Source organism: Aquarana catesbeiana, linkage group LG06 (assembly GCF_042186555.1).
Source record: "Aquarana catesbeiana isolate 2022-GZ linkage group LG06, ASM4218655v1, whole genome shotgun sequence".
Classification (NCBI taxonomy): domain Eukaryota; kingdom Metazoa; phylum Chordata; class Amphibia; order Anura; family Ranidae; genus Aquarana; species Aquarana catesbeiana.
Window position 1 is genome coordinate 251,521,057 of NC_133329.1, and position 144,179 is coordinate 251,665,235.

Sequence of the window (144,179 nt, forward strand, 5' to 3'; positions counted from 1 at the left end):
AAAGGTGCCAAATGTGACAATGGGGGGGGGCAGGAATCCAAAAACCGGAAGATCCATTTTTGGGTGGAACACCGCTTTATTGTAACACAGCACTTGTCCCAGCTCTACATTGTCCTGTGGGTGCATTTTACACCTGCTCGGCTGTGTAGAATGGGGGTGAGGGACGACTCTATGTGCACAAGATGTTCTAGAGACCATGGTGATTTAATCCATCTACTGTGAAGATGCCCAAAACTCCATCTGTTCTGGTCAGGGGTATTGACCACCATTAATACGGTGTTCCAGGTCAAAGTTCCCACTGACCCAAAACATTGCAAATTAGATATTCTAGATGAGCTTTTAATTGAGGAACATTCTAAACAGGCTATAGCCAGTGCCCTCTTTCAGGCCCGTAAACTTATACTCAGGCACTGGAAAGCAGCTGAACCCCCCACACTTCAACAATAGATCTCACAGATGGGAGATACCTTGAGGTTGGAAAAGTACATTTATCAACACAGAGGGCGCCCATTCAAATTAAAAAAATTATGGGACCCATGACTAGGTACCCCAGGGCTCTCCCCGGTGAAATTGGTTTTGGATAGACTTTTGTGGTAAAACTGTTGTGATATGGAATAAATACATTGTTAAACTACACAATCAATACCTTGAATTTATGGAGAAACATCTGTGTAGGTCCCCCTGGAGGGCAACTTACTATTTGTTATAATGTGGGCTTGGGAATATGTTTTTCGTGTTGCATGTCGCAGACTGTCTGGATTCTGTAATGTTGTTTCTTGATCTTGACTTCTTAATAAAATGTATTCTTGATTAAAAAAAAAAGAAACAGGTAAAGCTACATGAGCAGGACTGTTCACTGAAGCACACCCATCCACCAGAGTGCTGCCTCACGGGACAGGTACGTATTTAGTGACCTGTTTCTTCACAGTAGAAGCAAAGATTAGACTGCGTCATTTCTTCTCAGTGGGCAATGGGGAGCACAGGAGCCCAATCTGCATGGGTTAAATTTTAGATTTGAAAACAAAAAGTTCCATGAAGCGCTTAGGTTCTGGTGTATTGTTCAGTATGGATTTAGGAGAAAGCATCAGTCTCTCAAATTTGCATGTAGATAACAGCATCTAAAAGTTCCATGGTTAAAAGTAGTTTATTGAAACATAAATATTAAAAACTTACATGAAGTCTGTCAACTCAGAAAGCCAATTGCTGTCCACAAGTCTCATTGGATGTGAAATCATGCCTGTCCTCAGATGGAAGGGTCCTGGGTGTGTCTCTGCGCTTGCCAATAATGCTGTCTGTGTTAGTGGCTTGTTGGATCCAGAGGCAGAGTAGATGGATAGGTAGGGAGCCTCTATGCCATCTCAGGGATGTTGTGTGATCAACTGGGGGCTGTGCCGATCTCCCTACAGTAACACCGTACGGGGGGCGGCGACTCGCGATTACATCACTCGCTGCGCTGGAGGACAAGGCAATACACGAGCTCTTCATGGAACTTTTTTTTGCAGATCTTTCACAAAACTCCTCTCCAGGAGTCACTCCCAGCAGCTAAGACTTACAGAATTGTCACCCAATTCCCTTATATAGGTCTTCAGCAGGCGCCTGATCTCTTCTGTTGTTTTTTCAATTTTAGATGTGGCAGGTGAAAGATTAGGCAGTATCCAAATAGGATGTAAATTGGCAGATTGCTCAGATCAATAGTCACATAACCTTCAATCTAGTTGAATGACTAATTGCATCAAATTTTCAAGTGAACAGGTAACTCTCCTCTGGCTCGTTGATCCTTGAGAGATTTTGAATATCCTAGGCACCATTGATATCTTAAGACAGCATCAATCCAGCCAATATCAACACTCACAGACATAATCCTCTACTGGTCTTCAACCTTGTTGTTGTGCATAAAGAGTAATTTCAGATGTGCTAGCTTGCTCATATAACTAGGCCATAGAGTCAAAAAATGTGCTCAGAGAGTTCAACACTGGGCTATTTTGTTCCAATAACTGGTGAGCCCAAATTGTAGTTCCTCAGGTACCAGGGAGATCCCAAACCCCACCTTTGTTGCTTCAAGTGAGACTGTCCTTGGTTTTAATGTAATGTAGAGGCAGCAAGCATTCCAGAAGGCTGGAATTTACTCAAATCTCCTGAAATGCTCTGTTCTGGGAACTCAAGGTTCTGATGTGAATTAAGGTTTTTAACAGCTTGGGTAAGTGCAAAGATCTATTGGCATAACACACCCAAAGGAACAGCACCTCTTTCAGCCTCAGACATGGTTGAGTGGTACTGTCACGGACCTTGTCTAAGCTGAGTTGGCGAGAGGGTTCCTCTTACACCTGTTGTCCTGTTTTCCCTGGGGTTGATGACGGGGTATAACAGGACACACAGTGTCATGGGTTCCTGTAGGAGATCTGGGCCCGGGAGACACTGTAGTAGGTACAGAACTGAAGAATGTGCAGTAGGCAAGCTGGCAGATGCAGGATCAGGGATGCGTGGTCAGGCAGGAAAATGTAGGAAACAACTGGATGGCAGAGTTCAGGTCAGGGACCAGAAGCAGCATGAGAGGCAGCAGAGGGGCGGTGTAAGGCAAGCAGAGAATGTACTGAAACAGCAGGCAGGACACAAGGTTGCATTAAAAGTCAGATTTAGCAACCGGGTTTCAGGAGCAAGCAGAATCCAGCAAGTCAAAATGAATGATGCTGCTCCAAAAACGTGACCAAAAAAAGGCGCATCTAAAAGCACACTATAAACCGTGATGCTCTGCCATTGCTAGATGTGAACGGGGCCTTAAATTGGTTCTAAAACCTAAAGGTCTTTTTTTTTACCTTAAGGCATGGTTGACAGGTTGGCTGGGGAGCGAGCCCACACAAGTTCAGCTTTAAAATCAATTGAGTTTTGAGTTTGAGTCGAACGTAAGTTCAACTCGAACATCGGGTGTTCGTCCATTAGCCAAACAACAAATTTTATTGGACGTTCACAGCAAATTCATGCGCCCCATAATGCACTGCATTGCTGTATGATTATCGGCCAAAGCATACACCTGACCTGCATGCTTTGGCCAATCACAACACGCTCCTCAATGAGAGCCATAATTGGCCAAAGGCAGGGTACCTTTGGCCAATCATGGCTCAGGGGGACTATGTCCATGCCCCACACTATAAAAAGCTGCTTACACAGCGCCCGTATAGTGTGTTAGAGTGGCTGGAGATAGAGAGATTGAGCTAGATTAGGCAAGCGGGTTAGTTAATTAGTGGCAGTGTATTTGATAACAGTATATACAGTCAACGGGGGAACGCAGTTCCGGCACCTCCATAACTGAATGTATATAATGGCAAGGGGTGCTGGGGGTGTGCTGGAGGGTCTATTGATGCTGAGAAGATCTGTTTTTGCAGAGGAAGGGGTGGATCTTATGTTGTTGGGGGTATGTCGTTACTGGGAGGGATCTACTGTTGAGGGAAGGTCTGTTGATGCTGGCTGATGGGGAATCTCTAGTTTCTGGAGGGAATCTATTTTTGCAGGGGTGTCTATTGTTGCTGGGGAGGTCTATTGTTGCTGGTGGAGGATCTATTATTGCTAAGGGTGTGTATTATGTTGCAGGGAGTCAATCATTGCTAGGAGGGATCTACTGTTGAGGTAGGGGTCTAATGTTGCTGGCTGTTGGAGGGTCTATTGATGCTGGCTGTTGGGAGTCCATTGCTGCTGGGGTGGATCTATTGTCGCTAGGATATCCATTGTTACTAGATTACTTTTTTACTGACATTCTTGTTATCATTAACACATTCCATACAAAATACTTAGAACCACAAAACGATACTTGGTTCTCTATTCTCTAAAAGGGGTGGTACTAGAGGTGGGTAAAGTCCTGGCTTGCCCCCCCAAGTGCCCGTGATGTCCGGCTAAGATACCTTGAATTCTATGCGGGCAGGAGGGCCATCAATATGCCAGACAATGTCTGAAACCTTTTTCAAATAAAAAAAACAAATAACTACTCAAATCTTTGGTGACATTTACTGCTTGCGTTTCTTTTAGCTGACCCTGACAGAAATGTGATGAGCCCTGAAAATGGCGTGATTGTGTAACCTTACAAAGCACTGTTGGGTGTTATTTACTAAAGGCAAAGACACTTTGCACTACAAGTGCACTTGAAACTGCATTTGTAGTGCAAAGTGGATTTGCCCTTAGGAAATAACACCCATTGTCACAGAAAACACCAATTAGAGCACCACAAAAGTGTTGGAGCGTTGAAACAATAATCCACACATTCTTGATTAACAATCTTTTTAATACCAGCACAATCACATGTGCATTTAGAAAAGGTTTTTAAAACAAACCAACATGTTTGTTGTATAACAATTTTTGGGGTCACATTAGAAAAAGTTTAAAATTTAATATTTAAGACAAAACAGGCACGTTTAAAACCAACAAGAAAGACACAAATCTTGAACTTACAAAGTTCACATTTGGTAGAACTTGAAGGCAACATCAGACATGAGTATTTACAAACTGTGTTTGATATTGCGTTCAGATGGGGTGAAGTCACCCCAGGAAAAGCCAAATTTTGAAGATACACACCATTTGCCGAATGTCAACATGTGCTACCTGCCATCATGGGAGATCAAGGGACGTGTTTTTGGGGTGCAACCCCTTCCTCACAGCTACTTTATTATTAAGGAAGGGGTTGCACCCCCAAAACGCATCCATTGATCTCCCGTGATGGCAGATAGCACATGTTGACTTTTGGCTTTTCGCAAATATGTCAAAAAATGTTAAAATTTTTTAGCTCACAAAATGCGCAAAAAAAAGGGATTTTGAGGGGTTTTAAACTCTCCCTAAAACATCAATGATGTTCTTCATTTTTTGTTGAACATCATTGATGTTTTTAAGGATGTTTTCCAAGGCCCTATTACACCCCATGATCTCCCCGATCAGGATCTGTGCACTTTCCGAGGTGAAAGGATCTGGATCCACAACATCACGATCACCTAAAAAGATAGAAACAAAAACACACCATGTATTATAAATATGCCGGTATCCATCTCTTACCTGAGCCTGTGGTTGCAGACACTCACCTGTTGTGGTGCCAATTTCCACCACGTCTTCCTCCTCCTGCTCTGCTTGGCTTGGGTGGATTTCCCCTTCTTCCAGAGGTGGGGGGTCTGTGGTCTCCTCGGATGAGGGGTGTCCTCCGAGTCTTTTATCCCCTATGTAAAAAAAAAATAGGTATACTTAGCACACAGATATTTCATGGCAGAAATAGGAATATGAAACATTGCTTGGAAGTGGGGTACAATTGTCTGTTTTGGCAGAGTTCCAAGATGTTGCATTTTTCTTGTCCTTTGTCAAGCTTCAATACTTACCTGTTTTGTACAAGCTTCACAGATGGAGACACCCCTATAGTATACACTGGAGCACCTGTGTGGGACCCCCTAATAAAAAGAGTGTTCATGTGTCCCACACTAGTGCTCCAGCGCCCAGATATGTAAACAGCTGCTGAGTGTCTTCTCCTTACACAGAATCTAGTTTGCATTTCATTCTAGTAACAAACCCATCTACACAACCAAATTAGTTTCAGACAAGTAGGCCCTAAAAAATGTGGGCAAATGCATATGGCCAAAACAATGGTGTTTTATAGGCCGAACGAACAATGTTTTATACGAACGAATAATGTGCCCATGAACATGAAAGTTGCCTTTTGAAACTGGATAACAGTTAGGAAAAGCACATGGAGCAGCACGAACGTAATAAACATAAAGAATAGGAACACAGGAAAACTACTTACTTTTTTGCAGCACTCTCCGGATCTTTCGGTACTGCTCGTGCTCTCTTAATTTCAGGTCTGACCACCACTTCCTGAGCTGAACTTTCGATCGTCGTACGTGTCATCTGCTGCTTTCATGACTCTTGGACTTCTGGACCAGACTGCACTCCCTTAGACATGGACTCCTCAGGCCACCAATTTTGCAGTAAAATAATTGATGTGTGCCCTGGGGGCCAAAGGCTTCGCCAATTTCTGCTGTTTCTCCAGCGTTGCCACCCTCTTTGTTTGGTTGTGAGCCCTTAATAAAGGAATTTTTGGTTCAATTATACTCGCCTATGTGTGTTTTCCTTCAAAAAGGACAGTTTGTTTGTGAGGAGGCAGGTACATTTCAAAAATACAATGTGAAATTAACAAGGGACACCAACACCAAGCAATCTCCTTGAGATTAAATAATACAAGATAATAATGGTGTTGTGGTAACTTGACACACAAAACACACACAAAAATATTATGGAGTAAAACCCAAAAAAAAAAAAAAATCAGCCTTGAAAAAAATACAAAACAAAAATAAAACAACAAAAAAGAAATTTGGTCAGATGTGACAAATCAAAATATATTGAGGGAATCACGATAAATAATAAAGAAAGAAGTTTGTGAGAAGTCTGTGTGAATATGAGCAGGAAAACTACTTCATTCTTCTCAATTTTACCAGACCGAGCTGTTCCGTCTCTGGATTTCTTCTGAGCATGCGTGGTACTTTGTGCGTCGGAATTGGCCACACACGGTCGGAATTGACGCAAAAATCCAACCGTGTGTACGGGGCATAACAGTACCTCTGATTACTAAAGCGGCGCTACTGTCATTACATATTATGATCAGTTTTCATATGATAATGGCACATGAGAAAATTGAAGAGTGATAGATGGTGATAAAAGTCCAAGAAAACACAGATGGTGGTCCTAATATGGTTTGAAGATGTGTACCTCACACCAGGTTCTGCAAGCCATGCGTCACACTCCCCTTAGGGGTTCTCACTCACCAGAAAGATGAACACATTAAGCTTTGATATAGTAACCACGTCTTCCACGTCATGGAGGCTGTCAGACCTTGTAATGGATCTCCAACAGGTACTCGGACTGAAAAAAAAAGGGGCTCAAATAGCGTAATTCTATTTTTCTCTCTTGTTTATTTTAATTAAAAAATGTACATCAGGAGGCGGAGCCTAGCGGAGCAGACATGCATTGTTAGAGCTCCACACCGCTGAGGAGAGAAGAGAAGGACAAAGCGGAGCCTGCAGACTCAAAAGGTATCCATTTGAAACTTTTTGCCCCAGGGAACAAACTGTGAAAGTTTGGGCAGGAAATATGGTACTGGGAGGAAACCGTGGCAGAAATAAAAATCACCTCACAAAGAGCTCACAGGCACTCACTGCAGCTGAAGCAGCTCCAGTCACCTCACAAGATACAGCATCAGGGCGCTCTCACAGACAGAAAATGTCACAGCAAGACTCTCCATTTGAGTCAGATACAGAACAAATCCTCTCACAAACTTCTCCACAAGCCTCCTCAGTATCCCCAGTAATATTATTACAATTTGAAAAGATGCTTCATAAGGCTTTAAAACAAACCTCAGACCAAATAACAAAAAGCCTAACCAAAGAAATAAGAGAGCTGGGAAACCGCACCGCAGCCTTAGAAATAAAAATGGATGAAATTGAAATTACAACCCAAGAAAATATAACAGAATTGGAACAATTAAAAAAAGAGAATTTAATACTTCAAACTAAGCTTGAAGATTACGAAAATAGAGCCAGACGTTCAAACTTGCGCATAAGGGGAATACCTGAAACTGTGACAGACCTGCAATCTACTATTACTGCTCTATTACAAGAACTAAAGCCAGATATCCCTATTGAACGTTTAGAACTGGACAGAGTACACAGAGCCCTCACAGCCAAAAAGAAAGATGGACCCCCACGTGATATAATCACAAAATTTCATTATTACAGAACGAAAGAACAAATACTAATTGCTGCAAGAGAAAAAAAGGAACTTAATTTTCATGGACACAATTATCAAATTTTTGCTGACCTATCCCAACTTACTATTACTAAAAGACGATCCATGAAACTTCAACTAATGGAACTGCAACGCCACAACATTATGTATCAATGGGGCTTCCCCTTTTCAGTCAGATTTAACTACCAAGGTACAATTTACAGAAGCAGATCAGCAGATGAACTACAACAAACCCTTTTAAAATTAAATCTGACAGAACCCACAAGCAGCAACACTTTCACACGCAGAAGAATGGCATCATCTTCACCTTCAGGCAGCACCCAGAAAATTTCAGAACAAAATGGGAATCATCATTCTCACAAAAGAGGCCGTTATGCCACATCATCCATGGACCAAGAAGATTCAATGGACTGACATCCTAATTCCTGATATCTCTTCATTTATTATACTAAGAGATGGTTCTCTATAAAAAACCTGTATTTATAACTGAATGTAACTGCATTCTGATAGTCACACACCGTGTGGGATCATGTTACATTCCAGTTATATTTCTTATTACTTCTGATTCATATAGCCTTAGAATATATAAGTGAAATAAGGAAATTCTTGTTCAGTTATATATTATCAGGTAATAATAATAGATTTATTACTTTTTAGGACAAATATGTTCAATAATCCAGAAGTAATGGAAGCTTTTTCTTTCTTTTCTTAAAACAAATATATTATTACCTAACTAGTTCCTAGAACTATGTTTTTGTTTATTCTAATCTGAAGCAATACAACCTCAATTTTATGAGTTAACATATCTAAACAGTTACATATGAATAAAATATGTAATTGTTTACTCTAAAAGGGTTAAAATCCCAAAATAATTCAAACTATCTTCATCAATACCAAAGTTATTAACAGTACCTTTCTAACTGAATTATTTAGCCTAGGGCAAGACTAACCATATACAACCACCCTGGAATAAATAATTTCAACAAAAACTATATTCTGCACTCCAATTAATAAAACATCATTTTGATGTCTTTTGACATAGCACTTCTCTCCTGTAAGCGGAAGATCCGTGTACCCCCATTAGCCCTCCTCATTCTCCCAACCATATTATGTGGGAGTGTGACGAAGGCACTTATTCCCCTGAGAGAGATATTTATTCTCTTTCACGGGTAAATTGTGATTACTTGCAAAAAATAATTTATACAATGTATCATCTAATCTCATATGTTTTTTGTTTACTCTTTACTCCAGAATTCACTGGTTTCTTTTCTATCTATTCATCTCTTCAGTCCACACAGGTTGATCTGCGCAGTCAGCTCTGCATAACAAAAAGTAAGTCAAAACTATTTGATCTATTGCCATGGCACCACTGAATATACTTTCCCTGAATGTTCAGGGAATAAATGTCCCTCATAAAAGGACCAAAGCCTTCCGTACTTTCCATAACAAGAAGGCTCACATAGTATGCCTCCAAGAAACACACTTCACCAAAGATTCTACTCCAAAATATATTTCTCCTTTTTATCAACAAATTTACACGGCTTCTGCCTGTACCAAGCAAAGGGGAACTCTAATTGCATTTCACCGATCCACACCATTCACCTTATCATCAGAAATTAAAGACCCACAAGGTAGATACCTGATACTCATGGGTTATATAATGGATACAGCAATCACATGATTTCCTACTACGCTCCTAACAAACAACCTACACCATTCCTCTCACATATATTACAAGTGATTAATACACACAAAATAGGAACAGTGATAATGTGTGGGGATTCGAACCAGGTCCTCCTCCCATTTCTAGATAAATCACCTTTTACACCATCCAAAATAACCTCTAGATTACCTTTTTCTCAACTTCTTTCCAAATACAATCTGGTAGATTCATGGAGAGAAAGTAACCCAATGAAAAAGAAATTCACTTATTTCTCGCACCCTCATCAAACCTTCACCAGAATAGATCATATTTTTCTAACAATATGATACCAGAAATTATTGCATCAGATATAATTCCGATTCCGTGGTCTGACCATAATGCAGTATACACTACTATAGCTTCAGCCATACCAAAAGCGCATGACCCAACGTGGTACTTACCGGACATAATGCTCAAACACCCACTACATCAGATGGCCATTGAACAAGCTTTAAAGGAATACATATCAATTAATAATACAACAGACATCTCCCCAATAACACTGTGGGAAGCTCATAAGCCTGTCTTGCGTGGTACAATACAAAGACAAATGGCACTATTTAAACGGGAACGCAAAAATCTAGCAAAAAAACTAGAACTCAATTTTAATGCAGCCTACATATCATTTCAAGATAATCCATCTCAGAGTACAAAATCTCATCTGGAAAAATCTAGATTGGAATACGATCTATTTCTCACTGAGTCAGTTGATAAATCCCTCAAACGCTCCAAACACAATTTCTACATGAATACAAACAAACCAGGTACATATTTGGCTCGGGCATTAAATTCAACTAACAAATCTTTCAAACCAATACGTTTGAAATTATCAAAAAATGTTTACACTTGTAATCCAGTTAAAATAGTCCATAAATTTCACTCACATCTCGCAACTTTATACAAGACAAACAATGAATTTAATCCTACAGAGGCTGAATCCTTCTTCTCAAAAATAACCTTACCTGAGTTATCTCAGAATCAAAAAAGCAGTTTGGATGAGCCTATAACTTTAGATGAAGTTGCTAACGCCATAAAAGACCTAAAACTTAACAAAAGACCAGGCCCAGATGGCTACTCGGCTTTATACTATAAAACATTCTCAGAAATACTCTCTCCCGTTCTCACTAAAACTTTTAACAAACTTCTAGATGGACATTCTTTTCGGCAAGAAACACTAATGGCAATTGTTTGTATGATCCCAAAACCCCTTTCTGATGATACTTCCTGTGTGAATTATCAGCCTATCTCTCTGTTAAACCTCGATATTAAATTATTAGCAAAAATAATAGCAAAACGCCTCAACAGCATTATAGGAAAATTAATACATAGAGATCAAGTAGGCTTCATGCCAAATAGACAGGCAGGCGATAATATACGCAGGGCAGTGTTATTGGCACATATTGCTAAAAAACGGAAAATCCCTTTATGTTTTCTATCTCTCGATATTAAGAGGGCATTTGACACAGTATCCTGGCAATATATGCAATATTCATTACAAAAATGGGGTTTTGGACCCCACTTTTTAACATGGATCAAAGCATTATATAATAAACCCAAAGCCTATATAAAATATGCTGGATACAAATCTGAAGCCTTTAAAATCGAAAGAGGTACCCGACAGGGTTGCCCATTATCTCCCTTATTATTTTCCCTTATACTCGAACCCATGGCCCAATACATCAGAACAAACCAAACTATAACTGGCATTGAAGTAGGAGGTATTACACACAAATTATGTATATTTGCAGACGATATATTACTTTTTCTATCATCACCACAGGTCTCTGGTCCTAACAATACCAGCTCTTAATGGATTTGCAGCCCTATCCGGCCTTATGATTAATCCTAAGAAATGCCTAGTGCTTAATATTTCACTCACAAACATGGAATTGATCCCGGCTAGGGCTGCACTCCCATTCACATGGGCAGAAAAATCAATCCCATATCTTGGAATTCATTTAACAGCATCTCATTCTGACTTATTCTCAACCAATTATCCTCCTGTATTAAGACAGATCACAAATCTAATAAAACAATGGTCGCAACTTCCTTTATCCTGGATGGGGAAGATTAATGCAATCAAAATGACTATTCTACCCAAATTGCTTTATCTATTCAGAGTCCTCCCTATTCCAATTCCTTCCTATTTTTTGAGAATAGTACAAAAAAGAGCAACTTCGTTTATATGGGGCTCTTCTAAACCACGTATACCTATACACACACTACATCTTCCCAAAAATAAAGGAGGCCTGGGATACCCTAATTTTACTAACTACTACAGAGCAGCACATTTGGCCAGTCTGTCCAAATACCATGCAAAACAGGAAATCCCATTATGGGTATTTATAGAGGCTTCAGATAATGACCCTCTATTAATATCAAATTTATTATGGCTTGATCCTAAAGACCGCTTTAAAATTCATAATCCCATAACTAAACACTTCTTATCTCTCTGGGATAAACTAAAAACCAAATATCAGTTACAATCTCCACACAATCCTCTCCTTTCTTTTATCAGAAAACCGGCCTTTTATCCGGCATGGATCTACCCAAATTCTTTTAAAGCTTGGACAACATCAGGCATTCAGACACTAAATGACTTCATAGCATCTAAATCATTCCTTTCATTCCCATCGCTTAGAGAAAAATATGATCTACCAAACTCTGAGATATTTAGATATCTCCAAATCAAAAATTTCTATACACCATTCCTAAAGGGGGATACACCATTATCCCAATTATCCATTTTTGAATCAATCTGTACAAAAGATCCATTTGCTAAAGGTACAATTTCATCACTTTATAATCAATTATATGGAGTAGCAAATCTTAATAGACCCTCTTACGTTCAGAGGTGGGAGGAGGACCTGGGACGAACTTTAGAAGACACGGACTGGTCTAACATATGGCTCACATCTAAGTCATCTTCACCCAACATCTTAGCACTGGAGACAAATTATAAAGTCCTAACTCGCTGGTACCTTGTACCCGCTAGAGTGGCAAAATATTCACCTAATACCTCAGCTCTTTGTTTTCGAGGATGCCCAGAAATAGGCACATATTTACACATATGGTGGACGTGCCCAGTAATCCAAACCTTCTGGAAGGAAGTCTTCGTGATTGCATCTAAAATATTTTAAAAAATAATACAACCAGATCCATATTTAACTTTACTTAATCTAAAACCGGAATGGTTAACACTCTCTCAATTCAAACTAAGGATCCAACTAATAACGGCTGCAAAACAAACAGTGGCCAAGGCATGGAAATCTCCTACATTGGTACTAGCAGAAACAATTCACAGAATGAATAATACAATGTCCCATGCTAAGATGGTAGCCATCGATCAAAATCAAATTCCAAAATTTGAAAAACTTTGGCATCCTTGGATAAAACAACAGTTCCTGTCAAACTTCAATGACTCTGTCCTGTTGCCATGGTAACAGATTAAATGACTTACAGAGACACCCATTCTAAGGCTTCAAAGAGAACTAAAAAGAATAATAAACTGAGGAGCGGGACAACCTTGTGGACCATACCTCTACCTTTCAACCCTTTTTCTTCTTTCTCTTTCCTTTTCTCCACCTTACGATTAAAGCTCATTATCAGAATTTATTTGACCTATATACACTCTACTTGTAAAAAATATGTATAGTAGGTATAAATCATTTAAATACCTACAAAAGTAACTAAGGAAATTATATATATCTTTAATTTAGGTTTACGTGAACCCAATGTTTAATATTTGAAATTTCATGATATTTACCTATATAAACCCTACTGTAAAACAATGAGCTTACTTTATAGATCCTTGTAAACTTACTTTATGTATCTTTATAACATTGTATACTCAATAAACTTCTTTTGACAAGGAAAAAATGTACATATTCCATAAAAACCATCTATCAATCCAATCAGTATTTAAAGTTAAAACTGTCAGCATTCAAAAAGCGCTCTACACAGCGCAGGACCCACGAGACACACAAAACTAGGGAAGACGTGTCCACCACTTACTTCCAGTTTGTCTCTTCCTAGCCATGGAACGCAAACGTCACTTCCGGTCGCCATAACGTCACGTTTTGTCATCACGACTTCCTCTGAGGGCATGGCCTTATGGTACGGCATCCAGGTTTTTCTATCAACACACTGCAGTGTAAATATTAACCCTTCAAGTGCAAAAACCACCCATATCAACAGGTGCACATTGGCGGCCATCATTGCTTAACTTGGGAACCATTATACACTCGGCATAAAGAGTATACCTGACTCATATATTTAAATATAACATACACAGTGCATCCTTTTATAACAAATTACCAGAATAAACATCTGATTGAATTTCTAGTACATTATAGTGCATTATGGGACCAATATCTCATTATTGTCATCCCTATATTTAAAAGCATATAATTCATATACACTGAAATACGAGCAACACTAGAGTACACAATAATTAAAAACTAATCTGTATATCTCAAATCTCATATTTTTCATATTTTCACAAAATATAATACTATATATAATATATAATACTAACATTATAGAAAAACGTATAAAAGTATAGCATTATATACATGTAATGTCATATAAAAATATATCTATAAAACACCACAAATACATTTTATAAAATACTCCTAAAATCCTATACACAGGAAAAAGAGTACCAGACTAGGTCTGGAACAGAGACCCAAGACTATACATGCTTACATATTAAAATTCTGACAGAGACAAAACTAAATGTAAACTAAAAAGTGCAAAGTTTAGTGCAGATTACCTTCAATAGTCACTAATGAAGCAGTTTATATCCAACTCCACATTTAACCCTTTACTATACTTTATGAAATATCGTTTTGCATTTTGCACTTTAAGTGGCAGCTGGTACTTTGAATCGCTGTGAAAGATTGAGTCGTTGTGATTACTAAATTGTCTATATTTATAGGCTCTAATATTTCCATAGCTCCGAGATAGTGGAAGAAGGCCTAGGTTTTCACTGTATTATGACATTAATGGCTGTGTGTTGAGTTATTTTGAGGGGACAGCAAATTTACACTGTTATACAAGCTGTACACTCACTACTTTACGTTGCAGCAAAGTGTAATTTCTTCAGTGTTGTCACATCAAAAGATATAATAAAATGTTTACAAATATGTGAAGGGTGTACTCACTTTTGTGGGATACTGTATATATATATATATATATATATATAGATATATATATCTATATATATATAGATATATATATCTATATATATATAGATATATATATATTCTGCTTTTAACGTAGCCTATATATAGTGCATTCGGCAGTGTACAGTTTCTAATACAATGCAGGCGCTGTACACAGTATATAATACAGTGTGTACAGTTTCAAATACACTTCAAGCAGTGTACACAGTATATAATACAGTGCAGTGCATTGTTAAAAAAATAAAATACCCATCATGTCCGGAAGGCCTCCAAGGAGAGGCAGACGCTCACAGGCCACTAAAAGAGGGCAAGCAGTCTCTGAAATAATATTTAACAGCAGGGACCGTTCCTGCACCCAACAAGAGTAACTGTGAGGGGTTACCGTGTTCTGCCACCACCAACACCTAAAGCCCAATTTTTCAGCAGAGTATATAGTGCACTCAGTGTAGTACATATAATACAGTGCAGGGTATATAGCGTGGTGTACAATATATAATATAGTGTATTGAAGTGGTTAAGGGGAGCCCTATGACAGAATTAAGAAAAAAACAGCATGGGTTCCTCCCATTTATACCAGGCCCTTTGGGTCTGGTATGGATTTTTTTGGGGGGGCCCACGCCATTAAAAAAAGAAAAAGCATTGGGGTTCACCTTAAAATCCATACCAGACCCGAAGGGCCTGGTATGGACTGGGGGAGGGGGGGAACCCACACTGTTTTTTTAAATGATTTTTTGTGTATATTGCTTGGATCTGGCAATACATTACAGCCGTGAGCAATTTTAATTGACATTTTTTTCATTAGAAACGTCATTTTGCTGCGGTACTTTTCTAAACATTGGAAAAATGCACTACTTTACAGGCAGCCTAAGGGGACCACCCAGGCTCGATATTTAAAGGAATATTTAATTTTTATTGTTTCACTTTAAGCATTCCTTAAAATCACTGCTCCTGAAAAAAATGCCGTTTTAAAAACTGTTTTTTGCATTGATACATGTCCCCTGGGGCAGTATCCGGGTCCCCAAACACTTTTTATGGCAATAACTTGCATATAAGCCTTTAAAATGAGCACTTTGGATTTTTCACATTCATGTCCCATAGACTTTACCGGTGTTCGCATGTTCGCACAAATTTTTTGTTTGTTCGCAAGTTCTTGTGCGAACCGAACCGGGGGTGTTCGGCTTTCGGCTCATCCCTACTATATATATATATATATAAGCACATATACATATACTGTATGTGTTCAAAATCGCACACAATTTATTGTTATAGTGTTAACTTTCTGACTATGATGAAATAAATGGTTTACCCCGAAGGGGTGTGAAGTGTGTCCATTGATTTTAAGAAACATATCCTTGCAACATTTAGGACTTTGAAAGTTTGCTTTCATTGGAAGTGTGACTGAGGCTTAAAGCTATTTAAAATATTGGACCCCTATAGTTAGGGTTACTTAAGGATAAGTAGGAACCCAGGATTACCGTTTGAAGATTTACTGTTTGATTATGTGAACTGTTCCTTAATCTGGAGTTCTTCTTTAAATTAATCTGGGTCTTTCCTTTATATTATTGCTTTTTAGACCCAGATTCAGCATTGGTTGCTATGACTGAGAATGTGTGTTTAATTAGAACATTGTTTCTTCTGGGAATTTAAAGCTGTTTCCATAGCATTTCTAAAACATGTCCTGTATTTTGACAAATGTTTTGGCCACTTCTTTGGTAGGAAACAGAAGTTGCATTGGAGCCAACTGGAATACATCATCCCGAGTGCTTAGTTTTGTAATTGCAGTATATATGACATTTACTATAAGTTAACATGATTATTAAGTTGTTTCTTTTAATATATGAGAATACTTAACCTTGAAATAGTTTAATTTACTTCCAGGTTTCTTTTTATATTATAAGACACATTATATGATATAAGGCAGAAAAACAGTGCTTACAATACACTTAGTGATAAAATGGCAGCAGTCTGAAAAGTTAATTAGGGAATTCCAAGATAATTTAGATAGCACAATATTATTATCCTTTTTTTTATAAGGCACTATTATATTAATCAGCATAGTATGTTAAATAATAAAGGGGAAACTCATACACTTTAAGACAAACAGGAAGAGAGGGGACCTTAATCAAACATGCGTACATTCTGAAAGAAGGGGAACACTAAATATAACAATAGGTAGGAGATGTGACAAAGCATGGAGGTGGTAGAAGGTGGTCACTTGGTAATGAATGGCTAAGAAATGGAGGGTCAAATCTAGCAGAATGAGGAAGACCATTTAAGAGGATGAGGGCTGCTCTAGAGAAATGTTTGGGCTGTGCACAAGATGAGGCTATAGGTGAAGGAATTATAAGTGGGTCAGTGGAAAAGCAAAGAGGGCGGTTTAGAGAATATTTGTCAGAAATATATATGGTTATAAATTGTGTAGTATTTTGAAGGCAAAGCATACTAACCTTATACTCAGGTCAACGGGAAGCAGTGATTTGCAGAGTTTTTTTAGAGGTGAGAATTTCTTGAGTTAGGAATATTTTCAAGAATGATTTGCGCAAGAAAAATTGTCATGGCTTAAAGATGTTGTGGGAGATAAAGAAGAGGGCTAAGTCAAGGATGACCTCAAGGCTGTGGACATATGGGTAGGGTAATGACTTTACCATTTTTGCTTAGCAGTATATCAGGGAATAGTTTTAAAGTCATAATGGGTAGGTTGCTCATTTGATCTAAGTTGAGTTTTAGGTACCTTTCCATCAATGGGGAAATGAGATAGCTTCCACTCATTCATATCTTCTCAAGTTTCTCTGCCTATTTAGACTATCTTTTCAATTTAACCACCATACCTTTAAAGTAAAAAAGTAATACAATCCTAGAATACAAGATTTCAAATGACCAAAATTATCATTATCACAGTCTTTTCCACCATTGAAACTCTGTTCTCAGCTCTTTCGGCCCTGTCACTAAAAAGAAAGTAGCTTATCTTCTCTCATTATCTTCCTTCATTGCCTGTTTACTCAACTCAGTCCCTTTAAGCCTAGTGCGAACGAGTCGAACGTCAGGCAACATCGGCCTGTTCAATAGAAACTGCTGAAATTCGGTCCATGTGTATGGCAGCTGGTCCGACAGAAGCCAGTCGTTCTGCGGGCTTCTCTCGGACGAGTATGCTGGAAAACCAGCAGCTGACCAACTCCTGATCAGCTGATGACCGGAGGTTCTGGAGGGCGCATCTTAAAAAATACAGGTGCATCTCAAAAAATTAGAATATCATCAAAAAGTTAATTTATTTCAGTAATTCAATTTAAAAAGTTAAACATATATTTTATATAGATGCGTTACACACAGAGAGATATATTTCAAGCATTTCTTTTTTTTTATTTTGATGACTATGGCTTACAGCTAGTGAAACCCCAAAATTTTGTATCTCAGAAAATGTGAATATTACATATGTAGAAAGGTCCTGTGGCCCCAGAGGCCTAATGGTGACCTCAAGGTTTAGGGAGAGCTGACATCCTTCCTTGTAGAGTGGGTTACCAGGCATGGTGGGTGTGATGCAAGAAGACTGATGGGCACCAGTCACTTTTTGAATGCAAACAAGAGATTTATTGTTTCCTAACAGAACTGGGGGAGAGAGGATTGGGGCCAGGACACCCTTGAGTAAATGCAATGGTAATTGGCAGACTCCGAGACTTCTATAGGTAGACAGCTATACAGTGGAAGGCCTCCTGCCAGATAACTCTTCTGTATAGTTAGCACCGCTGTCTCCTATGGCAACTAATCTTGCAACAGTCGCTAACAGTAGTTGTACTTAACTCTTGGTAACACAGGACAGTCCTTTACTTAACTCACAGTATCCCACTGTAGATCTTCACTCACTGAGCTCCCAGTCTCTCACTAGACTTCCAGATCCCATTCATCACTTGATCCCCTGAGCTCCTCCACAGCTATCCCACTGTATACTCCTCAAGCATCACCCCTGCTATCCTGCTTGGTCCCTGGCTTGGCACTTGCTGATGCTTTCCCACTTCTTCACCATCCCTGGCTGGTGAGAAGACTGCTCTGGTACGTGCTTCAGCTTACTCACAGTAGTCTCCGGTAACAGGGAGGATGGTCCCTTATTAGCGACAGCTTCCCATCTACTTCAGACCACAACTGGTTCCCCATTCGGCTGAACCTTCACAACTCGGTTGGACTCCAATCCTGCAGTCCCAACCCTACACTGCTTCTCCTGCTCCTGGATAGGCCTCAGGCAGCCTAGCAGCCAGGTGTCCCGGCATAGGCCTCAGGCTTCCAGCCCAGCAGCCCGGGGCTACATAACACACGTCCACCCAGACAGCCATCCAGGTGGCACAGAACCCCAATCACCTGACACTACCCAAATAAATAGGCTCTCCCAGCAGGCCAGTGGGCTTAAAGAAACCCTTACTCATTGGCTGAGACACCCTATCCATTCATAATCTGCCCTTGCTATGCCCTTGTCTATCTAATGTCACCAGCTACAATGTCACCCAGTGTCAGAAGAGAAAAGTTAGCAACCCTGCCTAAACACTAGGGTGTTACACATAAGACTAATAGAAAAAAGGATTTTTAATACAGAAATATTGGTTTACTTAAAAGTAAGTTTAGGAACTGTATAGTATGTACTATACCAATACTTGGGCTCCTTTTGCATGAATTACTGCATCAATGTGGCGTGGCATGGAGGCGATAAGCCTGTGGCACTGCTGAGATGTTATGAAAGCCTAGGTTGCTTTGATAGTGGCCTGTAACTTGTCTGCATTGTTGGGTCTGGTATCTTTTATCCTCCTCTTGACAATAACCAAGGCGAGTTTGCTGGCCAATCAAGCACAGTGATCATTAAAGCAGCTATTGGTACTTTTGGCAGTGTGGGCAAGTACTGCTGGAAAATTAAATCAGCATCAGCATCATAAAGCTGGTCAGTAGAGGGAAGCATGAAGTGCTCTAGAATTTCCTGGTAGAAGGCTGCGCTGACTTTGGACTTGATAAAAACACAGTGGACCAACACCAGCAGATGACATGGCTCCCCAAATCATAATGGACTTTTTTTTTGGATAGCATAGGACCCACTGAAAATGGGGTACTTTGACGCAATGGTGGGCTTAAGCATGGTATGGCCATATGATGTGGCTAAATCCCCATATTTACTAAATAAGATTAGGTGCTTTTAAGCCTTGTAGGATTTAAAAGTTACTCCTTTTGTATTTTTTTGTATGTGTGCGCTATTATCTGTGGTTCTATATATATATATATATATATATATATATATATATAGTATCTCACAAAAGTGAGTACACCCCTCACATTTTTGTCAATATTTTATTATATCTTTTTATGTGACAACACTGAAGAAATTACACTTTGCTACAATGCAAAGTAGTGAGTGTACAGCTTGTATAACGGTGTAAATTTGCTGTCCCCTCAAAAAAACTCAACACGCAGCCATTAATGTCTAAATCGATGGCAACAAAAGTGAATACACCCCTAGGTGAAAATGTCCAAATTGGGCCCAAAGTGTCAATATTTTGTGTGGCCACCATTATTTTCCAGCACTTCCTTAACCCTCTTGGGCATGGAGTTCCCCAGAGCTTCATAGGTTGCCACTGGAGTCCTCTTCCACTAATCCATGACGACATCACGGAGCTGGTGGATGTTAGAGACCTTGCGCTCCTCCACCTTCCGTTTGAGGATGCCCCACAGATGCTCAATAGGGTTTAGGTCAGGAGACATGCTTGGCCAGTCCATCACCTTTACCCTCAGCTTTTTTAGCAAGGCAGTGTTATGCCCCGTACACACGGTCGGACTTTGTTCAGACATTCCGACAACAAAATCCTAGGATTTTTTCCGACGGATGTTGGCTCAAACTTGTCTTGCATACACACGGTCACACAAAGTTGTCGGAAAATCCGATCGTTCTAAACGCGGTGACGTAAAACACGTACGTCGAGACTATAAACGGGGCAGTGGCCAATAGCTTTCATCTCTTTATTTATTCTGAGCATGCGTGGCACTTTGTCCGTCGGATTTGTGTACACACGATCGGAATTTCCGACAACGGATTTTGTTGTCGGAAAATTTTATCTCCTGCTCTCCAACTTTGTGTGTCGGAAAATCCGAAGGAAAATGTCCAATGGAGCCCACACACGGTCGGAATTTCCAACAACACGCTCCGATCGGACATTTTCCATCGGAAAATCCGACCGTGTGTACGGGGCATTAGTCTTGGAGGTGTGCCCCTCTATTATAGGCAGGCATAGCACTCTGTACCTGTGTTTTAAAAAAAACAAGAAAACAGTGTGCTATGCCTGCCTATAATAATACAGGCAGTGACCATTTTTATAATTTTTTATTTATACTAATAGCGGCGCGGGGGGGGGGACAGAGAGATAGACACGGACAAGTAGGAGGGTGAGAGGGGGAAAGAGGAGAGCTGAGAGCAGGGCTGCGGATGACAAAGGGACATACTCTGACCACGGTGGTCAGGGCTCGGCAGCCCTGATTTTCGTGGTCAGCGCAGAGGGGGGATACAGGAAGTGGCAGGTTCAGGGAGGTTTTTTACAGTTTAGAGAGGGGCAGATTACACAGCACAAGTACTGTGCTGTGTAATCTGCTTCAAGGGACCAGGATCTTTTTTTTTTTTTGGGTTAACAAACACTTTAAATATGTGAACCTTCTTCCTATCTTGAATAAAGGTCTTGTTGACCAGTTTGTACTCTTCAACTATCCACCATTTCTCCCTTATATTTCAAAGTTACTTATATTAGTACATAACATGCTAATGCCCTTTTTGATCCTCTTCAGTCTGGTTTTCACCCTGCACACTCAAAAAGTTGCCAGTTACCTCTTCAGGACCAAAGCAATATTTCCCTGCTTTTTCTCTTTTATCTGACCATTTCATTTGACAACACTGACCACGCTGTGGAACTTTCAACCCTGTGTATTGTGAGTACCTGAGTGTTGTCTGAGTAGTGTGTGTGGATCGTTAGTACTTGTGAATTGTGTGTGTGTGTACGTGGGTCGGCGAGTGCACTTGGGTTAGTGAGTGCACGTTTGTCAGCAAATGCACAATGGTCTGCGAGTGCATGTTGGTCAGCGAGTGCACCTTGGTCTTCGAGTGCACGTTGGTCAGCAAGTTCACGTTGGTCTGCGAGTACACATTGGTTAGCGAGTGCACGTTTGGTCAGCGAGTGCACATTGGTCAGAGGGTGCACGTTGGTCAGCGAGTGCACGTTGGTCAGTGAATGCACGTTGGTCAGCAAGTACCTGTGTATTGTCTTGTTGAGTACCTGTGCATTGTCTTGTTGAGTGCCGTGTATTGTCTTGTTGAGTACCTGTGTATTGTCTTGTTGAGTATTAGTGTCAGGAAGCTAGTTGTTAGGTATTTTAAAACAGGGTATAATCCCCAATCCTCATTAAATTAGTAGGTACGATGCCTGGTGGGTGTGGAGATGTGACTCGGTGTACATCTTGCGGCATGTATGTGTTCCTTGATCATCCGATCAAGGGCGAATACTGCTGTGCAAAATGTAAGCACATTGTTTCCCTGGAAGCCCAGGTTCTGAATTTGGGGAAGCAACTGTCAGCACTGAGAAGTCCCTCCATACTAAAGGAGAGCCAGGAACGTACACGGCAGGTGCCGGCTGGGGCCACCACAGAGGCGGGTAGAGACAAAGAGGTGCAGGCACTAGGAAAGAGTAGATGGGTGACAGTCAGGAAGGATAGGGGGTTAAGTGCCAGGGAGGCTGATCCAGGGCTGGAACATCCAAATAAGTACGCTCCTCTGTGTGACATTGGTGAAACCAGTCAGGGACCAACACTGCTGGAGCTGAGTGAGAGGAGATGGAGTGTCCTAAAGAATGATTTTTTGGGACTTGGGAGCTAAATTGAGGAAAAGGACCTCCAAGGTAGTATTCTCAGGAATACTACCGGTACATCGAGCCACACCAGAAAGGCAGGTGGGAGGGAGGGAGATTAGGGAAGTAAACAAGTGGCTGAAGAGCTGGTACAGTAAGGAGGGGTGTGGGTTCCTGGAGGACTGGGCCGACTTGTCAGTCGATCACCAGTGCTATAGAAGGGACGGACTGCACCTAAATGAGAAGGGTGCAGATCTGCTGGGAGTAAAGATGGCCAAAAAGTTAGAGAGGTTTTTATACTAGGCGACGGGGGGAGGGCCAAGAGGTAGAAATAGTCAGTGCGGAACATATTCCAGAGAGTAGTATTGGAGGCATTAGTGGTAGGTTGACTAAAGCACATAAACCCAAGGTAAGTAGAGTAACAAGTCCTAGTTGCAATCTCGGAACACCCAATAAGAGGATAGTATTTTATGGCCTACAAAACTGTGATAGGTAGTGAGGAGTGAAATCAAAGATTTACGCCCTGAGAAATCCTGAAGGCGGTGCTTGGTTTTCGGGGCCCCCGTACGTGGCTAGGCTCCCAAAAAGTCCCACATATGTGGTATCCCCATACTCAGGAGAAGCAGCTAAATGTATTTTGGGGTGCAATTCCACATATGCCCATGGCCTGTGTGAGCAATATATCATTTAGTGACAACTTTTTGTAAATTTTTTTTTTTTGTTGTCATTATTCAATCACCTGGGACAAAAACAAATTAATATTCAATGGGCTCGCTCAACATGCCTCTCAGCAATTTTCTTGGGGTGTCTACTTTCCAAAATGGGGTCATTTGGGGGGGGGGTTGTACTGCCCTGCCATTTTAGCACCTCAAGAAATGACACAGGCAGTCATAAACTAAAAGCTGTGTAAATTCCAGAAAATGTACCCTAGTTTGTAGACTCTATAACTTTTGCGCAAACCAATAAATATACTCTTATTGTCATTTTTTTTACCAAAGACATGTGCTTGAATACATTTTGGCCTAAATGTATGACTAAAATTGAGTTTATTGGATTTTTTTTATAAGAAAAAGTAGAAAATATCATTTTTTTTCAAAATGTTTGGTCTTTTTCCGTTTATAGCGCAAAAAATAAAAATCGCAGAGGTGATCAAATACCATCAAAAGAAAGCTCTATTTGTGGGAAGAAAAGGACGCACATTTTGTTTGGGTACAGCATTGCATGACCGCGCAATTAGCAGTTAAAGCGATGCAGTGCCAAATTGTAAAAAGTGCTCTGGTCAGGAAGGGAGTAAATCCTTCCGGGGCTGAAGTGGTTATCCAGACATAGACTGGGCGGAGGGAACCACACATTCATCTAAGGCTCGCCAGTTCCTAAATGTCTTGCAGGACAATTTCATAGTTCAGATGGTAGGCGCACCAACTAGAAATAAAGTGTTACTGGATCTACTGATTATCAACAATACAGACCTGATCACGGATGTGGAAATACGGGGCAATTTAGGAAACAGTGATCACAGGTCAACTGGCTTCAGTATAAATCACACAAATAGGAAAAATAAGGGGAATACAAAGACACTGAATTTCAAAAGAGCCTTCCCTAAACTACGAACCTTGTTAGAAGGCATGAATTGGGCTAAAATCTTAGGAACAAAGAACAGGAGGAGAGATGGGTTTGCTTTAAGAGCATATTAAATAAGGACATTAGCTAATGCCTCCCATTGGGTAATACATTTAAAAGAGCAAAGAAAAATCCTGGATGGCTTAACTCCAATGTAAAAATGTAAAAATGCATATAAAAGCAAAGGAGAAGGCCTTCAAAAAATACAAGGTTGAGGGATTATCATCAGCATTCAGACTTTATAAAAAATGCAATAAGAAATGTAAGGGTGCAATTAGGGTGGCTAAGATAAAACGCAAAAGACACATAGCGGAGGAGAGCAAAAAAAATCCCAAGAAATTCTTTAAATATGTAAACAGTAAAAAAGGGAGGACAGACCATATTGGCCTCATAAAGAATGAGGAAGGACATCTGGTTACAAAGGATGGGGAGATAGCGAAGGTATTGAATTTATTCTTCTCCTCAGTCCTCACAAGGGAATCGGGGGGGGCTTCAGTAACCAAAACTGCAGTGTTTATCCTTATGACACATCACAGGAAGCACCTCCATGGTTAACAGAGGACACAATTAAAACTAGACTTGGGAAACTTAACATTAATAAACCACCGGGACCAGATGGCTTGTATCCAAGGGTACTTAGGGAACTCAGTCAAGTAATTACCAGACCATTGTTCCTAATTTTTACTGACAGTCTACTGACTGGAATGGTACCAGGTGATTGGAGAAAAGCCAATGTAGCACCAATATTTAAAAAGGGCCCAAAATACATCCCTGGGAATTACAGACCAGTTAGCCTAACATAAATAGTATGCAAGCTCTTGGAGGGGATGATAAGGGACTATATACAAGATTTTAGCAATGAGAACGGTAGGTATCATTAGCAGTAATCAGCATGGATTTATGAAGAATCGTTCTTGCCAAACCAATCTATTAACCTTCTATGAGGAGGTGAGTTGCCACCTAGATAAAGAAAGGCCCGTAGACGTGGTGTATCTGGATTTTGCAAAAGCATTTGACACAGTGCCCCATAAAAGTTTACTGTACAAAATATGGTCTGTTGGCATGGACCATAGGGTGAGTACATGGATTGAAAACAGGCTACAAGGGAGAGTTCAGAGGGTGATAAATGGGGAGTACTTGGAATGGTCAGAGGTGGGTAGTGGGGTCCCCCAGGGTTTTGTGCTGGGACCAATCATATTTATGTTGTTCATAAATGACCTGGAGAATGGGGTAAACAGTTCAATCTCTGTATTTGCGGACGATACTAAGCTAAGCAGGGCAATAACTTCTCCGCAGGATGTGGAAACCTTGCAAAAAGATCTGAACAAATTAATGGGGTGGGCAACTACATGGCAAATGAGATTTAATGTAAAAAAATGTAAAATAATGCATTTGGGTGGCAAAAAATATGAATGCAATCTATACACTGGGGGGAGAACCTCTGGGGGAATCTAGGATGGAAAAGGACCTGGGAGCCCTAGTAGATTATAGGCTCAGCAATGGCATGCCATACCAAGCTGCTGCTAACAAAGCAAACAGAATATTGTCATGCATTAAAAAGGGGATCAACTCCAGAGATAAAACGATAATTCTCACGCTCTACAAGACTCTGGTCCGGCCGCACCTGGAGTATGCTGTCCAGTTCTGGGCATCAGTCCTCGGGAACGATGTACTGGAAATGGAGCTAGTACAAAGAAGGGCAACTAAGCTAATAAAGGGTCTGGAGGATATTAGTTATGAGGAAATGTTGCAAACACTGAACTCATTCTCTCTGGAGAAGAGACGCTTGAGAGGGGATATGATTTAAATTTATAAATACCGTACTGGTGACCCACAATAGGGATAAAACTTTTTCACGGAAGGGAGTTTAACAAGACACGTGGCCACTCAATAAAATTAGAAGAAAAGAGGTTTAACCTTAAACTACGTATAGGATTCTTTACTGTAAGAGCGGCAAGGATGTGGAATACCCTTCCACAGGCAGTGGTCTCAGCTGGGATCAATAGTTTAAAAGAAACTATTAGATAAGCACCTGAACGACCGCAACTGTCAGGGATATACAAATACTGACTTATAATCACATACATAGGTTGCACTTGATGGACTTGTGTCTTTTTTCAACCTCACCTACTATATATGTAACTATATATGTAACCCTGCATTTTTATTTAGGACATTCCCCCTGCAATGGATTCATATTTACCACACTGTTCCTCCAAGACCTTTTTCAGTGGTGCTTTTTCCTCTTCCACCTCACTCTGTATTGGAGTCCTCACATCTTTTTCTATTTATACCATGACCCTTGACAAATGTACATTATTAATTTCTTCTTTCATGGTTTTCTTCCACTCTGTCTTAACTAATGCTCAGAAGTCATATTGCAGATAACCCAATAACTAGCTTTTATATAATGTATGTAGACAAATTGTATCAAGGTATACAAATTGCTCTTTTACCGTCTGTCAGAGCCTCCTTCTCTGAGCTGGCCGCTCAGCTGTCAGCTAATTGCCAGCTCCTATCTCTCCACATCACCTGTTGATGATATCCCGCTCGTCGGTCCTCCCTACTTAAGCCGTCCAGTCCAGATGATCTCTGCCTTCACCTTGGTCACATCTCTAGAGATGCTCTCTTGTGTTCCTGTTAAAGACTTGCTTGGCTGACATTACTTCTGGCTCCCTGACGTTTTGGCTTGTCTGACTATCTGTTCGGGTTCCTGAACTCTGGCTATGTTTTGACTACATTTACTCTATTTACCTTTTTCATTATTATTATTAAACAAGTGTGATTTAACTGTACTTCTGTCTCATTCTGAATCATGGTTTCTGACACCGTCATTCCTAACCTTTGCATTTATATGCCAGTATAATACAGTTGCAATAAAAAGTATGTGAACCCTTTTGGGATGGTATGGATTTCTGCACAAATTGGTCATAAAATGTGATCTGATCTTCATCTAAGTCACAACAATAGACAATCACAGTCTGTTTAAACTAATAACACACAAAGAATTAAATGTTACCATGTTTTTATTGAACACACCATGTAAATATTCACAGTGCAGATGGAAAAAGTATGTGAACCCTTGGATTTAATAACTGGTTGAACCTCCTTTGGCAGCAATAACTTCAACCAAACGTTTCCTGTAGTTGCAGATCAGATGTGCACAACGGTCAGGAGTAATTCTTGACCATTCCTCTTTACAAAACTGTTTCAGTTCAGCAATATTCTTGGGATGTCTGGTGTGAATCGCTTTCTTGAGGTCATGCCACAGCATCTCAATTGGGCTGAGGTCAAGACTCTGACTGGGGCACTCCAGAAGGCGTATTTTCTTCTGTTTAAGCCATTCTGTTGTTGATTTACTTCTATGCTTTGGGTCGTCGTCCTGTTGCAACACCCATCTTCTGTTGAGCTTCAGCTGGTGGACAGATGGCCTTAAGTTCTCCTGCAAAATGTCTTGATAAACTTGGGAATTCATTTTTCCTTTGATGACAGCAATCCATCCAGGCCTTGGCGCAGCAAAGCAGCCCCAAACCATGATGGCCCACCACCATACTTCACAGCTGGGATGAGGTTTTGATGTTGTTGTGCTGTGCCTCTTTTTCTCCACACATAGTGTTGTGTGTTTCTTCCAAACAACTCAACTTTGGTTTCATCTGTCCACAGAATATTTTGCCAGTACTGCTGTGGAACATCCAGGTGCTCTTGTGCAAAATGTAAATGTGCAGCAATGTTTTTTTTTGGACAGCAGTGGCTTCCTCTGTGGTATCCTCCTATGAAATCCATTCTTGTTTAGTGTTTTATGTATCGTAGATTCGCTAACAGGGATGTAAGCATATGCCAGAGACTTTTGTAAGTCTTTAGCTGACGCTCTAGCATTCTTTTTCACCTCATTGAGCAGTCTGCGCTGTGCTCTTGCAGTCATCTTTACAGGACGCCCACTCCTAGGGAGAGTAGCAGCAGTGCTGAACTTTCTCCATTTATAGACAATTTGTCTTACCGTGGACTGATGAACAACAAGGCTTTTGGAAATACTTTTATAACCCTTTCCAGCTTCATGCAAGTCAACAATTCTTAATCGTAGGTCTTCTGAGAGCTCTTTTGTGCGAGGCATCATTCACATCAGGCAATGCTTCTTGTGAAAAGCAAACCCAGAACTGGTGTGTGTTTTTTATAGGGCAGGCCAGCTGTAACCAACACCTCCTCATCTCATCTCATTGATTGGACTCCAGTTTGCTGACACATGACTCCAATTATCTCTTGGAGATCTCATTAGTCTAGGGGTTCACATACTTTTTCCACCTGCATTGTGAATGTTTACATGGTGTGTTCAATAAAAACATGGTAGCATTTAATACTTTGTGTGTTATTAGTTCAAGCAGACTGTGATTGTCTATTGTTTTGACTTAGATGAAGATCAGATCGCATTTTATGACCAATTTGTACAGAAATCCATATCATTCCAAAGGGGTTCACATACTTTTTATTGCAACTGTATGCCGTAAGAGTACATTTTCTGAAAATAATTACTGTGTACTTTTGCTTTGAAAAGTTGTTAGCTCTACGTGATGTGGCTACATTTTGTTGTGTTTCTTCTTTTTTTTCTGTACAAAATTGTACTTTCCAGAGACTTTCAATAAAACTTGAAATGTGAAAAAAAAGTTATAACATAAAATATATATGTAGGAGAAAAGGCTTGTTGCTCCTCATATTGTTAAAGCGGAGTTCCACCCATTTAAAAGTCAGCAGCTACAAAAAGTGTAGCTGCTGACTTTTAATAATCAGACACTCACCTGTCCCACATCCAGCAATGCGGGTGCATGAAGCCTTGCCCCTCTCCCCCTCCTCTCCGCAGCGCCAGCATTCTAACTGTGGGCACCCGGCTGTGGCTCCACAGCCGGGCGCACACTGCGCATGTGCGAGCCACACTGTGCCCCGTGAATGGACGGGCAATCTTCTGGGACCTGTGATGTGTCCCAGAAGATTGCAGGGAAGGAGGGGGGAGAGGTGATCTTCCTTCCGGCACCGCATCACCAGGGGAGGAAGTGGGAGCAGGGTGCCTCTAAAAACAGGGTACCCGCTCCCCAAAAAAAATTACATGCCAAATGTGGCATGTCAGGGGGTCACCAGCACTTAAAGCGGAAGTTCTATTTTTGAAACTTTAAGAAAAGAGTTGTTGCTTGCCAATGTCCTTGTATTTTCCTATTATGCTTCTGAATTATCTTTTTGCAAGGTACTTACAGATCAAACTGGATAAACATGCAAAATTCAAAACCTTACACAGTAAAAAGAAAGTTCATGGGGTTTATGTACAGTGGGGACGGAAAGTATTCAGACCCCCTTACATTTTTCACTCTTTGTTATATTGCAGCCATTTGCTAAAATCATTTAAGTTCATTTTTTTCCTCATTAATGTACACACAGCACCCCATATTGACAGAAAAACACAAAATTGTTGACATTTTTGCAGATTTATTAAAAAAGAAAAACTGAAATATTACATGGTCCTAAGTATTCAGATCCTTTGCTGTGACAATCATATATTTAACTCAGGTGCTGTCCATTTCTTCTGATCATCCTTGAGTTGGTTCTACACCTTCATTTGAGTCCAGCTGTGTTTGATTATACTGATTGGACTTGATTAGGAAAGCCACACACCTGTGTATATAAGACCTTACAGCTCACAGTGCATGTCAGAGCAAATGAGAATCATGAGGTCAAAGGAACTGCCTGAAGAGCTCAGAGACAGAATTGTGGCAAGGCACAAATCTGGCCAAGCTTACAAAAAAAATTCTGCTGCACTTAAGGTTCCTAAGAGCACATTGGCCTCCATAATCCTTAGATGGAAGATGTTTGGGACAACCAGAACCCTTCCTAGAGCTGATCGTTCGGCCAAACTGAGCTATAAGGGAGAAGAGCATTGGTAAAGAAGAACCCAAAGATCAATGTGGCTGAGCTCCAGAGATGCAGTCGGGAGATGGGAGAAAGTTGTAGAAAGTCAACCATCACTGCAGCCCTCCACTAGTCAGGGCTTTATGGCGGAGTGGCCCGATGGAAGCCTCTCCTCAGTGCAAGACACATGAAAGCCTGCATGGAGTTTGCTAAAAAAACACCCGAAGGACTCCAAGATGGTGAGAAATAAGATTCTCTGGTCTGATGAGACCAAGATAGAACGTTTTGGCCTTAATTCTAAGCGGTATGTGTGGACAAAACCAGGCACTGCTCATCACCTGTCCAATACAGTCCCAACAGTGAAGCATGGTGGTGGCAGCATCATGCTGTGGGGGTGTTTTTCAGCTGCAGGGACAGGACGACTGGTTGCAATTGAGGGAAAGATGAATGCAGCCAAGTACAGGGATATCCTGGACGAAAACCTTCTCCAGAGTGCTCAGGACCTCAGACTGGGCCGAAGGTTTACCTTCCAACAAGACAATGACCCTAAGCACACAGCTAAAATAACGAAGCAGTAGCTTCACAACAACTCAGTGACTGTTCTTGAGTGGCCCAGCCAGAGCCCTGACTTAAACCCAATTGAGCATCTCTGGAGAGACCAAAAAATGGCTGTCCACCAACGTTTACCATCCAACCTGACAGAACTGGAGAGGATCTGCAAGGAGGAATGGCAGAGGATCCCCAAATCCAGGTGTGAAAAACTTGTTGCATCTTTCCCAAAAAGACTCATGGCTGTATTAGATCAAAAGGGTGCTTCTACTAAATACTGAGCAAAGGGTCTGAATACTTAGGACCATGCGATATTTCAGTTTTTCTTTTCTAATAAATCTGCAAAAATGTTAACAATTCTGTGTTTGTCTATCAATATGGGGTGCTGTGTGCACATTAATGAGGAAAAAAATGAACTTAAATGATTTTAGCAAATGGCTGCAATATAACAGAGTGAAAAATTTAAGGGGGTCTCAATACTTTCCGTCCCCACTGTACATAAACCCCATGCACTCTTTTTATTGTATAAGGTTTTTGTTTTTGCATGTTTATCCAGTTTGATCAACACTATCTAACCACATTTTCAATACTGTGTCAGGCAGCAAAATAAATCCTTAATGCCAGCTGCAACTAAAAACTAATTTCATATACTCGCATACATACGATTTTGATAAGAATCTCATCTTTATTGTTCTTTTATTCATCTGTTTCCCTGTGTAAAGCCTTTGATTTTAGAGTTCTCATCAAACTATGATTTTAACATATTCTAGATACTGCAGGTAGTGTTGTTAAATTCAGAGCCAGAATCAAAATAAGAAACTAATCATTTTGATGCACAACTTAGGTGAAAATAGACTGGCATTGCTTAAACAAAAAGCAGCGTATGAAATCTCCCAAACATCCACTATGAAAAAATTTGTAGCACAGAGCAGGTTGTCTTTATATCTGTAGAAAACTAAATTGAAAACAATTCTTCATCTTAGTTGAACAAGATGACTCCTGGCAGGCTGGTCTAGAAAATAATTTATTACTGCTGTGAACAATTAGTACACCTTGGGACAACAGTAAACCATTTGTAATCAAATAAATGGGTGAACTGTTATAAAAAATGTAGAAGCACTTAAATACATTTACTGTGTAAAGAAGCTCAACATCCACTTGAACAATGGTAAAATCAAGGACTTTATGAAAGAACTTTACCTAGAGACACCACTATGTCAGCATATACAGCTCCAATAAAAAGTATGTGAACCCTTTTGGAATGATATGGATTTCTGCACAAATTGGTCATAAAATGCGATCTGATCTTCATCTAAGTTAAAACAATAGACAATCACAGTCTGCTTAAACTAATAACACACAAAGAATTAAATGTTACCATGTTTTTATTGAACACACCATGTAAACATTCACAGTGCAGGTGGAAAAAGTATGTGAACCCCTAGACTAATGAGATCTCCAAGAGCTAATTGGAGTGAGGTGTCAGCCAACTGGATTCCAATCAATGAGATGAGAGTGGAGGTGTTGGTTACAGCTGCCCTGCCCTATAAAAAACACACACCAGTTCTGGGTTTGCTTTTCACAAGAAGCATTGCCTGATGTGAATGATGCCTCGCACAAAAGAGCTCTCAGAAGACCTACGATTAAGAATTGTTGACTTGCATAAAGCTGGAAAGGGTTATAAAAGTATCTCCAAAAGCCTTGTTGTTCATCAGTCCACGGTAAGACAAATTGTCTATAAATGGAGAAAGTTCAGCACTGCTGCTACTCTCCCTAGCAGTGGGTGTAAAGATGACTACAAGAGCACAGTGCAGACTGCTTAATGAGGTGAAGAAGAATCCTAGAGTGTCAGCTAAAGACTTACAAAAGTCTCTGGCATATGCTAACATCCCTGTTAGCGAATCTACGATACGTAAAACACTAAACAAGACTGGATTTCATGGGAGGATACCACAGAGGAAGCCACTGCTGTCCAAAAAAAACATTGCTGCACGTTTACAGTTTGCACAAGAGCACCTAAATGTTCCACAGCAGTACTGGCAAAATATTCTCTGGACAGATGAAACCAAAGTTGAGTTGTTTGGAAGAAACACACAACACTATGTGTGGAGAAAAAGAGGCATAGCACACCAACATCAAAACCTCATTCCAACTGTGAAGTATGGTGGTGGGGCATCATGGTTTGGGGCTGCTTTGCTGCGTCAGGGCCTGGACGGATTGCTATCATCGAAGGAAAAATGAATTCCCAAGTTTATCAAGACATTTTGCAGGAGAACTTAAGGCCATCTGTCCACCAGCTGAAGCTCAACAGAAGATGGGTGTTGCAACAGGACGACGACCCAAAGCATAGAAGTAAATCAACAACAGAATGGCTTAAACAGAAGAAAATACGCCTTCTGGAGTGGCCCAGTCAGAGTCCTGACCTCAACCTGATTGAGATGCTGTAGCATGACCTCAAGAAAGCGATTCACACCAGACATCCCAAGAATATTGCTGAAATGAAACAGTTCTGTAAAGAGGAATGGTCAAGAATTGCTCCTGACCGTTGTGCACGTCTGTTCTGCAACTACATGAAACATTTGGTTGAAGTTATTGCTGCCAAAGGAGGTTCAACCAGTTATTAAATCCAAGGGTTCACACACTTTTTCCACCTGCACTGTGAATGTTTACATGGTGTGTTCAATAAAAACATGGTAACATTTAATTCTTTGTGTGTTATTTGTTTAAGCAGACTGTGATTGTCTATTGTTGTGACTTAGATGAAGATCAGATCACATTTTATGACCAATTTGTGCAGAAATCCATATCATTCCAAAAGGGTTCACATACTTTTTATTGCAACTGTAGGTGGTGCATTAATTAAGGTAGTTATGATTTATAGCATGCTCTGTGTCCTGTGATGTACTCCAAGAAATGTGTTTTATAGGTAACTAAAAAAATCGATTTTTTTTTTTGCTTTGATTGCCCCTTAGCGAGACAGTATGTTTAAAATATGTCCCTGAATCCTGATAGACATCCTCAACATTGGAATGTACCAATGATGGCTATAGTGCTTTACTTTGAAAAGATGCACTTGATCATTGTCTCGGATTAGGTTGATTGGATAGGTCTACAAAGGAAAAGGAAATAAAACACTTCTGATGGTTTGTGTGCATTAATATGCATTGCATTAGGGTGGTCCATTCAAATAAATGGGCTAACAAAGCACCAACTGTCCAAAACGACACAGCACACCACAAGGCACAGTAGTGCTGTGCCTTGTGGTTTATTGCAATGCATGTGCATTGGAGCTGTGTTTACATTGTGAGCTTAAAATGAATGTCACTGGAAATTTTTAATGTATTTTTAAATACATTAATTTACACATTACCACAACACAGCACAGCAAAAAAAGGTGTTTTGGCCCTAAACATTGCAAAGTGTATGAGTGGAAGGAACAGCAAAATACCGTATTTATCGGCATATAACACGCACAGGTGTATAACACGCACCTTCATTTTAGGAGGGAAGTTTCAGGAAAAAAACTTAAATTTTAAATAAAGAACTTTGAAGCAAAATAAGGGTCATTGTCCATCAATGCAGCCTCACCATTGCCCATCTGCAGCCTCACAATTGCCCATCAATGCAGCTTGATCAATGCCCATCTGCAGCCTCACCATTGCCATGAATGCAGCCTGATCAATGCCCATCTTCAGCCTCACCTCAGATTACTGCTGCCTCGGAGGGGACAGGGAGGGGGACGAGACGAGCGCCATCAGATTACATACAGTGAGAATCTCCTGTTTACTCGGCGGCCTCTTTAATACAAAGTTCTTAGACAGAGCACTGGCCCAATGCTGGCCCAGGAGAAAGGACTTCCTATTACAGAGGCTGCTGAGTAAACAGGAGATTCTCGCTGTGTGTAATCTGACGGCGCTCGTCCCACCCCCCCTTCCAGTTCCCTCTTAGGCAGTCCAAATTGCTGTATCAGTGTATAACACGCACACACTATTTGCACCCGATTTTCAGGGTGAAAAAGTGCGTGTTATACGCCAATAAATACAGTATATACACATTTTAGGCATATATTTAAAGGTTAAACTGTCAGATTTCTTCATTGTTCCAAAGCCATACAAAGACCCATTTCTGTGTGCTAAATATTGGCCCATCTCCTTATTCCATACAGACCTTAATCTCTTTTATTTGCCTCATGCCATGGATATTCTGAATCATGCACCTTGATCAAGTTGGATTTATGCCTAGTAGAGAGGCTATAGACAACACCTTTAGGACTCTTAACCTAATTCATAACTGTGAATTCAATCCCAACGTTGCTATATACATAGAGAAAGCTTTTGACAGGGTTAATTGGGGGTTCTTGAAACATACTGTATATTGTATTCTGTCCCATACTGGGGTTGGTAATAATATGCTGAAGTGGATTATCGTAACGCTCTCCCCACAGTTTGCTCTAGCAAACAGATCATGGTGACCTCTATTGCTCCTTTTTTTCTTTTTTTTGACTCTTGAAGCCCTTCTTATTAGACATATCCATTCGAACTCAGATAAATTGGGAGTGGAAATTATTATGCATCATATAATTCTTGCTTACACAGCAAAAATCAGTGTGAGGGATCTTCCTCACACTGACTTTTTTGCACAGGTTTTCAAAGAAAAATATCTCCTCTTTCTTTGAGCCATTCACAAAGATTTAAAGAACTGGTGACTACATGGATGAAGGAATCATTTGATTTGATACAAATAGTATCCCAAAAATGAATGTGTTGCCCCGCCTTCTCCAAACTTGTTTAGTTGCAATTCCACCGACTTTTTTACATATGGTCAAGAGGATGTTCACACTGTAATGCCCCGTACACATGGTCGGATTTTCCAATGGAAAATGTCCGATCGGAGCGTGTTGTTGTAAATTCCGACCGTGTGTGGGCTCCATCGGACATTTTCCATCGGATTTTCCGACACACAAAGTTGGAGAGCAGGAGATAAAATTTTCCGACAACAAAATCCGTTGTCGGAAATTCCGATCGTGTGTACACAAATCCGACGGACAAAGTGCCACGCATGCTCAGAATAAATAAAGAGATGAAAGCTATTGGCCACTGCCCCATTTATAGTCCCGACGTACGTGTTTTACGTCACCGCGTTTAGAACGATCGGATTTTCCGACAACTTTGTGTGACCGTGTGTATGCAAGACAAGTTTGAGCCAACATCCGTCGGAAAAAATCCTAGGATTTTGTTGTCGGAATGTCCGAACAAAGTCCGACCGTGTGTACGGGGCATATCTGTGGGCAAATTGCTCCCCTAGAATAAAAATCGACATGTAAAAAAGTGGGTAGAATTGTAAATGGACAGGTTTGGAGGAGACTGGGAAACACATTATTTTTGGGATAATATTCCTCTCAAACTAAATTATTCCCCCATCCATGTAGTCACCAGTTCTTGAAATCAACACTCTTAGTTTCTCAAAACGCATAGGTGGTATAAGGTCCCTGATCCAATATTATACCATCAGGCAGTTTATTTATCCAGGTTACTGGATTGTGTTTCATTCAATCTTTCAATCTATGTTCTTCTTACCTCTTCAAGCACTCCTTTAGCTGCCGAGTCTAACCCACTTATCTGTTAGGGACCATTCGCTTATATTGACTGCTCTTAAGACCATCTATAAAACTTACAACCTTGTCATTAACCCACTAGGTAACTCCCTCATGGTTTTAGTGATGGACAACCCGGTGTTTGCCCCCAGAACTTACAAGTCTCTTCCTTTACTGATGACTCTGTGGCATGCTTACTAAATCTAAGTACTCTCTCAAGGTGAAAATATCACCCTTCTTTAGTCATCTTCTTCTGGCTCCTACTAATGGTCAATGGATAAGAAAGGTAGATAATATCATGGATATAGAAGAACTTACCCTGGCCCTCAGAAGGCAAGAGGATTGCTTCTGCAAAACATGGTTTTACTGGATCCAATTAAAATATTCTGCCAAATATAAAAAAGTTGGAAGTCTGCTCCCACTAGGCGGCTATAATGAAAACTGCCCCTTTCCCCTCACAATACTTCCTCAACTACTTTCTTTCTTTTCCCCACAAGCCTGGATTGTGCACAGGACCTACTCCCGAGCGATAAATGATGTAACCTGTCCTTAAAAATACTGGTTTGTTTGAGAGGCAGGGCTTTTTTTCAGGGGGAACTTGGTGGAACTCAGTTCCACCACCTCTTGCTCAGACCCTTTGGTGCCTGCTCACCACAATCACTTGTAAACACAAAAGTCTTGTTTCTGTGTTTACAAGTGACAGCTCTGCACTCTGTGTGTAACCCCCATGAACTCTACACTCTGTATGTAATGCAATCCTGATATTTAATGCCCCTTTAAGACCCTTCTACTGTTTGTGAAATATGACCACACCCATTATTTGATGTGACTTGAAGGGTGTGTGTGGGGGGAGGGGTTTTAGGGGGTCGTGGTTAAGTTCCAGCACCTATTGTTTGAGAAAAAAAGCCCTGTTGAGAGGTATATATCTACAGGGGACTCTGTTCTGTTGCGCCTGTCTATTTACCAACTATCCTTGTATTGTTGCTTTCAATAAACAATAAAAAAAAAAATATGTCAGTTTTCACAAGAATGCATTTTTTAAAATAAATTAAGCTTTTTTAATGTAAATATTTTTTACAAGTGCAGGATTTGTTTGTTCATACTGATCAGGACATGGTAAACTTGAATAATGAATTACACAGTAGCAAATAACTACTTTCTATTATTAAGATTTTGTTTTCACCCATAAATACAGTTTAATTATGATTTCTTTGTTATTAACATTACTTAATTGTGAATAGGAAGGATGTATATACAACCCTGCTTTGAATTACAGATAAACACAACATATAAATCAGAAAATATTATAATAAAGAACACATACATACAATGGGAGTAAAAAAGCAGAGCATTTTTAACAGAGTACGACTTTCACATAGGATGAGGAATTAGAAAATAGAAGTGCAAATTGATGAAGGGATTAGAAATGAGCAATATGTATCCACGACTGTATCCAAATGCAATATTAAAGCATAATACACCTCATACTTTGTACACAAATGCCTGGAGTCAGTAGGTTCACAATCATTTCAAAATATATACGAATTAATGTCCCACAATCATAAAACATACCAAAAAAGGAAATAAAAACTGAAAAAACACCTTTGAGAATTATACATGGAATTTGTATGCTGTTTTATCCTGTTCAAGTTTTGTTAAGATATTTAATATATGCCATATTCTGAAGACAATGACAATACACATATAGAACATTATTTTATTTGTGAACTAAAAAACACATATTAAAGTGTATGTAACCCCTAACAATTAATTTTTCTTATTTGCTACCTTTTGGTCTGTTAAATATTGCATTGAAAATGCTTTGTTATACCTGTGCCACAGGTGCAAAAAAAAATACCTCTTGACCCTTTCACAAATCCAGTGGACATCTAACTTCCCGTAGGTAGTTGATATCTCAGACATTATTATCAGCTCCACTTGAGCTCTCTCTATGGACTGCAGAACATTACCTGTGTTATGGAGAAGATGAGAGTATGATGACTTCTGTAATCCAAACACACCTCCTGTGCTAGGATGACAATGCTTTCTATCCATAGATACAATATAAAACATTGTCTCTGTAGGACATAAAGTATTTTACTGTTAGGCTCACTAGGTAAAGAAAGAGGAAAAAGAGCCAGAGGAAAGAAATGAATGCAGCAACAACATCTAATGGCTAATAAATTGCAATAAATACATTTCTTGTCTTTGGGTTTAGATACGCTTTAATTGAAAATGTGTAATGTTTCTAAAAGGAATCATTTGTTTAACTTACAGTTTATGATTTCCTATTTGTATTTAGTGAGACTTATAATTGGCTCACAAAGGCTCAGACATAAATTTGGAAGCTATAGAAATAATCTACACATATTATTACTGTCTCCAATGGTAACTTTCCATGAAATTCCATACATTTGAGGATGCCATAAAGGAATGGTCACATGCACCCACAACGATCTACTACCATAGCTGGAATTTTTCCTTGAATTACTTCTGCATCATCATTAAAATAAAGCATATTAATAGAAGACATTTTAGCTGGGGAACAGCATGGCCCAGTGGGCCCTTTAGGGTTTGCCTGGTTAACAACATGGCTATGGGGATACTTTTGCAGATATTCAATACCACATTCTCCAGAACAATAGTTGGCTTTATATCTTTTTGGTGCAATCACCCAATCCCAGCCAATAGCCTCAAAATCTACTGTTAATGGATATCGACAGCACATTGTTTCAGATGAATGCTCATTACAGTCATTTCCAACGTTCCTTCTCAATCTTTTCGGCATATCTATGACCTTGACCTCCAAAAATGGATCCTGATGGAAAAAGAGGGCCATATTAATCAAATACTGTAACCCATGATTGCTACAGATATACTAAGATATAGGCACACATACAGTATATGTACACTTTACACAGAAAGAATAAATACTTGTTCAATATGTAATCAAATATGCACTATTTATGTTGCTCTTCTTAAAGACCAACTACAAGCAATAGCCAGGAAATAATGCACATGCTTTAAGTCTCATTTGAAGTCACAAAAATACATATGCAGTCAGATACTAACAACCTCCATTTTCTGAATCCTACCTGAACTTTACAACAGTTGTGTAGGGAGTCTAAATTTGATTGTGCAGGTCAATAGGCACCAGAATTAACCTTCCCTTAGCTCCATTGATCCGCACAAGCAGAATGAGGGAAATCAACTGATTCCCCCATCCATTCTAAAGAGCGTGGGTGGAGAAATCTCCCCTGCTGGCTATTGTTTTTTAAAGTGGTGTTCCGGCCGAAATTATACTTTTTAAATAAAAATACCCCCATAATACACAAGCTTAATGTATTCTAGTAAAGTTAGTCTGTAAACTAAGGTCTGTTTTGTTAGTTTATAGCAGTAGTTTGTTATTTTATAAACTTACAGCAGGCCGTGGCCATCTTAAGTCTGGGCATCTGAAGCCAGACTGTATTTCTTCCTGGATCTCATCCTTGCAGATCTCGCACATGCTCAGTGCAGCACAAACAGTGTAATAGGTTTCAGGTCAGGTTTCCATAGCAACGGCAGTGTCAAAGGAAGTTGCCGCCCCTTCCCAGAAGGCATTGCAAACAGGAAATGATGTGATGGGCCAGCCAGGGAGGAGGAAGTGAAAAATGAATACAGCAGATATACAGTAAGTGCTGAGAAAAATTTTTTTAAAATATCCAATTCGTTTACAGTGCACAGTTTAGTGAGGGATGCTGAAGAGTTGTAAAAGTGGGTGGAACTCCACTTTAACAGCTTCAGCACCCGTGGCTTAATACCCAAACAGTGAATGCATCTGATAGAAAGTAGTCACTGTTCAGCCGATAATTTTCCACTGAACTCAGTCAATTTTCAAATCTGCTTTTGTTGAACTGGGTGGTGCCAAAATTCAATCTGTGTATGATTAGCTTAAGACCTAGAGGAATCTTATTTTAAAAGACCTGGTTAGACATAGCTCCTCTACTTTTCTGCAATTCATAAATACAGTATATTTACAAGCAAAATTGAACTTTCAATGTACATAAAACATAAAAAATAATAATTTATTATTTCTCTTTATTCAAAGTTTTACCTCATTAAACATATAGAAATGCATTATAAGTCTGGTAATATTTGTCACATAACCACTTGAACACCAAGCTTTTTCTGGCACTTTTTGTTTACATGTAACAATCAGTATTTTTTGCTAGAAAATGTCTTAGAATTTCCAAACAATATATTTTTTTTAAAGCAGAGACCCTAGAGAATAAATTGGTGGGTTTTGCAACTTTTTATGTCACGCAGCATTTGCGCAGCAGTTTTTCAAACACAATTTTTTTGAAAAAAAAAATTTTAATGCAAAAAAACACAATACATAACCCAATTTGGTAAACTATAAAAGATGATGTTACATTGAGTGAATAAATACCAAATATGTCACACTTTAAAATTGCGCACGTGACCGCGACAAACTACGTTAATTTTACTATTCATAGGCAACCCTTTTAAAGCCTTTACAGATTACTACTTTAGATTTGCATAGGAGGTTTGGTGCTAGAATTACTGATGTTTGTGGTGATAACTCCCATGTGGGATGATCACTGTTTGCCTTTTTTTGTGCAAGCACGGGGGAACAGAGGCACTTAAAAAAATGTTTTAATTATTTATTTTGTTATTTTTATTTTTACACTGTCACTTTAATTTTTTTTATTTTATCACTCTTATTGCTGTCACAAGAAATGTAAGTATCCCTTGTGACAACAATAGGCATGTGACAGGTACTTGTTATGAAGAAATCTGTGGTCTGCCTTAAAAGCATTTGATTACACCAATATAGGTGTTATCAAATACATCCGGGTAACCCGGAAGTGATGTGACATCATCACTTCTGGGCTACTATTACATAGAGTCCAACAAAGCCAATCTGGTCTTTGGTGGGCTCTAAGATCAGCTGGCAGAAGCGTGCGGCTAGTTGATCAGGACTCCTTGTGGGACGGTCCCCTTGATTATTGCTAGCATCTATAAGAGCCATGTGCAGTAATCACATGTAAAATCTGGCGGGCTGGTTGTACCCAAGTTGATTGATCAACTTGGGTACATTCAGCCTGCCCATACATGGTTCGAATCTCGACCAGTTCCTGCTGAACCAGCCTAGATAGCATACTTAGGCTAAGGTAGGCAAATGGAGCTTCAACTGTTTGTTATGTCTTTGTTTTTCTCTCCTCCCCCTCACCTGGTTCCATAACCATTTTTAATAATATATCAGATCTTTCACGTTACTAAGAAAGGGCAGTGAGTATTATCCCTTGTGGCCTCTTGTTGGCTGTCTGGGTCAATATCTGCAGATCAAGTTACATGCAATTATTTTAACATTAAGGCTGGTTCGTCTACTAAGTAGTGTAGGGCGTGTACAGAGACAGTCCCCTTTATAGGGGACTACGTGCCATGGCCTCATAGCTAAAAGTTTGTTGGGCAAGGTATGTCTTTTTGCTGTTGGCACAAAGGTGTGCAATAGGGTTGACATCCCTGGAGGTGTCTGTAACATGGAACATGATTTGGCATTGTTGGAAGATTGGTCAAAGCACTGGAAACTGTAGTTCAATGTTTATAAATGTAAAATACTGCACCTAGGGAAAAGTAATCTAACATTGGGGGTACAGTGTTAGCCAGCGTTACAGAGCAAAAAGATTTGGAGGTACCGTATTTATCGGCGTATAACACGCGCCGGCGTATAACACGCACCCCAAGTTTAGGAGGGAATTTTAAGGAAAAAAACTTTTAGGAGGGAAGTTTAAGGAAAAAAAACTTACATTTAAATGCCCATCAATGCAGCCTCATCAGTGTTCATCTGCAGCCTTTCCCCAGTGTCCAGTGCAGCCTTGTCAGTGCAGCTTTGCCCCAGTGCAGCCTTGTCCCCAGTGCAGCCTTGCCCCAGTTCAGCTTTGCCCCAGTGCAGCCTTGTCCCCAGTGGTCCGTGCAGCCTTGTCGCCGCCGACATACAAACGTTTAGTTTGTATTTTTAAACATGGCGCCGCGGAGTTCGGAGGGACTCGGGGGCGCTCGTTCAGCTGAACGAGCGCCGCCGAGGACACAGTGACTGGGCGGAGCCGAGATACACATATCCGAGGGTTCTCGGCTATTCTTGGCGCCGTTCACAGTCACGCCCAGTCCCTATGATGGACATAACAGAGGTCCAATGGCGGGACTGGGCGTGACTGTGAACGGCGCCGAGAAAAGCCGAGAACCCTCGGCTATGTGTATCTCGGCTCCGCCCAGTCACTGTGTCCTCGGCGGCGCTCGTTCAGCTGAACGAGCGCCCCCGAGTCCCTCCGAACTCCGCGGCGCCATGTTTAAAAATACAAGCTATGTGAATGTCGGCGGCGATCGCTCCGACAGATCACAAAATAGCGGGGATCGGCGTATAACACGCACCCACGATTTTCCCCTTATTTTAAGGGGAAAAAAGTGCGTGTTATACGCCGATAAATACGGTACTTATTATTAGCAGGTTATTGAATCATGTGCTTGGAAGCTTGTTGTATGCAGAGAATACTTTGCTTTCATGGAGAAATATCAGAATATCATGGCACAGGAAAAGAACACAAACAAGTGCATACTTAGGTACAGAGGGTACCTTTCAAATCATAGAATACATGAACTATACACTATAATACTACAGCACCACCTGCTGGCATAGATAGGTATAATGCTAATATATATATATATATATATATATATATATATATATATATATATATATATATATATATATATATATATATATATATACATATATATATATACATATATATACATATATATATACATATATATACATATATATATATACATATATATATATATATATATATATATATATATATATATATATATATATACATATATATACATATATATATATACATATATATACATATATATACATATATATATATATATATATATATATATATATATATATATATATATATATATATATATATATATATATATTAGCATTATACCTATCTATGCCAGCAGGTGGTGCTGTAGTATTATAGTGTATAGTTCATGTATTCTATTATATATATATATATATATATATATATATATATATAGTCAGTTTATTAGCAACTTTGCTGTTGTACTTCCAACTTATTTCATATGATTGCAAAATGAGCAAACACTGTGACCAGGCAGTGGGAAAAGTGAATAGAATTCTAGCATGCATCACTAGAGGAATCACCAGCAGGAGGAAGGAGGTCCTGAGTCACAAGTTATCCAGCAAGTTCCTGCTTGTTTATTCTTACCTCCTTTCTGCAGTGCTTCTCTACTCTGATTAATTTCACATGTGGTTTAGCTATACTTACCTATGGGCATCGTCTGCCATTCTGTGGGCTTTTATTTCCTTCCCTTCCATCACTTCCTGGCCCGCCTCCTAGTTTGCTTGCCTATATAAGACATGCTCAGTGTAACCCACGTTGCCTGAGAAACTTCACAGTTTTCTGAGCTCCCATTTGCTTGTCACTTGTTTAAACTGTGTCTGACTACTCGTGTACCGACCGGCTTTGTGCTTGTTCACTACCCGCCCTGACCCCAGGCTTGTCTCCTGGTTTTCCATTTGTCTACTGCTTGTACTTAGCACATGCGAGTGGTCTCCGCATCCTCAGCTGGGCATGCCTGGGACCCGCAACCTGGTTCCAGCTTGCTGCAAGTCCATCCCCACCATCAGGGGCTCTGGAGAAGAAGCAGGCTAGGGCTTAGACTCCACTCCCTGGGGAACCCTGACTTGGCGATCTACAAGGGCTCACTACCAAAGATGCTTGACATCCTGATTTACCCATATAGATCATTTAGAATACTGTGTTCAGTTCTGGAAACCTCACTTACAAAAAGATATTGATAAGCTAGAACGAGTCAAGAGATGGGTAATAAAAATGGTGAAAGGTCTGGGGGATAAAACATATCAAGAGAGACTTCAGGAACTTACTATGTACAGTGTGGAGGAAAGAAGGGAAAGGGGAGACATGATTTAAACCTTTAAATACATCAAGGGGGTGAATAAGGTTCAGGATGAATATGCAACAATGAAACCAAAATCAAGAAACCGAGGACATTACCTCACACTAACTGGAAGAAAATTCAAGACTAATTCTAGAAAGTATTATTTTACTGAAAGGGTAATTGATGCTTGGAATAAACTTCCAGCAGAGGTAGTGAGACAGTCAACAGTAAATGGCTTCAAACATGCTTGGGACAAACATAGATCGCTACTGAAATATAAAAGTTAACTAAAAAAAAAAGAAAAAAACCCCCAAACCCCCCCCCCAAAAAAACAACAAAAAAAAAAACAAAACGGCAGACTCGATGGACTACTCCAGGAGCCCCAAAACTTTATAAACAAAGGGCCAGTTTACTGTCCTTCAGACTTTAAGGGGGCTGGACTGTGGCCAGTGGGAGTAGAAAAGGTCCCAACATCAATGGGAATAAACAATGTCCCATCGTTGGTGTCAGTGGGAGGAATTGTGCCCTGTTGTTGGTGTCCTTGGGAGGAATTGTACCTTATCGATGGTGGCATTGAGAGGAATAGTGCTCCATCATTGGTGCCCATTGTTGGTATCTGTGGACAAAAAAGTACCCCAAGAGCCAGATAAAGGCAAGCAAAGGGCCACATCCAGCCCCTGGGCCGCAGTTTAGAGACCACTGGACTAATCAATTTTTCTGCCAACACTTTTCAATGAATTCCTAAAGGAACCATGTCCCTAAACCTCTGGAGGCATTGATCTAAGAGAGACCCCTGTGGATGGAGGTGGAAGTGATTCTGGTTCTATGAACTGGGAGGATGGAGAGTTTTGATTGTACATGCTTCATTCTGCCATAGTGAACGTGAGAGTTCTGGGAGCCTGGAGGGAGCACGTGGTTGCCTACACAGGACTATTATTATTTAGTTCACAATGGAGTAGGTCACAATAATCATATAAGCATTACAACATGGAAAGAAATAATTTTCGAAGGACTGTGAATTGTGTGATGGACTTGATTGATTGAAATGTATTGCATAACATAGTCACTATTTATATACATTTAGTATTTGTATATCAGCAGCGATACACCTGGTTATTATTATTTTTTCTCTTATTCATTTGTAAATAGGTGTTATAGATGTACTGTATACTGGACAGATGCATCGAGTAATAAGGTGTGAAACAGAAAGATGTAATAAAAATATGTCGACAGTAGCCTTGTTTATTTGTTCTAGTTACTTACCATGTACTTACACTCTCCTGTGTGACTGAATTTAGGAGTGGAATGTGTACAGAGTTGCTACATCTTTGATAAAGAATTATGCAATCTATACAGTTGGAACATTATTATTATTATTATTATACACGATTTATATAGTGCCAACAGTTTACGCAGCACTTTACAATGTAGACGGAGGACAGCACAATTACAGTACAGTTCAATACAGAAGGGATAGGAGGGCCCTGCTCGTAGAGCTTACATTCTAAAGGGAGGGGGGTGGTGGTACAAAAGATAATAGATGCTGGGAATGATTTAATGGGGTTGTTAGGTGGGTGCGGGATAGGCTTCTCTGAATAAGTGAGTTTTCAGGGATCTCCTAAGGGTGAACAGGTTAGGGGCTGATCGGATATACCGGGGCAGGGAGTTCCAGAGGATGTGAGAGGCTCTGGAGAAGTCCTGAAGGCCAGCATGAGAGAAGGTAACAAGGGAGCTAGAGAGCAGGAGGTCCTGGGAGGAGCTGAGCGGACGATTTGGGCGATATCTGCAGATGAGGTTGGTGATGTAGCTGGGGCGATGCTGTGGATGACCTTGTATGTTGTGGTTAGCATTCTGAATTTTATACGGTGGGGTAGGGGAAGCCAGTGAAGGGATTGACAGAGAGGGGCAGCAGTCACGGATCGATTAGTGGGGTGTATTAGTCTAGCAGCAGCATTCATAATAGACTTAAGGGGGTATGGCCTACGTAAGGGTAGGCCATTAAGGAGAGAGTTGCAGTAGTCAAGGCGAGAAATAATCAAGGAGTGAATAAGTTGCTTTGTGGTGTCATTAGTCAGGAAGGGTCGAATTCTGGAGATGTTGCAGAGATTAAGGCGGCAGGATTTAGCCAGTGATTGGATGTGGGGCTGAAGGAGAGGTCAGAGTCAAGGAATATACATTTCTTATGTAAAACATCAAATATGTTGTAAATTGTATATATCAGATACTCTATGAGGTCAGAACTTTGTGCAGGCTAGTCAAGTTCCTCCACCTCAAACTCGCTCATCCATGTCTTTATGGACCTTGCTTTGTGCACTGATCTGAATCATTTGGTGGAGGGGGGTGTCACGGAACGTCCCTCACTCCGCTTGAGTGCTTCCGTTGTATACCACTTCCTCCCAGTCTGTATACAGATATCAGATATTCCAACCTCTCTGAGCAGAAAACAAGGCGACACTTGCTTCACTGCTAACATGGACTGTTTATTATGAATCAAAGTTACAAGACTTTATATGCCGTTGGAACCTCCTCTAACAATACAACTGTAACTTAATTAACATGAGCTAATTATCTAATCCTTTATACAGCCTAGGTGACTGAGACATTACCTTTCGCCCAGACTTGTGGTCACCGAGCTTCACACAGTTAATTAACACAATAGCAGTCGTCCCGTCTCCTACATTGTATAGAGGATACTGTCATTAGCTCATTCAATTAACATAAACACAGGTTGATGACACCAGCATCTCCTCACAGGATGTGTCCCAACAGAATGAATCCATTGAAAATCCAGGGCCCATAATCAAAAGGCAACAGGCTTGCATACAGTCCTCTCCAATAGCCTCTGTCCCGGCTAGGTCTGTGACATTTCTCCCCTTTCGGCAGGAGACTAACACAGGAGGAGACCCCAGACGGGTTGACTCCGAAGTTAGTCCATAGTTCCAGTCCTCTACTGCCTGTACCCACACAGTACCCCAAACAAATTGTTCCAAACAGAGTATTACTCACCCAGCCAACCTCTGCCTCTCTCAGAGAACATATCTGCCGCTGGGGAGAGGCCTGGACTGGCTCTTCTCCCTGGAATCCTTTCTGCCGCTGGAGAGAAGACAGGGTGTCTGGGCTCACTCTGTCATGCTGTTGGGGATCGGGGCCCACTGCCCAGCATCCCTGGGGTATACAGGTGGAGACTGAAGTCCCATCCACCTTCACAGGAAATCCATCCTCTGTTAGTTGAGGGCAGAGTCCAGCAGTCCTCGGCCCTGTTGCCAGCCCTTCTGCTGGAAACCCCACACCATCTGTTCCGGCTAACTGTTGGAGAGGGAGGCCTCCCTGGAACTCTGTAGTTGTTGCCGGTGCTGGGCAGAGGTTGGTAGCACTCTGCCCTGTTGCCAGCACTTCTGCTGGGGACTCCGCATCCTCTGCTCCGGCTAACTGTTGGGGCAGGAGGCTGGCTTCCTCCACTCCCAAACTGTGTAGCTGCCATTGGGGAGGTGAGCCGGCTGCTTCCTTTTCCATTCCCTCATCTGGCTACTGGGACGACATGTCGATGGTACTGTCTCCCAGGTACACGGATCTTTGCTGGGGAGGAAAGCCCACTTCCTCCACCCTGGCCAACTGTTGGGGAGGGACAACACACACCTCCTCTCCCTTCTCCCCCTGTATCTGCTGCTGGGAAGTGATTGCCATCTTCTCAGCCTGAGCCTCCACAATTGCTGCAGGTGTGGGGCAGAGGTCTTGGACCCTCTGTCCGGTTGCCAGCACTTCTGCTGGGTGTTTGCCAGGTGGTTCCTCCTCTACAGAAACGTCTATTAAATCCCCAGTCTCTGGAATTGGTAAAAGTGTGGGACAGAGGTCTTGGACCCTCTGTTCAGTTACCAGATCTTCAGCTGGAGAAGTTTGTTTTAACTCCATAGATGCTGCTGGCAGAAAATCACATGTCCCTGTCAGTGTTGTGGGAGAAAGGCTGACTACCTCTTCTCTCAAGAAGGCCGAAGCCACTGTTGGTGCTGGGCAGAACACAGTGAACTTTGGCCCTAATAGCAGCTCTTCTGCTGGAGGCTCATCAGGTTGTTCTTCCTCAGCAGAAAAGTCTATGAAATCCCCCGTCTCTGCAACTGATATCTGGGGATGGAGGTTCACCATCTCCTGTCCATGGAATCCAGAAGATGCTATCAGTGCTGAGCAGAGCGCAATGAAGTTTGGCCCTAATCCCAACTCTTCTGCTGGGGGCTCACCCGATGGTTCTTCCTCAGCAGAAAAGTCTATCAAATCCCCTGTCTCTGCAACTGGTGTCTGGGGATGGAGGTTCACCATCTCCTGTCCATGGAACCCAGAAGATGTTATCAGTGCTGGGCAGAGGTTAGCAGAGCTCTGCCCTGTTGTCAGCACTTCAGGTTTGGGGACGGCAATCTCCAGATTTTCCACTGCAGATTCTCTGGCATGCTGCTGGACAGGCACATTCCTCCATCCAAGATCATCCCATGCAGAAACAGGATCATCAAGATCAGTCAGCACTTGCTGCATCCGCCATAAGACCTCCGCCTCCATAGCTGTGGGGGCAGGTTGGCAAAGCACACTATTGCTCTGCCACATTGCCGACTCTTCAGCCAGGATTTCAGGGTTGTCAGCTGGTATTTCCTGATAGTCCCAGGCAAAGGGAGCCCAGCCCTGGCACTGAGCAATGTCTAGCAGCCATCTGTAGGCGATCTCTAGCTCCCATTCCTGAACGGCCAGAAACTCCAAATCTTCCTGTGCCCAGTGCACTTCCGAAATGTTCAGTAGCCCTTCTCTGAAATCCATGATTTCGTCCACCCGCCGCTCCAAATCACTCCCAAAGTTAGGGTCCCCTGTCAGCTTCACAAACAACAGTCCCAAGCCGCCGTAGCTTAAGCCTTCCGTTGGGCTGTCATCCGCTATCCAGGGACATGCTTGGGATACATGCCACCGGAGGGCTCTGTAGCTCTCATCCAGCTTTATCTCTGCCCAGACCAGCCTGCTTAATTCAGCTGTCTGCTTCTTGTGTGGTTTTTCTCCCAAAAACCGCACCCGCAGTCCGTACTGCGACCAGTACCTTTCCTCGATGGAGGGGAGAACTTTTCCCTGGTGTCGCTGCTCACGGGCTAGCGCTTCCTTCCAGAGTTTGCAGCGAATAGAATCACACCATCCCAACAGGACCTGCTCCGATACTGGTCCTCTGTGCTGTATCTGCATCTCTCGCAACCTCCTTCTGAATTCCTCATCCATGGCGGCTGGTATCTGTACCTCTCCTCTCCTGCTATCTGGACCTTGGATCCAGATGGAAGTTTGGATGTCCCAGACTGCAGGAAGCTTTCCCGCTGCTTGCCACCAATGTCACGGAATGTCCCTCACTCCGCTTGAGTGCTTCCGTCATATACCACTTCCTCCCAGTCTGTATACAGATATCAGATATTCCAACCTCTCTGAGCAGAAAACAAGGCGACACTTGCTTCACTGCTAACATGGACTGTTTATTGTGAATCAAAGTTACAAGACTTTATATGCCCTTGGAACCTCCTCTAACAATACAACTGTAACTTAATTAACATGAGCTAATTATCTAATCCTTTATACAGCCTAGGTGACTGAGACATGACCTTTCGCCCAGACTTGTGGTCACCGAGCTTCACACAGTTAATTAACACAATAGCAGTCGTCCCGTCTCCTACATTGTATAGAGGACAATGTCATTAGCTCATTCAATTAACATAAACACAGGTTGATGACACCAGCATCTCCTCACAGGATGTGTCCCAACAGAATGAATCCATTGAAAATCCAGGGCCCATAATCAAAAGGCAACAGGCTTGCATACAGTCCTCTCCAACAGCCTCTGTCCCGGCTAGGTCTGTGACAGGGGGATTATGGTGTGGGGTTGTTTTTCAGGGGTTGGGCTTGGCCCCTTAGTTCCAGTGAAGGGAACTCTGATCAGCATCAGCATACCAAGGCATGTTGGACAACTTCATTGTCCCAACTTTGTGGGAACAGTTTGGGGATGGCCCCTTCCTGCTCCAACATGATTGCGCACCAGTGCACAAAGCAAGGTCCATAAAGACATGGATGATCGAGTTTGGGGTGGAGGAACTTGACTGGCCTGCACAGAGTCCTGACCTCAACCCGATAGAACACCTTTGGGATGAATTAGAGTGCAGACTGCGAGCCAGGCCTTCTCTTCCAACATCAGTGCCTGTCCTCACAAATGTGCTTCTGGAAAAATGGTCAGACATTCCCATAGACACACCCTAAACCTTGTGGACAGCCTTCCCAGAAGAGTTAAAGCAGTTATAGCAGCAAAGGGTGGGCCAACTCAATATTGAATCCTACGGACTAAGACTGGGATGCCATTAAAGTACATGTGCGTGTAAAGGCAGACATCTCAATACTTTTTACAATATAGTGTATCTTTTTGTGGCAAATATTACCAGCCTTATAATGCATTTATATTTTTTATGAGGTATATTTTTTGCTAAAGACAAACAATACATTATTGATTTTATAAGATACCTTTAAAGTCCCATTTTGTTTACAAATACATATTTGTTGAAAGTAGCAGAGAAAATGGTACAATGCCCATGCCCAATGCCCATGCCCATGTAAGGGACTTCAGCATGGACACCATTTCTTAGGTGTTAGGCAACTGTGAAAAGATTTTTCTACAATACAAGTCTGTGTGAGAACACTTGTGCTAAGTTCTGTGGTCATTATAGAGCTATGCCAGCTATGCCAGCACACAACTTTGGAGTTTAAGCGTAGACACAAACACAAGTGGTTGTACAGGTGTGAAACTTTACCTGGGCTGTAAGAATGCTTCACAGCATGTCAAAAGACGCTTGTCATATTAATCTGTACCATTTGTTTGCCCTGCAGTCTGCCTCTGTGGGGCGGCCATCTTGGTAGAGGCTTTGCATCCATATGTCAGAGCCTCCAGCAAGGAGAACAGTGAGCAGCACAGTAATGATATTACAAAGTCTCACTCCAAATCTCCTGGCACTAGCACTCTGAGACAGTAGTACTTTAAATTTTACAAAGCGAATATACAGCTATTAGGAAATAGGTACAGGTGCACCTAGGTGCATTCACTTATCAAGAAGTGTAATGCTATTTTAAATGAGGAATTTAAGCGAAAAGATAATTTTTTTAGAATAATGCTTAAGCACAGTTTTCTTTCCTTTTTTTTTCTTTTTCTTAGGATTCTTCTTTTATTTTCACTTGGTGATCAAGCCAATAACACACTTCCTGTATTAGGGTGTCTCCTCTCTTTAAGGAGGGGTAATGGAGACACCTTTGGCCAGCTGCATTGACAATTTGGGTAGAGGGTTGTGTTAGATACACTGGCAGATAACAAATTAAAGCCGAACTACTGCTAACACTTTCTAGGTAATTAGAGCAACAGTTTCTGGGGTAAAGGTTTTACATACCTTATTTATCAGCTTATAACACGCCCAGGCATATAACACGCACCTTTACTTTAAGAGGGAAGTTTCAGGAAAAAACTTACATTTTGAATAAAGAACTTTGAAGCAAAATAAGGGTCGGGGCCCATCTGCAGCCTCACCATTGTCCATCTGCAGCCTGATCAATGTCCATCTGTGCCTCACAAATGCCATCAATGCAGCCTCACAATTGCAATCAATGCAGCCTCAACATTGCCATCAATGCAGCCTCACCATTGCCATCAATGCAGCCTCAACATTGCCATCACTGCAGCCTCATAACAGATTACTGCTGCCTCAGATGGGACAGGGAGAGGGGCGGGACGAGCGCCGACAGATTACATACAGTGAGAATCTCCTGTTTACTCAGCGTCCTCTTTAATACAAAGTCTCGCCTCTTATGATAGACAGAACAGTGGTCCAATGCCGGCCCAGGAGACTTCCTATTACAGAGGCCGCCGAGTAAACAGGAGATTCTCACTGTATGTAATCTGACGGCGCTCGTCCCACCCTCCTCCCTGTCCCCTCCGAGGCAGCCAAAATTATAGTATCGGTGTATAACACGCATACGCTATTTGCACCCAATTTTCCTTGTCAAAAGAAGTTTATTGAGTATACAATGTTATAAAGATACATAAAGTAAGTTTACAAGGATTTATAAAGTAAGCTCATTGTTTTACAGTAGGGTTTATATAGGTAAATATCATGAAATTTCAAATATTAAACATTGGGTTCACGTAAACCTAAATTAAAGATATATATCATTTCCTTAGTTACTTTTGTAGGTATTTAAATGATTTATACCTACTATACATATTGTTTACAAGTAGAGTGTATATAGGTCAAATAAATTCTGATAATGAGCTTTAATCGTAAGGTGGAGAAAAGGAAAGAGAAAGAAGAAAAAGGGTTGAAAGGTAGAGGTATGGTCCACAAGGTTGTCCCGCTCGTCAGTTTATTATTCTTTTTAGTTCTCTTTGAAGCCTTAGAATGGGTGTCTCTGTAAGTCATTTAATCTGTTACCATGGCAACAGGACAGAGTCATTGAAGTTTGACAGGAACTGTTGTTTTATCCAAGGATGCCAAAGTTTTTCAAATTTTGGAATTTGATTTTGATCGATGGCTACCATCTTAGCATGGGACATTGTATTATTCATTCTGTGAATTGTTTCTGCTAGTACCAATGTAGGAGATTTCCATGCCTTGGCCACTGTTTGTTTTGCAGCCGTTATTAGTTGGATCATAAGTTTGAATTGAGAGAGTGTTAACCATTCCGGTTTTAGATTAAGTAAAGTTAAATATGGATCTGGTTGCATTATTTTTTTAAATATTTTAGATGCAATCACGAAGACTTCCTTCCAGAAGGTTTGGATTACTGGGCACGTCCACCATATGTGTAAATATGTGCCTATTTCTGGGCATCCTCGAAAACAAAGAGCTGAGGTATTAGGTGAATATTTTGCCACTCTAGCGGGTACAAGGTACCAGCGAGTTAGGACTTTATAATTTGTCTCCAGTGCTAAGATGTTGGGTGAAGATGACTTAGATGTGAGCCATATGTTAGACCAGTCCGTGTCTTCTAAAGGTCGTCCCAGGTCCTCCTCCCACCTCTGAACGTAAGAGGGTCTATTAAGATTTGCTACTCCATATAATTGATTATAAAGTGATGAAATTGTACCTTTAGCAAATGGATCTTTTGTACAGATTGATTCAAAAATGGATAATTGGGATAATGGTGTATCCCCCTTTAGGAATGGTGTATAGAAATTTTTGATTTGGAGATATCTAAATATCTCAGAGTTTGGTAGATCATATTTTTCTCTAAGCGATGGGAATGAAAGGAATGATTTAGATGCTATGAAGTCATTTAGTGTCTGAATGCCTGATGTTGTCCAAGCTTTAAAAGAATTTGGGTAGATCCATGCCGGATAAAAGGCCGGATTTCTGATAAAAGAAAGGAGAGGATTGTGTGGAGATTGTAACTGATATTTGGTTTTTAGTTTATCCCAGAGAGATAAGAAGTGTTTAGTTATGGGATTATGAATTTTAAAGCGGTCTTTAGGATCAAGCCATAATAAATTTGATATTAATAGAGGGTCATTTTCTGAAGCCTCTATAAATACCCATAATGGGATTTCCTGTTTTGCATGGTATTTGGACAGACTGGCCAAATGTGCTGCTCTGTAGTAGTTAGTAAAATTAGGGTATCCCAGGCCTCCTTTATTTTTGGGAAGATGTAGTGTGTGTATAGGTATACGTGGTTTAGAAGAGCCCCATATAAACGAAGTTGCTCTTTTTTGTACTATTCTCAAAAAATAGGAAGGAATTGGAATAGGGAGGACTCTGAATAGATATAGCAATTTGGGTAGAATAGTCATTTTGATTGCATTAATCTTCCCTATCCAGGATAAAGGAAGTTGCGACCATTGTTTTATTAGATTTGTGATCTGTCTTAATACAGGAGGATAATTGGTTGAGAATAAGTCAGAATGAGATGCTGTTAAATGAATTCCAAGATATGGGATTGATTTTACTGCCCATGTGAATGGGAGTGCAGCCCTAGCCGGGATCAATTCCATGTTTGTGAGTGAAATATTAAGCACTAGGCATTTCTTAGGATTAATCATAAGGCCGGATAGGGCTGCAAATCCATCAAGAGCTGGTATTAAGTTAGGACCAGAGACCTGTGGTGATGATAGAAAAAGTAATATATCGTCTGCAAATATACATAATTTGTGTGTAATACCTCCTACTTCAATGCCAGTTATAGTTTGGTTTGTTCTGATGTATTGGGCCATGGGTTCGAGTATAAGGGCAAATAATAAGGGAGATAATGGGCAACCCTGTCGGGTACCTCTTTCGATATTAAAGGCTTCAGATTTGTATCCAGCATATTTTATGTAGGCTTTGGGTTTATTATATAATGCTTTGATCCATGTTAAAAAGTGGGGTCCAAAACCCCATTTTTGTAATGAATATTGCATATATTGCCAGGATACTGTGTCAAATGCCCTCTTAATATCGAGAGATAGAAAACATAAAGGGATTTTCCGTTTTTTAGCAATATGTGCCAATAACACTGCCATTGCACCCAATTTTCAGGGTGAAAAAGTGCGTGTTATACGCCAATAAATACAGTAATAATTAAAGCTGACCATTGTAGGCACCTCTGACAGTGTTAAACGGTCTGTCTCAACCTTCTAACTGCACTTTTGCTAGACAAGTTGGTCTGATATAGAAAGTTGAAAAATAAAAATCTTACTTGCTGGATCAAAAGGGGAAAATAAAGGCAAAATGCCTAAAAGGAGAAAACTAGTGCAATCACCACATCTAAGAATTGGTAAGCTGCAATATAATACATATTTGTTTTTGAGTTTAATACTACTTCAAGATCAATATAGCCTTTCAGTGGGAATAAAGAAGCTACAATTAAAGAGAATGTTTTTCTCTTTTTTTTTTTTTGTTTCTTTTTAGTCAGGTAAAGATAGCAATATATCTGAAACAAAAAAGATTCATATTTACCATTGCAATCAGGTGGAAATGAACACAAACCTAGTAACTCTGGGTTTCATAAGGCTGACTTACAACCTTGTTGCAAATAGCCTTGAATAGCCTTTGTTTTGAATACACCTTAATAGAAGGATATCAGACTACATACACTGAGCTGAATTGTTCATATGATGGATATACCTCGATCCATGTGGACCTAGCAGTAAAGGTATCATCTGCTGCTAAAGTACAACTAAAGGCTACTGTATAACAGTTCAAACAAGTTTCAAATCTTGTTACTATGTGATGCAAAGCTCCAGGAGGTAATGAAAAGTCCACCACTGAGTAGAGGGTCACTGGTTGACACAGGGTGTTGCTGGGGTCCCTGGAGATGCAGAAATCAATGAAGCCAAATTTGCACACAGGGGTCGCTGAAAACACAGACATAATTGGAAACACAGGAGTCAAAGGGATCATGGGAGTCACTGGAGGAACAGAAGTCACAAGGGTCACTGGTGTCACTGGAGGCACAGGGATGCAGGTTTCACTGAAGAAACACGAGTGCAGGGGTGGCTGTAGTGCACAGGGATACAGGAGTCAGCAGAGGCACATGGGTGCAGGAAACGCTGAATTGCACAAGGGTTACAGTCACAGGAAGCAAGAGGAACACCGGAGGCAGACACTGGAGATCTGCTTGGCTTAGGCATAGCAACATGTTGCTTGAACCCCAGGCTGCATGTCACTTCATTATTTGAAGCCTGCACCATTTAGGGTGACAGCTAAGAGACCTTCATTGGAAAGGCTGGTTTTAAAGAAAACCAGATTTTTTTTTTTTTTTTACCAGGAAGATATCAGATGCAGAAACTCAGGATCTTTCTTCAGGGCCAAAGCCCTTCCAGGCATTTAGGTCTGTGAGAAACATTGGTGTTTACTATTTGGTGAGCCTCATTACCTTGAAATGGATTTACTACCTGAAACCCTACCTCCAGATCCTGCAGACCCAGGGATCAAATATAGATGAGCTTCCCCTTTAAGCTATCATTTTCGCATTTGGGTCGCCAGTTCCACGTATTCTCTCCCTCTGAATTGAAATGTCATTTCCAGGAATTGCAGCTGGACCTACCATCTTCCCTATTTTTGTTTTGTTTTACCTGATACAAGCTTGCTGGTTCTCCCAGCTCTCTGGCAGCCGTTTGTGTGCTGCAGACTGCTGACAGTAGTCTCTTGTCCCCACTAGGGGGTAGGTTGGTTTCAAAAAGTGTCGTCATTTGCCTGCTCTGTTAGTGCTGTGATTTACATTTTTTATAGAAACTGCTTGTCTCTCCCTTTTTTATAAGTTTGGTAGTCGCAGGACTACCTCAATATTGTTTTGGTCACTCACCCACCCTGGGCCCCCTCGACAGTGGAGGGGAACCTGAGGTGACAGAGAGACCTAGGATAAAATGCAATCATATGTCTTAGGATGTTTGAGTTCCTCTTTAGTGCCTTAGACGGTGCACCAGGTTTTGTGCTTACAGAACTACAGTTAATTTCACTAAATAACAATGCTGAGTGGTTCTCACGGCTCTTTATTATAGGAAACTAGCAGACATTTTAGCGCCCCACCTAACGACTATGTTCAACACAGTAAAATATGGCCATGCACTCACTCCTAATCTCTTAACCACCAATATTGTTATGATTCCAAAACCCGACTGTGACCACTCGTCTTGGGCCAACTTTAGGCCCATCTCGCTTATTAATTTGGACATTAAAATATTGACCAAGATCCTGGCCAATCGTTTAAACTCCCTCTTACCATGCCTGATTAAAAAGGACCAGGTGAGTTTCATCCCGGGGCAACAGGCAGGAGACGCTATTAGACGAATAATACAACTTCAGCACATAGCCCATAGCTGATCTATAGCAACTATGTTATTGTCTCTTGATATGAATAAGGCCTTCGACACTGGCCTTACCTGACGACGGTGCTCCGCCATTATGGGTTCGGATCGTCATTCTTGCAATGGATATTGGCACTATATGACTCCCCCCAGGCTAAAGTCAAATATTATTGTTTCTAATCATCTCCCTTTTCCATCAGGAGGGGAACTCGACAAGGCTGCCCACTCTCCCCACTCCTATTTATCTTGGCCATGAAACCATTGGCAGAGGCAATCCGATCTCATCCGGACATAACTGGTGTCGAGATAGCGGGCACACCCCATAAGATTTCACTGTTCGCGGATGATATTCTTCTAACCCTAACTAACCCTAGAGTCACCCTACCTAACCTGTTTTCTCTATTAGACTCTTTTGCCTCTCTCTCTGGCTTGTCTGTCACCCCCACCAAATCAAAATCCATGTCAATCAACCTGCTGCCCTCGGACTTGACAACTTTAAAAAGCACCTTTACATTTCAATGGCTGACGTCATTACCCTACCTGCGATCCGGCTCACTCCGACCTATGCGGGGCTCTATCAGGCAAACTTCCCTCCCCTATTTAGGAAGCTGACGGACACGTTGTCCTCCTGGGCTTATCTGCCATTATCCTGGTTTGGCAGGATCGTGGCAATCCGTATGACTTACCTGCCAAAACTACTTTACTTTAGAGTCCTACCGGTCCCGATTCCGCCACATATCTTGCGAATACATCAACGCAAAATCCTGAAATTTGTGTGGGGTTCTACCTGACCCAGGATCAATAAACAAATACTATATGCCAGGGGAATCAATGGAGGACTTTCAGTCCCTAATCTGCAAGCCTACTATATAGCTGCAAACATAGCCCCACTATCCCAACTCCATGAAAAACATCAAATGCCGCTATGGGCCACTATGGACCTAGTGGATTCACATCTGACACCTATCTCCTCTTTACCCTGGCTCCCCTCTACACATCGCCCTCCTGTGATGGGACCGTGTTTGGCTCATTCCCTTCACCTATGGGACTTGGTCAAGTACTCAGCCGGTCTGATTTCCCCTAATCTTCCCTTACTCCAAATCCTCCATTGACCATTGTTCCCACCGGGTTGTGAAAACCCCCAGCAGTTCTCCTGGTGGAAGACAAACGGTTTAACGGACATCCACTCCTTGTTTACCCCCACTAGAATACTATCATTCGAGGCTCTACGCTCCTCTCACGAAATCCCTTTATGAGAACACTACAGCTATCTACAGATTCGACATTTCCTCCAGGGGCTTATAAAATCTTGACCGACCCCTTACACGCTGACCCCCTTTGAGAGCTTCTGCAGAGCCAGACCCCAAACCTCGGGTTTAATATCACTGATTTACTCCTCTATTATTACCTCTAAGAAACCACCGACACGGCCCTATCACCTCCAATGGGAAAGGGAACTAGGAAAACAGCTAGATCCGGAGGACTGGCAGGTCATGCCTTTAACGATATCCAAATGCTCAAAGAATGTTCTCTTTTTAGAAAATGCCTACAAGGTACTTTACAGGTGGTACTACACACCGACTAGACTGGCCCATTTCATTCCAACCTACTCTCCCTTGTGTTTCCAAGGGTGCACCCAGGAGGGCACTATGACGCACATCTGGTGGACTTGTCCAAGGATATGCAGATTATGGATCAGAGTTTACTCCCTCCTCCGAAACATACTCCATGCTGACCTCAAATAAGACCCATACGAAGCGCTTCCCTGCAACCTGATCGCAGAATTGCTTCGCCAACTGGCTCTACACCTCTTTACTGCAACCAAACTGATGATAGCAAGGGCATGAAAGACACCAGCACTAAGTTTTGAGGTAGTTAAAAATCGCATGGACGACATAATGGTTAACGAAAAGCTGACTGCTGTCCTTTCGAACACCCATGATAAGTTCCTACGGGTATGGCGGCCTTGGGTTGAGTATACTCAACCCACTAGATTTGACAACACCCTTCTTTGGATCTAATGCGCTTTTGCTCCCCATCGTGAGAATACACTCCACCCTTCTCCCCCTCCTCTTGACCCTTCCCTTCCTGGCTAATCTCAGACCCCCCTTTCAGTACTCTTACTTCTTAGTCTTACCTAAGTATCCATCAGGCCACCGGGCATAGTCATGGATGAGTTGGTTACATGGATAGATACCCAGGACTATTTACGGTTAGGCCCCCAGTAAGATAGACTCCTCAAATATTGTTAAATATCGGACACGGTCCTACGGGCATTCCTGGGACCTTAGTGTGTCTAATCACCTTCATGTTTCCAATTTACAATTGTTTTCAACCTCTGTTTTATTGTTATTGTTTTGGTTTTCTCTTATTTACTAGCATTCTTATTTTATTCATTTTATTCATAAGATGCTAAACCTTCTGTTATTTTCACTCATGATGTATTCACGATACTATCAAGCAGTGAAATTACTATGGTTATTAATAAAATTCTTTGTAAAAGAAATGGATTTACTAAGGGAGTGGTTGTAGATGAAGGCTGAAAGAATGTATTCAGGACCAGAAGTTTGAGTAGTGCAACATGAAGGAATTCAGTAACTTGAGATGTGGAGGCAAATTAAGTTTGCAATAGACTAGATTGATCTTGCAGTGAATGCATAAGGCCCAATATCAGATAGGGCAAGCTTTTTGGAGGAGATCTTAAAGCGGAGTTCCACACATTTTTTAGTTTATTAAAAGTCAGCAGCTACAAAAAGTGTACCTGCTGACTTTTAATAAACAGACACTCACCTATACCATGGTCAGCGATACGGCACCCGGAGTCATAGCCACTGTGGGCACCTGGCCGTGACAGCTTTCAGCTTCACTGTGCATGCGCGAGTTGCGCTGCGCTCTGCTAGTGGCCAGGCAATCTTCTGGGACCTGTCACGTGTCCCAGAAGATTGCTGGCAGGGAGGGGCCACCTAGGGGGAGAGAAGGAGTTGCCTAGGCGGCCAAGAGCAGGAAGAAGGAAGTGGGACAGGAAGTCCCACTCTAAACTAAGTACCCACTCCCCCCCCAAAAAAAATGACATGCCAAATGTGGCATGTCAGGGGGTGAGGAGTGCTTAAATTGGAAGTTCCACTTTTGGGTGGAACTCCGCTTTAAGACAAATGTTTTTTTTTGGAAAAGCAGAGCTCTCCCATGATGTTGATCAGCTAATTTCTTGTGTCTGAAGGCAAAGTGCTGTGGTTGGTTTTGGAGTATGTGACCAAATTTGCTTAAAGTCTTTATTCATTGCAGAGAGTGCAGGAATCTGGGGGGGGGGGGGGGGGGGGGCATTGGCAAAGGAAGTTGTGGATACTTGTGGATGCTTTTCATAGATAATGAAGAATGGCAATTGCTTGCTGTTAGCATATAGATAGTTATTGTGATCCTCACAGTTTTTCAATTAGTCTGTGGATGGTAGGCCAAGTAAAACTGCAAGGAGATATTCAGTTGACTTTTTTAGAAGCAGGAGCTGAATTGGATCCTGCACTGAGAAACAATGTAGGTTGGCATGTCATGAAGCCTTTCGATTTCTCAGATGAAGAGAAGCATGGGGTCAGCAAGGGAAGAAGTACAAATGTGCCATCTTTAAAAGCAGTCTACCAGTACTACTACTCAAAAAAACATACAGCTATCAGAAGGAGGAAGGTCAGTATTAAAGTCCATAGAGCATGGCATAAAGGTTCCTGCAGAATCAGTAGAGGGAGCAGGAGACCTGCTTGTGTATGGATAGGTCTGGGCACAAATGACACAAGCGCTTACATATTCCTCTACATCCTTTCAAGGTTGGTCACCAGTACAGGTAGGAAAGAAATGTGAGGATCCTGTGGATGAGATGCCTGGAGTTGTTGCCCAATGTAGGAGTTTAGTTCTTAGCTCCGAGTGTACTAGTGTCTTGCTTTGGAAAAAAGCAAAATACATGATAGGTAAAAATATAAAATTAGAAGGAAGACTAAGCTTCCTCTAACAAGAAATGGGATTTTATTGGTGACAGTGATATCTATTACCAAGGTACACACATAGTCAATGAAATTATTTAAGAATTGAATTTATTATTATCACAATTAATAAGGTAAAAAAATCACATAATTAATATAATACAAAATTCATGGATGATACTTGAATATACAGTATGGCGAGATGCTTCGGTATGCAGAGAGCCAACATGTTTCGCAGTTTCCTGCTTCTTCAAGGGCACCGCATGCATATACACATTCATCTAGATTACATAAGACATTATTAGAAACTTCAATTTAAAAAAATATTTTTTTTGGTAGAAAAATATTGACCATTAATTAGACAGGTGTGCATGCTTACCCAATCAGAGACTACAAATGCTTACAGAGGACAGCTGTGGCTCATTCTAGTGGTCAGGACACGGCTAAAGAATCAGCCAACCAGAGCAATTACTCAGTGGAAGCCAGATCCATCAGGGTTGGATAGTGGGAATGCGGAACGCGCAGTTACCAGGATAGCTAAATGTTGTTAGTGCCAATAGTCTGAAAATTTAAATTCAAGAAACACTCAGTTAGGGGCAGTTTACCATATGGTCATCAGCGAAAGTGGAGCAACACATGATAGCGCATGTGTTCCCCACTAAGATACTGATATATCTACATATTAGCATTAATGTTTTAATATCCACAGAGTAGGAAAAATATAATAAGTGTAGCCCAGCTAAGTCACAAATAGAGTCCCACCAATGTGGGACAAATGATCAAATGTATATATGTATATAAGGAATTTGGCCCCGTGATCGTAGTAAAAGATAATCAAACATAAACATATGGGGGTTAATGAAGCACTGGCACTGTAGAAATAACAGTAGAACCTGGCACGCATAATAATATAATGTCAAATAAGTGGAACAGAAGGAGCCTAGAGTTTACACTTAAAAGTTTGACCTAGCAGTGCAAGTATATAATATATTATAGCCATAGTTAAAGGTAGAACAAGACAACTGTTAGGGAGTGTATTATCCTGCTGATCTGAACACTCAGCAGCAAGTAACATCCTTCCTAGTGTTTGTTAAATAGAGCCACCTAGCTGTTTGTTTGCTCTAGTAGTTCCTATAGCTATTTGTATAAGTATAAATAAAGCAGGGTATAATGTAATTACCTGGAAGATACCCTGCGTGCTACAAATCCCAACGGATATGCATCTGTCCACTATGCAGTATGCTTTCTAATTGTTCCAAGCATGTGATGGTGAGAGCACGCTCACTGTCTGCTTAAGAGTGCGCGATCCCACCGGAAGTGAAGGGTCAGTGATGACCCCTGACTTCACTTCCAGAGCGGGAGCCCCTGAATGACACCAGCGCAGAGAGGCCAGATAACGTCCGCTAATGCGCATGCGTCACCAGTCGCACGACCGAAGCCATGCGAAAGGAGTGAGGGAGGGAATGAGAGTATCCCAACCCCCCTCCAGGGGCGCCCCTCATTCCCTCCGTCACTCCTTTCGCATTATGTTTGATTATCTTTTACTACGATCACGGGGCCAAATTCCATATATACATATATACATTTGATCATTTGTCCCACATTGGTGGGACTCTATTTGTGACTTAGCTGGGCTACACTTATTATATTTTTCCTACTCTGTGGATATTAAAACATTAATGTTAATATGTAGATATATCAGTATCTTAGTGGGGAACACATGCGTTATCATGTGTTGCTCCACTTTCGCTGATGACCATATGGTAAACTGCCCCTAACTGAGTGTTTCTTGTGAATGTGTAGATGCATGTGGTGCCCTTGAAGCAGGAAACTGTGAAACATGTCGGCTCTCTGCATACCGAAGCATCTCGCCATACTGTATATTCAAGTATCATCCATGAATTTGTATTATATTAATTATGTGATTTTTTTACCTTATTAATTGTGATAATAATAAATTCAATTCTTAAATAATTTCATTGGCTGTGTGTGTACCTTGGTAATAGATATCACTGTCACCAATAAAATCCCATTTCCTGTTAGAGGAAGCATAGTCTTCCTTCTAATTTTATATTTTTACCTATCATTCAGGGATTGGAGACATATATATATATTTCGAAGAGATCCAACAACTTCAAATTTTAAGCAAAATACATGAATAGAAGTAATGGTCAGGATATGACTGGTGGTAATAATAAATTCTGGTCAGATGGAGATTCCAAATTTTTTAGAACTGAAGGAGCATGAGAGTGCATCAGTTAGCAATCCTAAGCTTGAAAGTGATTGCAAAGTCAGAAGAAAAAGGACAAATAGCTGTGCCTAGGATTTAGGTGATAAACAGTTTGTAATATTGGAGATGAGATTTTTATGATCCATGTAAATGGTCATTAAATGAGACGATCCTTTAAAGAGGTGTCACAACTCCTCAAAAAACAGTTGGGCAGTGAGCAATTCTTGGTCTACAATGGAATAATTATTTCCTGCCAAGGAGAACATTTTAGATGAGAATATGCAGGGGCACACTAGGGAACTGGAAAAGGATGGCTCTGCCTCTCACGGATCAGGCATTAACCTTGATAGAGAAGGGTTTAGTGATGTCTGGTCTCATTGATAGCCAGGTGCTTGGCTAAGAATCAGAGTGAGAGAAATATTGGCTGCAGCTGCTATCTGTAGCTGCTACCCTGTGGTGCTGAACCACCTAACAGCTATTTCAGCAAGAGGCTGCTGAGCAGGAAGCGTTTAATAGACTGAGTCAGGCAGCAATGCACTGTGGGAAATGTACTCCGGAGGAGAGACTCTACTGTACAATAAAAAACCTTTTAACTATATTCCCCAGAGAGGGGATTGCAGGGAGGAGGGGAAACAGCTGCATTTTTCCAGGCATGGAAACACATGTATGGAAGTCCGGAGTATGGAACACAGCTTCCTCTTGCCGCAAGGGAGATCGAAGAGTGCACATTGCTGTCCAGTGTGCACCACCACTGCTGCATATGGGCAGCCTGAGTAGGATCCGGAGTACTGAGTTGGGGTGTCCCGACAGACAGAGTCACTTGGGTGCAGAGCAGAGAGTGGACTAATCTCTGTGTGTGGATGGATGGTGAGCTGCTGCCGTGGGTATTTACTTTCTGCTGCTAGAGGGACTGAATTCTGTAGGAACTAAACATAAAGCCATCTAGTAGCATTTTTGCCGCCTGCAAGCTTGACTGGGACTATTCTCATGTACACCAGCGATACAACTGGCCCCAACACTAGCTGGCTGAAGAGTTAGGACTCAGGACTGTCCCTTTACAGGTGCTACACAGAAACATTTACCTATTGCTTATGCAATAGGTAAAGTGCAGGGGACATTGCACCATATCATGACCATTCTCCTAGAGTGCACTATAGACTAGTTATAATATTATTATTTATAGAATTATGATGATTATTATTATATATTACAATATTATTCACATTGCAGTTAATGCTTATATGCACAGCTTATTGCTGGCATTGCTGATTCATGAATTAATCCCAGTCTAGTAGTAGAAAACTCTATTCTGTGTGACTGTGGCATAGTGATTATACTGTCTAGCAGACTGTGTCTATGTCCTCTGTGTGTTCATTTATGCTCAAACCACCATTTATTCTAGGAGACCAAAAGTGGGGAGGGGTTAGAGAAGCGCAACAACCATAGTGTAGCATGTAAAGTGTAATTTTAATTGAAAATATAAAAAAGCACTCACAAAGATAAAATAGAGCTCAGCATGACAGTCAGGTAGTCTCTGGGACAAAGATCAGACACACAACCAGGATGTCTTGTCTTGGCACCTGGCAGATGGAAGGTGGAGATAGAATGGAAGCAGGGAACAGCTGTCACTGGAGAGCCAAAGCCATGGATGGAACACAGGACCCAGAAAATGAAACACCTTATGTAGTAGGAAAATGCTGGAGCTCGAACAGGAATGTGTTTCTATCAGAAACCATGAATCAGACTGAGACAGAAGTACAGTTAAATCACACTTGTTTAATAATAATAAAAAAAGGTAAACATAAAACGTAAACATAGTCAAAACATAGACAGAGTTCAGGAACTGGAACGCATAGTCAGGCAAGCCAAAACATCAGGGAGCCAGAGATGAGCGTAGTAGAATAACAAGCAGGATCTGGAGCCAGAAGGAATGGCAGCCAAGCAAGTCTTTAACAGGAACACAGGAGAGCATCTCTAGAGATGTGACCAAGCCAACAGCTAAGCGGCCAGCTTTGAGAACGAAGGTCTGAGCTCAGCCCTGACAGTACCCCCTCCTCAATGACCCCTCTCCCTCAGAGGACCATCAGGCTTGAGGGGAAATGTCTATGGAAATCATGGAGGAGGATAGGGGCATGTACATCCGAGGATGAGACCCAAGAGCGTTCCTTCGGACCGTACCCTTTCCAATGCACCAGGTACTGCATGTGCCCACGGAACCTACAGGAGTCAACAATGGACTGTGCTTCATAATGCCTCATGGTTCTCAACCTGTACAGGGTGAGGACGAGCCACCGAGGCGGTAAAGTGGTTGCAGACCAAAGGTTTTAATAAGGAGACATGAAATACATTCGAAATACGCATATTAGAAGGAAGGTCCAATGCGTAAGCCACTGGGTTAATCCTGCGAAGAATACAGAAAGGCCCAATAAACAGAGGTGCAAACTTCAGAGAGGGAACACAAAGTCGGAGGTTGCGAGATGACAGCGAGACCCTGTCCCCAACCTGGTAGGAAGGCGCAGGCAGGCGTCTGCGGTCAGCATGGAGTCTGTACCTATCATTAGCAGTACGGAGACTCTCTGGGACAAAGTAGCGGTCACAAGGTTTCACAGGAAGAGCATGGACCTGAGCAGCAAGAATTTTGTTGACCAAAGGAGAAGTGAGACTGGTGCAAACCGTAGCCAGAATACGATCAGGAGGAATCACAGGAACCGGAACCGACTCCATCTTGGAAGTGGAGGAAAATTGTTGTGGCAAAGCGTTAGCCCTTACATTCTTAGTACTGGGTAAGAATGAGACAATGTAATTGAAACTAGACAAGAAAAGAGCCTATCGCGCGCTTCTGGGAGAGAGGCACTTAGCCTCAGACAAGAATGTGAGATTCTTATGGTCAGTAAGAATGAGAACCAGCACAGTGGTACCTTCAAGGAGATGTCTCCATTCTTTCAGGGCTAAAATGATCGCTAACAGCTCTCTGTCACCAATCTCGTAATTGCACTCCGCAGGTGACAATTTCTTGGAAAAGTAGCCACAAGGATGCATAGCGCTCTCTGAGGTAGGAAGTTGAGACAGAAAGGCGCCAACTCCAGTCTCAGAAGCATCAACCTCAAGGACAAAAGGTAACGTAGGATCAGGATGTGCCAACACAGGAACAGAAAAAAAGGCAGCCTTGAGACTCTCAAAGGCCTTAATGGACTCCGGAGAACAACACTGTGGGTTACCGTCCTTTCTGGTCATATCAGTCAGGGGCTTGACCAGAGACGAGAAGTTAAGAATAAACTTCCATTAATAGTTGGCAAAGCCAAGAAAATGTTGCAGAGGACGTAAATCCATGGGTCGGGGCTACTGTAGGACTGCTTAAAGTTGTTCTGGGTCCATCGAAAAACCAGCAGTGGAAATGACATTACCCATGAATTTAACCTGTTCACGATGGTGATGGTATTAAACGCAGTTTTCCACTCATCGCCCTTCTTAATCCTCACAAGATTGTATGCCCCTCTCAAATGAAGCTTCGTGAAAACCGTTGCTCCCTTGAGGTGGTCAAAAAAACCCAATAACAAATGGAATCCGATAGGCATTCTTAATCGTGAAACGATTGAGACCCCCTATAATCAATACAAGGTCTCAGTTCACCACTCTTCTTCTTCACAAAGAAGAAACCAGCACCAGCAGAAGACGAGGATTTGCGGATGAAACCTCAAGAACGTGCGTCTGCAACATACTCCTCCGTGGCTCTATCCTCCAAGACCAACAAAGGGTAAACCCGGCCACGAGGGGGTATGGCACCAGGTTGAAGGTCAATTGCGCAATCATTCGAGGAAAACTACCAGCTTGACCTTTGTCAATGACATCATTAAAATCACGGTACTCCTCCGGCAGGGAGGAGAGTGAAGAGGTGCACAGGACCCTGGCTACCTTCCGGAAGCATGTCTTACTGCATAGTGGCGACCAGGAGAGAACCTCAGCATGGAGCCAATCAAAAGAGGGGTTGTGCCTCTGTAACCAAGGATAACCAATAACCAGCGGAAATTTAGGTGAGTAAATAACTTGGAATTGGATTATCTCATTGTGAAGAGCCCCTACAGCCATGGACAATGGAACAGTCTCATGAGTCACATGGGCAGGTTGTAGAGGTCTTCCGTCAAGAGCCTCAATGGCAAGTGGAGTGTCACGCAGCTGCAGCAGAATCGAGTGCTTCAATACAAAGGCAGCATCAATGAACAGGCCTGCAGCCCCAGAGTCGATTAGAGCCTGTATCTTGATGGACGACTCAGCCCAAGAAAGGATAACCGAAACCAGGGGCTTATCCTTCTGGATAACTGGGGACAAAACAATGCCACTTAAGGTCTGTCCGTAACAGGACCTCAAGGTTCATGCGTTCCCCGGACGGGTAGGACAAGACTTCAAAAAGTGACCTGCCTGGCCACAATAAAGGCACAATCTCTCCCTCCTCTTAAGGGTTCTCTCATCCACAGAGAGTTGCGTGAAGCCCAAGTGCATGGGTTCATCTTCACAGACCGACTCGGTACCAGGAGGTATAGGAGGTGAGGGAGGCAAGGGTGGGACTGCAAAGTTCGGAGACAAATGTAAAGGAGGCTTCCGCAAGCGCTCCTTAAAAGGGAGTCTTTCTCTGAGTCTGGAGTCAATGAGGATGGCAAACGTGATCAACCTCTCCAGCTCAGTGGGTATATCTCAGGCTGCTATCTAATCCTTGATGGTATCCGAGAGACCATGAAAAAAAGCAGCCACAAGGGCCTCATTGTTCCAAGCGACCTCTGCTGCCAGAATACGGAATTCAATGGCGTAATCTGCAACAGTTCTCGTACTCTGTTTGATGGACATGAGGCACTTGGCATCAGAAGCGGAGCGTGGGGGAACGTCAAATACCCTTTTAAAAGAAGTCACAAACTCAAGGTAACTCACGACAACAGGTTTTTGCGTCTCCCATAGAGGGTTTGCCCAGGCCAAGGCTCTCTCAGAAAGCAAAGATATCACAAAACCTACTTTGCTTCTGTCCGTGGGAAATGCCTGGGGCAGCATCTCAAAGCATAGCTCAACCTGGTTAAGAAACCCTCTGCATTGGACTGGATCGCCCCCAAATCGTTGGGGAAGCGGAGTGGAACCAGACATACTTCTTATAGAGGTAAAACTTGAGGCGGGTGCCTGCACAGAGACTGGAGCAGCAGCAGGGACAGCCTGCAACACAGGTTGTACCGGAGCAGCCACAGTGGGATATTCCAGGTCAGCCGTGCGACTCAGGAGCGTTTGTAACGCCATGGCAAACTGATCCATGCAGTGATCCTGCTCATCCAATCTGGAAAAAATATTACCAACAAGTGGATTGACTGCATCTTCTGAATTCATGGCCTTCGCCTACTGTCAGAAACCATGAATCAGAATTACAGTTAAATCACACTTGTTTAATAACAATAAAAAAAGGTAAACAGAGTAAACGTAGTCAAAACATAGCCAGAGTTCAGGAACCGGAACAGATAGTCAGACAAGCCAAAACGTCAGGGAGCCAGAGATGAGAGTACTAGAACAGCATGCAGAATCTGGAGCCAGAAGGAATGTCAGCCAAGCAAGTCTTTAACAGGAACACAGGAACACACGTCTCTAGAGATGTGACCAAGGCGAAGGCAGAGATCATCTGGATTGTACGGCTTAAGTAGGCAGGAGTGACGAGCAGGATATCATCAACAGGTGAGTCACTGTGGAAAGACAGGAGCTGGCAATTAGCCGACAGCTGAGCGGCCAGCTTTGAGAAGGAAGAGCTGGGCCCAGCCCTGACAGTTTCAAAGCAACCTTGCTTCTTCTTCAGCCTCAGCCCTATATTATGTTCTTATAACTTTCATTCAACCAGGTGTGTCAGAGGGGCAGAACAGAGAACCCAAATTAACAAGCAGCTGCTGCAGGGGTAGCGCTACACATGGGGGCTTATGCAGGATATCTCTGTTCTCCTAGCAAGTTACCAAGACAATGAGCCAGAAACAGTCAATATGAACCCGCTTCTGCAATCCATTGGTGTGAGGAGCAAATTGGCTGCTGGGAGTCAAGTGTGATGGTCAAAATCCCCAGAAATACTCGATCATAACAGCAAGTCTGCCAAGCAGTGATGGCTTTAGTCCCTGATCAGAGAGTGTTCATACAGTACTAAATCTGAGAACTAATCAAGACACCTTTCACACCCTTGTGCTGTTAGAGTGGAGAAGGGGGGGGGTTCCTGCCTGCTTCTAAGGGGCTAGTCTGCAACTTACTAACAACGTTGATTCCCGCCTGATTTAGCTAAGACGTCAACCCAGAAAGTTCAAGCCAGGCAACTCTGACAAAAGGAGCTGTCCTACCAGAGCCTGTAGCCATGGTAGGGTCTGAATTCATTGCTGCTTTGGGAGACTTTGTGGCTAAGTGCCAAAAGAATAACCTAACATACACTGGGTCTGAGTACTGAACACTGAGAACCTTTTCAGGGAAACAGCTAGTACCTGCCAGTGATGAAAGTTTTGAGGAATTGCTGGAGCAAGCCATGCAAGCCTTAGATAAATCGGACATTCCTAAGGCCCAGAAAAAAAACTGTGAATCACTCAGAGTTTAAGAGGTCCTACCTTAGAAGCTATCCGCAACCTGAAACTTAGCAAACAGGACTGTACTGCCTATGACTACTTAACTATTCTGCAAGATGTGTTCAGGAGAACAGAAAAGGCCTTCAGACCTCATGTATCAGTTTGAACATACCTACCATAATGAGTGTGAAATGCTATCCAATTACATGAGGCATCTCCCCTAGCACAGTAGACAAGGTTTGGGCACAGCTGGTCTCAAGGGGAGCTCAGCACTTGAATCCCATCGTGATTCAGCTGAAACTTGAGGAGATGGTGGAATCCTGAAGTACCCTGAACTAATCAGGACAGTAGAGCAGAGGAAGCCATATTGGAGAGCAAGAAGAAGAGCCAAGAACCAAATCTACTGCTTAGATCAGAGTAGCTACTGGCAACCCAGCTCTTGAAACCCTAGATGGACCAGCTAATGGAAATGGAGACACCTGGTGCCTGGTGACCGTGTTCCAAGACCCAACAAATTTTCAAACTGTATGGCTGGTCAGGTCAAGAAACCGGCAAATCAAGGGGTTTGCTTTATCTGTGAGGAGTGGGATACTGATGTGACTGTCTAAGCCCACCAAAGTTTCATAGCAGCGCAAGAAATCAGCAGGGAACTTTAGAGGACCTGGCGAAGGAACCAACTGGGTGCTCATCTACAACAGCTAGCTTGAAAATTAAAATATGCAAGTGTAGCACCCTGTACTTTAGGTAGGTGCTAGTAGTAGTTTTTTTGTCAGTGCAGGTAAATTTAGGCAGGCCTAGCTGGAAGCTTGTTTTGATCTGTGTGGGCTAGGAGTAGCTCAGAGTAGACTGGTGATTCACAGACAGCATCATTTCACTGTCACCTCCCTCTTGCTTCTGGAGGATTTTAGAAGAGAGGCAGGGAAGAGAGGTGGAGCTGCCTGGGATGTTTTAGGGAGCCCTGACCATTCCCCAACCTGAATTGGCAGGGGGCAGGCCTCCTTAACCACTAGCCGACCGCCAGTCATCGTTATACGTCGGCTGTTTGAAGAGGAGTATCGTTGTTATGGCAGCAGCTAGCGGTTATAATCCGGGTATCCTCTTCTTCAGCGGGCGGTCAGCTTTTAGATAAAAGTGGTCTCTGTGGCGGATTTCTGAAAGATTACTTTTATCGGTGATGGGAGAGGGGCGCCTCCCACCGCACTCCGGTGCCCTCAGCCGCTTACTGGAGCCGGCGGCGACGATCTGATCCTTTTCGGTCTGTGGTATGGAGCTGACTGAGGGGAAGATGGCTACCATACCATTGCAGGGAGGAAGTGATGTCAAAACGGCACTTCCGCCCATAGCTCTTTTTTAAATATCGTCTATGGAGATTTTTAAGGGTAAAAGTTTGTCGCCATTCCACGAGCGGGCTCAATTTTAAAGCGTGACATGTTGGGTATCAATTTACTCGGCGTAACATTATCTTTCACAATATAAAAATAAAATTGGGCTAACTTTACTGTTATCTTATTTTTTATTTCAAAAAAGTGTATTTTTTCCAAAAAAAGTGCGCTTGTAAGACCACTGCGCAAATACGGTGTGACGGGAAGTATTGCAACGACCGCCATTTTATTCTCTAGGGTGTTAGAAAAAAAATATATAATGTTTGGGGGTTCTAAGTACTTTTCTAGCAAAAAAAGCTGATTTTAACTTGTAAACACTAAATCTCAAAACGAGGCTCTGTCCTTAAGTTGTTAAATACATAGAGTCAGCCCAGCTGGGGAGGAGTTGTCGGGAGGAAGAACTGGGAGATGGAGTACCAGCTGTCATGGCTTTTGAGGAAGCTCCCCAGTCGGGGGGGTGACCTTGGGCTCGGAGCTCGGGAGTGGAAGGGACCCTCGTACAAACCACAGGAGTGTTCTGACCAGGAGCAGGAGAGGACAGTGGAAGGTACTGCCAAGCAAAGTCTGCAGGAGGGATCCACCAGATGTCGGTGAGTAGCAGGCATGATCGGGAAAGCTGGGGAGGCATGGTGGAGCAGACTGGGAGTGTGCAGTCTGAGATAGATGTAGAGCCAGCGGGAGAGACTGTGATGCCATGGGCGTCAGACAGCTTCAGCCAGGAGGGCTGACAGGGCCTGAAGAGGACTGGCAGGGATCAGTAGTCCACCAAGGACAACTAGCATTTAACCCTTTTTTTGGCTACACCACAGGGGCCCATCATCCCTGCTTGCATAAAGAAATTTTTTACAAGGCCTGGCTGGAACCAGAGTCAGGCTTAACCATGTGCTAGCTGTGCCTGAGGAGAAGTGATGTGATGGAGAGAGAGAGGAGGTAATAGTCTGCAAGCAAGTTTGTGCAGGAGGAGTGTGAAGTGTAAATATGTACAGAGAGTGTATATAGTTATGTCCCAATGCAAATGTTTCTACTCAAATTCTGGGCATCTCATGAATCCCCTAACCCCATCCAAGTCTGACCCGTCAATAAAAACACAAAAACAAAGTTACTATTCATTGACTCTGTGTGCTTGAAAATGCGAATTCCGGGCTGGGCAGGGTGACAGATGGCTCATCTGGGATGTCTGTTCACAAGGAACCTGCCAGCCGTTGCCCCTAGCAGGCGAGGTTGAACGAGCCGGGGAACTGCACTTTGTTCCACAAATTGAGGAACTAAATCCTGGGGAAGGACTTGTATGCTCTCCCTGTTATTCAGTGCTACAGTAATAAGTGCCATTGCCCATAGCAACCAGTGAGAGTCATTGCCAATTGCTGCTGCCTGCTTATCCAGTTGCCCCAATAGGTGCTGGAGTGGTCACATATTAATCCTGCAACACAGGAACTGTTTATTACGTGGCAACAACACCGGTTAACTGCCCCCCTGGATTACAAATACGTCCAGCGCTCTGCCATTGCTAGACGCCTATCTGCGGATTACAAATATGTCCAGCGATCTGCTAATGCTGGACATCTTGAACTTTTGCTTTTGTGTCCAACTCCTGCTTTAAACAGTAAAGTATGCCTAGAACTGTCTACTGTAGCCTGGGGTGATCAGTGTAAGCCTGTGGGTGCCTGCGGGCGGGACTGTACTACAAACGTTCCTTTCAGTGAGGCGTTGGCTACAAACTTTATTGCTGCGACCGGCAACCACTGAAAAAAATCAGCGGTCATTTGTTCCCAGTTGCTCGGGCCGAGCGACATGCCTGTACAAGTCCTGCTAGTCTCAGCATGCCTGCAAACTTCAATTTGTCTAACAAGAGGTTACATCAGCACGCCAGGGGAGGGGACTGCCTATCAGTTTCACAGACGCCAGCCTGTCTGGAAGCGAGGGGGTGGTGCCATGCTCTAGAGGAGACCCAGCGTTTCCTGCTAGCAAACAACACGGAGCAGAGGAGCAAGATGGCGGAGGGTGGTCGTGTATACCCAGCGCTGTCCTGGTTGCCTGATCTGCAGGAGCGGACACTGGTGGACACCGGTGTTCGGTTGGAGCATCACGGGGATTTGCCCTCGGAATGATTGACGGGATGAAGTGTCTGTGCCTGCTATGTCCAGAATGCCGGATACCATTTGCGGTGGTCAGTGCCTGGATCTGGTGTGGTCATTCTGGTGAACTACTCACCCGGCTTGCATCCAGCCAGCAGGAGCCACACTAAGACAATGTGGGCCTGGAGTCATCACCGAGTCTGATCCTGGTGACTCCCCTGTGAAAACAAGTGACACAGGAGAAGAGGAGTCTGTCGTGGCCTGCGGATGGCCCTGAAATGACGGCTATCTGGAAGGAGCCAGTGTTGGAGGAGTGTGCACCCTCAGCTGAGCCAATGCTGGTACGGGGCTATAGATTGGAGATTCTCCAGACTGTTAGCAAAATTCAGGTTCCTGGCAGAGATAGCAGATTGATCGCTCCACAGCAGCTCGGAGGAGGAATGGGAGATAGGAGGCTCCCAGGTCCAGAAAATCCAGTCCGGGGTGGTAGATGTCCCGTGGTTATGTGAGCTGAAGAAGCTGCAGGAACCCCCATCAGTTGCAGACAACTTTTCTTGAACAGACCCCCTCCACCACGCAGAACAGGGCGCTGAATACAGGCAGTGGGTCAATAGGTTGCTGGATGCTTGTGTCCTCCCTGGAAAAGGAAAGCCCAAAGAACTGTCCAGGTTTTCCCTGTTTCAGAGGGAGGTTCAGTGCAGAGTTGCTCTGGAGTGGGGTCTGGACTATTCCTATGTCCCTCCTGAGACCATGGACGTCATCGAGAGCTCCCTGGGGGAGTGGGAGGATGACTTGGTCTTTGCACACCCCCAGGCCCTTGCAGGTGCCTTAGAGCAAAACCTGGGCATGTTTTGAGGACATTCGGTGTGAATGGTGGCTGGGGAGAGCAATCCACAAAGACCGGGTGCTTATCATGAAGGTAGGACAGCCTGCAAAGAGCCACTTGTTCTCCATCAGGGAAGAGGGGGGAGGTAGGAAGAGACTGCCTGACCCACATTTTTATGCATGAGATGAACTGTTGGAGAGTACAGCCTGTCATGAAAATGTGTCACATGGACTGCTGGAGGGTAGCAGGATGTGCCTTCTCTCCCTGACTTTACAGGAACAGACTGGCCTGCCACTCTGGGTGCCCAATGGATGAGATATATCCCGTTGTAAGGACGCTTTGGTGAGGTCTATTCCTATCTAACTCTTTTCTAGGAACCTGTTTGCCCAGGAGGGGTCCCTTCCATCAGGAACTCCAAAAGAGAACTATTCCCTTTGATGCTGTTGTGTTTTTTTCCCAGTTGTTTCTGTCAGCAGGCCATAAACCCCTCCTGACAGAACAACAGAAAGAAAATGTGTTGAAATGGGATACCTTGTTATTTCTGTTGGCAGGATGCTCCAGACAGAAACTGTGTACAGTGTGTAGATAGGTTTAAGTGTAGGATGTTTTCTGTTTTTGTCTGCTCTTAGAATCTGCTGGGATAGGACGGTTGTCCATCCCGTCCAGCTGAAGTCAAGATTCCTTCCATTTCTTTTGTGCAGGCAGAGTATCTCTCTCAAGGGAGAGATGCTCTGGCTCAAAATTGTATATTGTGTGATGTTACTGTTAGCTGCAGGGACCTGTAGTTAGTGATGCTTAATATTGTAGAGCTGTAAATACCTACTAAATATTTCCTATATATTTTTGTACGTATTAATTTGTACCATAACCCTGTCCCTTTCCCCCTGCAATTTAACTTATGGGATGCCCTTGCTCCTGATTGTAGCATCCTCTACTTTAGGTAGGTGCTAGTAGTAGGATTTTTGTCAGTGCAGGTAAATTTAAGCAGGCCTAGCTGGAAGCTAGGCCTGTTTGTTTTGTTTTGATCTGTGTGGGCTGGGAGTGGCTCAGAGTAGGCTGGTTATTCACAGACAGCATCACTTTCTAGGGAGCCCTGACCAATCCCCAACCTGGATTGGCAGGGGGTGGGCCTCCTTAAATACCTAGAGTCAGCCCAGATGGAGCTGGGGAGGAGTTGTTAGGTGGAAGAACTGGGAGATGGAGTTCTAGCTGTTGTGGCCTTTGAGGATGCTCCCATATCTGGGGGGGTGGTGACCTTGGGCCTGGAGCATGGGAGTGGAAGGGACCCTCATACAAACCACAGGGGCTTTCTGACAAGGAGCAGGAGAGGACAGTGGAAGGTACTGCCAGACAAAGTCTGCAGGGAGGATCCACCAGGTGTCAGTGAGTGGCAGGCACGGTCAGGAGAGCTGGGGAGGCAATCCGGAGCAGACTGGGAGTGTGCAGTCTGAGATTGATGTAGAGCCTTTCAACAGCATTTACGGGGGTACCAATACACAAGGAAACAATAGCAGAGGTCCAAAGTATAGAAGAGGGCTCCCCTGCTGCTTCTGAGCAAGCATTAAACTCGCTTTCCTTGACCTCGGGCATACACCCTCTGCCAATGCACAGCAGTCTCCTGGAACTCAACTGAGACACCAACAGAAACGACAGCCAACCAAGAAGAGGACACAAATACAGACAGCAGGAAAATCTACTTCAGCTGCTTCAAGAAAAATCCCTGACAAGTTAGTAGGACCTTCTCCTATTGTCCCAGTCCAAGTAAAAGGCATCTATACAAAGGATACAGGAGCAAAGGTGATGGTGCTATACAGGGACTTTTACGACAAACACCTTAAACACCTACCCCTAAAGAAGTTGAAAGAGCTAGAAATATGGGATCTTGGAACTCAGAATTCTGCCAATCAAGTTAACTCTTGACTCTTCCATGACTGGGACATTCGATACATTAGACTTGGTGTGCCCTCACGTGCCTGGAGCCAACAAGAGTTTCTTAATATTAGGAACCAACACTGACCTTGTCAGGAGACTATTCAATCCCCTTCAAATAAGAAAAATAATAAAAAATAAATAATTTCATGTCCCAACGGATGGGTTGTTTGGTATGTGCCGGCCGACATGCCAAACCTCAGGCTTTTATTACCGTAAGTGAGAATTTTCATATAAATAAACCAACGTATTTTACACTATTTGGAGCTTCTAGTTTCTTTCCGGTGTGCTTTTCCTACTGAATCCCTTGAGTACCACTGGAAAAAGTGGAGTGACCTTGTGATATGGAGAAAGCCCCGGCTGGGTATTAAGCCATAGGCGTTCACCGACCCCCTATAATAAAGGGTCAACTGGGGCTGGTAAGCAGTTTCTACAGCTGGTGGGGGATTCACTGTGACACAATTGGTGATGGATGATGGATGGACACTACCATGAAATTATTCACTTTATCACATTACATTTGTACTCTTTGTACATTTGAATTATTCATTTGGTCACATATATGGACTTCTATAATATTAGCACAATATTTTTTTATTTCTTATTTGATTGGGATTGTGTTGCACAAAATTGCTGCTTAAGTTTGTTTGTAGGGATAGATGTTATTTAGCACAGTTTTTTTTCACTTTTTACATATTCAATCCCCTTGTCTCAAAGCACACCAACTGAGAGTGTACACCCCATGTTACTGAAAGCATATCAGTGCCTGGTTCAGGAGCAGAAAGCCCCAGCAGAAGAAGTATGGAAGTTGTAACTAGACAGAGATGAGAAGACACTTCAGCCAGGGGACGTGGCATGTCTATGATCTTTAGCCAAGTTCAACTGGGATCAACCAGGACTCTTTGTTGTCCCTGAAGTCCAGGAAAGAACACAGGGATGGAGGTATCCCTTAAGTAGTGTCAACCAGAGCTTTAGAACAAAGTCACAGGAAGATTCCAGTTAGTGTTCGCAACATCACTGAGTCACAAGTGATATTACGGGCACGAATGCTGATAGGACAAGTGAATCCAGCTACCCCAGTTTCACCCTCTGATTTAGTGGGGGAACAGAAGAGAAGACAGCCTTTATCTGGCCACTAGGGTTCTTTGAACTTGACAGAATGCCCCAAGGTCTGTTGAGGGTTTCAGCAACCTTCCAGAGATTGATGGAGAAAACAGTAGGGGAAATGACAAAAAAAATATATGAAGGGATCAATAAACCCCTCCCGCCTGCGCACCCTAAAGATTTATATATAGTGCAAAAAATTTTATACCATGCAATGAATTGAATAAAAAATATATAAAATATTAAATAAGCAACAGGTAGTAAACCTCAAAGCCTCAGATGTGTAAAGAAAACAATAGTGATTCAATATCGCACTAAAAACACCAATATAATAAATGTGAAATCATTTATATACAATGTTGAAAGTCCAATAAACCACCACCAAACAAATTGTTCCCACAAAGTGCTAGTGAAGTCTGCTGATCAAACAAATTTGATTGTGATGTCTTCAAATGTGCACATCCTTCCACCAACTTCTGTGTAAGTATTCTACTCACCAGATGGGACTGACCCCCATTACAGGTAGTCAACACCAGCAGATACTCTCCAGATTGCAGCAGCTCAGGATTAGCACAACTGCTAGATGAGTGGTATGTATATATCAGAAAAAAAGAACAAAACTCCTCACGGTGTAGTATCGTTAAAAATTTAATGTGAAAAAACTACAGATTACACTTACGAGACAGAAGATAAGATCGCGCTCATGAAAAATAGTAGGGACGCCATCAGCATTCCACCTGAATTCCAACCAATGGTGGAAGTGTTGTGGCACGTATCACAAGATCCTATGTGTTTCGTCAGCATCGTCTGACGTCATCAGGGATCTTGATACCTTGATCCCTAATGACATCAGACGCTGCTGATGAAACGCGAGGATCTCGTGATACGTGCCACGTCACTTCTGCCATTGGTTGAAACGCAGGTGGAACATGGAGGGCGTCCCTGCTATTTTTCAAGATCTTATCTTCTGTCTCATAAGTGTAATCTGTAGTTTTTTTAACATTAAATCTTTAACGATACTACACCGTGAGGAGTTTTATTCTTTCTTCCTGATATATAAATACCACACATCTGGTGGTCGTGCTATTCCTGAGCTGCTGCTACTCTGGAGAGTATCTGTTTACTGGTGTTGACTACCTGTTATGGGTGTCAATCCCGTCTGGTGAGTAGGATACTTACCTAGAAGTTGATGGAAGGATATGCACATTTGAAGACATCCCAATCAAATTTGTTTGATCAGCAGACTTCACTAGCACTTTGTGGGAACAATTTGCTTCATGGTGGTTTATTGGACTTTCAACACTGTATATAAATGATTTCACGTTTATTATATTTGTGTGTTTAGCGCAGTTTGGAATCACTATTGTTTTCTTTACACAGTAGGGGAAATGAACCTGACTGAAGTGCTGGTGTACGTAGTCAATATCATTGTCTCTGCCAGAACGCTTGAAAAGCATAGAGAGTGCATGAAAAAGAGCCTAAAGAGCTTCATGATGAGGGGTTGAGGTTGTCCATAGAGAGGTGTCAGTTTTAACAGCCTACTGTCACCTACGTCGGACATGTTTTCTCAGCTGATGGAGTGGCCAAATCACAAGAAACTGGAATGTCACTTCCTGGTCAAAACCTATCAATGTGTATGTCATTCCTCGGGTCTTGTCCATACTATTGAAGATTTCTTGAGGGATTCACTAATATAGCTCTGCCCCTCAATGAGTTGTTGAAGAGGGAGGATGAGGATGATGACCCAGACTCACTGAAATCAGCCAAACACACTGGAAGACCCAGGAAGTCTTGGGACTCAATCCAAGACCAGTGTAATAAAACAAAAGAGTTGGCATTACTGGAAATTCCATCTGTGATCTTTATTAGGTCATGACCAAGTTAAATGACAGCTGACGCGTTTAACTTGGTCATGACCTAATAAAGATCGCAGATGGAATTTCCAGTAGTGCCGACTCTTTCGTTTTATTACTCAGGACACCGTTTTTGGATGTAGGAAGGACATCCTGAGCTTTGGAGCACCTGGATTTGGGTGTGCCGTTTTCTAAACCTTTCACAGTGGGCTTCACAGATCAGAGCGGTGTTTCTTTCATGCTTGCTATCTTCAATCCAAGACCAGTGGACTGATCAGTGTGAGCAAGCCTTCCATCACCTGAAGAGGATCCAGTCAAGATGGGCTAGGTGAGGTGTTGTACCAGGAGAACAATAGACACTTGTGTGTGTGAGCAGTAGAGATGGGCTGAACACCCCCTCGGTTCGCACCAGAACATGCGAACAGGCAAAAAGTTCTAGCAAACATGGGGACCCTATTAAAGTCTATGGGACACGAACAAGAAAAATATGTAAGTCATTGCCATAAAAAATGTATGGGGACCCGGGTGCTGCCCTAGGGGACATGTATTAATGCAAAAAAAAGTTTTAAAACCAGTTTTTCAGGAGCAGTGATTTTAATAATGCTTAAAGTGAAACAATAAAAATCGAATATTCCTTTAAATATCGTTCCTGGGGGTCCCCTTAGTCGGCCTGTAAAGTGGCACATCTGTGTAGAACAGTGCCGCAGCAAAATGACATTTCTAAAGGAAAAAAGGTAATTTAAACTTGCTCGCGGCTGTAATATATTGCTGGCTCCCGGCAATATAGATAAATAATCAAGGAAAAAAACAACGTGCGGTCCCCCCCAGTCCAAACCAGGCCCTTCAGGTCTAGTATGGATTTTAAGGTGAACTCGCCGCCGAAATTGAAAAAAAAAATGGCATGGGGCCCCCCCAAAATCCATACCAGACCCTTATCCGGTAATGCAGCCCGGAGGTCAGGATAGGGGGGGACGAGCGAGCGCCCCCCCCTCCTGAACCATACCAGGCCACATGCCCTCAACATGGGGAGGGTGCTTTGGGGTGCCCCCCAAAGCACCTTGTCCCCATGTTGATGGGGACAAGAGCCTCTTCACGTCAACTCTGGCCATTGGTTGTCGGGGTCTGCGGGTGGGGGGCTTATCTGGAATTTGGAAGCCTAGTTTAACAAGGAGATCCCCAGATCCCGCCTCCCCTTAGGTGAATGGGTATCTGGTACATTATACCCCTACCCATTCACCAAAAAAGTGGTGCCTTTACTTTCTTCCCAAGAAACACAACATAAAATTAGGCTAATTCCCACCTTAGACAGTTGTCCCTGGAATAGATGTACCCATTGGAAGATTTTCCCTTCTAGGGACAATTCTAAAGTTTTGGATTTCCCCTTACTTTCATTCTCGGAGACAGTGATTACCAGTACAAATAGAAGGGTCAATCACCCCTTCTGACATTTAAACTTGGCAGAGTTTCCCAAAATTAAAAAAAAATGTTTTGCCTAGAGATGCACTTAAAGTGCGGCAGCATGTATTTTTTATGGATGTCCATAATTGTTCTTTATTGTAGGACTTATTGTAGTATATTTATATAGTAGTATATTAATAACCTGTAAAATAATTAATTTGTTATGATACAAACCGCTTTGTGTTTCTTGTGAGATGTGGAGTAACACAAATTGGATTTAACTAAATTGGCTTGGATTGGATTGGATAAAACTACATTGGATGTGGAAAAAATGGAGACTCTTTCAAAAACTTGTTATATTTAGGTGACTTTTGCCAAAATCAAGGCAGGCCAGTCATCTTTTTCTTTGGTAACTGAAACCCTGAACACAAAACTCATCAACATTTATATTGTGACTTACATATCTAAGTGATTACTTAGGAGTGAGTGTGGAGAATATAATAGAAAAAAGATATAAGAACAATTTTAAAGGGAATTAAAGAGGAAATAAAAGCAAAATAAAAATGACATATACTGTATGATGTAGTCTGTTGGTCCTGCCAGTGGTTTTAACCCCAAGAGCAAACATTTATTATATTGCAGCTTACAAATTCTTAGATGTAATAGCTGCATTAAGTTTCTTTTAAAGCTGTCTTTCCTTTAATTTCACCTGTTGACTAATCATTATATTTGTTGTTGTTTTAGCAAAACAAGCTGTCCTGCAGATATAGCAGTTACAGTGATGAGACAAACCATTCACCATGTACAGGGTTGCTTACAATGATCAACTTTTATTTGTGTAAAAATTTTATCCCAAAAGGGGAAAACTGTTTGCTGTAACTGCTTAAAGGTGCTAGCTGGAGTTCAGCTTTAATTTGTTAGTGTATCTAAATCTGCTAGTACATCTAACACTCCCCACCCCTAGACTGACAATGCTGCTGTTCAAAGATGCCCCCTGTGCTCCTTCATTCAGAGTGGGGGCACTCTAATACAGGAGGTTTGTTACTGGCCGGATCACTAGGTAGAAAAATAGAGAGAAAAAAGCCTAACCAAAAAAAAAATAGAGAAAAAAGAAGCCTAAGCCTAAAAAAGAAAACAAATGCAGCCACCAGACTTAACGATTGCTAAGCTGCAGTATATTACAATTTTTGTTCTGGGTTTAATACTGCTTAAGTAATAGCAACAGTTTATTTTTCTGATGGAAAAAAGGTAGCTAGTTGTTCTTTTTTTTGTGAAAAAAACTGATACAGTAGTTGTAAGCACCACCAACAGTGCTATATGGTTTGTCCCAACCCTATTTACTAGGCAGCTTGGTCTGCATATACATGAGATGCTTTTAGATGCATCTAGAAAAGGCTATTAGGTTGAAATTTATGCTGGAAAGGAAAGCTAATTTTATTTCACGTGTCCTTTGTAATGTAATGTGTCCTAAGTACATTTTTTTAAGAGTCCTTCACTTTGTAAAAGATCCATTGCTAGGCTAGTGCAATGTCAAACAGTGAGGTTGGTTTACTAAGGGCGAATGGGCTGTTTACTTAGCCAGGGAAATTGTACTTTGTAAAAGAATTTGCCCCAGAGCTTAGTGAATGCATTAAGGTAAAAAAAACCCTAAGGCTATACAATCACTTTTAGAGCCCTTTCACACTGAGCCGCCCCGCGAGCCAGCGGTAAAACGCCGCTATTTTTAGCGGCGCTTTACCATCATTTTTGTGGCGCTATTGGGCCGCTAGCGGGGCACTTTTAAACTTTTAAAAAGGGTTCAAACTGCCTGCAAAGCATTGCTACAACGGCGCTTTGCCGGCGGTTCGTCGACGCTGCCCATTGATTTCAATGGGCAGGGGCGCTTTAGGAGCGGCGAGTTCACCACTCCTAATGCGCTCCAAAGAAGCTGCTCACAGGACTTTTCCTGCCAGCGCACCGCTCCAGTGTGAAAGCCCTCGGGCTTTCACTCTGGAGTAAAAGGAGCCACTGTTTCAGGGCGCTTTGCAGGTGCTATTTTTAATGCTATAGTGCCTGCAAAGCGCCTCAGTGTAAAAGGGGTCTAAAGGGGTTGTAAAGGTTTGTGTTTTTTCACCTTAATGCATCCTATGCATTAAAGCGGGTGTCCACCTAAACTGCCAAAAAAAAAAAAAATATTAAAAGCCAGCAGCTACAAATACTGCAGCTGCTGACTTTTAATACATGGCCACTTACCTGTCCCAGGGTCCAGCGATGTCGGCAGGCGACGCCGAGAACCCGCTCGGTTCTCGGCAGCTGCCACCGCCATCCTAGGTGAGGGAATCAGGAAGTGAAGCGTTGCGGCTTCACTTCCCGGTTCCCTACTGCACATGCGCGAGTCGCGCTGCGCATCGTAACTGGTCCCCGCTATCTCCTGGGAGCTGTGTGTTTCCCAGGAAACAGCGCGGACTGACAGGAAGAGGCATAGACTCCCATGGGAGTCTATGCCGGAAGTGGGTGCAAATACCTGTCTTAGACAGGTATCTGCACCCCCCTCCCCCCTGAAAGGTGCCAAATGTGACACCGGAGGGGGGGAGGGTTCCAAAAAGCGGAAGTTCCATTTTTGTGTGGAACTCCGCTTTAAGGTGAAAAAACACCTGTCAGTGACCGGCCCCCAGCACCCGTTTTACTTACCTGAACCCTCGAACTTGTCCCACGGTGACGCGCCGTCTCTAGGCTAGGGGGTTCTCGGCTGTTGATTGGATAGATTGATAGCAGCACAGCCATTGGCTCCCGCTGCTGTCAATCAAATCCAATGATTGACAGCAGCGGGAGCCAATGGCTCACTGGGGGGCAGGTCTGAGTCCTGCATTCGGCGTATATGGACGCCGAATGCTGGACTTGGGAGTGCGCCCGCAAGGTAACCCCCCCCAGGAGGTTATCTAATGTGGGGAGGAGCCGAGAGAGTCGCTGAGGGACCCCAGAAGATGAGGTTTGGGGGCACTCTGTGCAAAACGAGCTGCACAGTAGAGGTATGTATGACATGTTTGTTATTAAAAAAAAAAAAAAGGGAACCTTATCACTTTAAGTTTTATTTTGCAAAAATTTTGTTACCTGATTTGTGATATTTCAGGAACACTAATTGAGACATATAAATAAGGCTTGGGCATTCCCAACTCTGTGCAATGTAGGCTTCTTGTGACACATACAGTCGAATGTGTCAACCCAACGAACTTACATTCAACAGCACATGTGACAGAATTACATTAAAGGCAGGTAAGAGCAGATTACTGTAAATGATGTGGATTTGCTGACCTTAGCATGCCTGCATGTTTTGCCTAGATAGCATAATAGAAAATTCACTGCATGTCTTCTGAGAAATGCCTTATCCATGTGCACCTTACTTTAAAAAGCTATTTATGAATTGATTGGAGTGGCTGCTATTTTTGCTTAACATAAGCAGTTCACTGACTGATTTTCTGAGTTGCCTGGAATTACTCTTTTATATTTTTTTGAAACAGAAACTGCTATTCAGATTTTACGCAGAATATAAGACTGGCAATATACAGTATTTCAGGTTGGACTATGTAAGTGGACAGCATAAAAGGGTTGACAACCTTTGTTGTATTATCTTATGATGTGCACTATATATTTTTCCATGCACATTTCTAAATATACTAATTACAGTTTTTAAACATATTAAATATATTATTGTATAATAATAAAATATAAATATTGTAAGCAAACGCCTGGTGAACGGCTGAATGGCAGAAATAATTTGAATGCCAAATGTTTTACATTTTCTAAATGTCTTCATATAGTCATTGATTCACGTACTGAAGCACAACATAGTAATTTAACATAGAAAGAAAAGGCAGCTCAATTGTCCAAGCAATGAGCTAAGATTCTTCTTTGCCTTTTTTAAGACATAAGATGCATGAATTCCATTCATGATCTTGGTGACATTGATGCAGTTTAATTTGCAGCAATCACTTTATGATCACAAGCAAATTGGCAAAGTGTTGTTTAAACTAGTGCAAAAAGACTATTGTTTGTTCAGTAAGCCATGATGAAAGTTTCATACTGGCTGAGATGCATTTATACACATTTAAAGCACAGAACTTGCTTAGCTTTTTCTAATATTGTGACATTATAGGCCAAATTTATAAAAAAGTACAATTTCACTTATGAGGAGGCACCCATGGGCTGTAGAGCTCTCTGCTCATTACTTTCATAATATGTGCCTTTGCTGACCCTATCCACCACAAGTCCATAACAGAGATATCACTATCTTTCAGCTGAAATCCCAGTTATATTCTGCGTTATGAAGAATCCATTGGGGAGGTGTGACCATACTATTAGAATATTTAATGGCTGCGGCAGAAATGGGATTCTGATAGAGATATCTCTCCAATGAAATCTTCATAAGAAAAGAAACCATTATTTCATTCATCAGGCAAACATGTAAAACTGCAACATTATCTTACGAGTTGGACTTAAATAGCAATCGCTGTGAATTCATTTTATAAGAGTGTTAAGTGCAGTATGAAACCTACCAAGCCATTTCCATTGTTGGTAATGACAAGGTCTTCTCCATTTCCAACCAACGCTTTAATTTCAATGCCTAAATTGGTTTCAGGTTGCTTCAGCCAGTTTTGCAGAACAGTTTTCACATCGAACCTTTGCCAAGTTCCAGGTCCTGGATTCATGTCAAGTTTTAATGTTCGGATTCCAATGTGTCTTGTACCATCTTTCAAGGGTTTAATGAGTCTCAGGATTTGCACCACAACTGTTGCAGGCATTTGGACAGGCTTTAGATGTATCCATAACTGTGCCTTGGATATTTTAGTTGACTGAATTTCAGAGTTCAGTTTGAAATAACAGCATTTTTTTGTTTTGGATGTTTCATAGTCCAAATCATCTAATAAGTAAAGGGGAAAAAAAAATGAGTGTTCAGGATTTTCTGGGATGCTAAACTAACGCAAGATATTTAGAGATAGGAAACTTACAGACTATTTCTTGACTCTGGATAGATATATATGTCATAATCAAACTGCTCTTGCAATATAAGGTACATCAGATAGAAAAAAATAAAATGTACTATCCTGAATTATAACATTTATCTGTATGTTGTTAAACAGCTTTTACCCAAGCTTTACCAAAAATGCACATTTGATACCTTATGTAAGTGACTCCAGCATGCAAAACAGCAACCTGCTTTGATAGTGTGGGTTTAATTATGCTTAACTTGTACTAGTACACAAAAGAGAATGTATTTGGAAACCAATTGTTCGCCCTTTAGGGGCAAATCATTCTACAATTTTCCTAGCTGATTTAATGTTATGTAATGTTGTTTAATCTATCTATCTATCTACAGTATCTCACAAAAGTGAGTACACCCCTTACATTTTTGTAAATATTTTATTATACCTTTTCATGTGACAACACTGAAGAAATGACACTTTGCTACAATGTAAATTAGTGAGTGTACAGCTTGTATAACAGTGTAAATTTCCTGTCCCCTCAAAAAAACTCAACACACAGCATTAATGTCTAAACCGCTGGCAACAAAAGTGAGCAACACCTATAAGTGAAAATGCCCAAATTGGGCCCAGTTAGCCATTTTCCCTCCCCGGTGTCATGTGACTCATTAGTGTTACAATGTCTCAGGTGTGAATGGGGAGCAGGTTTGTTAAATTGAGTGTTATTGCTCTCACTCTCCTATACTGGAAATTCAACACGGCACCTCATGGCAAAGAACTCGCTGAGGTTCTGAAAAAAAGAATTGTTGCTCTACATAAAGGAAGCCTAGGCTAATAGAAGATTGCCAAGACCCTGAAACTGAGCTGCAGCATGGGGCCAAGACCATACAGCGGTTTAACAGGACAGATGATGCACAAGAAAACCCGCAAACAGTTTGCTGAAGACACGCAGACTAAGTACATGGATTACTGGAACCATGTCCTATGGTCTGATGAGACCAAGATAATCTTATTTGGTGCAGATAGTGTCAAGCGTGTGTGCGGCAACCAGGTGAGGAGTAAAAAAGACAAGTGTGTCTTGCCTACAGTCAAGCATGGTGGTGGAAGTGTCATGGTCTGGGGCTGCATGAGTGCTGCCGCCACTGGGGAGATACAGTTCATTGACGGAATTATGACTGCCAACATGTACTGTGACATAATAAAACAGAGCATGATCCCCTCCCTTTGGAGACTGGGCCGCAGGGCAGTATTCTAACATGATAACGACCCCAAACACACCTCCGAGATGACCACTGCCTTGCTAAAGAAGCTGAAGGTGGACTGGCCAAGCATCTGTGGGGCATCCTCAATTGGAAGGTGGAAGAGCGAAAGGTCTCTAACATCCACCAGCTCTGTGATGTCGTCATGGAGGAGTGGAAGAGGACCCCAGTGGCAAGCTCTGGTGAACTCCATGCCCAAGAGGGTTAAGGCAGTGCTGGAAAATAATGGTGGCCACACAAAATATTGACACTGGCCCAATTCGGACATTTTCACTTAGGGGTGTACTCACTTTTGTTGCCAGTGGTTTAGACATTAATGGCTGTGTGTTGAATTAATTTGAGGGGACAGCAAATTTACACTGTTATACAAGCTGTACACTCACTACTTTACATTTAGCAAAGTGTCATTTCTTCAGTGTTGTCACATGAAAAGATATAATAACATATTTACAAAAATGTGAGGGGTGTACTGTATCTATCTCTCTTTTGATTTATTGATCCATTCATGATACAAATATTTGTCTATTACAACTTCCAATAAAATAGTTTTGTCCTAACTAAAGTTGGTAGCAAAAGTGAGAGGAGATAGGAAACTGGATCATTTCCAGTGCTGGCTTGTACATCAAGTTACCTGTTTCTAAGAACCACAAGCAGTTCTGTACATAAGGACACCGTCTTTGAGCACACAACTTTCTACTGCAGCTGCTGCTGCCTATCTTGGCTATAAAATCATAAAGAGTTATTGCCATAAAGTTATGTAAGTGCAAAATTTGCTTCGGCATATTTTGGTACATGATCAGTATGTTTTAAATGCTTTGAATAGAGAAGCATTATCACTTACATTTGTATAATATATAAGCAGCTGCCCTTCTTGCCAACATTTCAGCTAAATGCCATTTCCTGGCAGAATGTTACTCAACAAGATATGATTTAAAGCTACTTCCCTTTTTACTGTTCCTAGATCAGTACTGAGATCACTGCTGTGTATTACAAATTATTTATTTATTCCCAGTTCTTTTTTTATAGATGAATAGGTAGGTAAGTGGATAGATAGGCCAGGCTAGCAGTGATTTTTCTAGGTATTGTTAACAGAGGGTTCAAACATGTGATGAAAAAAAAGACACATTCGCATTTTATGAAAGCATACACATCAAACTGTTTTATAGTGAGGATTGCGTTTATATACAATACCTTTGCCAAATGTGCAATTGTAATTTTTTTATGTTTGTTCTGTATGAACACAAATATTGTTTTAGAAACATTTTGACTTTGAGCATATTTCAGGTACTGCACTAAACACACTCATTCTTAATTCAGTAATATACCCAAAACCCCATCACACCAAATGCTTCTGTTAGTGAATGATTAAAACAGAATTATTAAAAAAAAATTAACTCTTGTATACAGCATTGGATTTACCATTAAGCACAGTATGCCAGTACCAGAAGGGGGCAGAGGCAAAAAGGCGGTTTCCACTGTATAGTTTTCAGCCATATATTTATATGCTTAGTTGATAAAAATACATTGCTTTCCATATAAACTTACTGTCACAATATTGTAATCAGGGATGAGTTTATATCTACTGGTTTCCCTAGGCCAACTGTCATAAACCGGTGCAACCAGAAATGTGTGGACCAAAAACACATGTAAAGTAAATATAGTAAGATTTATTAAAAGGATAAGTTATAAACAATAAAGCAAGCCAGCTAACAACCACGGTGACACACAAAAATAACTCTCTAAACCAAACCTGAATACAGGTTTGATAGATAGGATAGATAAACTTAATCAAGCCAGGGTCATACACGAGAGATCAATCAGATTGAACAGGGAGCAGGACGGGACAGGGAGAGGACAACAGGAGGAAAGGATAAGTCTGCAAGACAGGGTCCAGGGAAGGATGCAGGGTTCAGGAACACAGGACACAAGGTACAGGATTACAGGTCACAAGGTACAGATTCAGGAATACAGGTCAGGGCTCAAGGAAAATACTAAGGGAAATGTGTGAGCATCGGCCGGGTATAAATACACACCTCCTGCAGTCAGTCTCAGGTGAAGCCTGATTGCAGGAGATGATGTCGGCTCAGACTGCCGGGAGACACCCGCTGGTGGCCAGCAGTACTGCAGTCCAAAGATCTGACAGTGCCACCAGCAGGTGAAACCTTTCCTCACAGTACCCCCCTCAAAGGAGCGACCTCTGGACGCTCCAACTAGTCACAACTGTAAAAAGTCCATGGCATCAAGCCGGGCAGCAGCACATGGAGCTGGGCAGCAGGCAGAGGCACAACAAGCTGGGCAGCAAACAGAGGAACATCAGAGGAACAAGAGGCTGGGTGATGGGCACAGGAGGCTGGGTGACGGGCACTGGCTCAACAGGCTGAACCGTGGGCACTGGAGCTTCAAGCTGGACTGTGGGCACCGGAACTTCAACCTGGACCGTGGGCACCGGAACATCAGGCTGGAACATGGGCACCGGAACATCAGGCTGGAGCATGGGCACCGGAACATCAGGCTGGACTGTGGGCACTGGAACATCATGCTGAACAGCAAATACTGGAGCATCAGGCTGGACAGCAGGCAGAAGGTTGGTAGGGTTAGGTGGGTCATAAGGTTCAGGACCACCAGAGGCTAGCCTGACTCCATTGGCAATCATGGGGGCAGGAAGGAAAAATCCTGGACGGCCGCACACCGCTGAAGGCATCTTTATTGAAAGATTAAAATCCAAAAAACAGTCATATCTTAGGCATAGAAGACAGGGAAGAACAACTAACGCATTTCACATCACAAACAGATGCTTAGTCATAGCTGAATAAACAAAATCTGATCCTATGTATATATGGAGCTAATGAAAAATAGACAGCCAATCACATGCAAGGAATGTTGGAAGGAACCTCCAAATAAAATCAGACCTTGTTAATGCCCAAAATGAATTGCAATCATGGAGGCAGATTGAAGAGGATCAGCTGGCGTGGACTCAGACTGTAGCAGATCGGCTGGCATGGAGGCAGACTGGAGCAGATAGGCTGGCGTGGAGGCAAACTGGAGCAGATCGGCTGGCATGAAGGCAGACTGGAGCAGATCGGCTGGCGTGGAAGCATACTGGAGCGGATCGGCTGGCGTGGAGGCAGCCTGGAGCGGAACGGCTGGCTTGGAAGCAGGCTGGAGCAGATTGGCTGGCGTGGAAGCAGGCTGGAGCAGATCAGCTGGCGTGGAAGCAGGCTGGAGCAGATCGGCTGGTGTGGAAGCAAGCTGGAGCAGATTGGCTGGTGTGGAAGCAAGCTGGAGCAGATCGGCTGGCGTGGAAGCAGGCTGGAGCAGAGCAACTGGTGTGGAAGCAGGCTAGAGCAGATCGGCTGGTGTGGAAGCAAGCTGGGATAATGGCAGGATTGTATGGGTTGGAAAAAACTTCTGTTTCTTCTTTGATTTAGCCACTGAAGTTCTGCAAGTGACTGCAGGGCTGTAAGTAAGGGATGCAGCTGGTTGCAGAGAAGGGCTGGAATACAGTAAGGAAGAGGGAGCAGTGGCTAGGGGGGATTTTTGTGGGTTTGTTGCAGGCAGCAGAGAGGAGGCAGGTGGGTTAAAGGCAAGATAGGTGCAGCAAGTGGAAACAGGGTACTGATACTTAGTTGGAAACAAGGTATATTGGGCTGAGACTGGGGTTTCCGCGGTGATGGAGAGAGAGACACTTGAGCTGGTAGGTGTCTGGCAGCAGGAGTGGGTTGTTGCAAGCTGACTGAGGCTGAGTGCAATATATTTGACCATGCTTGTAGTATTGGCTGAACAAAATTCAGTTTACATGATGCCTGTCTGACAACAGATTGCACTGTGTTAATACACTCTGATAACACCTGCTGAGAACATGAGGAATAATGCTCAAAGAAAGAAACTGGGTCATCCTCTAATAACCACACCAGAGACTCAACCTGATCAAAACTGAAGTGGGGAGAAAAATCATCACTGCCTCTTGGTGTACTGGACAAGGCTAGTTCTGCACACACCTGAAGTAGAGGCTGAGCATCCCCAAACAGCATATGACCCTGATCAGCTAGGGCAGTGATGGCGAACCTTGGCACCCCAGATCTTTTGGAACTACATTTCCCATGATGCTCAACTACACTGCAGAGTGCATCAGCATCTTGGGAAATGTAGTTCCAAAACATCTAGGGTGCCAAGGTTTGCCATCACTGAGCTAGGGAATGAGCCAGTCAGATACACTCTAGTAGCTGGTCACTGGCCCACTCTTTCAATATCCGGTGGCAGTATTCACCATCCTCTGTCACCAGCAGAGAATAATAAGAAATGTCCTCTGGATGCATTTTAGCAAAAACAGGACCACAATGGCTTCCCTAAGCAGCCACTTCTGGTCAGGACTGGCCTTGGTATTATGTCATAAATCGGTGCAACCAGAAATGTGTGGACTGCAATAGGGAAGACCAACATGTAAAGTAAATATAGTAAGATAGATTTATTAAAAGGATAAGTCATAAACAATAAAGCAAGCCAGCTAACAACCACGGTGACACACAAAAATAACTCTCTAAACCAAACCTGAATACAGGATAGAGATATGATCATAAACGTAATTAAGCCAGGGTCATACATGAGCGATCAATCAGATTGAACAGGAAGCAGGACAGGACAGGAAGAGGACAACAGGAGGAAGGGATAGGCCTGCAAGACAGGGGTCCAGGGACGGATGCAGGGTTCAGGAACACAGGTCACAAGATACAGATTCAGGCATACAGGTCAGGGCTCAAGGAAAATACCAAGGCAAATGTGTGAGCATCTGCCGGGTATAAATACACACCTCCTGCAATCAGTCTCAGGTGACGCCTGATTGCAGGAGATGATGTTGGCTCCAGACTGCCGGGAGACACCCGCTGGTGGACAGCAGTACTGCGGCCCAAAGATCTGACAGTGCCACCAGCAGGTGAAACCTTTCCTGACACCAACTATACCATATTGCTTCCCTCCCTATCACAGTGGACTAGCTAGACCACCAACAAGATCACACATCATAGCCACACAAGACACATTAAGGCTGAGGGCAGCTAGGCTAACTTGGTTTAAGTCTACAGTATGATGTGCAGTTGAATGTGTGCCACCACTGGCAGTCCTGCTGTCTTAGACCACAGTTGTGGTTGGCTATGAAAAACAAAAAAATGCTCTGTATGTAAGAAATGATCCTACCAGAGAGGTGTTGTGTGCCTACAGCCTTCAGTGATTAAAGTCCAGCTCCACTTTCATTTGTTAATTATTTATAGACGGTTAGGAATGATTGTTACAAATTACCATTTGCATCTAAACTTCCAAATTGACAATATTTCAACCCCAGCAAAACTACACAAAAATAACCATTTCTTTGAAAGAGCTCTCTTGACTTATGGTGTCCCTATGGCTCTTTAACAAAAACCAAAGCATTAAAAAAAACTAGAAGCTCCTTGCTAAGCATGTCATAACAGTCAATTTTGGTGGCAGGTATAGATATAACATGCCTTCCACTTAGTCCCAGTGGTTTTGAAGAAGTTTGAACAGTGGCGGCCCGTGCATTAAGGGCACATGGGCGTCGCCCCCTCTCTCCTGCCACCCCCTCTATCATCAATAGATAGAGTCATGCATTGCATGACTCTATCTATGGCCATTGCTGCCACCCTCCTATTCAGGTGCCTAGCCCCTTTTTGGGTGCAGGGCACCTGAATTACGGCGACGGGTGGTTGTTTTTGAAGCACCTGATTAGAGTCATAGGCTCTAATAGGCTTCAGATAAAGTGACCTGCGAGCACCATGCTGGGCGCTCGCAGGTGACAGCTGTGTTAGAAAAGCGAATGACTATTAGTTTTCCTAACACTTAACCGCCTCTCCGCCAATCAGGTGCTCGAGTCTGTTACCTGTCACCTGATTGGCTGAAATGACAGGCGCCGCTATCGGACGCCTATCAGGAGGAGAGGACAGGAGATGAGGATGGCAGGAGACACATGGAGGACCCCGCTCGTCGCCGTCACACATTGCCCCACCAAGACAGGGTAAGTTCCAGGGTAAGACAGACAGCGAGCAGGCGGGGGTCACACTGAGGGCATTCAAGGGCACACTGGCAGCATTTAATAGGCACACTGCCAGAATTTGATGGGCACACTGGCAGCATATGATGGGCACACTGGCAGCATTTGATGGGCACACTGGCAGCATATGATGGGTACACTGGCAGCATTTGATGGGTACACTGGCAGCATTTGATGGGCACTGTGGCAGCGTTTGATGGCACAGTGGCAGCGTTTGATGGCACAGTGGTTGTGTTTGATGGGCACAGTGGCAGCGTTTGATTGCACAGTGGCAGCGTTTGATGGGCACAGTGGCATCGTTTGGCACAGTGGCTGCAATTGATAGCATAGTGGCAGCATTTGAGGGCACAGTGGCATCGTTTGATGGCACAGTGGCATGGTTTGATGGGCACAGTGGCAGCGTTTGGCCCAGTGGCTGCATTTGATGGGCACAGTGGCAGCATTTGATGGCACAGTGGCAGCGTTTAATGGGCACAGTGGCAGCATTTGGCACAGTGGCTGCAATTGATGGCACAGTTGCAGAGTTTGATGGGCACAGTGACAGCATTTGATGGCACAGTGGCTGTAATTGATGGCACAGTGGCAGCATTTGAGGGCACAGTGGCAGCGTTTGATGGCACAGTGGCAGTGTTTGATGGCACCGTGGCTGCAATTGATGATTTTTTTTTCAAAAATTTTTTGTGCCCCCCCAAAAATTTTGAGCACCAGCCGCCACTGAGTTTGAACAACATATTTTTGCGGTTATCTATTTTTGAGTATTGGCTAGTTAGCAGCCTTCCTAGCTTCTGAAAATGAGACACAACTCTTAATAGATTATATATAGAGATCAAAACACATCTGTCATTATAAGTTATAAAATGTTTTTTGTTTAAAACTGAGTTCTGCTGATGGCCAATTTATGTAATGTTGCATGCATCCTGTTAAAATGTGCACAAGACTTGCATTTTGATATTATGAAGGGGAGCACTTACACTTTTGCACTAGGTTTATTCAAAATAAGACAAGATCATAAATCAATTGAATACTTGAATACTAAACATAAAATCTTATATATTACAGTGACATTAGTTTTCACTTTGCAGACTAAGAACATTTTTTAGCAAGTATCGAAAATTCCCGCTGATCTGAACCGGTAGCACCAACATCCTTATTTTTGTATTGTATACTACTAATCTACCCATCCTGCATGTAATGGATTTGAGCAAAGGCAGCCATGTTTGAAGTTCTGCTTGGGTAGCAAACATGACTTCTTCCATAGATACAGTGGAGTAGTGGGCATATCCACCTAGGGATAGGAAGTACGTTATTTCCAGGACTACCCAGTGGGAAAAAAAGCTAAAAAAGCAGCAATATATTACATTTTTGTGGGGGTTTAAGACAAGTGATTTACTTTATATAACAAATGCACAATTAAGTGTGCTAATAAACCCCCAAAATAGGAAAATATTCATTTTATATGAACAGTTCCAATAACTGGAAAAGTGAGATTGCATCAAATTATGTTTCATGAATACATAGATAATACATCCCTCTGGATGCGTTTGGGTTTATCTTAGTATTGGAACACATGGAACCCAAAAATGTAGAAGTTTCAGGAGTGTTGGATAATATTATTTTTTAAACGAATGCTTACATCCATAGAGCCTTACAATTTAAGTAAACATTATTACTCATACGTTATTAGAATATATATTATAGAATATCAAATATCCATGAGCTGTTACCATTGTACATTCTGCTTTTACATATACTAACCTATAATTCTAATGGAACAATTAACATGGATTCTTGCATTGTAATAACAAAAAAGGGTTAGTTATCACATAGTTTTTATGTTTAGGTCAGAAAAATATCGAAAAATTCCATGATTCTTTAGGCTTTTTCCATAATTGTAAAGATTTTATAGCTCTTTGGTTTAATGGCATAACTAATAATGTGCCTTGGGTGATGTAACAATTGTACTATGTGGGGTGCTGGCAGTAAAGCAATCTGTTCATTTAACTTTTTCAAGGTATTATTGAGCTCCTGACATAATTTTCTCCACTGTGGAATTAAATGGTAGTTATAAGAATTTTGTTCTAATTTGAAAGTTATATGAAAACCTATACACTTCAAAGCAAGCATTTTTTCAGTTAATATATAATCTTTAACTTAGAAACTCCAATACAATGGCTAGGTCAGTAATATCAGATATGCAGTAGTTTGGGCTTCCATAAGTACTTGAATTCTCATGCAATTTGAACTAACCCTTGAGGACTGACATTTTAAATACAAAGTGATAACATGCAAGCAATTACCAAAAAGCTTCATAGCTAATCCAATCCAAACATGACATACTTACTTTGTGTTGGCATTATAATGAATGTTTCAGGAGTGGCATGATAATCATCGTCTTCTAAGGACCCCTCAATGCTTGCATCGCTTTGAACATCATACTGGTCAATTATGTCTTGCAGAGGTGGAGCTTTTGGCAACATTTGTTTTATAACTTCCTTGGTGATGTTAGGTGCCTGTTCCAAGCGAAGCTTGCTAAGTATCTGGAATTTTATAGCTTCTAGTCTTGTAGACTTGCTGTTCTGCCTCAAGGAGCAGGAAGTGCACAGAGTGTCTTTATTAGCTGCTTGATCGTTGTCATTCAGTTCCACTGATGGAAGAACTACTAAAATGCACAGGTAAATATAGCAACAAGCACGTACCTTTATCATGTTCTCATTTAGTCAACTGTAATGTTTACCCTTACTTTGTGGTCTATGTTATAGGATATTGAAACGTCAAAGGACTCCTACTTACTGTTACTAGAGAGGAACCTGTCACACTAATAAATCATCTGCAGCTCATCTGTACTTTTATACTGTAACTTAAGTTACGCTTGCATCATCAGAACCAATGATTGGCTGCCTCATAAACAATGAATTCAGCTGGCAGAGTCTATGGAGCTGTGTTACTGTGGTGGCAGTTTGTTGGATGCCAAAAACTAGTTTATCTTTTCAATGACACTAATTAAATGTATTTTCCTAATTTTACCATAAGAAATACCTAAATATGTACATTAGGCATTACGCTGGGTGCTATTAATCTTAAAATGTTATTTTCATTTAAAAAAGTACTAGTATGATACCAGAAATAATTTTGGGGTACAATACTATTTTTCACCATCAGACAGGAACTGTGTGATCAGAACACATAGTTAGCAATGCTTACATGTAGGTAGTAAGTGCTGCTGTTTTAAAACTTTGTCCTTTTTTAATACATAGTGGCAAAGCAACAGCAAGTATTAGCACCCATGTGGACATGTCATTATATGTTGGAAAGCATCCCTTAGCCTTAAAATAGATTTAATAGGTTGTGTTTCTTTACTGACATGTATAACTAATATAGCCAGCTTTACTGTTGGGGCTTTTGCAGTTCAAGCTTCTGCCCTTGGTGTAGGCTGTCACTGAACTTTACGCACTTTATTGACATTAGCTTTCTTTATTATTATTTTCTTTTTTTTCTCAAATTTTATAGATTAGGTGCTGAAATGTAATTTTCATATCCTGTACCAGAATATAGGTAGTCAAATAATTGATTATATTTTCACTGACTACTGTATAATAAGTTCCTTATTATATATTATGTATGCATTTTAATATAAACAGCACATTTAGTATATTCTAATGGAATGCATATCAACTGGCTTGAAAAGAAGCGAATACATAATGAGATACATTGGCTACCACTGCTGATCTCATCATCCGAATTTAAATGGTTTCAATCCTCTGTGCTAATGTGGACTTTGGTACTTTCTAAATCACTGACAAAAAGTAGTATGCAAATCAGGAGGTGTGGCTTCACTCTAATTTCACTTGCTGCATATTTGTCATGGATCAGTGATCCAAAAACTGGAAGCAGAGACAGCCATGTGATTAGCATTTTCAAATGGGGTCAACAACAACAGTCTTTATATTCCTTTCAGTACAAGTGCCTTGTGGCATTGAATTGTTGCCTGCACCTCTGGCATGCTGAGCATGGCAATGTGAATTTTTCAATGATTCGTGTAAATAGTTACAGTGCCTTGAAAAAGTATTCATACCCCTTGAAATGTTCCACATTTTGTCATGTTACAACCAAAAACGTAAATGTATTTTATTGGGATTTTATGTGATAGACCAACACAAAGTGGCACATAATTGTGATGGGGAAGGAAAATGATAAATGGTTTTCAAATAAATATATGAAAAGTGTGGCATGCATTTGTATTTAGCCCCCTTTACTCTGATACCCATAACTGGAATCAATCTGGAATCAATTGCCTCCAGATGTCACCTAATTAGTAAATAGCGTCCACCTGTGTGTAATTTAATCTTAGTATAAATACAGCTGTTCTGTGAGGCCCTAAGAGGTTTGTTAGAGAACCTTAGTGAACAAACAGCATAATTGAAAGCACTGTATTATGTCTAGCAATATACGACCTATGCTTAGTACTAGTTGAATTTGTAGATGGGTTGTATAAGTGTGAATATTATTATTGTTGGTGATTTGTTTGTCCTTAAAATTCCTCCAGAAATAAATTATGTTGACACTATGGCCCTTATTTTCTTGTTTATTAAAATTTTACTTATTCTAGTGTATGATTTGAAACAAAGTGAAAATTAATTTTACAAAAAAAGTGCAAGTAAAAAAACAAGACTTGAAGCACTTTGAAGCAAGCACCACTTGACCTAATTTACTAAAGCTAAGTGAAATTCCATTTGCAAAGAAAAAAAATCTAATACTATTGAAAATTCACTTTGTAAAGTGAATATGCTCCACCCTTTTGGTAAATTCCATTATAATATCTATTATGATTTTTTCAGCCTACCTTGTTTTACCTATGTCTGTTTAAAATCAAAGCTTTTATATGTATAGGATGTTGTACCTTGCATGACAGGACTCAGACTTTTGAATAGTGCAGCCTGTTTGTAACCTGTACATGTCCCTGTGGGATACATTTGATTGCTGAGACATTAAAGGGTTAGCTCACCTTTACCAAAAAACTGGTTAAGCAAATAAGGGGCATCTGTAGATAAAAATCAAACTGTGCAGCTCTGACTAAAGTTGAAAATTGCCATTGCTATAGGTGTAGGCCTCCCAAAGCCTGACTGGAATAATCCCAGGATGTTGCTAGGGCATTGCTAAGTGACGCCTTGTCATTACTGCTTATCTACACCACCACAGTAGTGAGCTTTTTCTCTGATTCAAACCCTCTCACATGCTCTTTCTCTCCTCTGATGCAGTAGCTCTGAGCTCACAGTTCCTCCTGTGATGGTGGAGGTGAGCAGTAATGACTAGGACTCACCTACCAACATCCTAGCAACACATATGGGAGTATTCCAGTTAGGCTTCATGAGGTAAGTAAATGGCACACACTTATAGCAAGGGCATTATTCAACTTTATTTAGAGCTGTACAGATTGTTTTATATACAGGTGCCCTTTATCTGCACAGGCAGTTTTTTGGTAAAAGTGAACTAACCCCTTAAATACTATTAGTTGTGCACATGTGGGGTTATTTGCAATTCCTTCACTGCTACTGCAACTTGAGAACAGGTTTTAAAAACAATGGTTTTTGATAGAATTGATTTTGTAGGGTCTCACTTAGCTAAATTTAATATTTTTTAATATTAGCTTGACTAATAAAGTATTAAAAATTTTATATAACTCAGTGGTTTGTTAATAGTTATGGTCACTTGCTGATATAAAGAGTTGTCAAGATGTCTCTCTTTGCAATCCTTTGTTTTACAGTTTTCCTAAGGCCATAGCTTTTGCTATTACTCATTTTTCAAATTAAAGGTAGTCTGTTAAGTCAAATATATGGCAACTGCCATTGCTGAAGAGAAGTCAGTATAAACCTTGCAATGTCTTGGATAAACACCTTCTAATTACTTTACTTTTTGAATTTGCATGTTGAAGAGCTGTCATTTGTATTCTTACTTGACTGTTTAGTGAGTCACTGACCCCGAACAACATGTGAATATCAGTTATCCCAACACCTGATATGTGCTTATTACAGATCACTGACTCAACAAGTAGTGAAGGAAGGAAAAGGATGACACCTTTAGATTATGAACCTTGAGAAACATGTCATAAGTAGTAGTTCTCACATTTCTCTCCAGGGTAAACAAAAAATCTGTTAGTACTGAGATTCACAACTGGATGGAGATCTTTGCTTGAAAATCTGATCAGCAGGAATAGGAAATCCATACTGTAGAAATGAGGTATGATGAGCAAGACTCCCAAAGGGGGAGGCTATGAGAGAGGAACATTCATATGTGACTGCAAATTGGTGAAATAAATCCCAGATGAACATATCTTCAAAAAGTAAAGTAATTAGAAGGTGTTTATCCAAGACATTGCAAGGTTTATACTGACTTCTCTTCAGATTGCTTCACAAAATTACTGTCCTGACAGTTTACTTTAAAAAATGGTAGCTTTTTGAAATTTTTGCATGCTAATGTAGGGACATGCACATGCTGGTGTTGTGCTTCTCCCAAAATACCTATCTATGATGAAGGTATTCTTAGCCTTACATTGCCTAGATATTTTCCAACTTGTGGGGCCACAAGTGGCAGCAGACTTTGAGTTATTGTCACTGGGGGGCAGTTAATTTCACAGCTAACCCTTTAAACACACTAGCCTCCACCTTGGGTTTTAACAGAAAAATACTTAATCCAAGGTTTTTTTTTTCAAGAGAAAATAATGCTTTAATTATTGATTTTAGATTAAGCTTAAAGTGGATGTAAACCCAATGTCATCCTTTCTAAACTACTGCCATAGGGGTTATCTATAAGGATATACATGCCTCCTGCATGTATCTTTACCTGTCAAATGTCTACCCTCTGTCTGTTATGAGACCCAAAAAACTGCAGATTCTGTGGGTGGGTCTGTTGTCTGGAGCTCGGTGGGTGGAGTTGTGATGTCAGTAGACTCCCCGCCCACCTCTACACTCCCCTTGTCAATATGCATTTTCTCCTGTGTATTTCTTACACTGAACTTCTGCTATGATCTCTAACATCCAGTAAAAAGACAGGAAAGTAACCACATGACTTCAGCATGCCCAATTATGCTGAGGTGTGGAACATCCAATCCTGGCAGAGCAGCAGAAGAAAGGAGTGGGGGAGGGAATTAAAAATAATGCATGTCTTAAGCTAATGCACGAGATGTAAATCACCTGTCACTCACAGCAAGGGGGAGGATTTGACAAAGTTTTTCTCAGTTTGTCAAGATTTATCTCACTGAACAATAAAAAAGGATTGCTCAGAGATGGATAAACTCTGTGTGGCAAGACTGGGCTCAAATGATAGGAAATCTTATACTCTACGGTATGATAAAAAAAAAAAAAATCGGGTTTACATCCACTTTAACAAATGTTAAATTTTATTTAATGAAAAGACAAAAACACATTGAGTGAGAAAAATAATTACAGAAATATATATAAAAAATGACAACCAATAGTATTAGTAAAATAGGAATAAAAATGAAACGTACTTAACAAATTTTTGCATGGTCTGTGGTTCTGATACAATACAATGTAGCATACAGTAAGTGGTTCTGACACTGGCTTTTGGATTGACTCTTAGCATGGGTACTTTGTTTTGGTGGAAAATTGAAAGCTGTCATCAGTTGCAAAGCTGTTTCAGATGCATCTAACTTTTCTGGTTCCTGAGGAGGAAAGAACAACACAGTCAATCAAAGGATCTAAAGAGTAGGAGGTAGGAGTGCTAAAACGTTTATAACATTTTTAGCAGATCCTCTCTCTCGATTAGATTTCTAAATACAGTCATATTTTCATAGGGCCAAATGTTAAAGTCTGATAAACCATATATTATTGCAATTACAGTTTGACAGAGACTAATCATGATGTATCTCTTATTTATGGCTTCCGCAGAGGGAGTAATGTGCTTTCTGCACCTTGTAATTTGGAGGTGTTTGGTATCTAATTGATAGCAATTTTCTTCTACATTTAGTAAACACTTGAGAATAATGTAAATTTATCATACTAGGATTTATAAAGAAAAATTGCTAAAGTTTGGTTGTGCAGTGAGAAATAAACAGAGATAGGAATATGGCTTGCATTTCAATTTTTGCTTTACTGTTTGTCCATGAACCCTCTGTTAAGGGAGGTTTACAATGCTATTATTAGGTGGTTGGCTTGGGAGATGTCTTCTTAATGTTTTTTTTACTTGGGTCTGGGTTATGTCAGAGACTCTGTACATTGGAGTGTTTTTAACACATCTTTATTGATTAGCAGTTTATGTTGGACTTATAACCCAGTTGTGCAGACCTGCCAGACTACATTTAGGTAACCCTCTGCCCTGAGTAGCTGTCTCAATGGAAATGATGATACTGCTAGGATTTTACGATCTTCTGCTAAGAAAGTTTACTGGCAATTTTTATAACTTTATAAATTTGTGTCTAAAGCTAAGCTGTTCAATCCTATGATTTCATTGCTGAATATGAATTTTGATTATGACACCCCATTCCCCATTGACAGAAAGTCCCTGAGTAAAAAACTGTGAGTAAAGACCTGATTATTTTGAGCATAGGTGTGTGCAAGAGGCCTTATACGACTTCTTCCCACTGTACATACTTTCATATACATTTCCTATAAAATTGTTTTAAAACCCTTGTTTAGGACAATCTAAAGAAATCTAAATAAAATATGGAATGCAAGACCTGAATGGGTATTTTACATCATGTGTAAATTAGCAGGAAATTATAGTGGAACATATAATATCAGCCTCAGGTACAATGAGAATCTCTGGTGTCTGTAAATGGTTATGACTTCTGTTCAAGTCAACACTAAGCCTTGTCCCCTTTAATTATAGGAACCCTATCATTAAACTGCTGAAAATACCAGAGCATAATTGGCCAGGGAAGACTCATATTTGACAGTTAAAGTGGTTGTAAACCCTTGCATATACCCAGTAAAATTACTAGCCTCAAGCTATATACAAAGTTAAGGCACATCCCCCTACATAAGTTGTATCTGTTTATCTTCTCTACATCTGTTCAAAGTCCAGAATGCAGGAAGCTGAAGTTACGCTCAGTGAGGATAGCTGAGAACTGATTGGAGGGAAGGGATACCCCCCTCCCTTCACACAGCACACAGCAACAGAGCTGTCAATGACAGGCTTTGGGCTAGAACTCCCTACCCTGTCACCTTTTTACCTCTTGGTGTCAAGGAAACCTGCAGATAGCTGAGGAAGGAACCAGCAGATGCGCACCCCCAGCTCCCATCTATACTGTGATTCGGAACAGCACAAGTCAGTTAGCAGGTCCCAGACAATGATTTATGGCTGGGACCTGCTGATCAGCTTAGCAAATCACAGTACAGAGCCTTGTGTTTACTAAACACAGGGTTCTGTACATGGAAAAGTGATGTGGCAAAGCAGGGAGAAAATTTGTGTCACTGGTGATGTCAATGTCAGTCAGTTCCCACCCAGCGTCAGTTAGTGTCTGATTGGCCGCCGTACTATCAAAGTCCCACTATAAGCCACTGATCACCGCCATTACCAGTATAAAAATAAATAAATGATTAAAAATTCCAGTATATATACCATCATTTGTAGATGCTATAACTTTCACGCAAACTAATCAATATACACTTATTGGGATTTTTTTTACCAAAGACAAGTAGCAGAATACGTTTTGGCCTAAATTTATGTAGACAATTTATTTTTTTTATATTTTATTGGATATGTTTTATAGCAAAAAGTTTTTCATTTATATAATAAAAAATAAAAAAAACCCAGTGGTGATCAAATACCACTAAAAGAAAGCTCTATTTGTATAAAAAAAACTTATAAATTTTATTTGCGTGCAGTGTTGCATGGCAGCTCAATTGCCAGGTAAAGTAGCGCAGTGCTGAATAGCAAAAAATGCTCTGATCATGAAGAGGGTGATTAAAAGTGCAATCTTTTATGCAACTATACAAGCTCTCTCTCGCGTTGTATGACTTTACTCCACCAGTCTAGGTTGGTTATCTATTTACATTTACCTGAGTTTTGACCTACTATTGCCCCCCTGCCTCTCCCACTTTCCCTCCCCTTTATCCTTTCCTCTCTTCCCTTCCCCCTTCCCTTCACCCTTCCTCCCAGCCTTGTTCCCCCTTCTTTTTCTCCCCTTTTCTCCCCCCCCTTTTTCCCCCTCTTACTCCCCTTATTCTTCCCTTTCCTTCCCCCTCTTTCCCTATCCTTCTCCACTATATTTTAAATGGGTGTGTGGACAAGGGATTATAGCGGTGCTAGGGTCAGGAAGATTAGAGAAGAAAAGATAAAACAAAAAATACTAAAATTACAAATTTTATTAATAGTCTATCAAAAATACAATGTACATTATAAACAATTCATACAGTAATTATACAAATTTTATGGATACATGTACTGTAAGTGACCCTAAGAATGGTCAAGTGGGCCAGATGGCAAGTGGCCGTTGAAGGAGGGGGGGCTCGTTTTCCTACATGTTTCGCCAAAACATTGGCTTCTTCAGGGAACAGGAGCTCATAGGGTGGATATATATAAAAAATTCTGTGTGGTGGACATGAAAACACATGTTAGAAATATTAATTTGACCAAACACTGCATAGTAAAAACAATGACACATTGCAACTGTGGCTGAACATTCATGCGACCCTAAGCTCCACACCACTAAACGGAACTGCGGACATACCTGGGGCATCAGTGCCCAAGACGGGAGGGAAGAGAGGGAAAGGGGGAACACAGCCACCCAAGGAGATCCCCACCGGGGAGCAGGCAGAACGCGCCGTAAATTATGCCTGCAGGGGGCATACAGTAGACCTGGCAAAGGAATGTAAAGATAGTCATGTGTCATAATGCACTGTGGTGGTTATTCCAGGAATAGAGGGTTGCGCATATGTGCATTGTATTAAAAAGAGAACAAAAAATATATGTATATAAATAGGTATAAATGTATCTATATCTCTGGAGGAGGTGCGGACTTACATGTATATCTAAAAGCTGTAGAGAGGCAAGGTCAGGAAGTGCCTGTGATATATGTATGCACACAGCAAGGAAAGGACATCAAGGTTGAACCATATCTGCAGACCACTTAAAGCAGGCCTAATTAGAAAAATGGATAGTGTTAGGGGTCTTGCTGTTGTTAACTGGGGCCAGATATGGTAGTTTATGCCTATACTTACTTGATGGTATCTGCTGTAAGAAAAGATTCTCATAGCTGTACATTCACAGGTATATAGTACCGGTGCTGGGATGAAAAAGGGATAAAAGTGACAGTGGATCCTATATGAAATATAAAGGAAAAAAGGAGGATCAGAAAGGTAGGGAAATGGAAGCTTTAAAATGTACTTGGGCACAGGTGAGGCTGGTGAAAAGGAATCTGTTACCTAATTCATCATGAAGCACACCGTGTTGCTTGAGAAAATCAGTGTTAACCACCAGAGTAAGAGGCCGGTCCAAAATAAGTTCTAAAAAGTATGTAAAGGAATAATAAATAATTCATGTAAACAACATGAAGTCAGGATGTTTTGAAAGGCAGAAGTTTACCTTGTAGCTGTGTGCAGAGCGAATGCAGGCACGTCCCTCGTCCATGGGAACTGAGGGACTGGCCGGTTACTCATATACCCCCCACACCTGATCAGATGATGATCAGGTGTGCGGACGCTAAACGAGGGGTAGCCACGGCTGTGCACTGCACGGTGCCTAGGAACTACGAGTTCCATCATGCAACGCGCGCGCATGCTCAGATCTCACGGACCGTGTGGCGATTGGAGAGGCGAACACCCCTGGAATGGGAAGTACCAAGGTGTCATCTCACCCAATCTGCCGATGGAATAAAGGACCAGAGGGTCTGAGAACAGACGTGGGCACCCAGGGGCAGACAGTTGTCTGCGCCTTGGCGTCCGTACAGGCAAAGACAGCGCTAGCCATGTCACCCCCAAACCGGGAGAGCCCGCGGAGCCGCCGCCCACCACCCACGCCACAGATAATCCCCCCAGTCGTGGGGCTAGCCAAGGCACCAGGGACAACCGCAGTCCAGTGGCGGGGAACAACGGGGCACGAAGTGTAGTGCGCCGAGACACAGGATGGGAGGATATCCCAAAGGTTGCCCAACGATCCACAGGGGCCACTGGGAAAGGTGGGAATTACTGTGTGTCAGCGCACGACATCCAGCCACAATGTGTGCAGTGTGCATAGAGAACCACTGGGTCCCAGTACGACAGTGAAACCTGCAACCAAAAATTGAAAATACAATGCAAAAACAATATATAGAAAAGAATATATAAAAAAGGAAACACACAGTATATGTATTGCAACAGTTGTGTTGAAAATTATTGTTCAATAATGACAGAAAAAAAAGTTTTAAGTCGCAAATAAATACAGGCAATATACACTTATAGAATATACAGGGATATAAGATATATTGAGTCGATTTGCCAGCTTGTCTCAGAAAAGGAAAAAGGCATTTGTAATCAATGTAGAAGGCAAAGTATTAGTCCATGTCAAAAAAAATTATATGGATAAAATACCGGGTGGAGCCATGGCAGCAAAGGGAAAGAAAGACAGAGAGAACAGGAGAATGAGAAACTAAGAAGGGAATAGAGGGGGGGGGGGGGGAAGGGATGGAGAAGGATAGGGTAGAGAGGAAAGACCACAAACGACGTTGTCTGGGAAAGGGGCATGGAAAAGAAAAACTTAAAGGAAGGGCTTAAAACTAATATATTCATTGAGTCCTGGGAAGATGGTAGCATTTAATGTATGAATCCATTTGGTTTCGAGTCGTAATAGTGAATTATCAGTACTACCACCTCTTACATGTGAGGGGATATGTTCAAGTGCGGAAAACAAAATAACATGGGGATCGGAGTTATGTTGGGCAGCGATATGCCTATTAATGGCCGTAGTGGTGGTGTTCTTATATAGTGGTTTGATATGGTCCCGGATACGGGTCTGAAAGGGGCGCTTGGTTTTACCAACATAGAATGCGCCGCATTGGCATTGGGCCAGGTATACAACCCCAACAGTGGCGCAGGTGACATAGTGTCTGATGGTGTGTGTGTTTCCATCGGGTAGATTAACAACCTGAGAGTTGGCAACAAATGTACATATGTCACATTTGCCACATTGATAGGTACCGGTGGCAGTGGGCCTATGTGCAGTGTCAGTAGAATGATGACTATGAATCAGACGATCACGGAGAGAGGGAGAGCGTCGATAGGTAATATCAGGATAAGTGTTGATATATTTGGCAATAGTAGGATCAGATGTGAGTAAGGGCCAAAATTGTTTGAGGACGTCTTTGATTTGAGTATGCTGATTGGAGAATTGGGTGATGAGTCGTGTGGGTTGTTTAGAATCCAATGGTTTGTCGGAGAAAACCAGGTCTTTACGGTTGAGTTTTTTTGCCTTATGGAATGCTTTCTTTAAGAGAGAGTGGCTGTAGCCTCTATCTAAGAGTCTATTATAGAGGTCATGTGCCGCCCTGAAGAAATCTTCATCGCGGGTACAGTTACGTTTAATCCTGACATATTGACTATATGGTATACTTCGAAGGAGGGGCTCAGGATGGGCACTCTGGGCATGTAGGATTGTATTGCCCGAAGAGGGTTTGCGGTATAGAGTAGTATAGACTTGGCCATTGGGTTGTAGACCAATCTGGAGGTCCAAGAAATGGATCTGAGACTGGCTGCACTCCATGGTGAATCTTAGATTGTATGTGTTGTCAGTAAGGCTTTGTACAAATGAGGAGAGTTCTTCCTTAGTACCGGCCCAAAACAGAAGTATATCATCGATATACCTGTACCAGGATATAATCCTGGACAGGTAGGGGTTGGAGTGAATCGAGTCAAAAAGTTCCCTCTCCCACCCCCCCAGGTACAGGTTGGCATAGGCAGGGGCACACTTGGTCCCCATAGCCACACCCTGCACCTGGAGGAAGTGGGAGGAGCCGAACATGAAATAATTGCGTGTGAGTATGAACCTCAATAATTTGAGGACAAAGTCCCCGTATTCATCATATTGGGGGCCTCTGGCACGAATAAGTTTGCTGATAACTGAGATGCCTCTATTGTGGGGGATTACGTTGTATAAGCTTTCCACATCTAGGGCTACCAACCATGTGCCACTGGGCAGGGATTGGCCATCTAATATACGAAGGAGATGGATAGTGTCCTTTATATATGAAGGCAAAGCTACAACATGGGGTGCCAGATATTTATCTACCAGAGCACTGGCAGATTCTGTAAGGCATTGACGACCAGACACAATTGGGCGACCAGGTGGATGGTCGAGAGATTTGTGCAATTTCGGGAGGGAATAGAAGGTAGGGGTAGTGGGTTCTTTAACATAAAGAAATTTCCATGTGTTGGAGTCTATAATGCCTTTTTGATAAGCTGCAAATATCAGCTGTTGGTATTCGGATATATAGTTAACAATGAGTGTTTTAGAAATTGGTCTATACCACTCACGATTGTTTAAAATATCCAGGCACATTTGTTCGTAGAAGGACACATCCATCACCACCACATTGCCACCCTTGTCGGCTGGCTTAATGGTGAGTTCAGGATGGTTTTGTAGGGATTTGATGGCCCTAATCTGAGCCAAAGTTAGGTTGGAGGGATACGCGGAGTTGAAATTTAAGCCTTCGATGGTGTTAGTGACCTGTTGTACAAAGGCCCATATATTGGGATTTGTAGAAAGATTTGGAAAATTCACAGATTTGGGTTTAAAAGAAACAGGAGGGGGGAAGGGGGGAGCACCAAGGGCGGCGGCCTCAAGATTGGTAGGATCAAGAGAGTCGTCACCATCAGTGCACCCCTCCTCCCAAAGTGACATTAATTCTTCGAGGGCTTGTATTTCCGCTAGGGTGGGAACCTGTTGGGAAGGATTTACATGCACATTCTGAACAAGTGCAGTATTAGATTGAGATTTGTCATAGATCACTTTGAAAAGAAGTTTACGTGCAAAAAGATGCACGTCTTTAATAAAGGCGAATTTGTCAAAGTCGTTAGAGGGACAAAATGTGAGGCCTAGTTGGAGTACAAAGATCTGATCCGCATTGAGTGGAATAGAAGATAGATTGATTACATCAGGGGTGGTTGGTCTTGCTGGATCATTGGCATTTGTGGGTGTAAATCGGGGGATGGGCTTGGGAGAGACTCCTGGCCCTGCCCTAAAAAAATAGGTGCAAGTTTAGGGTCTGCTGTAGCAGAGCTGGCTGGAAACATGGAGGTGATAGTGGGTTCACTTACCCTTCGGGAGGTGATGTGCGTTTGAGGGTGCGATGGTGCCATTATGCCTGCAGGTGTCTTGGTAGAGGATGATTTGGGAATCGCTGACGACTTGGGTTGTGCTTTAGTGAAGGGAGTGGATACGTGAGCGGTCTTCGAATGACCTGTAGGTGGATGTGGTAGAGGAGTGGGTCCTAGTGTGCGGTGGAGTGACTCCGAGGATATGGCCGAAAGATCGCCTTTTCTTCTTTTTGCTAATTGTTCCTGTGTCAAATCTTGGTAAACAGTGGAGGTACTGGATGAAAAAGAAGCAGATAAATTGTTAGAGGCATGGTTATTCGAAGTAGGTATATTAGTGGAAAAGGGTTTGTTTCTAGCTTTGGTTTCCTTGGCATTGTCCCAATTGTAGGCATATCCATTTTCATGGGCTGCTAAGTCTCTTAAGAATTTGCTTTCTTTGTCATTAATAGTCGTAAGTGTATATTCCTCCAGGTGTGCGCGCAGGGTTTTATCCCGCTTGCTATACCTGGGGGAGGAAAGACCAAGAACATGATCTGTGTACCATCGATTGATTGCAACATCAAGTTGTGCCAACTCGGTGGTATATTCGTGGCACAACATGGAGAGCATGTTGAGAGAGCATGATATAAGATTGCTTTCCCAAGAGGTTTTTAATGTGTCGTTGATTTTTTTGATATTGGGGAAAAGTTGTATTCTTAATCCCCAAGGTATTATTTTGTGTTCCGCATATTTTTCAAAGTAGGTTTTATGCCAGTAAATTCTGACTTTTTTTTCCAAGAGACGTTGTAGTCTGATAAATGCCCTATCCAGCTCAGCGACGGTTATGGTAGAAGCATTTTGGGATGCCTGGATGCGGGTCATGAGACCCTCCCAGGCTTCTCCACAGAAATCCGCCATGGCTCCACCCAGGGTCCTAAAAGGAGAAAGAAACCAGTCCTATGATGACACAAAAGATATACACGGATTAATATGTGTTCCAATGATTATCACAGTCGCAGTAAGGTGAAGATAAGAAGAGATATAATTTGTCAAGATGGCATATAACTAAGGAAGGATAGTGGATTTATTGGGAATAAACGAAGATAGAAAGATATATAGTTGTATTGGACAAGTATATATAATATATATGGGGATATTCAAATCAACATATCAGGGACCAAGACTAGCCAAAAGGACATAAGCATTAAAGCTTGTATTGCTCAAAAAAAGTAAAGATGGCTAGATGGTACCAGAGGATACAGCACCTCATCCCCTAAATAATCAAACGTTAAATGGGTGTGTGGACAAGGGATTATAGCGGTGCTAGGGTCAGGAAGATTAGAGAAGAAAAGATAAAACAAAAAATACTAAAATTACAAATTTTATTAATAGTCTATCAAAAATACAATGTACATTATAAACAATTCATACAGTAATTATACAAATTTTATGGATACATGTACTGTAAGTGACCCTAAGAATGGTCAAGTGGGCCAGATGGCAAGTGGCCGTTGAAGGAGGGGGGGCTCGTTTTCCTACATGTTTCGCCAAAACATTGGCTTCTTCAGGGAACAGGAGCTCATAGGGTGGATATATATAAAAAATTCTGTGTGGTGGACATGAAAACACATGTTAGAAATATTAATTTGACCAAACACTGCATAGTAAAAACAATGACACATTGCAACTGTGGCTGAACATTCATGCGACCCTAAGCTCCACACCACTAAACGGAACTGCGGACATACCTGGGGCGTCAGTGCCCAAGACGGGAGGGAAGAGAGGGAAAGGGGGAACACAGCCACCCAAGGAGATCCCCACCGGGGAGCAGGCAGACCGCGCCGTAAATTATGCCTGCAGGGGGCATACAGTAGACCTGGCAAAGAAATGTAAAGATAGTCATGTGTCATAATGCACTGTGGTGGTTATTCCAGGAATAGAGGGTTGCGCATATGTGCATTGTATTAAAAAGAGAACAAAAAATATATGTATATAAATAGGTATAAATGTATCTATATCTCTGGAGGAGGTGCGGACTTACATGTATATCTAAAAGCTGTAGAGAGGCAAGGTCAGGAAGTGCCTGTGATATATGTATGCACACAGCAAGGAAAGGACATCAAGGTTGAACCATATCTGCAGACCACTTAAAGCAGGCCTAATTAGAAAAATGGATAGTGTTAGGGGTCTTGCTGTTGTTAACTGGGGCCAGATATGGTAGTTTATGCCTATACTTACTTGATGGTATCTGCTGTAAGAAAAGATTCTCATAGCTGTACATTCACAGGTATATAGTACCGGTGCTGGGATGAAAAAGGGATAAAAGTGACAGTGGATCCTATATGAAATATAAAGGAAAAAAGGAGGATCAGAAAGGTAGGGAAATGGAAGCTTTAAAATGTACTTGGGCATTTTAAAGCTTCCATTTCCCTACCTTTCTGATCCTCCTTTTTTCCTTTATATTTCATATAGGATCCACTGTCACTTTTATCCCTTTTTCATCCCAGCACCGGTACTATATACCTGTGAATGTACAGCTATGAGAATCTTTTCTTACAGCAGATACCATCAAGTAAGTATAGGCATAAACTACCATATCTGGCCCCAGTTAACAACAGCAAGACCCCTAACACTATCCATTTTTCTAATTAGGCCTGCTTTAAGTGGTCTGCAGATATGGTTCAACCTTGATGTCCTTTCCTTGCTGTGTGCATACATATATCACAGGCACTTCCTGACCTTGCCTCTCTACAGCTTTTAGATATACATGTAAGTCCGCACCTCCTCCAGAGATATAGATACATTTATACCTATTTATATACATATATTTTTTGTTCTCTTTTTAATACAATGCACATATGCGCAACCCTCTATTCCTGGAATAACCACCACAGTGCATTATGACACATGACTATCTTTACATTTCTTTGCCAGATCTACTGTATGCCCCCTGCAGGCATAATTTACGGCGCGGTCTGCCTGCTCCCCGGTGGGGATCTCCTTGGGTGGCTGTGTTCCCCCTTTCCCTCTCTTCCCTCCCGTCTTGGGCACTGACGCCCCAGGTATGTCCGCAGTTCCGTTTAGTGGTGTGGAGCTTAGGGTCGCATGAATGTTCAGCCACAGTTGCAATGTGTCATTGTTTTTACTATGCAGTGTTTGGTCAAATTAATATTTCTAACATGTGTTTTCATGTCCACCACACAGAATTTTTTATATATATCCACCCTATGAGCTCCTGTTCCCTGAAGAAGCCAATGTTTTGGCGAAACATGTAGGAAAACGAGCCCCCCCTCCTTCAACGGCCACTTGCCATCTGGCCCACTTGACCATTCTTAGGGTCACTTACAGTACATGTATCCATAAAATTTGTATAATTACTGTATGAATTGTTTATAATGTACATTGTATTTTTGATAGACTATTAATAAAATTTGTAATTTTAGTATTTTTTGTTTTATCTTTTCTTCTCTAATCTTCCTGACCCTAGCACCGCTATAATCCCTTGTCCACACACCCATTTAACGTTTGATTATTTAGGGGATGAGGTGCTGTATCCTCTGGTACCATCTAGCCATCTTTACTTTTTTTATCCTTCTCCACTATGTTGATCCACCCCTTCCTTTCCCTCCCCCCTTTCTCTCTTTTGTTTTATATACAACCATATTCATACATATATATAGATATATATATATGGCTTTTTTTCTCAAACAATAGGTTCTGGAACTCAACCACGACTCCCTAAATCCCCTGGACCCACACACACCCTCCAAATCACATCAAATAGTGGGTGTGGTCAGTCAAATTTCACGAACAGTAGGAGGGTCTTAAAGGGGCATTAAATACCAGGATTGCATTACATACAGAGTGCAGAGTTCAGGGGGGTTACACACAGAGTGCAGAGCTGTCACTTGTAAATACAGAAACCAGACTTCTGTGTTTACAAGTGATTGTGGTGAGCAGACACCCCCCAAAGGTCTGAGCTAGAGGTGGTGGAACTGAGTTCCACCAAGTTCCCCCTGAAAAATAGCCCTGTTATATACATATATATATGTGAGTACACCCCTCACATTTTTGTAAATTTTTATTATATCTTTTCATGTGACAACACTGAAGAAATGACACTTTGCTACAATGTAAAGTAGTGAGTGTACAGCTTGTATAACAGTGCAAATTTGCTGTCCCCTCAAAATAATTCAACACACAGCCAATATTGTCTAAACTGCTGGCAACAAAAGTGAGTACACCCCTCTCATACTGGTCACTGGAAGTTCAACATGGCATCTCATGGCAAAGAACTCCCTGAGGATCTGAAAAAAAAATTGTTGCTCTAGATGGCCTAGGCTATAAGAGTGCCAAGACCATGAAACTGAGCTGCAGCATGATGGCCAAGACCATACAAGATCATACAGCGGTTTAACAGGACAGGTTCCACTCAGAACATGCCTCGCCATGGTTGACCAAAGAAGTTGAGTGTACATACTCAGGGTCATATCCAGAGGTCATCTTTGGGAAATTGACAAATGACTGCTGCCAGCATTGCTGCAGAGGTTTAAGGGGTGGGGGGTCAGCCTGTCAGTGCTCAGACCATATGCCACACACTGCATCAAATTGGTCTGCATGGCTGTCGTCCCAGAAGGAAGCCTCTTCTAAAGATGATACACAAGAAAGCCCACAAACAGTTTGCTGAAGACAAGCAGACTAAGGACATGGATTACTGGAGCCATGTCCTGTGGTCTGATGAGACCAAGATAAACTTATTTAGTTCAGAAGGTGTCAAGCGTGTGTGGCGGCAACCAGGTGAGGAGTACAAAGACAAGTGTGTCTTGCCTACAGTCAAGCATGGTGGTGGGAGTGTCATGGTCTGGGGCTGCATGAGTGCTGCCGGGACTGGGGAGCTACAGTTCATTGAGGGAACCATGAATGCCAACATGTACTGTGACATACTGAAGCAGAGCATGGTCCACTCCCTTTGGAGACTGGGCTGCAGGGCAGTATTCCAATATAATGACTCAAATATACCTCCAAGATGACCACTGCCTTGCTGAAGAAACTGAGGGTAAAGGTGAATGGCACGTTTTGAGTTTGCGAAAAGGCATGTGGGAGACTCCCAAAATGTATGGAGGAAGTTTCTCTGGTCTGATGAGACTAAAATTGAACTTTTTGGGCCTCAAAGAAAACGCTATGTCTGACGCAAACCCAACACATCACACAAAGAACACCATTCCCACAGTGAAACATGGTGGTTGAAGCATCATGCTGTAGGGATGTTTTTCAGCAGTCGGGACTGGGAAACTGGTCAGAGTTGAGGGAAAGATGGATGGTGATAAATATAGGGATATTCTTGAGCAAAACCTGTACCACTCTGTGTGTGATTTGAGGCTCACCTTCCAGCAGGACAATGACCCCAAACGCACTGCTAAAGCAAGACTTGAGTGGTTTAAGGGGAAACATGTAAATGTGTTGGAATGGCCTAGTCAAATCCTCAAACAATCCATGTAAATTCCAGGTTGTGAGGCAACAAAACACGAAAAATGCCAAGGGGGGTGAAAACTTTTGCAAGGCACTGTGTGTGTGTATATATATATATATATATATATACTGTATATATGTATGTAGCACCCTCTAGGTAGGTAGGTGCTGGAGGCCATGCCTGTTTGTTTTGATCCGATCTGGGCTGAGTGTGGCTCAGGGTAGCAGCTGGTGACTCACAAGCAGCATCACTGAGACCTCCCTCTTCTTTCTAGAGTTTGCTGGAAAGCTCTGGAAAGAGAGGAGGAGAGGAAAGGTGGAGCTGCCTGGGTTGTTTTAGGGAGCTCTGACCAATCTCCAACCTCCTTAAATACCCAGGGTCAGCCCAGCTGGGGAGGAGATGTCGGGTGGAAGAGCTGGAGTGAGAGAGTGTGGAGGATGTTGGGGCCTTTGAGGGAATTCCCCAGTCTGGGGGGTGACCTTGGGTCTGGGCTCGGGTGCAGTCAGAACCACTTCCAAGAAACATGCAGAGTTCCTGGACCGGAGGCACAAGAGAGAGCAAGGAGAGGACAGTGGGAGAGAGTACTGCTAAGAGACTCCAGGGAGTACAACTGGTTGCAGCCAGGAGGTCTGGTGAGTAAGGCACAGTTGGGAGTACAGGGCAGGCACACCTGAGAGGACTGGGAACTTGCAGCCTGAGAAGGGTGCAAAACCAGAAGAGTGGACTGTGGTAAAAGGGGCAGTGGAAAGAGACCACTGCAGCCAGGTGGGCTGGCAGGGCCTGAGGATGGCTTACTGGGCCCAGTAGCCGCGTGTAGGACAGCTAGCACCAGAGACTTTCTATTTTGCTACACTATAGGGGCCTGCAGTCCCTGCCTGCAAAGGGCAATTGCTAAAGGCCTGGCTGAGCCAGTGTCAGGCCTAACCACTTTGTGCTAGTTGTGCCTGAAGATTAGAGAGGAAGCGATGTGCTGGAGGAGAAGGACCTGAAGATTAGAGAGGATGCAATGTGCTGGAGGAGAAAGACCTAAAGATTAGAGAAGAAGTGACGTGCAGGAGGAGAAATGGAGTGTATATACTGGACTGTATACTGTTGTCCCAAGCAAACGCTACCAATTCTACTGGGCATCCCATATTTCCCTTACCCCATCCAAGTTCAATACCCTCAATAAAACAAAAAAGCAAAGTTTTCTGACTGTTCTATGTTTCTGAGTGTCTGAGAAGTGAATGCCGGGCTGAGCAAGGTGACAGGCGAACCACAATATCTAGCAGCTCCTACGGGGGTACCGATATATATATATATATATATATATATATATATATATATATATATATATATATATACATCTCTGTAGAGTTATTGCGGAGGATAAACCCATCCACTCCTTTATATCCCCCATACACTGGCGGTGTCTTGGCTCTAGCCCTGTGTGTTGGTCTATGGGTAAGTGGTAGTATAACAGCTCTATCTCTTTTATTAATTGTGTTTATCGTTGAAGTGTTTGTTTTTTGTACCCTTGACTATTATGTACTGTATACTCTGTTATTCCATTCTAGATATGATCCTCCCGATGAAGCAGTAGAACCCCGCAAAACATGTAGAGGAGTACATGTCCCGTGAGGATCTACTAAACCTCTTGTCTTCATTTTTGGAGTACCTTAAGTGTTAGTAACACACATGTACGGACACCTTTGTATTTTAGGTACTGTTGTGGTATGAACATTGGAAATGATGTTCCCATTTATATTTGGATATCCTGTTTTTATCTTTTTGTACAAATAAAATATTTTCATTTTACTTAACCACTCGCCGACTGGGCCACAGCCAAAAAATGGCTACAGCGAGGTCGGATAACTCTGGGAGGGCGTACTATAATGTCCTCCCAGAATCACACTGCCACACATGCCCTGGGGCGCGCATCCGGGAATGTCTGTGCCCATCGGGTCTCCCAGAGCCGGCATGTCACGGATCGGGGTAAAGGGCCAATGACAGAAGCCCTTTACCACGTGATCACGCCATCCAATGACGGAGTGATTGTCCACAAACCTGAGCATGTCCAGTTCGGCTCCTCCCCTCTCTTCACACTGATCGGTACAGCGTGTGAAGAGAGGAAGGAGCCGCGCAGAAGCGATGTGAGCTGGATGTGAAGTGCACACAGTACTGATCTGTGCCCATCCCTGGCTCATCTGTCCATCCATCCCTGGTTCATCCATCCACATTCATGCTTAGCCATGCTCTATCCCTGGCTCATCCATCCTCATTTATGCTCCATCCCTGACTCATCCATCCCTGGCTCATCCATCCTCATTCATGCTCCATCCTTGACTCATCCATCCATCCATCCATCCATCCCTGGCTCATCCATCCACATTCATGCTCATTCATGCTCCATCCCTGGATCATCCATCCTCATTCATGCTCCATCCCTGACTCATCCATCCACATTCATGCTCATCCATCCCATCCATGCTCATCCATGCTCCATCCCTGGCTCATCCATGCTCATCTATGCTCCATCCCTGGCTCAGCCATGCTCATCCATGCTCCATCCCTGGCTCATCCATGCTCATCCATCCCCATTCATGGCTCATCCATCCCTATCCATGGCTCATCCATGCTCATGCATGGCTCATCCATGCCACATCAGTGATCATCCGTGCCACATCCAAGCCACATCGGTGATCATCCATGCCAGATCAGTTCTCATCCATGCCACATCAGTGATCATTCGTGCCACATCCAAGCCACATCAGTGATCATCCATGCCACATCAGCGCTCATCCATGCCACATCAGTGATCATCCGTGCCACATCCACGCCACATCAGTGATCATCCGTGCCACATCCACGCCACATCAGTGATCATCTTTGCCACATCCATGCCACATCAGTGCTCATCCGTGCCACATCCATGCCACATCAGTGATCATCCGTGCCACATCCATGCCACATCAGTAGTCATCCTTGCCACATTCATGCCACCTCAGTGCTCATCCATGCCACATCAGTGATCATCCGTGCCACATCAATGCCACATCAGTACTCATCTGTGCCACATCAGTGATCATCCATGCCACATCCATGCCACATCAGTGCTCATTAATGCCACATCAATGCTCATTCGTGCCACATCCATGCCACTTCAGTACTCATGCGTGCCACATCCATGCCACATCAGTACTCATCCATGCCACATCAGTGCTCATCCGTACCACATCCATGCCATTACAGTGCCTATCAGTGCCTCACAAAAGTGTAATAGATAGTCAAATGAGATTTGGAGTGTATGTCCCTAGAACAACTGATGGTACTCCCTGCATGTTGTGCCCCTGTATGTGGCCAGGCTGTGTAAAAGTCTCACACATGTGGTATCCCCATACTCATGAGGAGTAGCAGAATATATTTTGGGGTGTAATTTTTGCTATGTACATACTATGTGTTAAAAATATCTTATAAATGGACAATGTTGTGTAAAAAAAATGTGTTATCATTTTCTTTAAACATTTTCCAAAAACTTGTGGGAAAAAAATGTTCAAAAGACTCATTATGCCTCATAGTTGGAGTGTTTACTTTCCAATATGGGGTAATTTTGTGGACATTCCCAGTGTCCTGGTGCTCCAGGGCCATCAAAAGTGTAAGAGGTAGTCTAGAAATGATATGTGTAATTTATATCTCTAGAACACCTGATGGTGGTCCCTGCATATTGGGCCTCTGTATGTGGCCAAACTGTGTAAAAGTCTCACATATGTGGTACCACCATACTCAAGAGGAGTAGTAGAATATATTTTAGGGTGTACTTTGTGGTATGCATATGCTGTGTGTGAGAAATAACTTGTTATTATGACAATTGTGTGAAAAAAAATCTTAATTTTGCAAAGAATTATGGGGTAAAAAATACAACTTCAAAAAACTCACCATGTCTTTTACTGAATACCTTGGACTGTCTACTTTCTAAAAATGTGTCATTTGGGGGTCTTTGTACTTTCCTGGCTTGTTAGGGTCTCAAGAAATTAGGTAAGATCAGGTGAGTAAGTACATCAGGTGAGATCAGGTGTGATCAATTTTCAATGATTGGCACCATAGCTTGTAGACTCTATAACTTTCACAAAGACCAAATAATATGCACTTATTTTGGTTATTTTTACCAAAGATATGTAGATATATAAATTTTGCCAAAATGTATGAAGAAAAATTACTAATTTGCTAAATTTTATAACAGATATGAAGAAAAATGCATTTTTTTAACAAAATTTTTGGTCATTTTTCATTTATAGCGCAAACAATAAAATAACCCAGTGGTGATCCAATAGCACCAAAAGAAAGATCTATTTGTGTGAAAAAAGGACAAAAATTTCATATGGGAATAGTGTTGCATGACTGAGTAATTGTCATTCAAAATGTGAGAGCACTGAAAACTGAAAATTGGCCTGGTTAGGAAGGGGGTTTAAGTGCCCAGTGAGCAAGTGGTTAATGTGTATCTTGTCCAATTGGTACCGAGATAGTCCATCCGCTTGCATTTTGGAGACTAGTGTGGGAAACTGTCTCCATCCCCAATTTCTTACAGATTTTCTGTAAAGGTGAACTTACCCTTTAAAGAGGACTTTTAGCCTTATCATAAAAATTACATCAAATACATCTTTAGAAATGTTTACATCAATCAGGAAAAAGCCATCTGTAAACAGATACTTATAGATAATTGCAGGATTTTTAATCTTTGCAGACTGTTTTTTCTTTTTCTCCCCATTCTTCTAACAGTGGTCATGTTTACTAAGGGCAGATAAATTAATCTTAAATAGGCTAAAACACTATGCTAATGTGTCAACACATAAATAAAAAAAGCAGCAGCTTGAAGTGAGATACACAACAAATAGATAAAAAAAATAAAGGAAGCCGTGCTAAAAATACTCCCAATTATTGCAAATGGAACCTTGATTGAATGTCATCATAATATGTATCCATGTTTGAAGTGGTAAGATAAATCCTATGCCCAATGGCACCACTGTGATCCAGATCAAAAAAGTGCACTGCCACCTTAAGGAAAACTTGCTTACCAGATAGCAAGCAAAATAGGCATAAAGCTATAGCCCAGCCCAGGCCTTTGCTTGCACGGATAGTCTTAGGTACGAATATCACAAGCTAGATGGCTGTATTATCTTTCACACACTGGCACCGCTGTGTAGTCCATAAGCATCTCTTTCAGCAAAAGACCCGAAAAGAAAGACTGCCCATAGTGTAATATTGTCTAGCTTTTTAACAATATGAAAAGTAATGCACTTACATTTAGTTGGTTTTAAAGTCACATATAAAACATGTATGACGAAACGCGTCTGAAGGAGGGTACATGTTGACGTCACCACGCTGTCATACTAGGAGGGCAGGCGTTTGTTGCGAGCCGGCCGGCTCCATTTTATATGTGATTTTAAAACCAACTAAATGTAAGTGCATTACTTTTTAAAGGCCCACACAGCTGAGCTGTGGGAAGTGGGTCGGGAAATAACAGCTCCACAATCTGATGGAATAGGGTGGCTGCTCTCTACTTTTCCATGATGGCTGCCTCTGGAAGACATCCTGCCTCATTGGGGTTGTTTCTCCCTCTCACTTTCCTCCTCATGATCATCATCCCCTCCATCCTCATCATTACTGGAGCCAATTTGGCCAAACGCAGCGGCTGGGGGAACATAACTGCCAATTTCTTGTTTATCGGTGTTATACCTTCTCTGTACGCTCATTTTACTCCCTTCCTCTACCTCAGAACCAACATCAGAATCAAGTAATGTCTGTGCATCCTCAAGTCAAGAAGCAACACGCTGACGCTGTGTTCAAATAATTTAGCTGACTCCTCCATGCATGATGCTGGGGCTATGGCAGGAGTAGATGGCAGCTGCAGTGTACTATGCACTAGTGTCAGCTTGGGTCATAGAGGATGAGGGGGATGAGTATGATTTAGTAAGCCAGTCCACCACCCCCTCTGCATGCTGTGGCTGGATAGCACAGGCAACATCACTAAACAGAGACAAATGTGCCCTGCCGGAGGATGGACTGTGTCCACCTTTGCCTGTGGACATGTGGACACAGATGCTGCTGGCCCCCTCATAGTGGCATGGGAATGTCTGCTTCTCCTTGTTGGCCTCCCAGACATGATGGGGAGCTTATTACCCAAATTTATTAGAAACTGGGAAATGTGTGATTGAATACACTTTATTGAATGAAAAGTGGTGTTTGGTGCACTTTTAATTAAGGATTGCCGCAGACAGAAATGTAAAAATAATTTTAAAAAAATAAAAAAGGGGGTACACCAGTGTCGCAGTCAGAAAAACTGTGTCTGACTATTTAGAAAAAAAGGGGCAGGCGGGGGACAAAAAAAGACAAAAAAAAAAACAAAACGAGAAAAAAACAAAAAGAACATGCAGCAACCAAAAAAAGCCAAAAAGGGTATACAGCGAAGTATACAGCACTAAATGTTATGTAATGCTGTGTTAAAAACTGCACTATACTAACACACTACACTGACACTACACTATACTCACACTATACTGACACACTACTGTATACTCACACTATACTGACACACTACACTATACTAACATTATACTGACACACTACACTTTACTCACACTATACTGACACACTATACTCACACTACACTACACTGACACACTACACTTTACTCACACTATACTGACACACTATACTCACACTACACTATACTGACACACTATACTTACACTACACTAACACTCTACAGTCACAATAAGTGAACACACTAACTCGTTAGTAGCAAACTGAGCCCCGCTCTATCTATCTTCACTCCAACAACACACTGCAAAAGCTTCCTGTGTGAAGGAACCTTCTATAGTGTGGGGTGGGACTATGAGCACTGAACTGTGATTGGACAAAGTCATCATCACTTTGTCCGATGAGGGATCTGACAGTGCTCTGTGTCCTAATTGGCAAAGCCTTGCACCTGACCAGCAATTGGGTGCAAGGCTTCATCCAATTAGGGCTCTGGAATGCACTGTGCAGCGTGCAGTGCATTGTGGGGCGCTCGGCAGGTGAACATCCTGCTGAGAGACACGCAAATTCGGGTGTTTGCTGAACGGGCGAACAGGCAATGTTCGGGCCGAACTTTTGCTCAGCCCGAACCATTCGACCAACTCTATATGTAACTAAATTGCAAAAAATGTTTGTTTAACTAATGCATGTAAGATGACTTCATATCAGCATGCAGGGCTGTATGCTGCTGTGATTTTTAGTCAAAGGGGGAAAGGTCTACTTTACAATTAAACTGAGTTATTTACATTACTATGGGATCTGTATAAATTATATGTGCTAATTGTTAAACTGATGATTGAGCAGTGTTGCCACATGATGATGGTACAACATACAGTGCCTTGCAAAAGTATTCACCCCCCTTGGCTTTTTACCTATTTTGTTACATTACAGCCTTTAATTCAATGTTTTTTTAATCTGAATTATATGTGATGGATCAGAACACAATAGTCTAAGTTGGTGAAGTAAAATTAGAAAAATATATACATAAAACTATTTTTCAGAAATAAAAAACTGATAATTGGCATGTGCGTATGTATTCACCCCCTTTGTTATGGAGCCTATAAAAAGCTCTGGTGCAACCAATTACCTTCAGAAGTCACATAATTAGTGAAATGATGTCCACCTGTGTGCAATCTAAGTGTCACATGATCTGTCATTACATATACACACCTTTTTGAAAGACCCCAGAGGCTGCAACACCTAAGCAAGAGGCACCACTAACCAAACACTGCCATAAAGACCAAGGAACTCTCCAAACAAGTAAGGGACAATGCTGTTGAGAAGTACAAGTCAGGGTTAGGTTATAACAAAATCCAAATCTTTGATGATCCCTAGGAGCACCATCAAATCTATCATAACCAAATGGAAAGAACATGGCACAACAGCAAACCTGCCAAGAGACGGCCGCACACCAAAACTCACAGACCGGGAAAGGAGGGCATTAATCAGAGAGGCAGCACAGAAACCTAAGGTAACCCTGGAGGAGTTGCAGAGTTCCACAGCAGAGACTGGAGTATCTGTACATAAGACGACAATAAGCCGTACACTCCATAGAGTTGGGCTTTATGGCAGAGTGGCCAGAAGAAAAGCCATTACTTTCAGCAAAAAACAAATGGCACGTTTTGAGTTTGTGAAAAGGCATGTTAGAGATTCCCAAAATGTATGGTGGTAGGTGCTATGGTCTGATGAGACTAAAATTGAACTTTTTGGCCATCAAAGAAAATGCTATGTCTGGCCCAAACCCAACACATCACACAAAGAACACCATCCCCACAGTGAAACATGGTGGTGGCAACATCATGCTGTGGGGATGTTTTTCAGCAGTCGGGACTGGAAAACTGGTCAGAGTTGAGGGAAAGATGAATGGTGCTAAATACAGGGATATTCCTGAGCAAAACCTGTACCGCTCTGTGTGTGATTTGAGGCTAGGATAGAGGTTCACCTTCCAGCAGGACAATGACCCCAAACACACTGCTAAAGCAACACTTGAGTGGTTTAAGGGGAAACACGTAAATGTGTTGGAATGGCCTAGTCAAAGCCCAGACCTCAATCCAATAGAAAATCTGTGGTCAGACTTAAAGATTGCTGTTCACAAGCGTAAACCATCCAACTTGAAGGAGCTGGAGCAGTTTTGCAAGGAGGAATGGACAAAAATCCCAGTGATAAGATGTGGCAAGCTCATATAGTCTTATCCAAAGTGACTTGGAGCTGTGAAAGCCACAAAAGGTGGCTCTTCAAAGTATTGACTTTAGGGGGGTGAATAGTTATGCACATTGACTTTTTCTGTTTTTTTGTCCTATTTGTTGTTTGCTTCACAATAAAAAAAAAACATCTTCAAAGTTGTGGGCATGTTCTGTAAATTAAATGATGCAAATCCTCAAACAATCCATATTAATTCCAGGTTGTGAGGCAACAAAACACGAAAAATGCCTGGGAGGTGAATACTTTTGCAAGGCACTGTATCCCATTCTGTTCAGTACAATAGTATACCTGTAAATATTTTTTTTCACAATACCATAAATATCCCTAAGTGTACCTCCATTTTGTCTGTATGCTATGAAGACAGTGACCATCAAAATATTCATTATGCAGCCTTACTCTTTTATATTTTTTTCTTTATTATTATTACAAAATTAACCAAACAAAAAAAATACGTTTTGCAGTCGAGACTAGTAACACTGTGCTTTTAAAAAGTTGTGTTTAAAATCAAAATCATTGTTTACTGTCTGGTTATAATGAACTAGTTTAATAACCTTTGGATGTTTAAGGTTTATGTTGAAAATACAGTACATTTACATTGTCCCAAAGTTTCCTTTCTGCATTTTCATGCAAGGTATTTGTGTGTAATAGTTGGTAAGAAGAAATGAATACAGTAAGCTTATATGTCTTCTCAGCTTAATGAAAAGGTGGTAACAGTCTGTCTCAATATAAAGGGAGAATGAAATTGCTCCAACTCTCTTGATATTAGCAAAACAACATATTCCAGAGCACCATAGTGATCTTCTACTATTGCTGGAAGTTTTCCATTAATGGTTTGCTCATTTTCATTGAAATCCTATATGTTGATTGGGGACATTGGAGACATTTAACTGCATATTCATGAACACCCACAGCGATCTACTACCATTGCTGGGATTTTTCCATAAATGATTTCTTCATTTTCATTGAAATATAACATATTGATTGGAGACATTTTAGTTGGGGTGCAACAAGGGCCTGCAGAACCTCTGGGGTTTGCTTGCTGAACAAGATGAGTATGGGGGTATTTCTGCAAGAATACAATTCCACATTCACCAGAGCAGTAGTTAGCTTTGTATCTTTTTGGTGCAATAATCCAGTCCCATCCAAAAGCTTCAAAATCAACTGTAAGTGGATAACGACAGCACCGAGATTCTGTTGAACGTTCGTCACAATCTAGGCCAAAATCTCTACGGGATCTTTTTGGAGTATCCATCACTTTAACCTCTATGAAGGGATTCTGATGGTAGAAAGAAACAAAAGATTTCTGATGTATACATTTCTATATATTTAATACAATAAACACATGTAATTTATGAGCAATTTCATAATTAACACCTGCATAAAGACCACTGTTAAATTCCCTTGATCAGTTATAAATGAATGTAATTAAAATTATTTTCTTTCTAGCCCTCCATATATTCGTTTGGTGACTTACAATAAAAGGCAAGTTGTTGCAGCTACTGCAACGGGGTACACACTATCAGTAAATACAAAACATTTTGCCAAATTTGTAGGTTGGGGTGCAAAGTTAAAATGTATGTATGGCCAAAAGAAAAAAATTCAGTACATCTCTGTAATACATGTACAGTACATCTTCCAATGTTTTCTCTCTTTAAAATGCTACAATACAGAAAATTACCTGTTCATTCAATTAGTTGATGACTGGTTATTGTGGTTTTAGGTGCAATCAGTGATGTAACCCATGGCTTAGCATCAACCTAACAAAAGTATGCAGTGAAACCTCGGATTGTGAGTAACGCGGTTTATGAGCGTTTCGCAATATGCACTATTTAAAAAAAAAATCCTGACTCAGGTTGTTTCGCAAGACAAGCAGGATTCAAGCCTCTGGGGTGTGCAGTACCGCATTTGGCCAGAGGTGCGGAGGTGACGGTGATGCTCGGAGACCACTCATTCCATAGCCACTGCTGGTCTCCGGGCGTCTCCAAGTGGTCTACGAGTGTTTCCGAGTGTTTCTGAGTGTCTCCGGCACCCCCGCACCTCTGGCCACATGCGTTACTGCAAAGACAAGCAGTGGCTGTGGAACAGATTATCTGAGTTTCCATTATTTCCTATGGGGAAACTTGTTTTGATATAAGAGTGCTTTGGATTACAAGCATTCTTCTGGAACTAATTATGCTCATAATCCAAGGTATAGCTGTAGTTGCTAATATTGCTTACATGGGCCAATTACATCAACTAGACCTATTTGCAGTGATCATCAATTGTTTTATTGATCAACTGCAGTAAGTTCTTAAAGAAGATGCAGTGGGGTTGATTTACTAAAACCGGAGAGTGAAAAATCTGGTGTAGCTTTGCATAGAAACCAATCAGCTTCCAGTTTTGTATTTTTTGTCAAAGCTTAACTGTTACCTGAAGATAGAAACTGATTGGCTACCAATGCCCAGCTGCACCAGATTTTGCACCCTCTAGTTTTAGTAAATCAAACTCAGTATGTCACCCTCTCATTCCTGTACACTAAGGCGAAATAAAGGCTGCTTACTTGTGGAGAGGGGAAAATGTATTTCCTTGCTGCCCAATCTCAGCAACTTGCTGGCTGGGGGCACATAGGTAATAGTGATCCCATAGCTTGTCTAATCACTAATCCTGACCCTGCTTTACCTGCAATCTCCAACTTAGAGATGAATTTGCCTGCCCCCCCACACACACACACACACACACACACACACACACACACACACACACACACTACGCTCCTTCTGAGAAGTGTCTGGGTGCCTTAAAAACTTCCCTGAAACTGACTGGCTTTTTCAGATTTACCACCTCGGGGCATAACCCATCATACCCTGAGCTGGCTAAACTAGAGGGCTTCCATGAATGGAGGCATAGAGAATTATTTTATATAGGTCAGGCTTTCTCTGGCATATAATCAAATCTTATGATCAGATCAGATACGATATTTTACCAATACCAGAAGCTCTGGCATGCGAATCAAGCCCAACACCGCATTAGAGCACTCCATAAGTCAGACACACTACTAAGAGTTATCCCAACAGTTAAACAACGGATAGAAATTATAGAAATTTATTAGAACAATGTTAAAAACAGACATTCAAAAGGATAAGTATTGATATTACAGTACTAATACAGGTGCAGACTGATTTCATCTCTTTCACCAACTCATGAATGTTTTCATGTTTGTAAATTTTTGTTATATGCTTTTGATGTTTTCTGACTGTTCATTTTTCTATTTTTCTAAAAAATTATTTTTATTCTTAGTGCTTACTGTGCCTGATATCAATAAATTCTCCTGAAGAAGCTGATTTCCAAGGCGAAACATGTAGAGATGAAATCAGTCTGCACCTGTATTAGTACTGCAATATCAATACTTACCCTTTTGTTTTGCTTTTTTTTGTTTTTTTATAAATTCTTTATTTTTATTTTTTCATATATCAAAACATTATACAATCATATCAAATAAGGATTCATAGTGCACAGCACCACAGTTACATATATGTTTTTCTTTTGTTTTTTTCTTCTTATCTTAATTGATATTAATTATCATGTTACATGCTCAGTCTCTTAACAAAATAAGCACCATTTCTTTTTCCTTTCCAAAAACAAGTCCTGGTTTTGCCTCTATAGGCAAAGAAATAAACAAGGAGAGAGGAAAAAAAAAGAAACATTGAATCCTCCTCCCCATCACCTCTCACCCCCCCCATAAGGCTCATCTCAGCCATATTCACTGCCCAGTCTCTAACTATTATTTTACAAATAACTATCTCTGGATTGACCAACATTACTCAGATAGGAGAGTCTGTTCCCTATATTGAAAGTAGGGATTCCAGAATGTGTTTTTAACAATGTTAAAAACAGAGATTCAAAAGGGTAAGTATATCAATACTTACCCTTTTGAATCTCTGTTTTTAACATTGTCCTAATAAATTGCTACTTTTTTATAAATGATTTTGTTATAATTGTGCATCCTAAAAATCTCAAATATTCCTTTCAAATTTCTATTTATCTATTAAGGGATGTGGTGCAGCATTTGTATTAGTTGATAAGCAAAATACTACTTCTCCAATGGATAGAATATGTTAATTTCTTATTATTGAGAGAGCAACTTGCCTACTGCCAATGTAATGAATAGGCTGCTGCAGATGTAATCATTGTTGATAACACCTTCCTTAGTATTATGGTTTTTGACACTCCCACCTCATGGAAACTGTTTTGTTACCTGCTGTTTTGTTATTTTATGTCTTGTATTCGGTGCAATGGATGCCTGTCAGTCTTACCCTGAAGTTCAGAGTAAGAGCTGTTGCAACAGGCTCAAAAGTTACTGACATGTTGGTTATGATCCTTTTTGTTTCTATTTATCCATGCATGAATGTAACTCCTGTATACTCTGCAATATATGATATTTCTCTTTTCTTGTCCTGACCTTCAATATCAGTAGAAGTTTGGATTAAAAAAAAAAACCTGCTAAACCTTTCACCCTTTGTTAGGATAAACCATATTCAAATCTAGTCTACAACTGATAATGAGATCTGTCAGCACAGTACAGACAAGGTTAAATATGGCAAAACAGATCCCCAACTCTTTAAAAACAAGAGAACTGCATAGTATTTTCTAGGCTAAAGTCATCAGAAAAGAGCATCTACAGTGGTAATCCCCATTTTTAAATGTTTTTTTAAAGCGGAACTAAATTCTCTCAATCAACATTGATTATTTATAATCTTTATGCTGCTAGCATTAGTACATAGATAGGAAGGTATATTAGATGTAATTGTTTTATTTTTTTACATTTCTTCATTTACTTCCTGGTTTATGGCCCAGGCCAAAATGATGTAATACATCCCAGAAGTCTTCTTGGGCATTTTTATTTGGAGGAGGAATAGAATGGCTTTCTCAGCAAAGCACACCCTCAGTGCTACATGAAGTCAAAGCTACATAAATGCTACATGAATCACCTGTCCCTGCTCAAGATGGCCACTGCTAAAAATGCTAGGGGGGGGGGTTCAAACAAATTTCTCAACAAAAGAAAGCATGGAGACATGGATGGATAAGTGAGTTTGCATTGGATATTAAAAATGAATAGTGTTTTCACTTCGTGGTGCTCAGATACAGTTTAGTTCCACTTTAAGTTATGCTATGTGGATGAGAACATGCAACAAATATAAAAAAGATTATCCCAAAATACATGAAATACGGATTCAGAACCCAAAAGTTCACAAGTTAGCAGTATCTGAAAGCTTTGTAAGCTGTTGAAGTGGCCTTCTTAATTAAACGTTGTGTTCTTTAATACAGTCCCAATTCCAAAAACGTTAGGATGCTGTGTAAAATCTACATAAAAACAGAATGTAATGATTTGAAAATCTCATAAACTCATATTTTGCTCACAATAGAAAATAGAAAACATATCAACTGAGAAAATGTACCATGTAAGAAAAAAATGGGTAATTTTGAAATTGGTGGCAGCAACACGTCTCAAAAAAGTTTGGACAGGACCGAGTGTAGCATCCTCTCTTCTTTTAATAACACTTCGTATACCTCTGGAAACTGAGGAGATCAGTTGCTGGAGTTTTGGGAGAGGAATGTTGTCCTGTTCTTGCCTGATGTAGGATTCTAACTGCTCAACAGTCCTGGGTCTTCTTTGTTGTATTTTTTTGTTTAAAGATGCACCAAATATTTTCAGTTGGTGAAAAGTCTGTACTGATTTCAGGCCAGTAAGCACCCAGACCCTTCTATTATGAAGCTATGCTTTTGTCATAGATGCAGTATGTGGCTTAGCATTGTCCTGCTGAAATATGCAAGACCTACCTTGAAAAACATGTCATCTGGATGGGAGCATGTGCTGGTCTAAAACCGGGATAAATCTTTCAGCATTGATGGTGCCTATCCAGATGTGCAAGTTGCCCATTCCATATGCACTAATGGACCCCCATACCATCAGAGATGCAGGCTTATGAACTGAATGCTGATAACAAGCAACAAGGTCCCTCTCCTATTCAGTCTGGAGGACGCATCGCCCATGGTTACCAAAATGAAGGTCAATTTTTGATTCATCTGACCACAGAACAGTTTTCCACTTTGCAACAGATAATTTTAAACGAGCTTTGGCCCAGAGAAGTTGGCAGTGGATCATGTTCAGATATGGCTTCTTCTTTGCACGATAGAGGTTTAACTTAAATTTTTGGATGGCACGGTGAACTGTTGTCACAATCTGGGATTTTTGGAAGTATTCCTGAGCCCAGTGATGTCCCTCACAGAATCATTCCTGTTTTTAATGCAGTGCCATCTAAGGACCCAAAGATTATGGGCATCCGATATTAAATCTCAGCCTTGTTCCTTGCGCACAGAGATTTCTCCAGATTCTCAGAATCTTATGATGATATATTTAAAGTCTTTGCAATTTTATGTTGAGGAACATTATTCTAAAATTGCTCAACAATTATTAGATGCAGCTTTTCACAGTTTGGTGAACTTCTGCCTGTATTTACTTCTGAGACACTGACTTTGTATACCCAGTCACGTTACTGACCTGTTGCCAATTAACCTAATTAGTTGCAAAATGTTCCTCCAGCTCTTCCTTGTTAGCACCATTTTGTTGCCTGTCCCAATCTTTTTTGGGACGTGTTGCTGCTATAGATTTCAAAATTACTTTTTTTTTACCTAAAATGGTGATTTTTCTCAGTTTAAACATTTGATATGTTTGTATATTCTATTGTGAATAAAATATGGGTTTATGAGAATTCCAAATCATTGCATTCTTTTTTTATGTAGATTTTACACAGCGCCCCAGCTTTTTTGGAATTGTAGTTGTATATACAGTAGATGCGCCCAGGACTTTTTGTTCATTTAACATTCTTTTGTAGATTGGTGGGTGTGGGTGCCAGAATCAGGGTGGCATATGCAATTTGCAACAAAGTGAAGTATAGAATGAATAGACTAAATAGATCCACACAGAAGGCTATAACCAGAATTAAAAACAAAATACATAAGTAAGGAACAAGGATCAAATATACTGTACAGTTACAAACTGAAAATCTGGATACAAGGAACAGGAAAGGGAAGCAAAATCAAAAATTAATATGCAGAATCAACACTTGAAGTTTATAACTTGAGCAACAGACACTATACATATGTAAGGTACAAACATCCTATATAGATGGATAATCTGTGAGTAGGCCAAGCAAAGACAGGCAGAGTACAGTGCGAAGATTGCAACCAGTACAAGAATACCAGGTTAAGGTACCCAAGTGCAGATAGACAGCTATGGTACATATGTTCAAATAGCAGGTCTGGATACACAGTGTAGAAAAAAGAAATGGGATCTGAAGGGTTATCATAATCAGGATCACATGATATAGGCAAACATGGTATTGGTTGCAAACTGAGACTCACTAAGCCATGCAATGTACCACTACTCAGCGGAGAAATGAGAACATGTTAAACACCCTCAAGTACTGCTCAAATAAGATACAGGTGGGAAGAATGCAAAGATAGATTGAGTAACTTGACACAGAGTGGGCTAACACTGGACAGAAAAGAATGGAAATACTGTAGGTTGCCCAGACAGCAAATTGATTAGAAACAGTAAACAGCAATGAAAAAGACACGGGATTCTCCATCATTCAGAAATTGTGGATATGGATCTATATTATGATACAAACTATCCTCCACAAAAATCTGGTTTGTGACCCATTGGAATCGCTTCTTCACAGGCCTATTCCTGTCCTCACTTCCAACTATTTTAAATTAATAACCCATATTTTTCTTGGCACCTGCCAGACTATAGCTAGAGCCTGAGCTTAAGAGAAATAAAATTATGGATTATGGGCGCAATGATTTACGAGAAACTCACCTCTAAATAAAATTATTCACATTTCAAATTCCTGAAGGCATGGTGTCCATGGCTGAACTACACTCGCCACTTTGACCTCCCTCTTCTATCACTTTAATGAGCTTTTGAGTCATTTGTGAAAGGGAGTTTTACTCCGGTCGGGTCCCCAATGCCAACTTCCACCGCATCTTCCCTGCTTACCCCCCCCCCTGTCTTTGTTTTCTTCCACATCAAGCCTTTATTCTTTTTAGTCTTGTTTCAACTCACTTCTCTTCCACTTCTCTGCCACTCTGCATATCTCTTAGGTATCTGCAGCATTACTTTTCCATTTAAGCCTCATTATTTATTATCTAGACTATATTATTAGTAAACATGCTAGTGTCTCTTGACATAATCCATATAATTTTGACATGTCTTCCTCACTTAGGACTAAGGCAGGCCATACATGATTAATTTCTTTTGTTCAGTCAGCCGCACATATAAGGTGGATGGGGGAATCCCTCCTGCGGAGCTATTGTACTCTGACAGTAGGGAGGCACAAATCAAGTGAAAACTTTCCAACATGCTGGTTGTACAGAAGTAACTACAACTAACCTTACCATGGGTGGACTGAAATTTGCCCGCTCCTGCTGAACCAGCTGAATTTCGATCCATCTATGGCTGGCTTAAGCCTCCCTGCGTTAGTAGACCTTTCCAGTTTACCAATCTAATTACAGTCATTTAGACTGCAAATAACTGTAATTTTGCATTGTGTTATATACTCTGCATCGTATGTGTTATGGATAAGTCAGTTGATTTGAAGAAGCAGTTTTTGTGTTTACATCATAACTTAATGGAAAAAATGTTATTTTCCTTGTTCTGCCCTAAAAAATGTTCCTAAGGTGAACATGTTCTTTATTCTTGAAGGACAAAATACGTTCCCTTAGCCTTCCTCCCCAGCTTCTTTCTGCTTCCACACCGCTCCATTCAGTCTCTAAGTTTAAAAAGAGCTAACACAGGGCTAAGGACTCTCTACCCACCTCCACATTATAACATTAGGTTCCTGGGCTACCAATTGCCAAGTACTAGTGCTATTGTATGAAAGGATGAAATTAAGGTACCATCTCCCCATGCCTAGAAGTGCTAGGTATTTCCATTGCTCTCTGCAACTGAGCTGTATAGTGGGGGAGCAAAATGAAAGTGAGTATTTGTAGCTGAGAAGGGCATCAATTAATTTAACCTTCACTTTAAATCAGAATAGATTTTAAATGTATGGATTTAATAAAAGACCTATAGAAAGTGTAATGCATTAATACACTCTGGTTCTCCAACCAGAGCCCACTGTCTTTGAATGTGTAACCACAATCAGCCATGAATGATCATGAAGATTCATGTAGGTTGGTATATATATATACTGTATGTTTGCTGGGAAAAGTCCTGTACTGTAGGTAGTTAGTTAGAATGCAACAACAGAGCTCCTAATTTAATTGTTAATTATGAATTTATATTTTTTAGAAGAGGTCTAGATCTTATTACAAAATAATCATCTTCAAAAAGATGCCTAACATTTTTTTAGACGTTAACCTGGTAAATTCCTTGCTGAGTTGTTATGGTACATTCTGATGAACCAAATATAACAGATACTTTCCTCAATCTAGCTGACTGTGGAACATTCATATGTTTATAAACACTTCCAGATCTTGCCAGACATCTTCTGGCTAAGTCTCAGGGCAAGATTGATGGAATGGGTTACATTGTTTTAACGAAAGACTATTGGCCCATTCCCACACTCTTGGATAATCCACTGCCAAAAGCACTCCCTACTCTACAGGCTTTGCATGCACATTTTGACAATCCAAACTTGAATGTTTGCAGAAAGATATTTTTTACAAAAAAAATGTAAAATGTACCCAATAGACTGTGGCCAAGGCATTCCCCACCCCACAATTCCACATACACAAAGTGCGGTAATGCTTGTGACATCATTGACCTAATTTGGTCACGTGTCATTGATCACAGTTAAGTGGGTGGTAGTGACAGCTTCCTTATGGAAGTTCCAATCAAGTTCAGACCAAACCCAAGCTCCTTGGTAATGGTTAATACTTTCTACTGGTATAGGTTATGTCAGTGATGGCCATTTGTTCCAGCCAAGTGCTACTCTTGGCAAATAATAACAAAGGAAAACAATCAATAACAATTTAGTAGCTTAATTAAGCTACTAAAAATCTGTGAAGTAATTGCTAGCAAACATTAAAGGAGTTGTAAAGGCATAAGGTTTTTTTATCTTAATGCATTCTATGCATTAAGATAAAAAAAACCTTCTGTGTGTAGCAGCACCCCCAGCACCCCCCTAATTACTAAGCTGAGCCCCTTCTCTCTGCAGCGATGTCCACAAGTGTCTTAGCTATTCCAGACACTCCTCCTGATTGGCTGAGACAGAGCAGCAGCGCTATTGGCTCCCATGGCTGTCAATCAAAGTCAGTCAGCCAATCAGGGGAGAGAGGGGATGGCGCTAGGTCGGGGCACTGTGTCTGAATGGATACACAGAGCTCTGACTCTGCTCAGTGCCCCCTGTAGCAAGCTACTGGCTGAGGGGATACTCACCAGAGGAAGGGGCCAGGAGAGCAGAAGAGGGAGGATCGGGGCTGCTCTGTGAAAACCAACTGCACAGAGGAGGTAAGTATAACATGTTTGTTGTTTTAAAAGAAAAAAAAGCTTTGGTTGCCCCCCTCTTCTGGTGTGGTCCCTGGGCTGGGGTGGTCTCGTGCTCCCTCGGCTTTCTTTTCCCCAGCTAGGGGGACCGACATGGCTCAGGTGATGAAACCCCCAGAAAAATGGTGGGCTCTCCTGGCCGCTACTTTGTGGCGGCTGGGGCCTAATAACAATCATAGCTGATCAACAAAACACTAAAATCGCACACGCTAAATGTATGCATTGCCTTCTTAGTATCACATTATTCCCTTTACTCCCCTTCTTTTTTCTTTTTATTTATTATTTATTTTATTTACATGTTTGCGTTCCTATTACTACTGCTGAAATGAGAAAATGTCTGTCACTATTGAGCACATACTAAACTGTGTTTATTAAGCTGTGACCGACTACAATAAAGAAAGTTTAAGCAAAAAGAAAAAAAGGAGCATTTACAATCACTTTAAATCATAGCAAGAGATTTTATTCACCCTTTTAGCTAAACTCTATTCACTTTTTTACTCAGCAATTACATAAACAGATGACCTACCAGCCCATCTTCATTTGAACCACGATGGCCTAATGGGATGTCTCTACCCATTTCATCAGAAGCTTTTATTTCTATACCAATACTGGATTCAGGTTGTTTAAGCCAGTTTTGCAGTGCAGCTTTCACATCAAGGCTTTTCCAGACACCAGGTCCCGGGGTCATCTCAAGCTTTAGTGGTCGGATTCCAGTAGATCTTGTGCCATCATTTGATGATCTGGGAAGTCTGAATGTCTGCACAAAAACTGTGGTATGTCTTTGGACTGGCTTCAAATAAATCCAAAGCTGAGCTTTTGCTATTTTATTGTACTGCATTATAGAGCTGAATTTGAAGTAACAACATTTTTGTTTCTCTGTAGTTGAAAAGTCAGCTGTAAAAAACAAAAACAGTAAAATATCTTTACTGAGTCACATTGCACAAAATATTTAAAAAGGTTTAGTAATTTGCAAATTTAGTTAGAGATGAGGAATATTTGAGTGGTAAGTAGAGTAAAGAATTTTGCAGAAGTAGGGTTGTATAGGAGATCATTTTACTTGGATTTTTTGACACAGGAATATATTACAGTGAATGTAAACCCTAACTGAATGATATTTAGTTTGTTTGTGCCATAAACAAACTACTATTAAAAGGACTTTTTTTTCATCCTTTGTTGCATCTCAGCACTGCTGATCTCCTGTAACCTCTTTGTAGCTGTGACCTTTTTTCATGCATGCACGTGAGCAGTTGCACATAGAGATGAGCTCAAGCATGTTTGGACACGAGTCTGGACCTGCCTGAGGTTTCCTGCCAGGAAGCTGACAGCCAATCATAGGTGGCAAAGGTATTCAGCCGCCCTGCAGCCTCACATATAGAAGGGGTGTGTATATGTTTGGCTGCAGGGCAGGAAATGCCTCTGCCGCCTATGATTGGCTGTCGGTTTTGACAGCTTCCCAGTGGGATAGCTCAGGCCGGTTCAGACTCGTGTCCGAACATGCCTGAGCTCACCACTGACAGTGACAATAGTCACTTATCTTCAAAGTGTGTGTTGACATGGCCACTTGTATCTCTATAATTAGAGCAATTGAGCACATTTCAGAGATAAGAATTGAGTGCCATCATCCTATAACAGGAAGTTCCTGAACAAGGACCTTCATGGCAGGAATAAATATATTATTTTATGAAAAGCTGCAGATTTACAAACTTTGAAAATCACTTTTGAAACAACATGCATGTGGTAAAGCTTGTTAGTGACTGGTTTCCATCTAGTTTTAGTTGTTACTAGAAGATAAGTGCACATGTAGGATGGCTGCACATAAACATACAGGGATCTCATCACTTGAGTCCTCTGGAGTTATATAAAACAAATTAGTCAACCCACTGGTGGGATCAAAGCTCAAATACTTGCTTTAGTGGAGTGATATTTCAAACATTTATACATACAGAACTATAGGAACCCTATTGGTTGAAACAAGGCAGACTTTATCAACTCAACATGAGGCAATTGCATATTAAAAAATGAATTATTTTATTTCTCTAACATTTATAATATGCACAATAAAACAGGTTGCAACACCCTTTGTACATATACTTTCCAGAATGGACTAACTGTGGACATTCTATCTGTTTTTTATGGCTACACTCACAGCAATACAGTGCTATATGTATTGTCCAATAATATCTTAAGCTAATTGTCTATCTCCACTTCTGGGTTAGGTAGCATTTTGGTATTAATTATTCTATTATTCTAAATGCTCACTTCTTGTTCCAGAGACATTGTAAGACCTAAACTTTACCAAAGTGAGGAAAGGGTCACTTGAACAGGTGTCATACAAACAACGTGGTCAGTGACATGTGCCATTTGTAGTCAATTGCAACTTGCCATGATCTTCAGGGCTCAATATTATCGGTCCAAAGGAACCTGAGTGTACATTACAGGCACTCCAGAGTTATCTCAATTGTTGTCATTGCTGTTCTAAAATTGCTTTGGGCAAAGTTAACCTTTAATCAAGTAATGATGTGGGAACTGTTGTCCAACTGGAAGTTTAGATTTACTGTCAGAAAACCTTCTGTGCTGTTAGAAATGGAGACAGGACAACTAGTGAGTATGACTGTCCCCCTGGAGGACAAAAACTGGAATAAGAACCCTTCTCCAAAACTAGAAAAAATGGCTGGAGGTCTACTTTAAATTCTATGTATAGCCAAAACAAGTTTTTCAGACCTGGATAGGTTATGGAAGAGTTAAAATCCATCAGTTTATTTTTTATTGTCTGTGTGCCATTTCCAGTTCTTCATTTCCTGTACCAAAGTCACAACAGGAAGTGAGAGGAAATCTCTACAAAGTGAGGGGAAGTGCAGTTATCTCTTAGACACTTGTCACCAGAATAAGTGTCCCCACCATTAGATGATTTACTCTCACCTCTTCTGGTGACAACTCTATAAAGTTGGATTTTCTATCACGTTTTGTCTTTGTGACAATAGTCACCAGGACAAATAGAGAGAGTGAATCTCTCCAGTAGGACATAGACAGCTATACTAACTTGACAGGATTTTTATAAATTCCCTACTTTATTCAAAAAATTTTTAAAAATCTACCCTATTTATTCTTATCATAGAGGCTATAGTGAGTAATCCATGTCAGACAAAGCTTACTATTTGTACATACCCTTCAAGTAGACATATACTGTAGGCTCAAATGATAGGCTGAATTTTTACCATTTAAATGAAAGTTTCAGATGCATAACTGGCTATAGAACAAAAGGTATAAGTAATGTCAATAGGTTAACACATAAGTTAAAGAGAGGGACAGTCACTTTATATTTTCTGTTATAGCGGTAGTAAACCCCGCTTTGTTATTTTTACCTACAGGTAAGCCTATAATAAGGCTTACCTGCAGGTAAAATGAATATCTCCTAAACATGCACTGTTCAGGAGATATTCACCCTGCATGTGGTCGCTGACGTTAGTGGCGCATGCGCTCTGAAGGTCGGATATTCCGTGCTGACCTTCAAAGCTTCTTGCCAGAACAGAGGGCTCCCACGTGCATGCGCGGGAGTGACGTCCTCGTGGCTTCATCTACTCACAGCGCCGCAGCCCGCAAACCCGGAAGAAAGGTCAGCCCTGTCAGCAGTGACCGGGTGCCGCTGGAAGGTAAGTATTTCATAATGTGCTAGTATGTGATGCATACTAGCCCATTATGCCATTGTCTTGCAGGTTTTTTAATTTTTTTTCTTTTTCAGTGGTTTACTACTGTTTCAAGCATGGTTGTATTTACTTACCCAAGTAAAATGTCATTACTGCGCTTCTTGTTCAACAATATTATATCAAAAAGACCTGATACATTACCAAAGAATAGCATTAAGTAAGCCTGACTCCTCTTACCATTCATTATTAGTTCTCCATTCATTAATAATCATGTTAGAATAAATTTTGTTTACCACAATTTACCAAAATTTCTTATATGTCTTATTTTTATTTTCATTTTCACAATCCTTTGTGTTTCTTCAAAATGGTTTATGAACCTAGATTTTCTTTGTAGTAACATAAAACTTGTTTTGTTTACTGACAAAAAAAGTCTATTCAATAAACTTTGGTGTTGAATGACTACCGGGCCATAAATAGGAGTGCATTAAAATGCGTTATTCACTAACTGCATTAAAGGGGGTTATTTTTTTACATTAGACAGTTTTCCTGTTGATGCTTGGCCAACCCTTTAACTGCAAATAAGTTGCCATTGCTACTGATCACATGGTTGTTAGAGCCAGATGTATTTGGATTCCAATGCTTCCTCTAAATTCCTAAGTGATCCTGACAGCATGTGTGGAGCTTATAGTCCCAGAACGATTTCAATAATTATTTCAGGAATCTGGCTCCTATGGGATTGAGCACATGCTTCTTGAAAATACTCATTATTGGCACATGCAGACCTTTTCTAATGTACAGAGTATTATCTATGAATCAATGCAGTGTAAGTTTAAGTTCTGTTTCTTTTGTTATATGTAAGACACTGTATGGTTTTATCCATTTAGTTATACTTTGCTGTGTTTAACAAGTGGGAGTGGTTGTAAAAAAAATCTGTGGCATGACCAAGTTCACTATGTAGCAGGGTGAATAGTAAAAATGCAGACATTGGTGTGATTTCTAAAATTCCTACATCAATTGCAAAGTAATCAGCAAAGAAAAAGCACTGGTTTGGGTACCTTGTATTGAGACATTTGATATTTTTGGAAAATGCTGCATTAGGGTTCATACACACAGATATTTGTAAGTGTTTTTATGTGCCTAGTGTAAATTGCCTAGAGCTTTCCCACACCGGAGAGCAGCATGTGCACATACATAGCTTGCCATACAAGTGAATGCCTGTACAAAGCCATACTCTTTTAAATTAAGATGTTTCATTGCATCGTTGTTTACCCATACATGCATGTTAATGCAAGTGCAAAACTACTGTCCGCGAGAAACAGGTCAGATATGCATGCACAGGTAAATGCTGTTGCAAACAAGCACTGGCGTTTACATGAGTACTGCTGCGTGTAGCCATTTACTTGTATGACAGGCTGTACATGGCACATGCAGCTCCTTGGGCAAGGGAAAGCTTCAGGAAGTTACGCTAGGCCCATAAAACAACTACAAATATCCATGTGAATGAGCCCTTAAAGATACATGGAGTTAGTATGCTCAGCATTGCTTTCTTGCTGGACTGTGCAGAGCATTTTTCAAATGGACAGGTCCAGTGTAGATTTTTTATTAGATCAGAACAGTAATCCATACTTTCCACTGGAAAATTGGTATGTTATTTCAAAAAGTTATTGAATTGCTTCTTGTCCACATGTATTTTCCTGTTGATATTCAGACTGATTCACTAAAGGAGTTGATACTTTTCACACAATAAATTGTGTGTATATGTTATTGTGTGAAGATTCTCAACTCCTTTATTTAAACAGCCCAAAGCCTTTTTAAGTCTTGATCAGAGAACCTAAGGAGTACCCAGAAAACCATCCAATGACAGTTATAAAAAAAAATCTTTTTTGCCTTTAGAAAGCTCTTGAGATTGAAATAACTATGGTAAATTACTCCTCTAGTAAGCTTATTTTTAGTATGCAATGCCTATTGCATACTGAAGGATAACTCACTTAGTTAACCGGAACCTTGCAGTGCCAATTAACCTGAATAAATCACTGTATGGTCAAATCCTGTTTTTTTTTTTTTTTTACACAAGCAGACACACACATGAGAATGATATTTAGGTTGTAAATGCTATTTAGCTATTTGATTTAGTTGGGGAGTTAACCTATTCTTTGACATATTTTTTTATGCATAAAATGTAACATGTTTATGTAACAATATACATCTGTATATTAAAGTACTAAATATCATTTGTCTGTTGCTTCTCAACATTGCACATTTTTTACAATATCTGTTAAATCTATACCACCAGAAAGAGAATATAAGAGAAAAAACCTTACAAGTAATGCATTCCTACTTGCATATTTAATGTTACTATTAGTTTTCAAGCATAATCCTTTGAGGGTGATTTACTAAAAAGTTCACTTTTCACTGAACATTACTTAAGCATCCAATTATGTGCAGAGCAAATTAAAAAAGGGAATTTTCTTTGTACATAAATAAATTATTTAACCAAATACAGCTTTTTATTATAGTGATAGTGTACTCATTTAGTAAATCAACCAGCTGCAAAGTTTTTTGTTAACATATTTAAATGTATTCTCTCATCTGTGTTAAATTTTTTTTACAAAAACTATGTATATGTTATGAGACAGTGGGGTTCATTTACTAAAACTGGAGAGTGCAAAACCTTGTGCAGCTGTGCATGGTAGCCAACCAGCTTCTAAATTGTTCAATTGCTTTGACAATAAATCCTGGAAGCTGGTTTTTATGCAGAGATGCACCAGATTTTGCACTCTCCAATTTTAGTAAATCAACCCAGTATGACCAAATACCAGGGCTTACCTGGGCAAGTGTATCATATATTATGTAAATAAATATTTTCAAAGATCAGATTTTCTTACAATATATTTTATTTTCTATTTTTTGATGATTTTTATGCCATTAATTGCAATCGCTTTGAATCCCTTTCAAGTGCATGTCAAGCTAATATTTCCTTTACAATTTGGAAAGAGTTGGGAAGACCATTGGGTTTTAATGTTGGTCTCTCCACTTACTGTCACAGTGACAATGGTTTTACCAGATAGTGAGGGGGAAATCTGCAACAATAACATGGAAAAAAATAAAAATCCTTTTTTGTTTTGTTTTTGTAAAATCTGAGAAGGATAGGCCCCCTATCAAATTTGTATTGCTGTTGGTGTCCTTATTGCAGATTTTGCATCACTTCCTGTCTTGTGAAACCGTTGTTACTAGGACAGAAAGCGAGGGGTAATCCCTAGAGCCCTAGACAGCAGTAAAAACCTAAAGGGGTTCTAACTCTTCTTCATTCACTCCAAATGATAAAAAAAAGGTTTGGCTGGACTTAAATTGTATTAATGATTTGGAATATGCAATATTTTACTTTAAATTAAAGGCATCATTTTATGGACAACTGTTTTGATGTTATGCTATGATGCAGAAGCATAGTTTAAGAAATCCAGTTCAGCAAACCCTGGTGCTGGACTGCTACTCCTCCATGGATATGAACATATTGCATTAAGTCACTAGTTGCAGAAAGGGGGTTGATTTACTAAAGTAGTGAATGATCACTTCACAAAATGTATAAAATAAAGCTATATCTAGTTTGAATCCAAGTTATGTGCACAAACATACAAAAATCAGGAGTTTGCTTTTTGTATGGTTGGATGTGTAAAGTAAGCACATCTTTACCTTATTCACTAAGCCAAATAAGCATCCCCTACTATTTTATTAAATTGGATCCACTGTGTAGTTTTCAAGACACATTGCAGTTTTCAGAGTGTAAACAGTACCTGTTTAAAATAATCTGCCTTCATCTCCCTTTCAGAATTGACACATGATAATACTAATTTAAATGTCATTTTTCAGATGTTGGGGATGGTTTACAATGGGGGGGGGGGTAGGTTTATCTCTAACACAGGAATCAGAGTAATCAAAGTAAAGGCAAATTACAGCATTTGTTGCTTCTTCTGAAATGCTAGGGTGTGTTTAGCAAACTTGAGTTCGCTTAGCTGGCATGGAAACCTGCAATGTTGAGCACATCATCCCCTGCATTCTCATTAGTATTTTCACATTTACAATCTCAATGCTGATTTAAAACAGAAAAGCAAGATTGTCACATTGCACAAAGCTATTTACAATGTTAAGATAGGCAATCGATGGAATACAGACAGCATGCACGCACAGCACACAGCATGCTATGAACTATTTAACACAGTTTTGGCCATGCCATTTTTCTCAAATGAACCATTTACTGGTGCTCTCTAAAAATAGCCAGCAACAAAAATATCCAATCCCCCTACTGTCTTGTATTTCAGCTTTTCCCAAGTGATTTTAGGAGATTTCATGTGTGAGTTTAAAGCTTGGCCTTCTCCATGTAATACAATACACACAACACAGCCTGGTAGTGTTCAGTTAAAAGAAGGGAGGGAAAAAAAGCATTTGGCTTGTCCAAAGAATAAAAGATGTGAAAGTGTTCTTGTCAGAGAGACTGGTATTCTCTACTTACGCTCTGTGGACATGGTGATAATAGTTTCAGTGGTGGCATGATAATCATCTTCTTCCATGGATCCCTCACTGCTGTCATCACCCTGAACATCATACTGGTCAATCAGCTCTTCTAACGGAGGAGCTTTGGGTAAAAGATTTTTTATAGCATCCTTGCTGATGTTAGGTGCCTGCTCCAGTCGAAGTTTGCTAAGTATCTGGATCTTTATGGCTTCCAATCTTGAAGATTTGCTGTTCTGTCTCCAAGTACAAGAACTGCACAGGATGTCCTTATCGGTCGCTTGATTGTTGTTGTTCATATTTACAGGAGAAAATATTACCAGAATGCACAGGTAAATAAAACTGCAGACATGTACCTTTACCATGTTCTCATATAATTTTTTTTTTAGTGCCTTTTTTTAAATAATTGGGTAGCTGCCAAGCTGTGGAAAGCAAACTTTCCTATTACAATTAAGATTCCAGCTTAAAAACAAATCTGCAATGATAAATCATGTGTTACTTAGGTGTTCTTTTATACTCCAACTTGTGTTACGCTTGTGTCATCAGAGTCAGCTATTGGCTACAACATATTCAATGAAACTAACTGGCAGCAGTTAGACCCTCACTGCCAGAAGAAGGGTATGTATTACAGCACAAAGTGGTTTCATCATTCTGAGCACACAACTGAATACATATCCATGGAAATGACTACATAATCATATTAGGGCACTTTTAATAGTGCATGTAAAAACATCCAGATAATGGTCTATTGGGCAAAAAAAAAAAAAAAAAAAAAAAGTTTCACAGCAGCAATATACTCAAATATACCCAATAAACAGAGAACACCTAGTATATTCTTGTCATTCAGATATTTCATGTATATACTGTAGTGCCTTGTAAAAGTGCTTTGATAAATGAAGAAAGCTATTTATCATTGTAATCATTATTTTTTTCCTCTTAAGCATTATTGCTTGTTACCATGATCCAAATGCAGAAACAAATACTTTTACGACAATAGAGATGCTTGTCATTCTGACACTGTCACTAAAAAATGCCTGCTGAAAACAAGGACTAAACGTTTGTAAAACTCTATTAAAAAGAAATCTAAACATTCTGGCAGGTAACTGCGGTCAGGTAGGCTGTGCTGTGACCATGCTAGACATTGCTGGCTGAGCCCTCTGGGGGGACCAGTGAGACCATTCAGGTCTGGAAATGGTGTTTGATTCTATTCTTTTCACCTAGAGTAGCGGGAGGTGTGTGCCAGCTGCTCTTTCCTGCTCTTTTCTCCTGACTACATAGTCATAAACATGCATGCTGGGGCAGCCTATCAGGGCATGTCTATGCTGAACTTATGGCCCAGTTTCTTAAGTAAAACACTACAAACAAAAATGTTGTTGTGCACATTGGAGTAACCTATATAAACCAATCAGAATTCATCTTGTATTGACCTGGTTTCAGTATTGTAAAATCTGGTTGCTAATGGTTACCACACTTAATACATCAATATTGTTCTTCTCTGTACTGTTATACTGAATAAACACATATGTATAGTTAAAGTAATACTAAAGGCAAACATTTTTGGGGGGATAAAATGGTGAGGGGTTAGAACCACTGCCATGTTTTTATTGTTATTTGTGTCCCTGTTAGGAAGATTCAATCTCTGCAATTGAAGGAATGAAAGTGAAAAAAGATCCAAATTTATAAGTTGTCACCAGAACAGGAATAGAGGGAAAATTGTATCTATCTAGCTCTGCCTCTATACCATATGGACTGAATTTGGATTTTAAAACTTTTTTCAATAAAGATGTTGTACCAGTGTGCGGCCGTCCAGGACTCCTTTTTGCTGCTTGATCCATTGCAGAGCCTGCACCTGTGAGCCTTGTTAGGGCATATACTTCAGAGAGTTTTTGTCTGGAGCGGCAACAGCTCTTCCCTTTCCTAATTAGCATAGAACTTCAGCAATAGTTTGATCAGTAACAGTCCTGATATATGTATATGAGTCCATTATTTGAAGAAAATAGGCAATTATTCCTCTATCACAGCCTATTCTAATTAGCTACACGCCCAGTGTCCATGACATGTTACCGTCCATTAACTTTACTTCAAATGGACTACATTTCCCAGCAGTTCCTTTTCTTCTTCCAAAGGCAACTCAAGGTGGGTGCAAGGTGGACAAAGTTATTGGGTGCCAGACACTTCTTGGATGTAAAAGAGATTTTATTTCTCTTAACAGTCCTTTTTTGTATTTTTGGGGAAAATAGAGTTAGGGCCAGGACACCCTTAAGTAGTTGGAGATTCAATTGGCAGGAGGACAGCCGTGCAGGGAAAGGCCCCAGCAAGGTGCCACATCTGCACATGCAGGAATGCTGTCTCCTATGGCAATCGGCTTTAACAGTTCCTAACTCAAACATAACAGTTCCTTCAGCTTCACAACAACTGCCTCTTGTAGCTTTTCAACACTGAGCTTCCGGTCCCTCACTAGACCCTCTGATTCACTGACTCTGAATCCCTTATGCTTCTCCAAACTTTGCGGTGGTATCTCCCTCAAGAGTCACCCATGCTTCACTGATGGGTCCCTAGCTTGGCACTCCAGATACTTCTCAAGCTTCACCCCTGTTGATCGGCTCATTCCCTAGCTTGACTCACAAGGCTGCTCTGTAAGTGTCACCTCCGCTGGTTGGTGTCACAATTAAGCACGCCTACGGCGACTAGCTAACCAAGATGTGGTTCCGTGACTGGGGGTATAAGAGGAAATATGGCAATAAGGGGGAACTTATACTGAGCAAGTAAGACTGGCTGTGGTACTTTCACAGCCCGCACTACCTTTGGCCACCACTAGAGGGAGATTCCACTCCAATCCAGCTGGCTGGATCCATCTGCCATGCAGGCAGATACAAATCTTACATGCTAAGGGTTGGGGAGCAGTCTAGCAATTACTAAACACTTCTAGGGTTCCTCCAGCTATCCTGCAAGCTAGAACCCTGGTGTTAATCACTCTTCCCACTGTCCATACATCCACATACCAGACACACAACAAATGATAGCCTGCCACCACCCAATAGTTTGTTCGCAGACTGGTCTCCTGGGCCACCACACACACACACAGATCTCTGTCTGGCAGATCTGTTAGCTTACAATCTGCATGCAATCTGCCAACACGCAGTGCAATTGCATACCGATTGGCACGTAACTTAGACCGAGTACTTAGGCACTAAAATACAACAATCTCTCCAGAGTTATGAGTCCTAGCTTAGCACATAGAAGTCACTTATTAATTTTATCATTTAATATCCCGAAAGTGGGCCGTGCATAAAAGATGTACAAAGAAAAAGGAGTTACCAAAAAAGATACAGAAAGACACACAATTGGTAATTTGCTCGAAAATAAAAAGGGATTAAAACAGAAATAAACTTTAGTAGAAGCATATTGGAACATGTGGGAACCCCTCAGTTTTGAACTGACTTAATGGAAGAACAATGTCCATATCTCAGGCTACC

At 41.4% G+C, this 144,179-nt stretch overlaps 2 protein-coding genes across 2 annotated transcripts; both read right to left on the reverse strand.

Annotated features, from left to right (window-relative positions):
- Positions 1-37,227: 37,227 nt before the first annotated feature.
- LOC141146706 (growth/differentiation factor 8-like) lies at positions 37,228-95,418 on the reverse strand. Its single transcript, XM_073633196.1, has 3 exons — positions 94,916-95,418; positions 84,832-85,196; positions 37,228-38,974 (listed from the first exon to the last, which is right to left on the reverse strand). Exons 1-3 carry the CDS (start codon positions 95,277-95,279, stop codon positions 38,594-38,596), a joined length of 1,110 nt encoding a protein of 369 aa, XP_073489297.1. The 5' UTR covers positions 95,280-95,418; the 3' UTR covers positions 37,228-38,593.
- A 27,039-nt stretch (positions 95,419-122,457) lies between these two features.
- LOC141146705 (growth/differentiation factor 8-like) lies at positions 122,458-141,208 on the reverse strand. The gene is made up of 3 exons (XM_073633195.1): positions 140,705-141,208; positions 133,080-133,447; positions 122,458-123,298 (listed from the first exon to the last, which is right to left on the reverse strand). Exons 1-3 carry the CDS (start codon positions 141,066-141,068, stop codon positions 122,918-122,920), a joined length of 1,113 nt encoding a protein of 370 aa, XP_073489296.1. The 5' UTR covers positions 141,069-141,208; the 3' UTR covers positions 122,458-122,917.
- Between the last annotated feature and the right edge of the window lie 2,971 nt (positions 141,209-144,179).

What these genes read in the sequence shown, in the direction of transcription:
- LOC141146706 (XM_073633196.1), bottom strand. Translation starts at nt 95,279, where the DNA reads ATGATAAAGGTACGTGCTTGTTGCTATATTTACCTGTGCATTTTAGTA. An exon ending in CATTATAATGCCAACACAAA is followed by an intron (nt 85,197 to 94,915) that starts GTAAGTATGTCA and finishes TTTACTTATTAG; the next exon opens with ATGATTTGGACTATGAAACA. An exon ending in CCAACAATGGAAATGGCTTG is followed by an intron (nt 38,975 to 84,831) that starts GTAGGTTTCATA and finishes TTTTTCCATCAG; the next exon opens with GATCCATTTTTGGAGGTCAA.
- LOC141146705 (XM_073633195.1), bottom strand. Translation starts at nt 141,068, where the DNA reads ATGGTAAAGGTACATGTCTGCAGTTTTATTTACCTGTGCATTCTGGTA. An exon ending in TATCACCATGTCCACAGAGC is followed by an intron (nt 133,448 to 140,704) that starts GTAAGTAGAGAA and finishes TGTTTTTTACAG; the next exon opens with CTGACTTTTCAACTACAGAG. An exon ending in GTTCAAATGAAGATGGGCTG is followed by an intron (nt 123,299 to 133,079) that starts GTAGGTCATCTG and finishes TTCTACCATCAG; the next exon opens with AATCCCTTCATAGAGGTTAA.